Source organism: Panthera uncia, chromosome E1, assembly GCF_023721935.1.
Source record: "Panthera uncia isolate 11264 chromosome E1, Puncia_PCG_1.0, whole genome shotgun sequence".
In the NCBI taxonomy this organism is placed as follows: Eukaryota; Metazoa; Chordata; class Mammalia; order Carnivora; family Felidae; genus Panthera; species Panthera uncia.
The window spans coordinates 36,892,030-37,024,679 of NC_064814.1; the positions used below are offsets into that span (position 1 = coordinate 36,892,030).

General features: G+C 47.1%; 4 protein-coding genes and 2 non-coding genes across 21 annotated transcripts in view; 3 read left to right on the forward strand and 3 right to left on the reverse strand.

The window, feature by feature from the left end:
* FNDC8 (fibronectin type III domain containing 8) overlaps positions 1 to 6,591 on the reverse strand; it is a 7,102-nt gene extending 511 nt beyond the window's left edge. The window contains exons 1-3 of the mRNA XM_049636617.1: positions 6,302 to 6,591; positions 2,458 to 2,827; positions 485 to 721 (exon numbers count right to left, since the gene is read on the reverse strand). Of these exons, the coding sequence (XP_049492574.1) occupies positions 485 to 721; positions 2,458 to 2,827; positions 6,302 to 6,510 (816 nt within the window). The 5' untranslated portion in view covers positions 6,511 to 6,591. The remainder of the gene's footprint in view (positions 1 to 484; positions 722 to 2,457; positions 2,828 to 6,301) is intronic.
* On the reverse strand, positions 5,105 to 5,177 carry TRNAE-CUC (transfer RNA glutamic acid (anticodon CUC)). Its single transcript has one exon. It is a non-coding gene; the product is annotated as a tRNA-Glu (tRNA).
* A 999-nt stretch (positions 6,592 to 7,590) lies between the features above and the next one.
* Positions 7,591 to 24,258, forward strand: RAD51D (RAD51 paralog D). 2 transcript variants are annotated; one of them, XM_049636615.1, is made up of 10 exons: positions 7,591 to 8,226; positions 8,558 to 8,619; positions 8,835 to 8,965; positions 16,568 to 16,649; positions 16,880 to 17,014; positions 17,494 to 17,589; positions 20,972 to 21,062; positions 21,184 to 21,254; positions 23,468 to 23,632; positions 23,778 to 24,258. In XM_049636615.1, exons 1-10 carry the CDS (start codon positions 8,145 to 8,147, stop codon positions 23,859 to 23,861), a joined length of 999 nt encoding a protein of 332 aa, XP_049492572.1. In that variant the 5' UTR covers positions 7,591 to 8,144; the 3' UTR covers positions 23,862 to 24,258. The 2 variants fall into 2 exon arrangements, with proteins under 2 accessions (XP_049492572.1, XP_049492573.1); XM_049636616.1 differs by having other exon boundaries at positions 7,592 to 8,226; positions 8,835 to 8,953.
* A 6,165-nt stretch (positions 24,259 to 30,423) lies between these two features.
* Positions 30,424 to 97,973, forward strand: RFFL (ring finger and FYVE like domain containing E3 ubiquitin protein ligase). 11 transcript variants are annotated; one of them, XM_049636630.1, is made up of 8 exons: positions 30,425 to 30,635; positions 45,875 to 46,001; positions 78,516 to 78,703; positions 85,271 to 85,684; positions 88,791 to 88,874; positions 89,839 to 90,049; positions 91,279 to 91,302; positions 93,704 to 97,973. In XM_049636630.1, exons 3-8 carry the CDS (start codon positions 78,524 to 78,526, stop codon positions 93,883 to 93,885), a joined length of 1,095 nt encoding a protein of 364 aa, XP_049492587.1. In that variant the 5' UTR covers positions 30,425 to 30,635; positions 45,875 to 46,001; positions 78,516 to 78,523; the 3' UTR covers positions 93,886 to 97,973. The 11 variants fall into 11 exon arrangements, 10 of the variants coding, with proteins under 10 accessions (XP_049492585.1, XP_049492587.1, XP_049492591.1 ...); XM_049636631.1 differs by lacking the exons at positions 30,425 to 30,635; positions 45,875 to 46,001 and adding exons at positions 46,012 to 50,434; positions 50,681 to 50,823; XR_007459170.1 differs by lacking the exons at positions 30,425 to 30,635; positions 45,875 to 46,001 and adding an exon at positions 76,286 to 78,412 and having other exon boundaries at positions 93,704 to 96,623; positions 96,664 to 97,973.
* Positions 97,974 to 99,105: 1,132 nt separating this feature from the next.
* On the reverse strand, positions 99,106 to 120,214 carry LIG3 (DNA ligase 3). 5 transcript variants are annotated; one of them, XM_049636619.1, is made up of 20 exons: positions 120,138 to 120,214; positions 117,517 to 118,070; positions 113,935 to 114,078; positions 111,921 to 112,118; positions 110,793 to 110,944; positions 109,933 to 110,099; positions 109,743 to 109,820; positions 109,110 to 109,278; positions 107,492 to 107,647; positions 105,613 to 105,744; positions 105,144 to 105,223; positions 104,718 to 104,805; positions 104,268 to 104,345; positions 103,818 to 103,941; positions 103,068 to 103,210; positions 102,647 to 102,721; positions 102,088 to 102,234; positions 101,250 to 101,442; positions 100,784 to 100,866; positions 99,106 to 99,667 (listed from the first exon to the last, which is right to left on the reverse strand). In XM_049636619.1, exons 2-20 carry the CDS (start codon positions 118,064 to 118,066, stop codon positions 99,434 to 99,436), a joined length of 2,991 nt encoding a protein of 996 aa, XP_049492576.1. In that variant the 5' UTR covers positions 118,067 to 118,070; positions 120,138 to 120,214; the 3' UTR covers positions 99,106 to 99,433. The 5 variants fall into 5 exon arrangements, with proteins under 5 accessions (XP_049492576.1, XP_049492575.1, XP_049492577.1 ...); XM_049636618.1 differs by lacking the exon at positions 120,138 to 120,214 and adding an exon at positions 119,282 to 119,685; XM_049636623.1 differs by lacking the exons at positions 99,106 to 99,667; positions 120,138 to 120,214 and adding exons at positions 100,446 to 100,603; positions 119,282 to 119,685.
* Positions 120,215 to 121,077: 863 nt separating this feature from the next.
* LOC125927781 (U6 spliceosomal RNA) lies at positions 121,078 to 121,183 on the forward strand. The gene has a single exon (XR_007459457.1). It is a non-coding gene; the product is annotated as a U6 spliceosomal RNA (small nuclear RNA).
* Positions 121,184 to 132,650: the final 11,467 nt, after the last annotated feature.

The window sequence follows — 132,650 nt, forward strand, 5'->3', positions numbered from 1 at the left end:
GCTCAGCTCTTCGTCTCTGCAACCCCCTTGTTGTTTGCCAAATGGGATCTTAGATAGCCTTACCGCCTGTTCACGGACTCCAGAAACAGGTACAAACCAGTGCCTTCTCTGTCGTGTGAGGTTTCCAACCACAGTCGTCTGGGCCTCTCCTCCCGTGCCCCTGCCCACCTCACTTCCCTTCTTCGTCCCCCTTTCGCCTCTTCCCTGTGTTTCCCTCGATGCCCTTGACTTCCTGGCCCACTCACGATTATTATGAGTTGAAGAATCCCAAAAGTAGTGGCTTTGGAAGCTGAACATTACAGAGGTGCTGATGAATATATTAGTTTGCATTCCCAGTGGGCCCCAGAGTGGTGTAATCCTTAAACCTCCCAGAAGGAAGCAACCTGGAATTCATGCTCATCCGCCCAGGCAGAAAGGCAGCCAGCAAGAAGATGAGTTGCCTCCAAATCCCCTGACCTCCCGGCCCTCTTCTCCCAGGGCTCACTTTGTAGGGCTTGCACCACTTCCCCACCCCGGCTGTGTTGGCCGCACGGACGGTGAGGCAGTAACTTGTGTTAGGCTTCAGCTCCATCAGCTTGACAGTGGTGCCCAAGATCTTGTTGAAGATCCACGGGCGATTCTTGGTCTTGGGCGGCTCATTGTCATTTGTCTTGACCACCTCCTGCAACAGGACCTGGTAGAAACTGACCTGCTGCTTGCCCAGGGAATAGGTCCAGGAAATCTAGAAGAAGAGACCCCCCCCCCACCACCAGGCTTCCTCAGACCTGCTCCAGGCTGTCCTCCCCTCACCTCCCACCCCCAACCATGGGTCCAAATGCCCCACTCCCATCCCCTGTCCCTCCTGGGGCTGAGGCAGGTCTGATGGAAGGGATAAGGCATGCTACGGGCCTGTAGCATTTGCAACTCTCCCTGGGCAGCCCCACCCACCTCAGGGTGTGCCCCCAGCCCATATTTCTTCTAGACTAGTTGAGAGGGACCTTAGAGATCATCTTGTGCACCTCACTCCTTGCAGATGAGATTACGGGTTCAGAGAAGGCAGGTGGCTGGCCCGTGGTCACACAGAGTGACAGAGCCAAAGTTCAAACCAGTAGTTCCAGAGCCCACATACTTTGTGCTACAACAGTGGTTGCCAAGCCTGGCTAAGGAGCTGGGGGAGTTTTTATAACACTGCAGATTCCTGGCCATGCTGTCTTCTCTCAGGTCTCCCATTACCAATTTCTCCTCCATCTAGGCCAGCGGTTCTCAAAGTTGGGTGTGCATCAGAATCCCCTAGAGGACCTGTTAAAACAGACTGCTGGCTCCCACAGTTTCTGATTCAGTAGGCCCAGGTGGAGGGGGAGGAGAGGAGAATTTAAATTTCAAACATGTTGCCATACGATGCTGACACTGTTGGTGGTCTGGGAACCACACTTGGAGAGACACTGCTCATCTGGGACTTCCAGATTTATCTTCCTAAAATACAGCTCAAATATCACCTTATATCACCAGATAGAAGGCTTTGCAAAAAGCTGTTCTCTACTTACTGCTTACAGAAAAATCTATACAGTAGCCTAACATTGCAGGACCTCCAAAAAACTGACTCCAGGCTAACTTCCCCCACTCTGTTCCCTGTCCTGGACCTGAAACAGTGCTACTCAACATGAGGCCCATCAGCACCACCTGGGAATTTGTTAGTGGTGCAAATTCTCAGGCCCCACCCCAGACCTACTGAATCAGAATCTCTAGGGATGAGGCCCAGGAATCTCATTTTTTTTTTATTTTTTATTTTTTTTTAATTTTTTTTTCAACGTTTTTTATTTATTTTTGAGACAGAGAGAGACAGAGCATGAACGGGGGAGGGGCAGAGAGAGAGGGAAACACAGAATCGGAAACAGGCTCCAGGCTCCGAGCCATCAGCCCAGAGCCTGACGCGGGGCTCGAACTCACGGACCGTGAGATCGTGACCTGGCTGAAGTCGGACGCTTAACCGACTGCGCCACCCAGGCGCCCCTAGGAATCTCATTTTTAAGAAGACGGTTGGCTCTGTAGGCACAGAAAAGTGCGAGAGCCCTACATTGGGACCTGGCTGTTTGCTCCCACCTTTTCCCACCTGTGAGGTGTTGCTAGTGTCAACCCCTCCATGGAATGTCTTTCTCCCATCCCTGGATGTTTAAATCCTACCTCTGTGTCCCAGCTTAAACGCTACCAAAGCCACCAAGCTTATTCCTACACCTGGAAGTAATTTTTCTTTCCCCTGAATTCCTGGTGGCACTTGATCTGAACTCTGGCCATAGAACTGCATCCAATCCAGCTTGCACTGGAGTGCTTTACAGACATGGCCTCTCTCCTGTGCCAGGAGCGTGAGGTCAGGATGCAGGTGGTAGGCATCTTCGCACTCCCTGTGGAGCTCAGCTCAGTGCCTGGCACGTGGGGGCGGCCAGTAAGCCTGTACCTGAAGGCACGAAGAGGGAAACTCACCACAGCCGTGGAGTCGCTGACTGTGTGTTCGCAGACGAAGGGTGCCTCCGGCACATCCATGACCACAGAGGACTCTGAGGGTGTTGAGGAGGTGTCTGTGTCCAGCTCAGGGTTGTCAAGGTCCAGCAGGCCCCCAGGGACTATTTGGGACTTCGATGGACGGGGGCAGAGAGCCAGGTCCCTCTTGTGTGTGTCGTTGCCCATCGAGGAGAGGCTGAGTTTGTTCAGCTCCCCCTCTAACATCCCTGCAAAGAAGCTGCTGTTGGGCTGGGTCACAGCCAGTTTGATGGGATTCAACAAGGTGGATGAGAGTGGGGAGATGCTGGTGTCGTCAGAGCTGCATTCAGAATCCTCCACTGGCATCGGCTTCCTGAGTGGGAGGGAGACAGGTGAGCCACTGAAGGAGGCCACCCCAGCCCATGCAGCTGGGAAGCTCCCCGAAGGCAGGCCTTGAGCCTGACTCGCCAGTAACCCCAGATGCTTCTGAATAGCTCAGAACATCCTTATCACCCTGCAGCAGTCCATTCAACCCACCAGGGCACTTACTGAAAGATGCAGATTCCTGGTCCCTGCCCCCACCCCCCCGCCCTGCTTTGGGGTGGGACTGGGGAAGCTACTAAAGTATCTTTAATAAGATCTTCAGATGATTCTGAGGCATGTGTTCTGAGGCCCAGAATTTGAGAAACACTGCTAAAATCTTAAGTCCTCCTTCCACAGCAGGGTGCAAATACCCTGGGGAATGCCCAAACCAATCTAGTGGGGTATGGAAAAATATCTAAGTGTCTAAATTAAAAATAATTAAGCTTTACTAATACTTGCTACTGTTGAACAGTAATTACTAATTTCTTTACTTAGATTTTGCAACATTTAACAATATTTATTAATATGTAGCATGTAAAGTTAATAGTACACATAAATATGAATATATTGGGGTAAAAGCTCAAAAATCTTTCTTCCATTCTAATTTTGTTAAATTATGAAATATTTTAGACATACACAAGATATCAAGAATAATATATTAATATATAATAATGTATGGTGATTATAGTTAGTACTACTATATTGTATGTTTGAAAGTTGGTAAGAAAGGGGCACCTGGGTGGCTCAGTCGGTTGAGCGTATGACTTCGGCTCAGGTCAGGATCTCGTGAACTGTGAGTTCGAGCCCCGCGTCGGGCTCTGTGCTGACAGCTCAGAGCCTGGAGCCCATTTCAGATTCTGTGTCTCCCTCTCTCTGCCCCTTCCCCAGTCATGCTCTGTCTCTGTCTCTCAAAAATGAATAAACATTAAAAAATTTTTTTTTAAACAAAAAGAAGAAGAATGTTGCTAAGAAAGTAGAACTTGAAAGTTCTTATAAGAAATAAGTCTATAACCATGTGTGGTGACAGATGGTAATGAAACTTACTGGCATAATCACTTCATAATACACACACGTATCAAATCATGTACACCTTCTAAAGCCTCAGCAGTACAGTTAAAGCCCCTGACACTTGTGTCCCCCTCCTCAGTCTGCATCCTCCCGCTCAGAGGTAACCAGTACAGCACATTCCAAATTTGTGTTTATTCTTCATGTGTGTTTCTATAGGTTTGTTACATGTGTACGCTATCCTTACACAAGTTCTGTTATTTTGCATATTTTAAAACTTCATATAAATAAATGGTGTCATATCCATCAGCAGCTTGCTTTTTTCATTCAACATTGGTTTTTTTTAGATTCATTTGTATTGATACATGTAGTTCTGGTTCAGACATTTTAACTGTTGTACACTTTCCATTACATGGAGATTTGTCTTGTTACCAATTCTTTGCTATTACAAAGAAAAACCTTATACATGTTTCCTTAGTTTGTTTTTTTTTTTGTTTCTTTGTTTTTTTTTTTTTTTTTTTTTTTTTTACTGATGTAGTCCAGAATCCAAAAAGGTTGGGTCTCAAATCTTTTTTTTTTTTTTCCTTGACTAAAAGGAAGAAATACATACTACCTGGAAACCTGGTATACTCATACATACGTGTAAAACTGAAACACATTTCACGAACCAGTAATTACTCTATGTGTGATGTGCTCTGGAATTTTCTATTCTTCTGTTTCATTTTTATAAACCTGGTCTCTGTCAACTAGAATGAGTTGCTCACCCATTAATGGACCATAACCCACATTTTGAAGAGCAGTGGTACAGCAGGAGCAGTCACTGGGCCTTTGGGCACCAAGTACCCTAACCAAGGTCACAAGGTGAGTTGAAGGCAGAGGTTGAACCAGAACCCAGATCTCCTGGGTCCCATGCCTCACAGCTCCAAGCTGCCTCTGGTGCATTCTGGCTCCTCTCCTCTGCTTCTTACCCCATTTCCCCAGCTGCTCCGGACAGATCCAGCAATCAATACACATGCCCGGATCCCTCACTCCAGGCCAACCACTGGCTTCATGGCTGATGGATATGCCAACTTTTCCTTGAGTTCCAACCCCAAAGACTACCTCCTGAGAAATCCTGATCTGTCCAAACCTTCTATGCTAGCGAACATTTGCCATAGGTGACTCCCCCATCAAGGTCCTTTGTAGGCTGGAGTCTTGTATTTAGGTCACTTATACTTAAGATTGTCCTAATGAGTCTCTATTTATCTATAAGATTTAAAGCAATTTTTTAAGCTAATCTCTACACCCAACACAGGGATCGAACCCACAACCACAAGATCGAGAGTCACATGCTCTACCGACTGAGCCAGCCAGGCACCCCAAGAATATCTGTTTTAGATTCTCTTATTCAAAAGAGCAGTGCTGAAGTGGGCACAGAAAGTAGTTAAGTATTGAGCTATATGCTGGACAAAAATTTTTTATGCTCTTCATGACAGCCCTGCTGGATGGGTGTTAGCCCCATTTTGCAAATGAGGGACTGAAGGTCCCTGATCTTAATTAATTTGTCTACAGTCATGTATCTTAAGTGATAGAACTTGGATTTGAACTTGGGCTCCTAGCCCAAGATTTTCCTGTCATATCACATGACATTTCCTACAAGTATCTGTCACTTTAGCCACACCTGCTTACTTATAGGTCCCTTAGGGACTGGACGTCATATCCCTTTCATGTAATCAAGACTAGCTACACAGTTCATGGGGCCACTTCTTCAAAATTATTAAGAATTTCTAGACAGTGACAGCCCTGTCTGGTTCCTCAAGGTGTCCTGTCATAGCACAGATTGGGCTTATTATTCTTGATTCTTGCCGAACATCTCCAAACACACACACACACACACACACACACACACACACACACACAAACACACAAACACACACACACACACCAGACTGAGCACTCCTTGAAGGCAGGGGCTGTGTTTTTCAACTCTGCATTCCTAGAACTTGACATTAGGCCAGACACCTTAGAGATGCTCAGAGAATTTTGTGGAACAAACTAAAGAGAACCTACAATCACTGAGGAAGAACAATAAACTTCAGGCTGACAGCAGGCAGGCTACTGGGGGGACATAATCAGGCAGGCAAAGGCACCAAAAGGGGGGACTGAGGAAGAGGAGCCATGGGGAATGGAATGGACTAGGGGTGTCTGTATGGGGGTGTGGGAGTGGGGAGGACCACAGCTAGACAAAGCAGGATGAGAAGTACCGTCAACAAAACTCTAATCCTCGAAGGCCTTTTGGAGCAGGAGGCCTCCAAGCCTCCAAGAACTGATTTGGGGTCAGACATCCAAAGTGCAACCTGTATACATGCTGTGCTCTTCCTGGGGAGTTCAGGGACCAAGCTGTGACAGGTCAAGGAAGCAGGATTGCTTTTCCGAGACCCTCTCCTTGCCCCTCAGTTCCGGCCTTAGAAAGAAGGAAAGGACCAGACTTGTGTCTTACGGTAGATTGATGGTATCTTCCTCCAAGAAGTTAAACAAACTGCCTCTTGTGGAAAGTGGGAGTCCTTTGGTAGTGACGGTCCTGTTCATAGACTTGGGGTTTGGAAAAGGCTTCGACATTTGATCGAGTGCATTCAGAACATTGAGGTTTTCCTTCTTCAGCATGGCCTCCCCCCCATCTCCCACTTTACACAGTGCCTTTGATGCCATCTTGTCTGTTTTGGGACCGCAGCCGTCACCACACAGCTGACAGGAAGCAGAGAGAAACTGGGGGCAGTGGACCCACCCTTAGTTTGCGTGGGCTGGGGGTGCAATGAGCTGACTTCATAATCATGGCAGAGTGTAACAATTAGGGGCCAGCCTCCCCCTTGATCGGAGGCTGCTGCCGCCCAGGGCCAGTGTTAGGAGTGGGGTACAAGGGACAGGCTACATCATCCCTTGGGCCCCTTCCAGTTCTAATGCTCTGTGGTTACAGCAACCCTGTCTTTCTCTGAAGATCTCAAAATGCTTATCACCTGTTCCCTTTGGAGCTGCTCTGGGAAGGAGGAGCAGGTGGTAAGAGAAAGGCTCCTGGGGGCAGGTGGGAGTCGGCAGGGGCCCTGGGAGACAGGCAGCATTGAAATGGGTCTCTGGGAGGGGGGAGTTTGTCTCCAGAATGCTGAGGCTCTATATCCAGAAATCTTGGGCAGCAAACCCCAACTATGTCAGTAGGCACAGGGAAAGTCCAGATGGCTCATGGGGTTCACAGCCCACATACAGCCAGGTTTTGCTGCTAGAACTCTAAATGTGCCACATCCTCACCCCGAGCGTCTCTGTGTGTTGAGTGACAACGGTGGATGCTGCACAGGGATACAAATATGGGCCAGACATGTTTCTGTTCTCAAGGAAACCACCTTACCGTAGGAAAACCAACACATAACTCCGGGAGTGGTTAGAGTGGCTTTGCTCTCACATGTGGATTTGTCCACTCTAAGTCCCGCTCTGCACCTACAGGTTGTGTAAACCTCTGGCAAGTGACTTCACCTCGCTGAGCCTCAGTTTCCTCCTCTGGGAGATGGGGATAAAAACAGCAGCCGCCTTATTGGATTGTGAGGAGTTGTAAAGTTGTTTTATGTTTCCCAGAGGACGAGGCAAAGCAAAGGACATTTAAAAACGCCAAATCATATCTTCTGTGTTCCAAATCATCAGGGTTTTTGTTGTTAATTCATCCCCCAAAAGAGAAAGTGTTGTTTCAAAAATAGAGCCGCAGATGCCCTCTCTGCTGCTTCTGAGCACCTACCATAGAAATCTGTAATTACCTGGTATCTTGGACTCCTCTTCACTGTCCTCCCCACTAACACGTAGGTGCCTGAGGGTAGGGATGGTCCGTCGGGTCGAACTCCGCGGCCCAGCGTTTAGAACAGAAGCCGACGCCCGGGGGCGCGCAGCACGACCTGCGCGCGCGCCCCCGGAGGCGGGTGGAGGCGTGTGCGGACGCGGGGCGTGGCGGGCGGAGAGCGGGTCCAGTCGGCAGCGCGCGGCGGGCGCCGGGGGGCACGGGGGTGGAGCGTCGTGGGGCGCGGGACTGGGGACTGGGGACCGGCTCCCGCCCCAACCGCCCTGTCGCCGCGCGGCCAGCAGATGGCGCTGCAAGGCCACGTCCTGGCGCCTGGAAGGCGGAAGCGCGGCTTGGCGCGAGCAGCTGGGCTGAGGCGCGGAGACCCGGCGGGGCGCGCCCCCTCCGCGCTGCCGCCTTGCGCCCCTTCTCGAGCAGGGTGCCGCCGGGTGAAGGGAGAGGGCCCCGCGGAGGCCCGCGGGACGACCAGCCCCGAGCCTGGCGTTACCCGGACCGACCCCCAGGGAACATGGGCGTTCTCAGGGCCGGGCTGTGCCCGGGCCTCACCCAGGACACGGTCCAGCTTCTGAGGAGCCGCGGGATCAAGACAGGTGACCGCGTGCGCACCACCCAGCTGGGCACAGCGCCGACTAGGCGTACCCGGGAGGGGTCCTCCCCGCACCCCCGTGCTCTGCCCCGCACCGCTCTGCAGAGCCTCGGGAAGGCGGGAGTGGGGCCAACCGAGCCCCTGGGGAGGGCAGAACCCCTACTGGGTGCCAGGCGCCCCGCCAGGCCCCACGGCTCTGTGCTGTCACGTAGGCCGCCTGGGACTGCCTGCCCCGGGGTAGAACCGGCACCTCGCTTTACAGAAGAGGAAAAGCCACGTGTGGGAAGCCCGGCGCCTCCCTTCCTGCCAATCAACCACGTGTGCTTTGTTTTCAGTGGTGGACCTGGTTTCTGCAGACCTGGAGGATGTAGCCCAGAAGTGTGGCTTGTCTTACAAGGTGAGCTATCTCCACGCTACAAACTTGGGTGTCTCTAAATGCTCAACCCTGAGTCAAAGGAACAAAGGGCTCCCAGAGATTGATAACTGGGATGGCAGCAGCGTATGAGACCCTGGGATGCCCCCTCCCTTGGCGGGTCATTGCTGTGTGCTCCGGGCTGCTTTGGGTTGAAGCGATCCAGGCCCCATCTTGAGTTGCCCCCGCCCCTTTCGTAGGCCCTGGTTGCCCTGAGAAGGGTGCTGCTGGCTCAGTTCTCAGCTTTCCCCTTCAATGGCGCTGATCTGTACGAGGAACTGAAGACCTCCACAGCCATCCTGTCCACTGGCATCGGAAGGTTTGTACTTGGGTAAAAAGGTGAGAGGCTGGAGGACCGCGCTGCCTCCAGTACCGCCTTTCACTCTTGAATCTAGAGAGAGCAGGGTTTTTCAAGCTGTGATGAGGGCAGCATGGGCAGATGGCCAGGACTTCTGAGTTGTCTTACCTTATGACAGGGTTTCTTGACTTCGCACTTCTAACATTTTGGGATTTGTAATTATTTGCCCCGGGGCAGGGGGTGGGAGGGTGTCTGTCCTGTGCATTATAGGATTTTGGGCAGCATCTCTGGACTCTATTCAATAGATAACAGTGGTACCTCCCTTCTCCCCATGTTGTGACAATCAAAAATGTCTCCAGATGTTGCCAAATGACCCCTGTGGGGACACAATTGCTTCTGGTTGAGAACCACTATCCTATCACACAAAATGTCAGTATTTCATTATTATTCAGCAGATCAAAGCAGTTCTTCTCTGGCCCTGCTTCCCATTTCACTGAAGGACAGGGCAAGGAGCACATGAGTAGCTCAGTCGGTTGAGCGTCTGACTTCGGCTCAGGTCATCATCTCACTATCTGTGAGTTCAAGCCCCACATCAGGATTTCTGCTGTAAGTGCAGAGCCTGCTTCAGATCCTCTGTCCCCCTCTCTCTCTGCCCCCTCTCTCACTTGTGCTCTGTCTCTCAAAGATGAATAAAACAAAAAGGATAGGTCGAGAGAACATGGCAAGACTGACACTCATTGAGTGCCTCCTGCGTGCCAGCCACTGACATTAGGTTATGTAATCTCTTCAGTAACCTTGTGAGTTAGTGATGATTAAGCAAGCTTGAGTTTAGCCCTAGAGATTGAGGGGCGTGGAGTGGTGGGAAAAGCCCTGAGATCCTTGATCGGAGCCGGGTGTGTGCCCCATACCCTGCAGCAAGAGGGGCCAAGGGAGCTTCCGTGGAGGAGTAGTTATATTCTGCTTCGTGGTCTTGGAAGGGAAAGAGTTGGAAGACCACAGCCAGTTTCTGGCCGAGGGAGTCTGACCTCTTTCCTGGCCTGTTCGTGCAGAATTTGATGAGGAACTCTGCCACCAGAAAGGTCTCTGGATTGGTTTGGCCCTTGCTGTTTCCCTAACACGTTCTCTTGGCAAGATTCATACAGCATGGTGCTTGTTCCTCCTGGTTGGCAGTCCAAGTCTCTTACCCCTCAAGCACCGACTGCATGCCTACTAGGTGCCAGATACATGCGGATTATAGGTGTCCCAGTATGGCACGGCTCCTGCACTTAATGAATGTGTGGTGTAGTGGGTAGATAGGAGAGCAGGTGAACAGAAGAGAGGTGTACGCATGTGTGGAGGCAGCATAAGGAGGGAGTGATTCACCGGAAGCAGACCTGGCCTTTGGGCTTAGAGAGCTTAGAAAAGCAACATGGGCAGAGGAAGCGTTTAGGGAGAAGTCAAGTCATAAATGGTCAGGACTGTGGCTGCAGTGGGGTGTTGTAAAGGAAATCAGAGGGGCACCTGGGTGGCTCAGTCGGTTAAGCGTCTGACTTCGGCTCAGGTCATGATCTTGCCGTCTGTGAGTTCAAGCCCCGCGTCGGGCTCTGTGTTGACAGCTCGGAGCCCGGAGCCTGCTTCGGATTCTGTGTCTCCTTCTCTCTCTGCCTCTTCCCCACTTGTGCTCTGTCTCTCTATATCAAAAATAAATAAATGTAAAAAAAAAAAATTTTTTTTAAAAGAAAAGGAAATCAGAGTGGTTCTGGAAAGTTCTGAGGCGGAGGCAGGCTGTGGGCATTGAGGAACGTATGGGCCTTCTCTGAGTGCCTACCAAGAACCCGGCACCATGCTAGCACTCCACAGTACATTATTTCCTTTGTTCTCCACGACCACCAATGGACACATCACAGGTAAAACAACCATTGGCTAGATGAAGAGACCGGAACTCTGGTTAAGTGACGTGGGCAAGTTCGCACAACTAATAAGTGGCAGACCAGGCCCTTGAGGCCGTACCTGTCACACTTCTGACTCAGACGGCTCTGTCCTGTTGCCTGCCTCCAGGAGGGAGGCCGTGATGTGAAAGTGAGCTGGGGGCACGGAGGCAGAGGTGTGCAGGGTGGACCGGACTAGGGAGGCTCGCAGGAGAGAGGCCAAGACCGAGATAGTAGCGGTGGAGTGCGTGAGTCCCATCGAGAGCAGGTGACAGCAGGAGACGCATTGAAAAGATGCACAACAGGCCTTGCTACCTGGTGGGATGTAGCTGTGAGGAATCAATCAGATGATATGCTGGGTTTCTGCTCTCCTCACAACGTTCTCTGGACAGTTAACGGATGAATGTAACTTTTAAAAGGGAGGTAGGGAGTTCTGTTGTCACGCTGAGGAAATGCTTCATTAACCCAAATTAAATGAGTTTCTTTGTTGTAGGCCATCTCAGAGCCTGATGTGCAATGTCAGTCTTTACAAGGACAATAGAGAGTGAAGTGGACCTTGTAAGAAGCTATATTGACTGGGGGAGACAGGTGATTCCCTGAAGGCTGGTCTCTCTGTATCTCTGTATCTCCAAGGCTGGAGCTAGGTCTCTCTGTGTCTCTGTATCTCCCTCGCTTTAGAGTAAGACCTTCAGGAAATGGTGAGGTACTTAGGTCATGTTGGAATGAACGGCCGGAAAAGAAAAGACTAAAAGCCAATCCCAAGGGAAAGGGGGAGGCTAACTCCCAGAAATCACTCGGATTCAAAGCAAGTCGTAAGAGCAGGGTGTGCTTCTGCTGCACCAGGCAGGCGGGGCGAGGTGTCTCTCTCTGACATCACATGCCCCGAGTTAGAAGTGCTCGGTAGGAGAGTCCTGTGGGCAGTAGGAGGCATGAAATGAAAACACAGGAACACAGCTAAGAAGTCAGCGGAGAGGGGGATTTGAGAATTCCTTATGCAGCGTGGTCCTCCTGGCCAAGAATGAGGTTGATTCTTGTCTGGAGAGTCAGTACCAGTGGTTTAGCCCAGGCTACACGTTAGAATCAAATGGGAGGTTAAGAAAAATTCTGACTTAATTACTCTAGGTCAGTGGGTCCCACACATGTCTGGGCATTAGAATCACTTGGGGAATCTTTAAACATTCCAAAGCCCATGCCTCCTGCAGGCCAATTAAATCACATTCTCTGGGGATGGGACACAGGCATCAGTAGGTTTTGTTTTTTTTCTTTTTAACACTTTTTGTTTTTTAATGTCTATTTATTTTTGAGAGAGAGACACAGAGCACGAGCGGGGGAGGGGGAGAGGGAGAGGGAGGCATAGAATAGGAAGCAGGCTCCAGGCTCCGCGCTGTCAGCACAGAGCCCGACTTGAGGCTCGAACTCCTAAACTGCGAGATCATGACCCGAGCTGAAGTCAGATGCTCAACCAACTGAGCCACCCAGGTGCCCCAGGCATCAATCGTTTTTGAAGTTCCCAGTTGATTCCACTGTGCGGACAAGTCTGGGAACTGCTGACAGAGGCCTCTTTTTCAAAACTCCTCTGGAGACTTTAATATGCAGGCAGGATTGAGAATCACTAGTCTAGCCTAGTGGTTTTCAAACATGCACACGCATCCAGATCACCTAGAGGCCTTGTTGAAATCAGGTACAGTCTCCAGTTTCTGATGCAGCGGATGTGGGGCAGGGCCTGAGAATTTGCATTACACACCAGTTCCCGGTGACCCTGTTGCTGCTGGTTTGGGGACCATACCAGGAGAATCGCTGCCATGATGGAGCTAGGGATTGTCTGGTCCCAGCGGGAGAAGCCACAGGCTACTGGAGTGGTGATAAGAGTGTTTTGACTGGCAGGGACGTGTGCCTATAAACATGGAGTCCTTGGAATCGAAATAGATGGGGTATTTACTGAGGTGATGCTTGGTGTACACAGGAGGGTCAGGGGAGGTCTCCCAGAACCTTTACAGAGTACTGGGGCCTGGGAAGGGGTTTGCAGGGCTGGGAAAGGGATGCATGAGGTCAGGACATGGAGCCATTAGTATAGGCTGTGGTGTAGATAGAGAAGCTTCAGCCCACAGGTCGGGCAGGGAGTGGAAACCCGTTTCATCGTGGTTCAAGGACAGGATGTGGATTAGGAATTGGCTGTGTCTTGAGTTTATCCCAAGGCTTCTGCAGCCAGGGTTTTGGCAATATAGGAACTAATTGGTACTTTTCTATCACTTGTTTCTCTGGGAACATTCATTGTGCATCTCCTGTGTTTCTGGCACTATGCCAATGCCGGAGCCTAGTCCTTGCCCGTGGGTGCTCTGGGCCAAATGGGGAAGACAGACGAAAACAAGCACATAGAAAATAATTACCAGCTCCTAGAACTGAGTGAATTCAGCAAGGCCTCAGGATACAAGATCAGCACATAAAAATCAATTGCATTTCTGTATACTGAAAATGAACATGTGGAATTGGAAAATTAAAACATAATACCATTTACAGTTGCCCCAAAGAAAATGAAATACTTGGGTCTAAATCTAACAAAGCAGGTATGGGAGCTGTATGCTGACAATTCAAACTTGCTGATGAAAGAAATGAAAGATGACCCAAATAAATAGAGAGACCCACTATATTCGTGGATTAGCAGAGTAAAGACGGCAATTCTCCACAAACTGCCCTAAAAACTTCATGCAGTTCTTACCAAAGTCCCCGCGGATTTTTTTTAATGGTAGAGATAAGGCTTATTCTAACAATTAAACAGAAAAGCTAATGATGTAGGATCACTAAAACAATTTTAAAAAAGGATAAAGTTGGAGGAATCAGTCTGCCACATGCTAAGGCTTACTATAAAGCAGTAATCAAGACTGGTGTGGTATTGGCCACGCAAAAGACACAGATCAGTGGAGTGGCGTAGAGAACCTAGCAGTACACTCACAGATACGGCCAACTGATTGTTGACAAAGGTCCAAAAACACTTCAGTGGAGGAAGGATATAATCTTTCAACAATGGTGCTGGAGCTGGTGGGCATCATGGGGTAATAAGTATCCCTAAACCCCTCATCTCACACAAAAATTGAAAATGGATCATGGACTTAAATGTACAACTGTCAAGCTTTTATCTGTATTTTTATTTTTCAAGATGTTATTTAAAGTAATCTCCGCACTCTACGTGGGACTCAAACTCACAACCCCTAGATCAAGAGTTGCACCCTCCGACTGAGCCAGCCAGGTGCCCTAAGACTGTCAAGGTTTTAGAACAAAATATAGAAAATCTCTGGAACTAGGGCTAGGCAAATTGTTCTTGGATGTGACACCAAACGTGTGATCAATTAAAAAAAGATAAAATTTTTAATAAAAAAAATAAAAATAAAAACTAGTCAAAATTTAAAACTTCTGCCCTGCAAAAGAGGACAAAAAGACAAGCTATAGACTGGGCACAGTATTTGCAAGCCACATATTCAACAAAGGACTTGCATCTAGAATATATAAAGAATTCTTAAAACTCAATGGTGAGGGGCACCTGGGTATCTCAATCGGTTGAGCATCTGACTCTTGATTTCAGCTCAGGTCATGATCTCTCACGGTTCATGAGTTCAAGCCCCATGTCGAGCCCCACTTCAGTCTCTGCACAGAGCCTGCTTGGGATTTTCTCTCTGTCTCTCTTTCTGTCTGTCTGTCTGTCTGTCTCTCTTTCTCTCTCTGTCTCTGTCTCTCTGTGCCCCTCTCCCACGTGTGCACACAAGTTTTCTCTCTCCCAAAATAAATAAATAAACTTAAAAAAAACAAAACTCAATGGTGAAACAATCCAGTTAGCAAATGGGCAAAAGACATGAACAGATATTTCACCAAGCAGGACATACAGGTGGCAAATAATCACATGAAAAGATGTCAAACATTATTAGTTATTAAGGAAATGCAAATTAAAACCACAATGAGGGGCACCTGGGTGGCTCAGTCAGTTAAGCGTTTGACTCTTGATTTCGGCTCAGGTCATGATCTCACAATTCGTGAGTCCAAGCCCTGTGCTGGGCTCTGAACTGACAGTACGGAGCCTGCTTGGGGTTCTGTCTCCCTTTCTGTCTGCCCCTCCCCCACTCATGATCTCTCTCTCTCTCTCTCTCTCTCTCTCTCTCTCCCTCTCCCTGTCTCCTCTCTCTCTCAAAAATAAATAAATAAGCATTAAAAAAATAAACAACAAAACAAAACCACAGTGAGATATTACTGCACACCTACCAGAATGGCTACCATAAAAAGTAGTGATAGCAGCACCTGGGTGGCTCAGTCAGTTAAGTGTCCCAACTTCAGCTCAGGTCATGGTCTCACGGTTAATGGGTTTGAGCCCTGCATTGGGCTCTGTGCTGGCAGCTCAGAGCCTGGAGCCTGCTTTGGATTCTGTGTCTCCCTGTCTCTCTGTCCCTCCCCTGTTCATGCTCTGTCTCTCTCAAAAATAAACAAACATTTAAAAAGCAGTGATAAATACCAAATGCTGGTAAGGATATAGAGAGACTGGATTACTCATACATTCTTAGTGGGATAGTAAAATGGCATAGCCACTCTGGAAAATCGTTTAATAGTTTCTTATAAAATTAATATATGCTTACCACACAACCCAGAAGTTGTATTCTTTTTTGTTTTTTTTTTTTTTACATTTTATTTTTAAGTAATCTTTATACCCAACGTGGGGCTCGAACTTACAACCCCAAGATCAAGAGTTGCATGCTCTACTGAGTCAGCCAAGCACCCCCTAGGAGTTCTATTCTTACACATTTATTCCAGAAAAATAAAAACAGGTTTACACAAAAACCTGTACACAAATGTTCATAGCAGTTTGATTCATAATTGCCCCAAAGTGGAAACAGCTAGAACAGACTTCAATGGGTGGGTGGTTAAACACACTTGGTACATCCTTACCATGGGCTCCTTCTCAGCAATGAAAAGAAACAGCTATGGATACAACAACTTGGATGGATCTCAAGGGAATGATGCTGAGCAAAAGAAACCAGCCACAATGGCTGCATACAGTGTGATTCTATGTCCATAACATTCTTGAAACAACATGATAGAGATAAAGAACAGATTGGTGGTTTCCAGGGGTTAGGGGAGTAGGGGTTGAATGGAGGGGTGTGGCTATAAAAGGGTGGCTATAAAGGGAGCCTTATAGTGATGGAAACATTCTGTATCTTGATTGTGGTGGTTGCATAAACCACGTGTGATACGATTCCATAGAACTGTACGCGCACACACATAACACTGGGGATATCTGGATAAGCTCTGCAGATTGCACTAGGGTTGCCTGGCGATGTTGTACTGTGGTACAGTGTATCTTACAGTGCAGGGGGCTGCCGTTAGGGACAGTGAAGCGAAGGGTACATGCCTGTACGATTTTTTTTGTGCAACTTCCTAATGAATCTATAATTATTTCAGAGTTTAAAGGAAACCCACAAGGGACTGAGATTCAGATCAGGAAGGAGGACCTTTTGATGGGGCGGCGGAGACCTCTGTGGGGAGTGATCTTTAGGCTGAGAGTGAACAGATGAGGAGGGCCCCAAGCAGGATCTTGTAGCTGTGCCCTCTTTCCCCAGAGATGTTCAGATCGTCTGGGCAGAACCAGTGCTGGGAAGGAATGTCTTCCTTTTCTTCTTGGTTCCTACTCCCCTCTGTTCCCTCCAGTCCCCTGGGTTGATTCTCTTCCTTCCTCCTCTTCTTTCATCAGCCTGGACAAACTGCTTGATGCTGGTCTCTACACTGGAGAAGTGACTGAAATTGTAGGAGGCCCAGGTAGCGGCAAAACCCAGGTACATGTGCGGCCAGCAGCCAGGAGGACAGGGGGAGGTGGGTGCATAGCTCCATATCCCTGAGGGAGTTTCTGCCAATGTGCTTGTGACTCAGAACTTGGAAGAGAGAGGATGGGTGATGAGGAGTGGGGCTTGAACTTGGCTTGATCGTGTCACTGGGATTTGCACAGGATTTGGTGGGGAGTTCTCATTTTGGGGGCTCAAGTTCTCCCAATGCCTTGTCTTTTCAGGTATGTCTTTGTGTGGCTGCAAATGTGGCCTATGGCTTGCAGCAGAATGTTGTATACGTTGATTCCAATGGAGGACTGACAGCCTCCCGCCTCCTCCAGCTGCTTCAGGCTAGAACCCCAGATGAGGAGGAGCAGGTAAAGGGTAGGAGGGTTGAGTTCCTTTGAGGTTCTGACACAGAAAGACCCAAGTATCCCTTATACTGCAAGAATTATGGCCATTTGGATTAATAGTCATTTCTATTAATACTTCCTGTACTCTTCAAGCTTCCCCTGTTATGACATTATCCTAGCTGGGATGCTACCGCACTGATCTCCCAGGTAATCCAACCCCTTGCGCACCCTAAGTCATGGCTGGCAAACACCCAGCATCTGTGTTTCCTTCCCATTGCTTGCTCTCAGCAGACGTTCCTAACCAGACCTGCCAGTCGTACTTCCCTGACTGCACTCTGACTTGGCTTTGTAGGTCAGCACCCGGCAACCACCAGTGTGAGAACTGGCCCAGTAGACAAAGCCCATCTGCCATCTTGGACTTGAGTCCTTATGTCTAGATGCGTCTGCTCAGGTTTAAAATCCCTCTTATTGAAAGCCCCTCCTTCTCTTTCCCACCTCTTTAGGCAGGAGCTCTCCAGAGGATCCAGGTGGTTCGTGCATTTGACATCTTCCAGATGTTGGACGTATTGCAGGACCTCCGAGGCGCTATGTCCCAGCAGGTGAGCCTGCTGTTCTGTCCCTTCCTGCTTCACCCAACTTGCCGGGGCAATCTGTATGTGGGCAGGTGCCCTACGACAGACTGTTTGGAAATGCAGATGTGCAATCTGGTGACTCCAGCTGTGCATGCCACTTCCAGGATGGGACTCCTGAGTGCTAAATCCATTCCTGAGTACCTCATTGTTTACATGCCCATCTTTCCCGCTGAACAGTAAGACCCTTGAGTGCAAGGATCCTGTCATACTCATTTCTGCATTCATTCCCCCACAGGATCAGCTAGGATTACTTTCAGCTGCAAGTGATAGAGTCTGCCTGACAGACACATGAACCTTGAGGACATTTAATTATCTCACATGAGTCTGGAGGTTGGCTGGTCCACAGTATCAGGGCTCTAGGTTGGTGTGTCTGATTCTCTTGCTCTTTCCCCTCATGATTGCAAAGTGGCTGCTATAGCTCTAAGCCTTATGTCTTCACACATCAACCCCGGTGTTCAGGGAAGTAATAGATGGCCCCTTTTCTGCACTTCTCTCCTTTGATCAGGAAAGAAAAATCTGTCTTCAGAAGCCACTAGTAGACTTTGCTTTACATCTAGTTGGGCAAAACAGAGTTTTATGTGTATCTCAGACTAGGAGTTGGGCCCACTTTCCATGATGTCAGGACATTTCTGCCCAGTACCTGAAAACCTTCAGAATCCTGTTAACAAGGAAGAGGAGTTTAGAATGGCATTTGGGTTGGTACTGCACTATACTTGCCTAGGTACTTAGGATTTGGTGCACTGATTTATGAGCTACTAGATTTAGAAAGACATCTTAGAATAGCTCAATTCATTAAAAAAAGAAAAAAAAGAATAGCTCAATTCATGTTAAACTCTGATCCCAAAGCATAACATGTGCATGTAAAGTAAATCATTTTTACAAACTTTAGAATGTACTGAACAGATACTTGCCATAGGAGCCATCACTGATTATGACCCATGTGTGTTGAGACATGAAGTCAAGTAACCTTGATCTAATCCAACCCTCTATTTCTAGAGATGAGAGTGAGGGCCAGAGAAGTTTAGTAAGTTATTTATAGTCACCACATAATAAGGATAAGAACTAAGCGAATAACCCAAATCTCTCAACTCCCAAGTCAAATGACTGTATTTTTTACTGGAAGACCGTTATGATAGTATATATCCTATTATTGTATAACAAATTACATAAATTTAATGACTTAAAACAACACATGTTTACTACCTCACAATTTCTATGGGTCAGGAGTCTGGCACAGTTAGCTGGGGCCTTTGCTTAGGATCTCAGTAGTCTGTAATCAAGATAGCAGCTGGGCTGTGTTCTTATCTGGAGGCTCAACTGGGGGAGAATCCACTTATAAGTTCACACAGGTTGTTGTCAGAATTCATTTCCTAGTGGGGTCCAGTTTCTTGCTGGCACACTGCCCCCTGTTGTCTGCCATGTGGCCCTTTCCATAGCAGTTCACAGCATGACCACTTGCTTCGTCAAGACAGCACAAGAATGAGAGCAACACACAGTCTCATATAACATAATGTAATCTTGGGAGTGATGTCTCATTACCTTTGCTGTATAACGTAGCCTAGACAAGAGAGTAACATTCCAACACCTTTGACACCGTATTAGTCAGAAGCAAGCCATAAGACTCACCTGTAGTTGGGGGGAGGGGATTATATGAGAGCTTGTACACCTGGAGGTGGGGGTCAAGGGGCTGCTTTAGGTTCTGTCTGCCATGGATGACCTGATAACTCCATAGTTGCCAGCAGTGAAAGGCTGGCTGTCCCCATTTTAGCCAGAGATTTCAACCTGCTCTCCCAGAGTAAGGAAGAGTTAAGCTGATTTCAGCTTTAGCTTCTCTTTTGCCGTCTTCTCTTAGACAAGCTGATGGCCGAGAGTCAGAAACTGGAAGATGAACGAAGACATGCAAAAGACAGGCCAGATAATGCTGAATATCCAAGATCTGGTCGGCATGAAGTGAGAAAGAAAGCTGTAGAAACAGAATCAGCAAATGACTTGTATATAAGGAGTAAGGGAGGTTAGGTCCAAGATGCTAATGCTTGTGTAAAGACAAAAGTTTATGGTTTTAACAGATGGCTGTCTATATAGTCTAGATTTAGAACCACTTCAGATGCGTAAGATGAGGCCCTAGAGGCATGATGATCTGGAAAGAGTGAAGTAAAGAGAAGGCTAACCCTTCAGCACAGGGAGTTAGGAATTTGGGGAGTAGGAAGGAGAGGGAGAAGAGGGACCTGAAAAGATGGTGGAGGGCTGGCCATCAGGAGAAAGATGGCTGCTAAGAAAATTCAGGACTGGAGCACCTGGCTGGCTCAGTCAGTAGAGCATGTAACTCTTGATCTCAAGGTTGTGAGTTCAAGCCACACGTTGGGTATAGAGATTACTTAAAAATAAAATCTTAAGGAGTGCCTGGGTGGCTCAGTCAGTTAAGCATCTGACTCCTGGTTTCGGCTCAGGTCATGATCTCACAGTTCGCGGGACTGAGCCCCACATCAGGGTCTGCACTGACAATGCTGAGCCTGCTTGGGATTCTCTCTCTCCTCTCTCTCTGCCCCTCCCCTGCTCATGCACTCTTTCTCTCTCTCTCAAAATAAGTAAATACACTTAAAAAATATAATAAAATCTTAAGGGGTGCCTGGGTGGGTCAGTCAATTGAGCGTTCAGCTCTTGATTCCGTCTCGGCTTGTGATCCCAGGGTCGTGGGATCGAGCCCTGAGTTGGGCTCCACATGAGCATGGAACTTGCTTAAGATTCTCTCGGGGTACCTGGGTGGCTCAGGCAGTTAAGCACCCTACTCTTGATTTTGGCTTAGGTCATGATCTCACAGCTTGTGAGATCAAACCCTGTGTGGGGTTCCGTGCTGACAGCTGGGAGCCTGCTTGGGATTCTGTCTGTCCCTCTCTCTCTCTGCCTCTCCCCTGTTCGCATGCTTTATCTCAAAAGAAATAAACATTAAAAAAAAGAAAGATTCTCTCTCTTCCCTCCTCTGCTTATCCCCCTCGCACGTGTGTGTATGTGCTCTCTAAAAAATAAGATAAAATAAAATAAAATCCTAAAAAAAGAAAAAGAAAATTCATGGCTAGGGCTATAGAACTTGGAACAGGGATTTCGCAAATATATTTTGGGATATCTGTGATGTCCTTTGATTTAAAACCTCTCTCTCCACCCAAGTCTTCAGTAAAGTCTCTCATACCTACATAGGAGGTGGGGTGGGGGACTGAAAGTCCGTGAAACCTGCACAGCTAATATTTGGGGTTGGGGAACTTACTTCTTACCAGTTCCGGATAGAGGAGCAATCTTGTCCTGTAATGGACACCCCCTAGAGACTAACTGGTTCATGGCACCTGCTTCTCCCCAGGTGAGCAGTGCCTCAGCGACTGTGAAGGTGGTGGTTGTGGACTCGGTCACTGCCGTGGTCTCCCCACTTCTGGGAGGTCAGCAGAGGGAAGGTAAGAGGTGTGGCAGAGCCCACAGTCCGGGACATGAGCTTGCCTCCCAGCTCTGAAATCCAGTCCCCATCCAGCCTAGTCCCGGGTGCCCTGCTGCCCTCGCCCTTTGCTTCTCTTCCAGGTTTGGCCTTGATGATGCAGCTGGCTCGAGAGCTGAAGACCCTGGCCCGGGACGTTGGTGTGGCGGTAATGGTGAGGAACTGGGCTTGGCCAGCTTGCTGCTTTTGTGTCTGATCCCAGGGCTTTGCCAAGGGGGCACATGAATTCAATTTCTAATTCAGTTTCTAGGCTGTTTACTTCCCTTAAATGGCAGCCTCTGAAACCCGAAAGCGGCCCTTTAGGAAAGGGTCCTGGCCCAACTTCCCTCGGTCATAGAGCCCTGGATTTTGACGGGATTGGACGTAAATAGCCAAGGGGTCAAGGACAGTCTTGTTTTTCTTTTTACTTTAAGACAGGTTTATTGGGGTATAATTCACACAGAGTAACTCTCTTCTCATTTAAAGTTTGGCTAACAGATACTAATGTATCCAGTCTTGTTACCCTGGCACAATCAAGATCTGGACTATTTTGGTCACCCCAAAAAGGTCACCCAGCCCCAGACAACCACCAATCTGGTTTTTATCTCAATAGTTTTGCCTTTTAAGTCTGCATGCTTCTCATAGGGCAAAATAGTTAAATATAGGAATCAAATTTGCAATAAATCGCCACATCCACAGAAATCATATTAATATTTTTGTATATCTCCATAGGATCTTTTTTCTCTGCATATATACCTATATGTTTAACCAGCTTTCCAACCAAACTGTAACCTTGTTTAAAAAAAAAACTGAGGGCACCTGGGTGGCTCAGTTGGTTAAGCGTCTGACTCTTGATTTTAGCTTAGGTTATGATCGCACAGTTTGTGGGATCGAGCCCCATTTTGGGCTGTGTGCTGACAGTGTGGAGCCTGCTTGGGCTTCTCTTTCTCCCTCTCCCTCTCTGCCTCTCTCTCTCTCTCATAATAAATACAATTTTTTTTAAAAAACTTGTTCCATTTCCCATGTCTTTTGATGTTTTAAGAATGCCATTTTTAGCAGTTATATATTTTATCTAATACCTAGGTTACAGGGGTCAGCAAAGTTTTCTGTAGAGGGCCAGACAGTAAATAGTTGAGGCTTTATGGCCATATGGTTTGCATCACAACCACTCAACTCTGCCTAGATAGCATGAGAGCAGCCATAGACAATACTTGAGCAAAAGGGCATGGCTATGTTCCAGTCACATTTGATTTTCAGTAACAATTTTGGGCCACATTTGGGTATTAGTTTGCCAGCCCAGATCGTATACCATAATGATCTTGGGGCCTGTAGGTCATTCCTGGTTTTCCTCTTATTTTAAGGAAGACACCAGTGAACAACACGCTGATACCTAAATCTCTTTGCACATTTCATATTATTTCCTTGAACTCCTGAAAGTATATTCCCTGAGTCAGGGTTGCATGCATTTTCTGTTGTTTTTTTTTTTTTTAATGTTTATTTACTTATTTTTGAGAGAAAAGGAGCACACACAAGCAGGGGAGGGGCAGAGAGAGGTAGACACAATCTGAAGCAGGCTCCAAGATCTGTGCTGTCAACACAGAGCACGACGGGGAGCCCGACGGGGCCATGAGACCATGACCTGAGCTGAAGTCAGACACTTAACCAACTGAACCACCCAGGCACCCCAAGGGTGCATGCATTTTTAAATGTGTAGATACGGTATTGCCAACTAATTTCCAGGGAGGTATTCTCATTTCTACACCCACCAGCAGTGTTCTTGAGTCCCAGGGCCTCCCTCTCCTGACTTTAGAATGCACGTGATCACCTGCTTGTGCCTCTGGCTCAGGCAGTGGGGACTCGGTGACGAATAAGCCACAGCCCCTGCCACTGGTTGGAGTCTGGTGGGGAGAATCTTATTAAGAGGATGCCGTGAGGCTCAGGTCGCCTACCTATGACTATCCTGGGCAGAGTAGAATGGACTGACCAGATTACGACCTCCCTTTCAGAGCTCCCCCAACCTCCCCACACACAGAGGCACTCCCCGACACAAAAGGCTGGGTGGATGTGGTCTCAGGATGCCTGTCTGCTGGGTCGGGGAAGCCCGCCGCTGGCTTCCCTTCAGCAAAGTGCAGACAACACTGCTTTTCCCAGACACATGCCCCATCACCTTCTGTCCAAGTCCAGCCTGAGGCATTGTGATTTAATGGAAAGAGTTGAGCACAAGTGAGGACCCATGGTTCTTAATGCAAGACCTGCTGTTACTAACTTATGAAGCCTTGGGGAAGTCATTTCTCTGTGTGAGGCCTCAGTTTTCCCACTTGTAGAATGAAGCAGTAGGAACTGATGTCCTCTACACTTGCATTAAGTCTTTGATGTTTTCTTCCCCAGGTGACCAATCACATGACCCGAGACAGGGACAGTGGGAAGCTCAAACCTGCCCTTGGACGCTCCTGGAGCTTTGTACCCAGCACCCGGATTCTCCTGGACATTGAGGAAGGGGCAGGGACGTCAGGCAGTTGGCGCAGGGCCTGTCTGACCAAATCTCCCCGTCTGGTGAGCCAGCCCCAGGGGAAAGCCAGGAATCTGGGCCCAGATGTCTTATAGAGATGTCTTGGATGCTGAGACCCTGCAACCAAAGTGGCCACCGGCTTGGGCTGCTTCACTCAAAAACTTACCCTTCCCTCCTGTCTTCTCCCAGCCAACAGGTTTCCAGGAGATGGTAGACATTGGAACCTGGGGGACTCCAGAGCAGAGCCCCACGTCACAGGGAGATCAGATGTGACTGTTCTACTGATTGGGAAAGGGAGGGCCATCATGGGCCCCCCAACTCTGTGCACAGTAACACCTGCTGTTCACTGCCACCCAGCGCTTGGGATTCCACTTGAAGCTCTTGGGCTGGACAGAAGAGGCATCTCTGTTTCCTCAGCTTCTCTTTCTGTGGAAACAGAGCTACAGGCGAGAGAGGTGCTGTGGTGGAAGGACCCAGAAATCCATGCCGGTGCCAAGTTTTCTTCCTTGTTTCTATCATGTATGTTTCCAGTGGGAGCTGAGTTCACTCTGGCTTAGGGCATTTCTGAAGAGGCATGCTAGTAACTGAGCAGAACCCTGTGTGTCATCGTTGTGCCTGCACTCCATCCTTACACAGTGACGGAGCCATGAAGCCTCCAGCTTGCCCCCGCTTCTCTCTGTTTTGTTTGTTTTTGTTTGGGGGTTTTTGGCCTCTGTTTTTCCATCCGTAAGATGGAGCTCCCCTAGCTTTGTCTCTGAGGTACTAGGTGGAAGTGCCCTTGTAAATGCAAAACCTTTATCTATGTCATGTTCTGAAAAATACAAAGACGAAATTCCCTGAGCCCCAAAGCCACCTAATTTCCCCCCAGAAGGTTGTTTTTCAGTTTCCCCTAGTGAGGTTCCAAAGAACGGTTATTCCTTTTTTCCCTCTTGCTGATTTGGTTTCACACACCTGCATGCATCACCATGACTAGGTGAGATTGTGAACTCCCTGCAGTCCCAGGGATATAATCTAACAGGAAGGGAGGATGTGACCACAGTGAATCCAGCTACTTGTTTATTATGCACGGTGCCTTGCAGGGCCCCTCTACAGTATAGAGTAGCCAAAGGTGCTGAACCATGGCCTTGCCCATAAACAGACAGAGGAGAATTTGCACAGTAAATAGAGCCAGCTGGGAAAATTGATGCTGGCGTAAATAATACATGGCAAATCTAGTCCTTTATGCAGAAATTCATTGCCAGTGGCTCCGAGATGCAATATAATTACCCTTCTCTTCCTGCCAGCTGTACCACAGCCTGGTGCCCTAGTGTATGAAATAACCCCCCTGTCTGTTATTGGCACTGTGGCCATCCATCTGAGGGCTGTAGCCGTGGCTGGGGGGGTGGCAGGGGGTGGTGAGGAGGACACCAGGGAAAGAATAATAAAAGGCAAAGTAGAGAAATGATCAGAATTGTTTACTGACTACATTTTTTAAAGGAAGGTCGCCTTTCTTGGTTAGAGAGCCTGTCATGTAATTAATTAGTTGTGTCTTGGCTGCAGGAAAAGGGGGGTCAGAGTTACAGGGGGAAGCTAGGACATTAAGATGATGAACGTAGCCGAGGCAGAAGCAGGAAGCGTGGAGGACCGGGAACGAGCAGCATGCTGGCTCCGGCGTATCTGCCTGAACGAAGACAGGGTTGGTGAGCCTAAGATGAGGGGGAGCCCGGCACTGCTGCTTGCAGAGAGGACCCTGAGAAAAATTAATGTTCGGTATCCTCACACCATGAGGGGCTGGCGCATTTCTGCAACCATAGCAGGGAAAAATACGTTAAGCTAGGAGTTGCAAATCCCTGCCGCTCCTGACATTTGGGCACTTTGAGCCCACAGAGGTAATTTCTGCACAGCGGTCTCCCCAATCACTCAAGGGTTCTTTTTTTTATGGAACTCAGGAGTCCAGATAGTCACGACCAACCAGAGAGGGAAACTGAGGCCCAAAGAGGAGGAGTGATGGTCCCATGGCAGAATAGGAGCGGGCACCCAGGACCCCAGAGACCTTTGGGTCTCCTTGTTACCTTTAGTTTCCCATCTGCATACTTCTCTTCCCCTGGACAATTCACTGCAACTCAGGGTGCCACAGCCATCACCCAGGTGGCCTCACTGGCCACGGGAAGCTGCCCCATTCACTGCTGCTCCAGACCACCTTGTGACATTCCTGCAGGATCCTGTCCCCCCAACCCCCAAGCTTGCTTCCTCCCTGGATCTTGCTCTCAGACCAGGGCTTCACCTCACCCTGCGTGCTGCCATTGCACACTCCATTCTGGGCAGGCTGCACGGTGCGTTGGCCTAGCAGGCCTCGGGCCGGGCTGGCTCTTCTGCCCAAGTGCCTTTTGCTCCCTTTGCTTATGTGTCTGCTGTGTCAGGTGCACACTCACCCTGACATCCTCCCTTTTTTATGCAGCAAGTATTGTCTAGATAGACATCATAACCCCTCTCTGCCTCTCTTTCTGTTCACTTGTCTGCCCACGAGCTCAAGATCCATTTTAAGATCCCCCATGTCAATTTTCCTTTTGTTCTCTCTGCGGTCTGGGAGCTCAGTAATGGTTAACTATATGAATGGGTGGGCTCTAATGCATTTTAAAGATGGCAAATGAGGAACGCAGGGATGTTTTTCTCTAGATCTAAATAGTCATTGATTCCCCAGAGTAGCTTTTTATATAACTTTCTACGGAGGATTCTTGTATGTCCTGGGTTTGATATTAGAAAAAAATTAATGTTGAGTCCCTACTCCGGGCTGGCACTTGATGACTTTAAGTCAGGCACCTGAGCCCCCAGAGACTCTCAGGCAAAAAAAGGTCCAGGTCTCCTTGAGGCTGCTCTCCACTGCAAGTAACAAAACCTGGCCTAAAGAGGCTTAAACAATAAGGACATTATCTCCAGTTACAAGGAGTCCGAGTTTGGCTTGTTCAGTGGCTCAGTGTGAAGGGGTATAAGGCCTCTTTCATTTCTCCACTCTGCCTTCCTTTTGTGTTGGTTTTGTCTTCAAGCTCATTTTCCTCATTAAATTCTGGATGTGGCCATTCTGAGCATCAATCCAGACATGACAGTATATACAGGCAGGAACCCGGGCCTTGGGTCCTTTTAAGAACCAGGAAAATTCAACTTCCGGCCAGAGCAGATTTACCTCATACCTTAGCACAGAATTGCTTTCTTATAGCCCACACCTAAATCATGGCAAGGGAAATGGGTCTGTGATTGGCTCAGACCAACAAGAAAATAGCCTTAGGGCTGGGGTCAGGCTTCTTTTAAGCACATGCTGTGGCCTTCTGGGAAATGGGGGCACTACTAGAAAGGAGGGAGTTGCATGGAGGAATTAGACATCCAGTGGGCAGCCCCAAGTCCAGAAGGCAAGTTTTTCAAGGCTCTCATGTGCTTATGCCCTTTGTACACATCTCATTTAGATCTTAGAACAGACACCCTTCTAGCATGGGGAATCATTTCCATTGTACAGACAATAGGAGCCCAGCAAGGCTAAGGACATAAGGCTAATAAGTGATAGCAACAGAATCCAAACTCTGTCTCATTCTAAACTCTTCTGTCCATCCTCATGCTGCCTTCAGCTGTGAATATGTAAACGTTTTGATAAAACTCTTTGTTGGGGTGCCTCACTGGCTCAGTCGGAAGGGCATGTAGCTCTTAATCTAGGGGTTGTGAGTTTGAGCCCCATGTTGGGTGTAGAGATTACTTAAATATAAAATCCTAAAAAAAAAAAAATAAATAAGATTATTTTTCATATTTTGCCCAGAGAGCAGCCAAGGCTACACATCCTGAGCTCTTTTCAGCTTAGTTCACCATAAAAAGCTGGATCAGAGATCTACTTTATTAGGTCTTTCCAATTTCCCCTAGGGAATTTACAAGAGGCTGCATCACTTAGACTCCTTAAGCCTCAGTTTCATCTGTGAAATGGGGAAAATAAGACCTGCTGCTTATAATTGCTTTAGGTTCATATGGTTTACGTAAAGCACTGAAGACTTTTCCAGGCCTATAATGGGACTTAACCTCATATTATTATTATGAGGCTTCTGATGCCTGGGAGATAATTAGTGACAGCTTCCTTCTGTCCGGGCAAGGCCAGCTTCAAGGAAGTATGACCAGTGCAGTTGCTCAGAGCCCTGTGCTTATATTCTACTGTTGCCATCCTGAAATTCTTAATACTTTTGGAACAAGCATCCCATATTTCGCACTGTGCCCTGCAAGCTACGTAACCAGGCCTGTCCCCAGCAATGAGTAGAACTCTTGTACTGGCCCTTCCCTTTGGAAAATACCCTACCACTGATTTCTTAGGGAATAATTCCCTTAGAGAGTTACCTACTATAGAAAAATTGGGGTTAACATCTTGTGTCTTATCTCTGTTCCATTCTGGGGTAATCTACATGGCCTCTTTCAGAAAGGAATACTTTATATTTTACATAATTTACTAGGTTCAGAGAAGTTAAGAGGGGGCTGATGAAGTAGAATGATGATTTGGGGTTTTGGATAAGGAAAAGATCCAGGTTCAAAATGCTGCGGGGCTCTTTCTGGCCAAATTACTCAGGCAAGGTAAGGTGTCTGTCTCACTGGTAAAATCTATGTTGCGGGGGAATTATATTTTCCTTATTGGTAAAATTACATTGTCTCAGGGGAATTTAACAGATAATCTATGCAAAATGCCTTCCATAGAGAGTCTGGCACCTAGTAGGTGCTCAATCACCATTAATTCTTTCGGCTCTTGCCAGATATAACAAAATCAGGGCACTAGAACTTACAAACCATGCTGCTACTAATAAAAGAAATGATATGATTTATTTTTTCACTACTGTTTTGGGAAAGGCATGTGCTTCATAAATATGTATTGGAAAGTACTTAGCAAATGAGTAGAAATAATAAAAATATGTCAAAGTAAACTGCTCCTATAAATATGTCACTTGGTAGACAAATTAGTGTTTTATTACTACTAAATACTATTGCTTGCTGAAAAGGATTTTAGATTACTTGCACAATGGGTACATTATTGAGTGCCTCTGCAGAAGGACACGATAAAGATGAAAAATAGTGATGGTGATAATGCTAAAGGTGGAGAAATGAGGAGTGTGGGTAAATGCAGCTCTGAGACCTCCTTGCTTCAGAGATCTGCACATTATTTAGCAGCATTCCAATGATTTAGCTATAATATGGACCAGAGGGCCCTGGGAAAAAAATGACCTCCATAGGATGTTATGAATCTAGGCTCTAACCCATAGATTGAGCGCACTTCCCTTTGGAACTGAGCATTCGGCCTGTAAACTGAGCTTACAAAAACATCTCTGGGCCTCACCCTGTCCTTGCTCTGAACCTATTAACTTTCTATGACTATAATTAACACTGAGAGAAGGAGAGATCAGGTGGAGAATACCGGGCCTTAATCACAGGTCACAAATCCATTTCAGAATGAAGATGAACAATGTCCTGAGAGGGGAAAATAAGAGACAATAAATGCCTTCACTGGGGGAATTAAAGCCCTGGAGAGAAGCAGAGAGGACAGAATTCCATCAAGGAAAGTTATGAATATAGTCAGGTAGGAAAAAGATGAGCACATTTAATTTAGGGGTAGGAGGCCTCTAGAAGGCTAGTCTTTTCATGAGTTCCTGGGGATGGAAACACCTGGTTTAAAATTTCAACTTAGCCTTTTTCTACCTGTGTGGCTTTGGGTGAATTAATCTTCAGATCCTCGTTAATAACATGGGAATGACAGGACTCAGTTTGCTGGGTTGTGAAGATTGGAAATCATACTTGTGAGAGTCTACGTGTATAAATGATAGCATTTTTACATCACTTCCTTGTGATGCTCCTTATTTTCAAATACAAACTGTTCACAACTGTGGGAGGTTTTGATAGGAACCTAAAAATAGGAGAAAGTATCACTAGACTTGGTCAGAAGAATGATGAGAATGTATATTATTTTCCTAAGGCATTTTCCTAGTCTACACTGGCTAACGATCCCCCATGCAACCCATGTGCTTTATAGTTTGCTAAGCACTTCTCTGTAGTGCTCCGTAATCCTCATACCAACCTACCTCCTAAACCATTCCAATTCTTTCAAGAATGAGGAAGCTGGAGTTCGGAGGTGTTAGTACCTGCTGAAAGGTACACAGCCGATGAATAGCCAGGGTGGGCTCCCAAGCACAGGGTCATTTTCCTTTTACTAAGGCCTTCCTCTGAGCAGTTTCCTCACCCTCTTAGGGTAAAACTAACCCTGGGGGTTTAGACTGGGAAATCCTAGAAGAGGGAGGTGCCAGCGAGTGAGTGGGACAAGCATGGTTTTGATGTCTTACAGATCTGGCTTCTAATAGCTTTCCAGCTACAGAACCTTGACTAAACTAATGAACCCTGATGGGCCCGGGTTGCCTCCATTATGAACCATTACCTGCTTATAGCATTGTTGCGAGGAACAATGAGATAGGAGAGGCGACTCACAACCTCTTACAACGAAACAAGTTCAAAGATGTTAAGGGACTCGTTCAAGGTCACCAGGCTGGACCACCATCTAGCTGAGCCTCAGACCTGGACTCCAGCTCGTCGCACAGTCTGGTGACCAAGGCAACGAGGAGCAGAGGGATGCCCAGATAGGGGCGAATGCAGGTATCCACAGGACTCAGGTTCAGACTCGGCCAGCCCCGCCTCCGGCGGCCTCAGCTCCGCCAGGGGGCGCGCTCGGAGGCTGCGCTCTAGCCCGCCGCGTGCCTCGCCCCTCTCTATGGTGGCTCGGGCGCTGCGGGAGCGGAGGCGCGCTCCCGAGAGGGGGCGGGGCCGCGCCGGGGGCGGGGCCGCGCGAGGGGTGGGAGCGGCCGGGCAGGGCGGCTGGGGATGGGTGGGGGGGTCAACTTCCTGGGGCCGCCCGTGAGGATGTCGCGACCGCCCCCCGGTGCCCCTCAGCCCCGGAGACGCCGCCGCGGCGGAGTCCGAAGCCCCCCTGCCTGAGGCGTCCGCGGCCCGGATCCGGCTCCTCCCCTCCCCTCCCCTCCCAGGTGCGGACCGGGCGGGCGGCCGCGGCAGGTGAGGAGGCGGCGGCGGCGGCGCTGGGATCCGCGGGGCGCCCGGCCTGGGTGGGGTCCTGGGGGAGGCCGGGGTGGGGGCGCTGCTCGGCCTCGGCTCTCGCCGCGCTGTGGTCTGGAAGCGCCTCCTCCGTGCGGGGCGCGGCCTGGGACTCTCCCTGCCTCGCTGGAAGTCTCCGCATCCGGGGCAGCTCGCACCTGTCCCAGTAAAAGTCCCTCCAAAGAAAGCATTTCACCTGTGGGGGCAGTAACAGGAGACGGGTCTTTTCAAATATCCCCAAACGCCTTACATACCGGCAGGTTCAATTGGCTTGTGGGGGGGGAAAGATGCCGCCTTACGGCAGAGGAAACTGAGTCAGGGACGCGGCGGCCTGGTGCCCCCTTAAAGGAGCTGGCTTGTCCCTGCTTCCTAGCGGAGGAGCCTTTCGGGCCTCTCGGAAGGAGGCGGCTGGAGTTTGGAGGCTTAGTGGAGAAGTTTGGGAAAGTGCTCCCCCCACCCCCTCCCGCTTTAGGGATTTGTCCTCTGTTCGTGTGAGGTGGTGTGTGAGGTCGTCAGTGGCCAAGACGGAGAGGGGAGTGGGGCCTCTCTGCAGCCGGCAGCCCCTGAGACATTTGCCCAGGCGTAGGGAAGTATGGCTAGACCAGGGGAGTCAGAGCATGGCAGGCATCTGTCTGCTCAGAGCCTGATTTCGGGCCGGTAGAAGATACAAACAACAGCATATTTTCTCCTTTTTGTTGGCCTGTCATTTATTCTAGTGGGAAAAAACTGCTTGTGTAATCAAGGAAGGGTGTATCAAGCTCCTCCCAGTCTACCGCAGCGAGGAATTACGGTTAGCTTGGAAATAGGGCTTTACCCACTACTGTCACTTTGCACCTTGGCTAAAGGCCACGGTGACCTAATTACAGACATCCACAGGTGCATGTGGCCTTCTAGAAAGCAGCGAGTTCCTTATTCATCCCCTTTTACAGGTGGTTTGGAGGACCGGGAAGATTTCCCGTCACTCCTGTTGATACAGCTGTCTGGGGAGCCTTGTGATTTTCTTAGTGACAATTCAAGTTACTGCAATGTGACCAAAGCTGTCCTATTTATTGAGCCATTTTTTTTTAGGAGTGGGAGTAGGCAGGGGACAGGAGATGCAGGGTTGCTCTCTGTTCAGGGGATTTCAGGTTTGAATAACTTCTTTATCTTTTTTTGTGTTCTTTTTCACATTCAAGGAAGTGGGTGATGGCAAGTATTTCTGAAGCATTATGGCATATTTCCTAATAATTTTGGACTTCAGAGTACAGTTCATAAATTACAGTTGATTTAGAGGTGTTATTTTTCTTAAGTTTGGAAGTTGTGTATAACAACTTGATGTGGCAAGGCTAAATAATAACTTGATTGTGCTTGAAGGAAATTTCCATGTAATCTAGGAGACACCCACACACTTTAATGTCTATATCTAATTATGAAGATAAGCCCACTAAAAACTTTCAAATTGGTCAGGTAGAGGTAGAGAGCTGTTACTCTGACTGTTTACATTGGGATCAAGGGTTTTAAATTCTCTAAATTGACTTAATTTAACCATTTGCTAAAATAATACGCACAAAACAAGAGCTGTTCTCAGATTAGAAATTAATTTGTTTTTTTTTTAATTTTTTAATGTTTTTATTTATTATTGAGAGACAGACAGAGTGTGAGCAGGGGAGGGGTGGGGGGGGGGGGCAACAGAATCTGAAGTAGGCTCCAGGCTCTGAGCTGTTAACACAGAGCCCGACGCGGGGCTCGAACTCACCAACTGTGAGATCATGACCTGAGCCGAAGTCGGTCGCTTAACCGACTGAGCCACCCAGGTGCCCCAGAAATTAATTTGTTTTTAATCTTTCTCATGGCCAAGGGGTTGACATAACTAACTGCTTAGCACTATCTAATAATGCATCTTTAAGGCCTCTTAAGATAGCAGTGGAAAAAGCATTTTCAATTACCAGCATTTAGAAAAGACAAAACAGCAACAGTAACAAAAAAGGGCACAATTTCTTCCCTAAACACATGTTCACTGTCATGTTTATTATAGCCACACCCATCTGTAAGAGTATTGTCCCTAGAACTTTCTGGAAACACCTATAGACACCTAAAGAGTGTTAGGGGGACAAATTCCACCTTGATGTCTTATAATAGAATCTTTAATGCTGCTATTGCTTTAATGGTAGACTAGAGACTTAAAAAAATATTTATTTTGAGAGAGAGTGCTGCACCCACGAGCAGGGGGAGGGGGAGAGAGAGAGAGAGACAGAGAGAGGGAGGGTGGGAGGGAGAGAATCTCACGCAGGCTCCACAATATCCACTCAGAGCTCCACATGTGGTCTGAACCCACGAACCTCAAGATCATGACCTGAGCTGAAATCAAGAGTTGGTCGCTCAACCGACTGCGCCATCCAGGCGCCCCTAGAGACTTTTATATCAAACTTGTACTGACCATAGTGTTTATATTTTGGGATGAAAGTTTTAACCTATGTACCTTTCGAATCTCCTCACCTCTCCAATACAGAGCTAAGTTATAATTTAGAGTTTAATGAGAATACATAGTTTTCAATTGCTATTGGTTAAATCTCAAGGGACGAGCTGCTTTATTATTGTTTGGTAATGGTTGCTGGTTTGGTAATGATTACTGGTTATTATTTTTGTTTGGTTACTGGTTATTGGTAGTGGTTACTTGTGTTTATGTAAGAAAGATTTTGGTAATTATAAGGACAATCTGTATTTTTTTATTACATTTTTTTGGTTTATTTTTTAATTGAACTATAGTTGACACACAAGGACAGTCTTTTTATATGCAAACACATGAACTCCCATTCTTTCAATAGGGAAATGGTTTGGTCATTTTCTTGTATCGTGACTTTATATTATCAACAGCGTTTTAAATAGGACTTTTTTTTTTTTAATTTTTTTTTCAACGTTTTTTATTTATTTTTGGGACAGAGAGAGACAGAGCATGAACGGGGGAGGGGCAGAGAGAGAGGGAGACACAGAATCGGAAACAGGCTCCAGGCTCTGAGCCATCAGCCCAGAGCCCAACGCGGGGCTCGAACTCACGGACCGCGAGATCGTGACCTGGCTGAAGTCGGACGCTTAACCGACTGCGCCACCCAGGCGCCCCTAAATAGGACTTTTAATAGGATATTCTGTTACATCTCAAATGAAAGCCATCCCTGACAGGAAGGAATCCTAGGCCTTGGCTCTCCCAGTTTCCAGGATTTATCAGTTGCCATGGTCAGGACAGTGGTTTTATCTAATCCTATAATGCCATTCTTACTTTAAACCCATTATCTTCCTTTCTCTTGATTAAGATGGTCATGAAGTTTCTTTGCTTTCCCCTGTGCAGGTTGAATATTCCCCATTTTTGATGCATTTGGGCCTGTTAACGTTCTGAATTGGAGCCAAACAGTTGGTTAAGAGAATCCTACTGCACAATCTTAAACATTTTCCTTTTTCAGAGCAAGCATAAAATCTGTGTTTCCTCTGGGGGGGAAATTACCTTTTTGAATCTGATAGGAAAACCAAAGCTGGTTTTTCCAGCTTTGTACCAATACAAAATCTTAACCTTTCCTTTCTGGTTTTGCCAGTACAGTGACTGGTGACAGTAGTGAATGATGAACTAGAGCCATTGGGAGATCCCCAAGTCTTCCCGAATCAGTAAAAAAAAGGTCACATTGTATTCAGTGCAACCTTTAGCCTTTTTAGTGTGTTTTATTGCAAGGAGTTCCCAAAAGCCAGCCATTCCTTGAAAGCTGCAGTTTGCAGCTGAGTCACTAAGGGGTTCTTTAAAAATACAGATTTCCCAGCCCCACCTCCTGGAGATTTGACTGAGTGAATGAGTGATGACCAAGAATCTACATTTTATTTATTTATTTTTTTTAATTTTGTAAAAATGTTTATTTTATTTTTGAGAGACACAGAGCATGAGCTGTGTAGAGGCAGAGAGAGAGGGAGACACAGAATCCAAAGCAGGCTCCATGCTCCGAGCTGTCAGCACAGAGCCCAATGGGGGGCTCCAACCCACGAACTGTGAGATCATGACTTGAGTGAGATCATGACCGAGCCGAGTCAGAAGCTTAACTGACTGAGCCACACAGGCGCCCCAAGAATCTACATTTTAAAAACCATTCTGGCATCTATTTCCAAAAAGGTCCCCAAAGCGATTCTGATATGCAGTCAGGTTTGGGAGCCACTGTTGCACTGCTTTGAAATTCTTTACAAATGGTAGTCCCTTTAAAAGCATCATTATGGTATCCAGGATGTTTGATTTGCTAGAATAGCCCATTTCCTAGTCATGACAGATAACAAAGAGCTTTTATAACTTTTATGTAAATTACTTTACAAAGAGGCACCCCCCCCCCCCCCCGCCCTCCCGCTGTATTATCTATCTGGAGTCATGAGGGAGGGTTGGTGAAAGTAGCTTCCTTTATTTCCTGAGTGGACAAATGAATGATAATGTGGAAACGACTGGAGGTCTGAATCGGTAGTCGAATCTAGTTACGATCAGTGTTGGATAGGAGAGATGCCTGGGAATTCTCCGCGTGTAGGATTTAAAAATAAAGCCAACTTGCCAGATGTTTCACTGCTTCATAGCCAAAGAGCTTTATTGAAAATAATGGAGGCTTAATAGTCAATAAAATTTAGTCACGGGTCCTTTGCGGAGTTCATGGAAGGAAACACAATTGCTGAAGTACAGAACCATCCCAGTTAAAACAGAATTGGGGCACTCAACATGTTAGTTAGGGAATTGAACTTGGGAGAAGTGTAACAGTTGAGGAAATAGACAAACCTGGTTTTGAATCCCAATTCTTCCACCTCCTGGCCTCTGCTACTTCAAGACACGTTCCTTAATCTTTGTCAGCTTCATTTTCTTCATCCCCGAGATGAAAATAATACCTGATGGGATTGTTCCGTGGATTAAAAGAGAGAAGATACATTCTTTATACATTGCAGGCAACTCCATGAATGTTCACTTCTCCTACTTTCTGCTAGGATTTCTATTCCAGAGGCTTAAGATGTCTTTCTAAATCTGGCCTTCTCTGTATCTCTTTCCAGGAATATCTACTCTGTCAGCTCTTTTAGAGAGTCTCTGAAAGAGTGAGGACTAAAGTTAGGAACTGGATGATATGGGTAAAGAAGAATGAGTCATAGGACACTCAAAAGTGTTTTTAGAATGAGAGGAGTATAGGCATATATCCAGAGTTACTGTTTGCAGAAATGAATTAATGCCATCCAAATTCAGCCATACGTATCTGTCTATCTGGGTGGTAGTGTGCGGGCACTCACGTCAGTCTAGGAGGCTGTAAGGGTGGCCCCGTTAAGTAGCAGCTGACATCCATTTCTTCCCTCATCTCCCGTTCTCCCTTTCGGTCTCTTTTGTTTCTCTTTCCCTCTCTCCTCCCTTTCAAAGTGCCCTTCCTTTCGACTTGCCAATCATGCCCCAGTAATCACAGGCCAGGCCCCTGAAACTCCAGGCTAAAAGAGAGGTTGCTGGTTGCTAACACCTGTCTCCCAGCTAAATGAATAGGCCCTTTTGTGGGCAGGATGTTAAAAAAGCTGATTAGTACAATACTGGCTTAAAGGACCTATTAATGATACAGCATATGTAAATCAGAGAGTGATTCAAAGCCATTTTCAAGATTTCTTTCTTATACCATATATTTATTTTTTATATTGAATTATGATGTTGGTTGAAAGTTTGTGTCTAAACCATGAATCTGTTTATTGCCCAAACAGACTAATTTTTGTCATTTGATTGGGAATCATTTATATTCTAAAGAAGTTTCTACCCTTAAGGGCCTTTGTATTGTTCAGCAAATGTCTAACTGGTGTGTAATACAATTAAAGTTTTGTTCACTGCGCTGCTGACATAATTAGTTTAATTTCTGCTCCTTATATATTTCTCTTGGCAGCTGGGAAATTAAAATACTAGATGTTGCATAAAACTGCTTTTTTGAGGGGGTGATTTTACTGTCAGTTGAATGGACTTAGGCCCCAGGGTACATTTTTTAAGATGTCTTATTCAACTTTCCTGTAATAGTCTTCTTTCTCTCCATAGAATTAATGTATTAAGGCACATAATTGGCTATTTAAGCATTCAGAAGAGACAATGTTTGGCCTTTACCCCATGATTATATTTTTTCCTTACATCTCTTTTGAGGAAATGTGTGTAATTTTTGAAACCTCTAAGTATATTACACTTACACGAGCATGTGGACTTTTGCAAAGACTGGAGAATGGAGTGGGTTTCTCTGATAAGGTGTATTATTTAATGCCCTCCCCAAATCACCGCTCTGTTCTTTTTAGACCATAGCGTTTGCAGACCTGATGTGAAAGTGGAGAGGCTGAGCTGCCTGGCAAATCCTCCTCACAATTTTTCTATGATACGTTTCACAGAAATGGCTCTAGTCTTCAGGAACAGAAGTTGCTCTCGAGGAGACTTTACATTTAATTACTCTAATCCGCCCTTCATTTCCTATAGGATTCTTGCAGAGATTCTCACCAGGCTGCTGATTTCATGGAGTCATGACTTTACACAGGTTTTTAGCTCTGTTAAGGCTTCCAGCCTCTTTTTGTGTTTTTTGTTTTTTGTTTTTTTTTTTAATGGAAAGTGACCTTGGTCTGGTAATTTCTCCATTGTCCTCTCCTATAAAAAGATAAGCAAAACCTTCTTGCAATCTCAGCAGCCTTTTTCAGCAGCTACCCCTCGTGCTGATTTTGAACTTTTAAAAAATTTTGTTGAGCAAGTGTTACTTGACTTTTTAAAGCTGCCCCTCTCTGGTGCTGGGGGCTAGGCCCCCATCTCCCAGTTTAACATGCTCAGGCCTTCTGGAATCGCGTATAAAGACCCGATTTCATTGTCTCTGGGTTGTGGAGTGGTCAGGGCTCCCTAGGACAACTGTTTGTTTCCCCGCAGTCCAGTTCTAAAGGGAGGGGAAGCCCATCCCCATTTGAACTACCAGGAGCCAGTCTGATCGCGGAAAACATTTTAACTGCCTTGATCCTCTTGAAAGAAATGCTGCCTAGTCATCCTGAAACTTACAGGAAGTTAGGCCAACTGGAGGCTCTGCTGGCCTCTGAGTGGTTAATGCAGTTCGTTAGTAATCAGCACCATTGTTTATTTGCAACTGCTGGATTATGTTAAAAGACTTGCAAAAAAAGAAAAAAAAAAAAAGCTTTTCTTAAGTAAATGGAGCATCCTTCTCTCCCACCCCATCTTCTTCATGCTCTACTCATTTGCTTTGGAAAATCTTTCCAGTCTCAGTCCAGATAACAGGCATACAGACGAACAGCACAAGATTTGATCCTAAAATGTATAGAAGTGTGTTGTCCCTCCAGCATTTTCTGTGAATCTTACCTTTTTTCTTTATGATAATGTTTAAGACATCTGCCTGGGAAATAGCCTCATCCTATTTCTGCTTCCAACCTTTTCCTAGGTCCTGACCACAACCAATTAATTACACCTCCTCTTGACCATGGTAAACTATTATTTTGTTAGTGTGGAAGAAGATTCACCAGAGCATAAGGCTTTAATCGAAAATGCTGGACAAAAAGAGCATTCTAGTTTGAAGAAAGAGAGCAGAGTGTTTTCTAGGGCTTGCTCTAGCAGCAGTAGGTCAGCTGAAGTTCAGTTAGTTGGAGGAATCTTTAGTCAAGGATGGTTCTAGGAAGAGGGGGAATTGGTTTTTTTGTAAAGTAGCAGCCATTGTTTGGGCATTTGGGATTTTTTGGAGGGGTGAAGAGGGAGAGTTAGGGGCTAACATTTTGTACAGTTGGAAGAAGGTGGCAGGAAGAATTGCGGATGCTAGGACCTTCTCAGCCCATAGCGGCAAATTCTTAGTCTTTCAGCTTCTCTCCTGTTTGCCTTGGTTTCTACCTTTTGGGCATGACTGGACTTCAGGTACCATTCTTGGTCATTTTATTTACTGATGGAAGAATTTGCTTAGTCATTCTGAGTGCAAGCTGAAGTTTGCCAGTGTTTGCTACGGGACGGGTGGATGGGGAGAGGGGGTGCCTGAATATTCCGAGAAAGCTTGACAAAGGCCACTCCACCTTCCTTACTGCCCTCACCGTATAGTTGGACCCAGCACTCCAGATGAATCTGAATCCTCTACTCCCATGCCCACTGGTCTGATCCAGTTAGGTGTTTCCTAACTCTCTGGGTTGTTGTCACAGTTGCGGACCAGCAGCTTGATGAATAGGGACAGTGAGCCAGCCAGTTAATAGGGGACATAAAAATGGTATCCTTCTGCCACTTCACCTCCAGATGATCTTCATCAGATTCTTAAACTTTGTGTGATAAAATTTTTGAGGGGTGCCTGGGTGGCTCAGTTAAGTGTCTGACTCTTGATTTTGGATCAGGTCATGATCTCATGGGCTGGGTTTGTGAAATCGAGCCCTGTGTTGGGCTCTGTGCTGACAGAGTGGAGCCTGCTTGGGATTCTCTACCCTGCTTGCAGGCACATAGGTGCTCTCTCTCTCTTTTTCTCCCCACCCCCTGTCAAAATAAATAAATAAATAAACATTAAACATTTTTTTTTCATACAGCATATCAACATGTCTGTAATATGAAATGAAAATACACTGACAATTATTTTTAAATTGGTTTTTATTTAAGATATAGGCTGTCCATACCTGCACTGTACACACTTTTGGAAATGCTCATAAACTGTAGCCTGAAATCCTCCTTGTCTCATCTTTTTAGAAACAACACAAACATAAAAATAAGCCACTGGTTTTATTTGGGAGAGATTGCAGAAAATTCAAGAGTTCTGGGGTGCCTGGGTGACTCAGTTGGTCAAGCATCCAGCTCTTGATTTCGGTTCAGGTCATGATCCCAGGGTTATGGATTGAGCCCTGCAATGGGCTCCTCACTGAACGTGGAACCTGCTTAAGATTCTCTCTCTCCCCCTCTCTCCCTCCATCCCTCTCTCTCCCCATCCCTGCTTGCACTCTCTCTAAAAACAAACAAAACAATTTTGATGTCATAACATGTACATATTTACATGTATTTTAATTTACATTTGGTCTTCCCAACCAAACATCATTTTTTTTTTTTTTTTAACTTCTGTGCCCAACGTGGGGCCCAAACTCACAACCCTGAAATCAAGAGCCACAGGCTCCACTTACTGAGCCAGCCAGGCACCCTCACCAATGTCATTTTTATAAATGGGGAAAAGTTGGGGCATCTGGCTGTCTCAGTTGGTAGAGCACGTGACTCTTGGTCTCAGGGTCATGAGTTCGAGCCCCACATTGATGTAGAGATTACTAAAAAAAAATTTAAAAATGGGGAAAAGTTGAAATTTGTTACATATTACAAATACTATAAAAGTGTATTAGGGGCGCCTGGGTGGCTCGGTCTGTTAAGTGCTGGACTTCAGCTCAGGACATGATCTCATGTTTCGTGGGTTCAAGCCCTGCGTCGGGCTCTGTGCTGGCAGCTCAGAGCCTGGAGCCTGCTTCAGAGTCTGTCTCCCTGTCTCTCTGCCCTTCCCCCAATCACACTCCATCTCTCTAAAAAATAAACATTGAAAAATTTTTTTTAAACATTAAAATATGCTTTCTGTAAGCTTTAATATACGAAATTAAAAATATTCTTTACCTAAGATAATTTATCAGGGATTACACACAAATTGGAACCTTTTTTATTCCTAAAAACATTGCTATAGTATATAAAAATATATGGGTGATCTCAAATTTTAGTGTGCCCCATAATCCCTGGGCACTTGTAAAAAAAATTCAGTTTCCTGCTTCTTAGCCTAGACCTATACAATCAGTGTTTGGGATTGAGGCTTGGATTTCTGACGACCATAATGATGATGGTGGTGGTGGTGGTGGTGATGATACTGAGAAATTCTGAAATTAGGAGGCTGCCTTTATTTTGCAGAGGAGGAATTTAAGGCCCAGAGGAGCTTAAGGCACTTTGAATAGCATTGTTCTAGGTGGTTCTGAGGACATTGATAATCACTGTCTTCCTCAGCTACCTGTTACCTGTAAATGAAACAGCCCTGAGCTCCCATCCCTGCTTGGGGAGAGAAGTTCCATCACCTGGTGATTTGCTAATTCAGAACCACAGTGTTACTACTTGGAGATTAGGTGAGGGATACTTACCTTTAATATGCTTAAGAATAAGTCAGTACAACTTGCATTTGGTGCCTGGATCAGGAGGGATGTTTACCTCTTTTGACTAAGCACTAAAAAGGAGTTTTCAACCTCTTGGCCTAACTGTGAGTAACTTTACTCACAGTTAATAAAACCTTAAAAGTGTAAGACAAAATAAAATGGGGATGTGCGGTTTTTTTGAGGCACTAAAGTTTGCGGTGCCTTTTTTAGAAGCCTTTTATAAGTAGTCTAGGAACAAATCTTCCTAGTTTGTGTTGCTGTAATGTCAACATGAATGTTGATATGGAGCAGGGGGGGATAATCTCTGCAGGCTTTGCATCCTGGTTTAAATTGCCTAGTTGGATAAAATGTCAAACTTGATAGATTATTGGAGCTGTTATTTTGGTGGTTAAACAAAAATGAAACTGTTTGGATGTTCTCAAGGAACACTGCTCCCTGTGTCTGGACTTTGCACTGGAGAAAGTTTCAATTGTTCAGAAGCAATACTAGTTAGAAAATGCAGCTTCTGTGGCTCCTAGCACAGCTGTCTAAATTACCAGCTCTGTTGGGGCCTTTGGACAAGCATTGTTGAACACTTTTGGAAACAATTTACGTTTCTGATTCCAAAACGTCTTGGCTGTTCCCTGAATAGTTGGGAAACCTAGAAGTGGAGAAAGGTATGGCATTGTGTCTAGATTATTCAAGTCAAAACTGTTTTCTTTAAGTGTCTCTCGAACAAATGTCTCTCGCCATCTTTCTGACTGGGGTGGGGTGGGGTGGGGTGGGGTGGGGGTGGGGGACTGTAAAGAGAATGTTGACTCCCTGGGCCTTTCTTTCCTAGTTACTGACTATTCAGTAGGATGGCATGTTGTCCGGCAGTGTGCCACCTACAGAGGACTTTGGTTATTATAACCTTGATTAGGAAAGAAGGATGGAGAACATGAGTGTGAGGATACAGATGTGTTTGAAAGTCTGTGCCTGCTGTGTGAAGCCTTGAATTTGCACTTTGAACATTTGATTTGGTGAAGGACATTATTAAAACTGTCTCGACAAAACAGCCCCCTTTCCTATTGAAATCATATTTTGCCCGCGAGAGTTTGGGAAGCATTAGGCCTGCTCAGCAGGATTTATTTTACTCATTCCATTGTGTAAAATGATACGTTTTTTCTGAACAGAATTGTATGCGTTGCTTGGTGGGAGTCAGGGGAAGGCTTACTCTTGTCTAAAAGTATGAGAGAATTTGGTGGAAGACTGATGAAAAGACTGACATTTCTTTTGCTGTGTTATACTTGTCTTTGTGCCATATTTTACCTGTATAAAAATTACCAACACTCCCTGTGTACTTGCTGTGTGCAGGGACTTGACTATATGAACTTATTTCATCCTCCCAACAGTTTTACGAAGCATGGGTACTAGTTTCTGTGTTCCACAGATGTGAAAACACTGCACAGAGAAGTTAAGTGATGGGTGCAAGGCCACACAGTGTTTGAACCCTTCTGACTGTGAAGTCCAAGCTTTCAACCACCAGGCTATAGTGGCCGCATGGTCCGCTGACACATCCGTTACCATTACTTTTCAGAGTATGTCTTCAGAAGTAGGTTTTAGTTCATATAGTGGTGGGCTTTGAAATTTCTTATATGTGGGCCTCTTTGTGTGGAATGGTATTTAAAAAGAGTATTAGGTGCCTGGGTGGCTCAGTTTGTTGAGTGTACGACTTGGTTTTGGCTCAGGTCATGATCCCAGGGTCATGGGATCAAGCCCCACTTGGGGCTCTATGCTGAGCATGGAGCCTGCTTAAGATTCTCTCTCCCTCTCTCCCACTCCCTCTCTCCTTCCCTCTGCCCCTCTCCCCTGCTGGCTCTCTAGCTCTCTCTCTTAAAAAAAAAAAAGAAAAGATGTTAGCAACACTTGTTACTTACTAGTTTTAGTTCTGTTAGCACTGAAGTGTTGTTTCATGGTTTATTCCAAATTCTAACATTATAATTGTATTTTTAAAAATTTATTTATTTTTTTGAGAGAGAAAGTGGGGCAGGGGCAGAGAGAAAATCCCAAGCAGGCTCTGCATTGCCAGTACAGAGCCCAGTGTGGGGCTCAAACCCACGAACCATGAGATCATGACCTAAGTCAAAATCAAGACTCGGATGCTCAACCAACTGAGCCACCCAGGTGCCCCTGTAATTGTATTTGGTGTATAAACCAGTCGCCCTTAAAAGCACATTTGGCTAAACAGCTAAAGCTTTGGCTTAGAGAAGGATTTATTGATGGCTTTTCATTTTTCAATTATTTTTTTTCTGGTGGGGGCAGTGTCTTCCTGTTTGTCACTAGGCCTCAATAAATTGCCTTCTACATAAGACATGTAGATGTTCTGACTTCCTGTTGTAAATGATAATGGAATAAATGGTGATAGACCATTTTCAGGAGGAAGTCCTGATCAGTATAGAAAGTAAAACTTTGCTCTCTGGGCTTTGAGACACGTGTCCTGCTTCCCCTACGTATGAAACCCTTGAGGACTGGCTTGAAGAATCACAGAAGAAGCATCATTTAATTTTTTTCTGCTAACCTCTCCCTCACATTTTTGGAGAATGCTCCTGAGACTTTTGTAAGGAAAGCTATTTGTAGTAAGAAGCCTGTCACATGTGAGGTGCCCTACCTGGTAACCACGTCTTTCACAATTTCTTTGTCTTGTTGCTGCAGTGTTCAGATGCTTTTGATTTCCAGCAGGGTACTTTTGGCTGAATGCTGAGCTGAAACTACAGCAGAATTCATTCTGTATGGGTTACTTCTAACTTTTGGCTCATTGCTCATGGCTCTGGGGGAGCTCAGACGGAAATGCAGGGAGGGATGAGGCACAGGTAATGCCTGAAATGTATTTCAGGTGGTTGGGCCAGCAACTGATCCATGCTTAGAGAATCTTCTTTCTTTTTTTTCTGGCATGGTAGGAACTGCAAAATAAGAAGAAATGTGCTTTGCTTTACAAACTTTTCGCCTTTCTGGGTTCCCCGTGGTGATCGGACAGTTGAATGAGTAATTGCACTTTTATAGTCACATCATCCCTAATCCTCGGCAACCAGCGATCTGTTCTCTGTCTGTATAATTTTGTCATTTCTGAAATGTTATGGAAATGGATTCACAACAATATGTGACCTTCTGAGATTGGCATTTTTAACTTAGCACGATGCCTTCCATGCAAGTTGTGTGTTGTAGTAGCCCGTTCCTTTTTGTTGAGAAGTAGTGGATGTGCCACAGGTTTTTTTTAGCGATTCACCTATTGGTTGTTTCCAGTTTTCAGAATGTAAATAAAACTGTCACGGACATTTGTTTAGAGGTGTTTTGTGTATACAAGTTCTAATTTCTGTGCCTAGGAGTACAATTGCTGAGTCGGATGGTTTATATATGTTTATTTTTTTATTTTATTTTATTTTTATTTATAATAAAATTTTTATTTTATTTTATATTTATAATTCAAAAATGTTTAATTTATACTTATGTATAATTTAAAAATGTTTATTTTATTAATTTTTACTTATTATTTTAATGTTTTACTTTATTTTAGTAATTTTTATTTTTTTAATGTTTTATTTATTTTTGCGAGGGTACGAGTTGGGGAAGGGCAGAGAGAGAGGGGGAGTGAGAATTGCAAGCCTGACAAGGCGGGGGGGGGGGGGGGGGGGGGGGGGAGACTTCAAACTCATGGATCATGAGATCATGACCCGAGCTGAAATCCAGTTGGATACTTGGGGGCACCTGGGTGGCTCAGTCGGTTAAGCGTCTGACTTCGGCTCAGGTCATGATCTCACAGTCCGTGAGTTCGAGCCCTGCGTCAGGCTCTGTGCTGACAGCTCAGAGCCTGGAGCCTGCTTTGGATTCTGTGTCTCCCTCTCTCTCTGCCCCTCCCCCATTCACGCTCTGCCTCTGTCTCTCAAAAAGTGAATAAACATTAAAAAAAATTTTTTTTAAAGAGTTGGATGCTTGGGGCGCCTGGGTGGCTCAGTCGGTTGAGCGTCCGACTTCAGCTCAGGTCACGATCTTGCGGTCCGTGAGTTCGAGCCCCGCGTCAGGCTCTGGGCTGATGGCCCAGAGCCTGGAGCCTGCTTCCGATTCTGTGTCTCCCTCTCTCTCTGCCCCTCCCCCATTCATGCTCTGTCTCTCTCTGTCTCAAAAATAAATAAATGTTAAAAAAAAAAGAGTTGGATGCTTAACCAACTGAGCCACCCAGGTGCCCCAAATTTCTGGTTAGTTCTTTAGAAATTTGCCTCAGTGAATATATCCTTAAATATGCTGAAAATTGGTTTTACAATGGCCCTACCATCTTATTCACATAGCTGTTTTTTTGTCAAGTGACCTTAGATACCCCACTTCTGGTAATATTACTTAGCTTATGTCACTCATTTAAAAATACTAAAATAGCACGAGAGTGTAATATAAAGCAGGAGGTAAACCCCATCCTTATCAGAAGTAACTACTATGAAATGGTTTTGAACTTTTGAACTATATGTGTTTTGTATCTTCTTTCACTCTATGTGTATGTATATTCTGTGTGTGTGTGTGTTCGTGTTCCTGTAGTCCCCATCTGCTGTTGTGTTAATGCTTTTTTTGTTTTCAGTGGAGAATGTATTATGGGCATTTTGGCTGTGATTTTTTTTTAAGTGCTTCAGCTTGGGATAGTGTTGTTTTCCTTTTTCTAACCCCTTTTGTTCTCTTATAAAAGGCATGAGAGAAGGCATGAGAGGTACCTTTGAAAGACCTAAACAAAATGTATTTTATTCTTCATTACATGAGTTTGGGTTGAAATAAGGTTGTAGCTTTATTTGCAAGGAAATCAGCAGAATTCTGGATGTTGGAATCTACCTATCCACTTTATTATAAGTAATGCAAGTTTGATTTTATGAACCTTGAGGGAAGGAAGAGCTGTGAGCACAATAATCTTTGGAGAACGTACAGTCCTTTGGGTATTAGCCTACTCATCAGGGGCTTAATCAGATGGAGTGTTTTCTTAAGTGCTACTGAAATGCACAGTTCAGTCTTTATTTTGAAATCTCTCCTGCCTACTGTCTCTCTTCCATTATTTTGATTACCTTGATGGGACATTCAAGCTGTGCAGCCTTGCTCTTTTATTTCCACAGCCTACACAAGCCAGTTTGAAGATTAACTGTAGGTGAACAGGTAGTTTTGTCTACTTGGCCAGAAATCACCCATCCAGATGAGACACATGTCAACAGAGGCCCCATAGACTTGGGCACCTGCGAGAAGGTAACTTAAATCTTGTGGCATTTTAGTGGAAACCAAAGTGAAAAGTCAGAAAGTTTGACTTATGGGAGGCAGGGCATGGGTATGGGAGGTGGCAGGGAGTAGAGAGAGAAAGAGGAGTGTGTGTGGATGTATTTAAAGAGGAGAGTCCAGAGGTACACAGTAAAGAAGAATTGTGAATTCAGGAAATCTTCAGAGTTGAATTACAGAATCTTTGTTCCGAGAGGGTGGTTACTGGGGAATGGGACGTGAGCCTACTAGTCACTTCATTATGAAGCTATGGGAGTTGTTTACGTGATGGAGCTGGAGGACAAGGGCCTGTCCCTGCCCTTCTTCTGTATTAACAACTCAGGAGAGAAAATGAAGAAATAGCTTTGTAAAGGAAATTACACTATCAGACGGTTCCCACATTTCCATCGCCAGGTTTCTAAATTGAGCTGCCCAGGATAGCAGATTGGTCACGTTGCTGACTTCCTTTCCCTCCATCTTGTTATTAGGGCCTCCGACTGTGTCCTGTCAGCTTAGGATTCTTCCTTTTCCCGCAGGCTTGCTACTTTTTCAATTCCCTGACATTTAGGGATCTAGTATTTCACTGTGACTGAGGTAGGCAGTTGCTGTACCCTCGATATTGGATACCCTTCTGAACTATTACACCGCAGTGGATAATCAAATGCCCACAATTACATTATAGACCAGATTCTGGTCACTGTACCATCAGAGACAGACTCACATCACGTGCCCTCACACAGCTGGTTGTGGGGGGGGGGGGCGGGTGTTGTTTTGCAGCAAAGTGCTGTGAAGCAGGTTCCCACACCTGAACGTGAAAGTGGCTCGTTAAAGATTAAAAGGACTGCCTGGTCCTTCTGGCCCCAAGATGGAATGATCCCCGGCATGGCGACAGCCTCTGTCTCCCAGGAGAGGCCATTTTATACAGGAGGTTTGTGCTTCCAAATGTTACAGTAAGCCTGCATTGGCTGATGCTATGGTGATAAGTTGGCATTTGGGTACTCTCAAGACATATGAGCTATATAGCATCCCATGGTTTGAATTTCCGGGCAAAACTGCCTCATCAGGAAGTCAAAAGCCTCTACTTTCAACCTGTGCCTTTTGGGAGGTTTTATCCTTTGTTTTATTTGACTATTCTGTTGAGTCAAGTGAACTTTAATCTTTACAGCCATAAAAATTCCATTAAGCCCCTTGTACTGCATCCCAGGTGTGAAAGTGTCTCAGTATAACGACTGTGGGTGACAGCTAAAATCCTTAAGAGTAGTTAGGGTAATAATTGTCTCTGGAGGCTTGAAGAAAATAATGGTCCAGTTGACAAAATAAATACAGTTCAGTTGTTGTATACTTGGTGATTCTTGTGGGTAAGAGGACTAATGTCTGTGGCATACTCAGGGAGACTGTGGCTCATTTTGGTGGTCTTTGAAACACAACTTTTCATTTTATTGTAAACAGTGCTCGGGGAACATAGCTATATGACTGGTATCTCAAAATATTTGAGTCCCACCTGCATCAGAATCACGTGGGAGCAGGAGATGATTGAAAATTCTGATTCTTGGGCCTCTCCACTTGGGCTAATCCAGAATGTCTGAGGGACTCGGATGAGAAAGAATTATTTTCAGTAAGCACCCCTGTGGATTCTTAAGTACCCCTAGAGTGGATTCTTGAGTATCCTAAAATCTACTGATTTTTCACATTTAATTTCTGTGATTTATTAGATGATAGATGTTTGGTTGATGCTCATCTGTCTTTTTTGAAGGGGAGGTACTCTAGTTTTTTAAAAAAGGTTAGAAGATCCTAGAACTCCAAAGATGAGAATTTGGCAATGTCCCTAATACTCAACAAGCTGAGGCAGCCACTGGTTTCTGGAGACTTGGATTTATCAATTCAACCTCTTCTCCATAAGAGAAAGGATATGGACATTAATAAGATTAATTTTGTTGAAAAGAATAAATGTGCAGTATCCTTTAGGATGTTGGGGAGGGGAAAGTAGGTAAAAGGGAGATGATAAGAGGAAAAAGTGAGAAAGGGAAAAGATTAGTTAATAAATGGTAAAACGTTTAACCCAGTTTTAAATTACCAATACTTGGGGTGCCTGGGTGGCTCAGTCGGTTAAGCATCCGACTTCAGCTCAGGTCATGATCTCAGTCTGTGAGTTCGAGCCCCGCGTCAGGCTCTGTACTGACAGCACAGAGCCTGGAGCCTGCTTCTGATTCTGTGTCTCCTTCTCTCTCTCTACCCCTCCCCCGCTCATGCTCTGTCTCCCTCTCTCTGTCAAAAATAAACATTAAAAAAATTTTTTTTAAAAAATAAATTACCAATACTTGAATATGTGTTCCTTGTTAAAACAAAAAAATTAAAATTCTCGCGAAACTAAAAATACCTCCTGGATCTCCCATTGCAGCTCCCTCCCTGATGTGTGTATCCTCCCATATCTTTTTGTATGTATTTGGTAATTCTCTATGGATTTGGAAGATGACAGAATCCAGAGATGTGAATTTCTTTTCTCTTTTGACACCTGGCTTACTTAACATTTGTAACGTTAAGATCTCTTGCAGAAAAAAAAGGGGGGGGGGCCTATAAATAGCATTACATATTCCTGTTCAAGAAAAGCAGTGTGAGTGTGTGCAGATATCACACACACACACACACACACAATCTCTCCTGTGACCACCCATAAAATGTACCTTTAGGTGAGGAATAACTTGTCTGAGTTTTCATAATGCATTGAGAGAACTTAATAAGCACAAAGCCACAATTATTTTTTTTATTTCTCGTTTTCATATAACCTACTAGTTTTCATATAACCTCATAAAACTTCAAGTGCCTGAAGCCATTTGTTCAGATTTAGCATCTTTTGAAAGCCCTAAATCAGTGTAATCCTCAGCCTTTCCAGTCTAAAAGAAGGAACTGGGATGGGTATGTATGGTTATATTTTGGGGAAACTGATTGGAACTGTACAGAATCCCAAACCGGGAAATGATAATCTGCCATATTTCTCTTCACCTGCTAATGGTGTTTATTTTAGCAGAATTAGGAGATTCTCATGCTTCTGGCCCCCGTGTTGCTGTTTATATAATTTACATTTACTTCCTGGGTATAGTACCATCTGAATTTTCTCTTCCTTTTTTACAGTTACTAATATAGAATGAGCCAGAAGCCTCTAACAATGTTTTTTCCAAAAGAGGTTTCATATTTGTCCATTACTGTACGAACCTTGAAAGTTGCTCCATACCAGAATGTTGTTTATCATCAACTACAGAAATATTTCTTAAAATGTGGTCCATGAGATAATGGTTGTCAGCTGCTGTAAAATGCTTTTATCATTTGAAAAGAACTAATTAACACATACTGTAGGAAAACTTCTTTTAAACAGCCATTTTCTGAAAAAGAAAATGCTGAAAGGGAGGAAATAAAAGAGAGAACATTTTATAAAACCTTATAAAGCCCAGTGTGGCTAGCCTACTGGAATAATGTAATTAAGGGGAACTAAGCAAGTTGGATAAATAACTTTTTTTTTTCTTTAACTAGACCCTTGAAAAGGAATAGAATTAAGTAGCATAGTTATTAAACCCAAAATCTGACGGTCTGCACATACATTTTAATTAACCTAATAACATTTACTGAATGACAGGCTGGGCTGGTAGTTATATCCAGAGTTCATAGCATGTGGGATCTGCCTTGAAGGATGGACAAGGCTTGCAATGGGAGCCTTGAATGCCCATGCTAAGGAAGAGCTGGTAGCCGTGGGAAATTTTGAGCAGGCAACAGAAGGATCTGATACGAAATCTCGTTTCTTTCTTATCAAATGAGAAAACACAGAAAGCAAGGGCTTAATCTTTTGTTTTCTTGGTATAGCACCAAAGCCCGTTCTAGCTGGGCAGGGCAAATTCAATAATAATTAATAGCTTTGATGAACCAGTCATTCTAGAATTGATTATTTAATAAGCTGGCCAATAAATGAGAATCGACCTAGATTTAGGGATTTTTAAATGTAAGTGGTAATACAGTTTTCACACACTCCTGTATTCCTTAAGCATCTGGTAGGTGTGATGGTGGATAATGTAGCTTAAGCTGTGTGTGGCAGCTGATTAAACAAAAAAGCCTTCAGTTATTTCTGTCTTAATTTGAGATTTTGAATTGCCTAAGGAAATAGAAAGGTCAGAGAAGGCCTAGTAGGGAAAAAGAAGAGTGAGCCTGGTCCTGGCTGACAGAAATTCACTCTGATGATTTGACCAGCTAAGGATGACTGGGCAAGTTCCGGAGTCCTCTGACCCAGATGTTCTAATTTGTAAATGCAAAGTGACTTCTTTATCAGCCACTCTGGAGAAATCTTCAGGGCTGTGAACCTGCTACCTTCTGTAATCTTGCTGCCCTGAGCCCCGGGCAGTTCTCAAATGAAACTTTGGAAAGTGACCACTGGAGCCTCCCAGGTAAGGGCTCCAGAGGCAGCCGATCGACCAGCAGGAGGGCCATGAGGAAGCTGCCCCTGGTAATCAGCACTGGATTAAAAAAAAAAAATCAGTGGGGCGCCTCTTCTTTTTCGAGGTTGCACTTGATTGTGGTTGGCTCAGGCTGGGTTGTTTGGGAAAGAGGAGTTTTGCCTAGCATGAGTCAGCACTGCCCTGGGTAAACCGCCTGCTCTGTTGCAATCTCGCTTACCAAAGATACGTCCCCAGGCGGCACCATTCACTCTGCCTGAAAGCTGCTGCTGTTGGCTCCTGAGATGAGCTCATCTGAAATGGCTCCAAGGACCTCAGCGGCAGGAACTGGAGGCAGCCTGCTCTCTGCTGTGGTAATGTTTTGAAACAGGCAAAACCAGGTAACCCCAGACTGTTTTCTCTTAGTTTCATTTTCATCAGCTAGACTGAGCTGCAGGACGAACTGGGCCAGTCCTTTGTCTCAGAAGTTCGTTAATGCCTTAAGTTTGGGTGTCTTAAAGTCAGTCCTTCAGTCCTTTGGAGGGGGTCTGAAGGGGAGAAGTTTCACTTCATTTGGGATCTGGATGTGGTTTTAGACCTAATTAGACCATTTATTACAGAAACCTTAGAGAAGCCAAACACATCAGGCTTACAGCTTTATCCATCTTTTGCTCTTATAGTTTCTGTCCTATGTTTTTTGAGAAGCAGTTTGGTCAAACTGAACCGTTATTAAAGGAAGAGAGAGAAGCAAAGGTATTTTATTATCTACCTAATCATTGGGAATATCGAATTATAGGGAACGCTGTCTTATCAGTGAGTTTCCATATTTCTGAGGTACTATGAAGCACCTCTCCTCATCCCTAATTCTGATCAGACTACTATTCTCTCTCCCTCCTGCTCTTCATTTCTAACCTTGTTTTAAAAAAAAAAAATTTTTTTTTAATGCTTATTTATTTTTGAGACAGAGAGAGACAGAGTGCAAATGGGGGAGGGGCAGAGAGAGGAAGACAGAATCTGAAACAGGCTCCAGGCTCTGAGCTGTCAGCACAGAGCCTGATGCAGGGCTCAAACCCATGAACCGTGAGATCATGACCTGAGCCGAAGTTGGACGCTTAACTGACTGAGCCACCCAGGCGCCCCTCTCTTCTAACCTTTTTAAGTCTTCAGCCTCAATGCTAGGCAGTTGTCCCTCTCAAAGTTTGCTTCTGCTCCTTCCAGTTCCCCCCAAGTGGCACATGTTCTTTTACCTCAGGCCTTTAAGGCCTTTAAGGCCTTTACATAAGCCAGCCGTCTCTAAAACACCCTGCCCCAACTTAACCTAGCTACTGGCTTTAGCCCGGAAGTCACTTCTTCCACAAAATCTCATTCACCGAGACTGGATGAGTACTCAGGAGAACACAATTTACTCTGACCATAGGGTATATCAAGAATCACCATCTGTTTTCTTAGACTTCTATCCATATTACTTGGCACATGGTTCTCAGGGTAGAATGAGGAAGAACCTATAATGTACTTCCTCAGCTCTGATCCTCTTACCAAACCGTTTGTTATTTCGGCTTCTACCCACATTACCTTGCTCGTGTTTTCCTGAAGAACCCAAGTAAACTCCAGATTACCAAACCCAGTGTTGTGGTTTTAGCCTCCACCTTACTTAATCTCTGCTTGGCATGTGGCAGTGTTGAACCATTCCTTCCCTGCCACCCCCAACCCTCTTCATTTGGCTTTGAGGCTACCTTGTCTCTTCTGAGTTTCCAGTGTCCTTCTATTATTTCTTTATATTCTCTTTTGACTATCCCATAAATGTTGAGATACTCCAAGGCTTTGCCTTGGGTGTCTTTCCACTCTTCCCCGTAGCTTTACTCCAAGGATCTCAAATATACCCATAAATTCAGCTATCCTCAGTATGTCTTACCAACCGGCTGTCTGTCCCACGCTTCAGATCCTTATTTCCAATTTGATAGACTTTGTCCAACTTGACAAACCTACCAGAGTGTTCAAAAGGCATCTTAAATTGTTACATACATTATCTCCACTACCCAGTATCAGTTATCTGCTTGTATTGCTGTAGGTTTGAACTCTGTTAATGATGTCTACCAGGTCTTCCTATTCATACTTTTTAATGCCTCACATCATCTAAATATGCTAAATCCATGGTTGCTTAAACCCTTTTGATTGTATTATTGGGAGTACTGTTTGATGTGTGGCTTTCCTTCATTTCCACTGTATTGCATTACTGTACCAGAGGTCAGAAAGTAGACATTTTGTTTAACTAGTCCAATGGCTTAAAATGTGTGTAAATAGTTTTAGGCAGGGCCTGCACTCTTCAATGATTACAGGTAACTGGGATGCCTGGGTGAGTCAGTCATTTAAGCGTCCGACTTCAGCTCAGGTCATGATCTCACAGTTCATGAGTTTGAGCCCCACGTCAGGCTCTGTGCTGACAGCTCAGAACCTGGAGCCTCCTTCAGATTCTCTGTCTCTGTCTCTCCTCCCCCTTCCCTGCTCACGCTCAGCCTCTCTTTCAAGAATAAATAAACATTAAAAAAAAAAAAAAAAGATTACAGGTAACCCTTCTCCCAGATGTTAAATACTAAAGATGTCACATTTTACCTACTTTGCCTCCAGGAATTTGAGTTTAAAACTTGTGGTTGAGACCCTTATCAAATCTTTTTTTTTTTTTAAGACTTTATTTATTTATTTATTTATTTATTTATTTATTTATTTATTGTTTTAAAAAGTAATCTGTACCCCCAATGTGGGGCTCAAACTCACGACCCCAAAATCAAGAGTCTGTACGGCTGAGCCAGCCAGGTGCCACCACCACTCCTGCCCCCTTATCAAATCTTGACTGGGCTTTTGCCACTCTACCATGGGTCTTTCTCTGCTCCTGTCTCCTCCACATTGTTGCCAAAGTTATCATCCTAAAAGCCCAAATCAAATCTTTTCGTTCTCAGGTTTTCAGAGTGCCATTGGTTCCCTGTTTCCAACTTAGCTTGATAGGTGAAGTCCTTCACAATTTGACCCTATCCTACCTATCTCATCTCCTTCCTGTCCCCAGTCATTTCTCTCCAGTCCAACCCCTTCCCAACTTCTCTCATTTTCCGAATCCCTGGTTATTGCACTTTCTTCTAGGACTCTGTGTCTTTTTCTGGTGGCCTCCCCCTCAGACTAGCCAAGTACTCATCCCCCAGGAGACTTACTTCATATGTGAAACCTTCCCTGCCTTCTTCAAGTAGAGTTATTCCTCCTTGTTTGGACTTCCACAGTTTATTATTTGGTTTCTTCCAGTAGACTGTTGAATTCCTTGACCGAGCCTGTTCCCTGGCCTAGATCCTGACGCCATCAGACAGTGTTTGAAGTGGGTTCCCAGGGTCCAACCACTAGTCCGAACATTTTTATTAGTCTTGGCAGTATTAGAAAATTCATAAGCTTTCTTATTAAGTGGCAGCTTTTTAGTTCCTATTTGATGAACTTGAGCCCATGGTGCCTATTCCATATATTTCACCTGAAACCATCAGGTAACCATTCAAAGTTGATTTGAATATTTCTTGGGCTTGCTGAAACTTAGTTCTACAATATCACCTACCATTTTTATATAGTACTTTACAAAATTATTTCCCTTGTATCATTTTATTTGATACCTACAATACTCTGTTTTGGGTGGGCTTTATTTATCCCTATTTTACTGGTGATTATAAAGCTACATTTGACATTGAAGCCTACATTCATGTGATACTTCAGAGAGAAAATGTGTTTTTACATTGCTTTAAGCAACTGGTTTGTCTCTTTATAGTTAAATATACCCTGTTGGGTTCTACAAAAAAAAAAAGGTGCCTTTGCTCAATAGGCAAGTGCTAAAGATCTTGCCTTTTACAAGACCGTTGCCATCAAGGTGGAAGGAGGTACCCTGAGCCCGCCTGACCTACAGAAAGGCCTTGACTGTGGTTAGAGATCTTGACTGAAATTAATGGCGTGCCCACTCCAACCTCAAGCTTTTCTGTTGTATTTCCTATATCTAGAATTTGTTAAAATCTATTTCAATAATGGAGTGTGAAACCAGTTTGATGAGTGAAGGGAGTCGGCACAAGGTGGAGTAAGCTGAACGTCAAGAGCCCAAAAGTTTTCGTAATAATGTCAGCATATGATTGCATTTGTAGGGTAATAACTTCTGTGGTGCTAACATGCCATATTTGGGACTGTGTGGAACTTGAACCAATACGATGAACCATAGAGCAAGGAAATAATCTCTGTTAGATGCTGGCATGTGACCTCCAGTTTTTGTCCCCCTGCCCGCACTGCGCCAATGTTTGAGAGGATAAAAATGATTACAAAGTTTAAAAACAAGTCCTATCATTGTAAGTTTAAGAAAAAAAAGGAATGATTTTAGCCTACTGAAGGAAAAGCTAAGGGATGGCTTGATTACCATCTTAAAGTATAAGAATAGTTTTTGCCAGGGGGGTTTTGATTAATTGTTCTTTGGTACTTCAAAGATCTAAGAGGAAATGGGCTTAAATTGAAGGAGGAGTCATTGTAATGAATATGAGGAAGATTTTCTTGATCATCCAAGTTGGGAAACATTTGAATGATTGCTAAAAGAGAGCGTTGAATTTCTGACGATTTCAGTTTTCTATTACTGTGTAGCAAATCATCTTAAAATTTGAGTGGCTTCAAATGGCAACCATTTTATTGCTTATGAATCTGTGAGTTGTATTCAGGGAAGAAGGGCATATTGCTTTGCTCCATGTGATTTGACTTGACTGGGAGATCCAACATGGGTTCACTCACATACATGGGCCTCTCTGCTAGCTGTTAGCTGAGACATCTCGGTTCTCCTCCATGAGTTCTGACACTCTCTTGGTCTCTCATCATTCATTAATCAAAATCAGGCTCCTTTTACATGGTGGTTGGTTTCCAAGGTGGCCATAATGGAAGCTGCAGGGCCTCTTAAGGCCTGGGCCTGGGCCTGTTAATCAGTATCTCCTGGAGGGTGTTGGCACATATGAGACAGTCTATGTCCTTTCTCTCAGATAACCTTAAAATGAGGGTGGGGGTTGAGGAAGGGAACAAGACTGATCCAGATAGGTATAACATAAGGCAGAATGGTGGGTGCCTTAAGATAGGCCTGCTGGTCTCCTCTTGCTTCCAGGACCTGATTGAACCCTCCGCCTGGTATGCTCTGCCCTCTAGTCTGCCTAGGCTAAATTATGTCTCATTCATTCAGCACATCATTTAAGGAATGTTTTTTGAAACCTCGCATATTTTTTCTCATAGTTTCTAGCACCTTTTTCCTTCATAACATTTTTTGTTTACAGTTTTTACAATTTGTAATATTTGTGTGATTATTTGACTGATATACAGTAGAAAGAAATATGTCTGCTTTGCTCTCCAGTAGCTAACATAGTACCTGCCTCATAAAAGGCACTCAGCAAGTATTTGTTGAATGAATAAGTGGTTGATTGAATGCATGCATGAATGAAGTGATACTTGAATTCAGTTTTAAAGGGTGATTAGAATTGTGGACAGGTGGAGCAAATGACTGGGAAATTCATGGTTCTGAAGTGGAGGTGTAGATTAAATTGCTCATGTAATTCTAGAAGATGAGAGGAACTGGTTTGGGTGGAGATGAAGGGTTTGGTTTTGAGTGTATTTGCTGTGCTAAATTTGAGGTATGGATATCTAGGAAGCATTTAGAAGTCAGGTGCTGACACTGAAGGGTGAGAACTGATTCCAGATATTTAGATTTGGGAGTTATCTGACTAAAGTCTGTGGAATCCATTCATTCAACACAGACTCCCCAAGCCCCGACTGTGTGTCAGAAAACTGTGTTACAGGGCAGGTGAGCTCAAGTCTCGCTGAAGAGGAGCCAGCTTGGTGAAGAGAGCTATGGAGAATGTTCCAGGCCTAAAAGGAACCACAAGTGGGCAGACCTGGGGGGGGGGGGCAATAAATCATCCTTTTCTTTTTGAGGACCTGAAAGGAGGATCACCAGGGGATTAGGGTGAGGTGAATGGGGGAACAGGGCAGCAATGGGGGGCGAGGTAAAGCAGGAGAGAAAGGCAGGCCCCATATCACACAGGCCTTTGTGGGCTCTATGGGGAGTCTAAGCTTTACCAAAATAAGCATGGTGGTGGGAAGGTCACTGAAGGTTTTAAAGCAGGAGAGTAACAAGCAGTATGTTTTTTTGTTTTTTGTTTTTGTTTTTTAAATGAAAGGTGATCCTGAGTACTGTGTGGAGAAAAGAGAGTGGCAAAGAGGGGGCCAGTCAGGAGGTGTTTGCCCTAGTTCTTGAGAAAGATAATGGTACGTAGGACAGGGTATGGCAATGTATAGAGTGAGAATGGGATATTTGCAGGATAGATTTGAAAAGACCCAGTAGAATTCACTAGAGAAGGAAAAGAAGAATGGTAAGTACAGAGTCCTAGGGGATACTTAGGGGGCAAAAAGGAGGAGCCAGGAAGGACTGGGAGAAAGATTGGTCTTTGAAGTCAAAGGGGAGTCTAGCTACTGCACTTTCAGTGGAAACCGAAGGGGAAGAAGGAGCCAGAAGGAAGAACCCGGGTAGGTCATTGGTATATGGCGCTGCAGGGAGGTCAGGAAGGTGGAGGATTTAGGGAAAAGTCATGCGTCCAGCCATCAGATCTTTGGTGACCTTGGAGAAAGGGCTTTGGGTAAGATAGTGGAGCTAACAAATGAGTGTGTGACCTGGAGGTGAAGCAGAGCACCACTCTTTGTTGGAGAAGTAGGGAGTTCGAGAGAAAGGGAGACTAAGCGGAGAGCCCACTTGTGCAAACTTGCACAGAGAAGCATATGTGTGGAAACAGATTTATAAAAACTTTAGTGGACCAGTGTTTACCGAGCATCTACTCTATGCCAGTTGCTGTGCTAGGAACTGTACTGAGCCTGTTCTATTTATCTTTGTTTTTAAACAGTTTGCCTAATAGTGTAGTGACCTCCAAAATGAATTTCTAGATTCTAAGGTATATAAGAACTTCCTTTGGGGTATAGGAAGGAGACATCAGAACTAAGTTTTTTATTGTGTGTTTTAATTTTTTTTAATGTTTGTTTTTGAGAGCGACAGAGGGTGAGTGGGGAAGGAGCAAAGAGAGAGAGAGAGACACACACACACAGAATCCAAAGCAGGCTCCAGGCTCTAAGCTGTCAGCACACAGCTGGACGCCAGGCTCGAACTGAAGAACCGCGAGATCATGACCTGAGCCAAAGTCAGACACTAAACCGACTGAGCCACCCAGGTGCCCCAGAACTAAGTTTTTAAAAATATTTTTATTTTACTCTTTGAAATTTCTTCTTAGTATTATGTTTTAGAAAGAACACAGTAGGGGCACCTATATTACATATAGATATATTGGAGATGTGCTAATTTTTTTAACTGATGGTCAGAAATGGTGCTCTCCTGGTCTACTGAATAAAGGGGAGTTTTTGAGATGGAAAGAAAAGAAGAGGCAGAAAGGGGGGTGGGGAATCAGCATACCAGGTAGTTTGTACGTTGTTTTAAACCTGTCCAAAACCCTGTGATGCTATTTCCGCCATTTACAGACAAACTGAGGACCAGAGACTAACTTGCCCGACGTCACACAGCTAGTTAAGTGGTAGAACTAGAATTTGAAGCCAGGTCTGTTTTGCTTGAAAGTCTTCTTACCTGACATATTTCCCCCCTCCCCTCGTCTGCTTGATGGCTCTTTCATATTTTTCCATTTAATTCTCACATCTTAAAATACACATTTTGGGTGTCCGTGGGTGGCTCAGGCGGTTGACTGTCTGACTTCGGCTCAGGTCATGATCTCATGTTTTGTGGGCTTGAGCTCCCATCGGGCTTTGCGCTGACAGCTCAGAGCCTGCCTTGGATTCTGTGTCTCCCTCTCTTTGCCCCAACCCCCTTGTGCTCTGTCTCAAAAATAAATAAACATTAAAAAAAATTAAAAATGAAATCCACATTTTGCAGTTGAAGAGTCTGAGGCAAAGGTAAACGGTTAGCACGTGGTCCCATATCTAGGGTAGGGCACCAGTGGCGCGGCGCGCCTGATCACCGTGTTCTTCCCAAGGTACCACCACTGCCTCAAAGTAAATAGTCAGAACCCTGTTGAATTGTTTCGGTAAAGTAGGTGAGGCAGTTGCTGGTTATTCGACCAAGGCGTGGAAGAGGGGAGAGGGATTGGTTGGGCTTACACAACTGTGTAAGAAAACAGTACTACTGTGTAGAAAACAGTAATAGTTCCCGCTTTTTGAGCATTTTGTGTTGTTAAGGGCTTGCATTAATTACCTCATTTAGGGATTCCATTTTACAGAAGTGGACGCGAAGATTGGGAAAGTTTAGCACCTTGACTGAGGTCACGTAGGAAGACTGTGAGTTCTGTCTAACTTCAGGCCCCATGTCCCAAACCCTGCTGAACACTGCTCTTTGGAAAGTTCCTGTGGAGACATCAACTAACGATGAATAAAAGATTTCTGAGGCCAGTGGTGGCTTGGTCCCAGTTGTATGAATTTGTGGGGTACCCAGTAAATAAAGTCTTCTGACGTTTCTGTCATACTTGGTAGCTCAGGTGTGGAGAGGTTGGGGAGTTAGAAGGGAAGAAAACCATAGAATAAGAGTTCAGTAAATCAAGAGACTTCAATAAATCCTGCCTCAGGGTGTAGGACTGGTGGATTGCAATGGATTGTGGTGTCGAAGAAAGTTGTGTTTGAAATTCATTTTTATAATAAATGTGGTTCTGTTTGATGCAAGGTATGTTGGGATATGGAGGCAAGAATGCAAAGATGATAAGATGGGATCTTTGACCTCTAGAAGGTCAGAGAGAGAGAAAGTGTTTGACTGTGGTGCATGATTGAAGGGTATGGAGCGGTAGAAGGGGAAGAAGTATGGGGAAGTATTCTACAGACTGGCTTGTTGTAGATCGAGGGTGGCACTAGGTAGGGCCGGCCCAGCGGGTGCCATCTGTTTCCTCAGGAAGACCCCTCAGGGTTTCGGTCACTACGTCTTAGGTCTGGTTCAAGGCACAACATTTGTCTTGTTTCGTGCCTGGAAATGATCAGTCTTTTGGGGACAGCACTGTATTCAGACTTCAGTGTCTGTGATCAGAAAGGAATGACAACTTATTATTTTAGAGTGACTGAGGCCTTTCCTATTGACAGGATTCTGGATTTTGCTAGGGTATTGCTTTTCTATATCAAGAGATCTGAGAAATGAAATTTAATAATACCACGCTTGATGAGCATGGAATAATAGAATAGTTTGTGAGGGAAGTTAGAAAAAAAACAAGCTAGGATTATTGATTGCCTGGGGCGCCTAGGTGGCTCAGTTGGTTAACCGTCTGACTCTTGATTTTAGCTCAGGTCTTAATCTCCAGGTTTGTGGGGCCTGTTTGGGATTCTCTCTCTCCCCTCTCTCCTGTCCACCACCCCCATCAAAGTAGGTAAATAAACTAAAAAAAAAAAAAGAAAAAGAAAAAAGATTGTTGATTGCCTACTATATGCTCAGTTTGGTACTGAGTGCTTTTGCATAGAGTAGGACATTTAATTCTCCCAGTGGGCCAATTATCCTCAGTTTATAAATAAAGAAACCAAAGCTCTAAGCCGGTAAGAGGATAAACTGAGATTGGAACCCAGTCCCTCCAGTTCTAAGATCCCATACCCCTAACTGTTGCTGTACGCAGTTCCCGTTTAAGCTTCATGAACAGACCTTGTCCCACAGGAGAGAAGATGGTGTGCCACCTAGTTGAAGTATTTCTCTGCCTTGGGTTATTCTGGACTCAAAATGGCCCCCTCTGTTTTTTTCTAGGTTTTTCTAAGTTTGTTGACCACATTTTGATGTGCTTGTGTTCTTTTTATTTTTAAGTAATCTCTACCCCCAATGTGGGGCTTGAACTCATAACCCCAAGGTCTAGAGCCATGTGCTGTACCGACTGAGCCAGCCAGGCACCCCAAAGTGGTCACATTCTTTATTTAAATATGTGAATACCATCACCCAAGCCCTTTTGTCTTCCTGTCTTCTTGCTTTTAGTTTGGGAGACATTGTATCTCTTTGGAGGTCCTAATCTGTACACATTGATTTTGCATTAATTTTATTATCTTAATTTTATGGGTCATGAGATTCCTCCAAGCTCCTAACTTGTCACCCTCTCTCCTTCCTCTTCCTTCTCCACTGGATTTAAACTCAAATTCTGAGTCTGACTTTGGAATACTTGTCTGGCTCCAGTCCAGCTATCCAATTTAGCTGTGGCTCTATGGATTGCTAACTGTTATTATTACCATCCCTCCCTTCATGCCCACTTACAGCTCAAATCAAATCCAGTTTCTCACTGTACCTCTGTGTCCTTGATTTCATACTTGGGTGTCCTTGCTTTTCTGTTGTGCTTTTGGCTTAGAATGTCATTCTTCCTGTGAAGCCTCTTTGTCTGATCCCTCCCTGGGAGTAATCACTCCTTCCTCTGGGTCTCATAGTAGAGAATTCTCTTTTATGGCACAGTACACTTTCTGCTATATATTTCAATAGTTTGTGTACATGCCTTTATCTCCTACTAGACCATAACCTCACTGAATAGATTTATCCAGATGACCTTTGTATCTCCTCTAGTGTCTAATTCAGTTCCCTGCACGTAGTAGGCATTCGATATCTGTTGGATGAATAGGTAAATGGAGAAGCAGAACTAAATTTTTTTTTAAATATTTGCTTAGAGAGAGAGAGACAGACAGAGCCATGAGTGGGGCAGGGGCAGAGAGGGAGGGAGACACAGAATCCAAAGCACAGAGCCTGATGCCAGCTTGAACCCACAAACCGGAGATCATGGCCTGAGCTGAAGTTGGACATTTAACCAACTGAGCCACTTAGGCGCCCCTCCTGAAGCAGAAATTAAGATTTAAGTTTCTGCTCATTGATTTGGATTCTGCCCCCCGCCCCGCCTTTTTTTTTTTTCCTTTCTCATTTCTTTTTCTTTTCTGTTAAACTTGCTGTGTTTTCCTTTGTACTGACTCACCGAACTTGTCTTTACCACTCCTTTTTCTTACTCAGATTTTGCCTCATTTTTTCCCCATTAACAATCACTGTGTGGGAGTGCCACAAGCTGCTGGTCAGATTGTCTCCATCCTTTTGTGGCTTTATTCTGTACAGGAATCATATGACCAGCATGAGAACCGAGTGGTGACTACATTAAGATTTTAATAAAAAGACCATGTGTAAAGAGAACAGTCCTTAAGGTTTGTTATTTAGCTTGCAAATGGGAAACTTTCCGATCCACATTTCAAGGGAAGGGAAAAGAATCCTTGGGTACTTGAGAGGTAGGTAGATCAAGGCATGTATTCACACTGTGGATTTGTGGGGTGTTGGAGGTGTCTTTTTTGACCAAAGAAATAATGCCAAAAGCCACAGAAGCTTCCTCTCTTAGTGTTGAATCCTGGAATCTACAGCTGGAAGAAACATTAGGGATTTGTGTCGTTCAGCCTTCCTGTTTTCCAGATGAGAAAACAGACCCTAGGAGGCTAACCGATGGGTCCATAAAAACTGGGATATTTGTTGGCCCAGCATTTATTCCCAACACTGAATGTGGCTTGTGGGGGACACCACTAACTCTTTGAAAGCGGTGAAAATTTCACTTCACATGGAGGCTTCAGGTCTGTAAAACCAGAAGGCTTTTGCTGCCAAGTAGACCCAGATTGGTAGCAGGTTGGGTTGGGGGCAGTGTTCACCAGAAGGGCCCTTTTAAGTGTTGTGATCACTCGGGTGGTTCCCTTCTGGGCATCTGCTCAGTGGGGATTTTGGGCCGACAGAAACCTGTTTCTTCTACATTTGAAAAGAGACCCACATTTAATAATAAAAACATTTCCAATCTTCCTTGCTCTTTTCCCAGCCTTCATATTTCACGTTTTGTTTCAGGCGTGACTTTCTTATCTCAGCGCGTGTTTGTGTTCAGTTTTTATTATTTAGGTCAGGCGTCAGTAGGAAGCGTAGGAGAGACCGAAAGTGGCTCAGGAGCTCATGATTGTTTTTTTGGTGCTCTTCAGGTGAATCTTTTTTAACCCAACTCATAGAACAGATGTTGTCAGTGGACTGCTGTTCAGTGAACCATTTGTTGGCAGATATGAAAGGTTACCTGTTTTGTGGCTAGGCAGCAGCAGAGTAAATAGATCAGACTGCCCAGAACAGGAAGTCAAGTGCAAACAGGATGTGCTTGTCTTTACTGTAACTTTGTGTATCTGTGTTTTGAAACTTGGTGTGGTTAAAAAGTCAAGACTTCTAGTATTTGAGCTTGACCAAAGATGTCTCTGTTTCTGGTTTGAAAAGGTGGTAAGGCAACTAACTAGTCCTTTACTGCCCTTGCCTGTATACAGGTACACATCTTTCTTCTAGGGATTAAGCCATTCTTCCTGGTGCATGATGGTTTTTCCTCCCTTACACCGTATTGCATCCATATGTTTCATAAAATGAAACCACTGAATTGCCTGCTGATGTGTTACTTTTGGTAGATGAGCGATCCAAGCTGTGCTTGGCTATTTATTTCTTAATAACAGTAGAAAATCTTAGCCTATAATTCCCCAGCCTTTTAAATTACAGGTTCCTTTTGTTGGATTCCAGGATTTCTAGCACACCTTTTGAGTGCTTCCTAAGTGTGGTAGTTTACAAATTACCCCCAGGCCTTTTTAGTCTTTGAATTGAAAATTTCCTTGAATGTTGGAGGCTGGATCTAAAGCTAACTGCTGAACTGTTTTACCCCTGTAGGCATGTTTCTGGAGAAGAGATTAAATAAGCAGTTTGCTTGTTGGGGAGGTCACTCAGCTGGTAAACAATCTTAGGAACCTCTATTTGATAAACCCCTTCTCATTCCTCATTGCTTCCCACTGCTGAAATCTGCTTTATTACGTTCGTTAGGGAACTGGATGGTCTATAGAATAATTCCCTTTGGGAAGTAATCTTGGGATCTTTGTGGATTATCATAACCACTTGAGCTATTTCAGAACAGGTCCATTCTGGTGGTCTCAAACCATAAACTAATGAATATGGAGCAGGTACAAGTCTGGGTAATGTTTTTTGTGCAATCCACATCCTTGCCACATTGCAGACTATCCTTCCACTTTTCTTGTTTTTAAGTATTTATTTATTTTGAGAGAGAGAGTGTGCACTTGTGCACCTGAATGTGGCCAGGGGGTTGGGGAGGGGGTAGTGGCAGAGAGGGAGAGAGAATCCCAAGCAGGCTGCATTTAGAGCCCTATGTGGGGCTCAAACTCACGAACCGTGAGATCACGGCCTGAGCTGAAACCAAGAGTTGGGTGCTCAACTGACTGAGCCACCCAGGCACCCCTGTCGTTCCACTTTGTAATTCCAGGAGCAGATGGGTAAAGTGGCACATGTTGGCATCAATGAGAATAGCATTACAGTATCAGTATTATGATAGACCGATACCAGCACAGGTGTCTCTTTTCTTGACTCTCGCAAGGAGTGGTAAATATGAGCCAGTTTGCACTTCATTGTGGGATATACAGGCAAAGAATAAAACCCGAAGACCAGGTTAAGCACAGGTGTTCTTACCAAGAACATGAAGGATTTCTTTGTGGTATGAGGTGAACTAGAAATCTCCATTTCTGCCTCTTGGGAGAGATAGTGGACATATCACATCCTGGCAAGAGCAGAAAACATTTCAGAGAGTCAGCATAATTTCTAGATTGAGATCAAACATCAAACCAAGCCAAAGGTCTGTGGGAGGAAGGGGGTGGTTAGTCTGAATTTATCCTGGGTTTATCACAAACTCCCATCAGACTTCAGCGCAGCACAGGCAGTTATGGGGCACCAGGTGGGGGCCAGAGGTGTGTGTGTGCTCAGTCCTCTGCATCAGGTGGACAGAAGGGTTGAGCTGAGGGAGAGTCTCCAGTAACTGAGCCGTGGGAAAATTGGCAAACTTGTTGGCAAAGTGGTGGACTTGGGACGAAGTGTAGCAGGCTGGGCTGCGTGAAGGGAAAACCACCTCCAGACCCCCTCTGCCCCTTCAGGGATTATAAAGTTAAGAGCTGGTGGGAGGGGCCTGAGTGATTTAGTTCTTGGAGGATCATTAGAAAACTAGACTTTGCCTGATGAAAGAAAGGTATTAGCAGGTCTTGAAAAAAGCAGATAGAGGATAGAGCAGGTAAATTTTGTCCCTTTAAAGAACCTTAAAACAGCTTTTCTTTAAGTTACTTGTAGCCAGCTTTTATCGAGTACCGTTCTGTGCTAGGCTCTGGAGTACATGCTTGACCTGCATTATTTTAATCCTTTCAATTATCCTTTCAACGTAGCAAGCTCTGTTGTTTTTGAGAAAAATAACGTTTAAGGGGATTAAATAACACCAAGGGCTAGAGTCCTCAGTTGAGTTCACGCCACTGTACTTTTAGCCGCAGTTTTGTGCTGTCCACTTTGGAAAGGCAGACAGGGTCATTTTGACCCTAGACAGAATTCACGCCCTGAAGCGCTGCCTTTCCCCAGGGCATTGCATGTGGCAGAAACCCTCTCAGTGAATCCCTGGCTTCCTTATCCTGGTGACTCAGTAGTCCCGTCACCGTGATAGTAGCTCAGGAGAACAACTTCTTGGGTCCAGAATAGCCTTTCTGGTAAATCCTGTTTTCTGCAGGAGAGTTCAGAGGGATCAGAATCTCTTTATTCTTGATGAGCTCTGTCATCAGTTTTGATGGAAGAAGGATCCTGTGGTAATTAAACCACAGGTCCATTTATTCTGTTTTCAGCTTGTTTGAAGACTCCTCTGAACTGCTTTCTTTCCTGATTGACTCGCCCTTTGGGGCAAAATGCCTGGGCTGAAATTAAATGTGTAGGTTTCTCTGCTGCAGTGTTCAATCTGTCATCTCTCCTGAACGCCACACTAAGAAGCAGCCATTTAATTGGTCAGACCCCGAGGGTGAGATTTTGGCACAAGGCCATTGGTTAGAATTACTTTTCCCTGAACTTCGCAGCAGATGCTGAGGTCCCTCTGCAAGTATTTGTCATAGACTAGTTGAAACGAGGGAGTTTTCAAGAACATTTATAACTTAGATTATTGTGTATGTTTTTCACTTGTTTACAACAGTTATCACTTCAGGAAAAGAGCTCATGTATTACTAGCGAAAAGTGAAACCTCCCTCCTTTCCCCTTCTTCATGCTGTCATTTTAACGCTTTGTGTTCCAAGACCCTCTGCCGTGGTTCCTTGTGTCCTTGTGTCCTGCTTCTCCCTCCTCTGGCTCGAGCTGCGCACATCGGTAGCGACTGGCAAAGCTCTGCTTAGACCTGGGTGGATCTGGTAGAGTCTCTTTGATTGTCTAGCATTGCTTTTCTCTGTTGTTTCTCTTCTCCATGTGTTGATTTCACTTTAATTTGTGCTCTCTGCAGTTCTTATCACTGTGCTATTTATTTCCAACCGAAGCCGCTGGGAGGTCACTGAAGGCTTCTGTGCCTTTCGATGCAGGGAGGGGATGGACGTGCCGATCCTGTTCATCCTCGAGGTTTTCTGGCTTTCTAATGCTATCGTAACTGGCAGTTTTAACATGTGTCTGTTACTTCTAGAAACTCAGTCTGTTACCATTCTTAGCAGACACTTTAAAAACTTAATCCTCAGCAAGTGTGAGGTAGGCATGTACCTATTAAGCCTTTCCCTTAACATACTGCTATGGTCATTTGGGTTTAAAACCCTTAATTTGCTCATCACCCTGTAATCAGGATTGTAGAGTTTTCAAGCATGAATTTCTCTCTCTCTCTCTCTCTCTCTCTCTCTAAAGTTCTGTTGCTGTTATCATTAATAAGACTTCAACAAATACCTGGTGATCACGTTTACCTGGCACTAAGGCTGGGAATTAAGCTGTAAAGTAGACTCTTTTCCTGTTTCACTCCCTAACCATGGGAGAAGAATACTTGAAAAAAAAAATTACACAAATTGTTAGCCAATTGATTAAATGCAGTGCTGCTAGAATGCTCATCCCCTCAGAATGTAATCACCATGTGGTGAAGGTACCTTGCCTGGTTTTGTTCCTCTTGGAGTCCCCAGCACCTGGAAGAGAGCTCTGCAGAAAGTAGCGCTAAGCAGACAGTCAGGTGAATGAATTAAAGTTCTTGGGAGGTGTACGAGATGCTGTGGGAGCACAGACAGGGTCAGAGGAGGTTTTCCTGAGGAAGTAAATGCTGCGTGAAGAGGTCAAGGTCGAGGGTATAGCGTGAGGGAGGTTCCTGAAAACCCACATTAGCTTGGTCTTTGAGGGGTCGACGGAATAGCAGGGTAGCTGGAGCTAAGAGCAAGGAGAGCGAGGCCCTGATTGCCAAGGATTTGCTTTCATTATTATTTAATGGGTACCAGTGAAAACACTTATTAAAAGGAGAGTAATAGAGCATTAGGTAGTTGAGACAATGAACTGAAAAACCCCTCCTCAGCTGGAACCAAGGTGGGCAAGGATGGAAACCGAAACATCTTAAATATTGATTAAGGGCTCTCTATCTTTAGAAAGTTGGGGGTCTGTTCATAGCATCAGTACCCCAAAGTTGTAGTGGGTCGGAAATGCAGATGGCCTACTGGATGTATAAATTAAAATTCTGTATTCCTGGAGATGGTTTGTCTGCCATCCCTTTTATAAGGTCCTCAAGTGTTGAAAGGTTGGCTCGGCGGGTAGGTGGTTTCCACTGCCTCTCCTATGGTCAACTCATTTACCTTGCTCTCCAGCACACAGGCTCTGTTAGTAGTGCTGTGGGGAGGGAGTTGTGGGTGGTGAAAGCATCGCCCTCTTTCTGTAGGGCCACAAATTAATCACCCCTAGCTGTATGACCCAACCCGAAGGGCCCAGCCTCTTGATTTACAAAAAGAACATTGTAATTTCGATGTTTGCAGGATTATTGTATTAAATGAGACAACAGATGCCGACAAAACAACTCAGGTGTTTTGTAGTGTTTTTACTTTTCCTGAAAAAAATACTGTTTTCTAGGATCATCTGAGAAGGGATTTCTGAACCCCTGAGTCTAAATACCTCCTATTTTCCCCTTGTCTACCCCTGAAATAATAGCACAGGAAATTCTTTCTCTCACCTAGAGCTTTGATCCTTTATATTAAAGTAGAACTTGGGAACTGGAGGACATAGGAGTCCTAGTATCTTTGAAGTCTGACATCTCAGAATGAATAGGGGCCCTGGGAGCTGGTTTGGAGAGAGGCAAACATTGAATCCTCCTTAGCCCCATGCCTTATTATAAGGCCAGCCATTTACTGAATGTCTAGTACCATCTTCTGCTCTTTTTGTAAGACTAAAAATTAGCTCGTAAAGTACGCTCCCTCTTTATACTGAGCACCTACTCTGTGTCCAGCTTGCGAGGTACAGGCAAGTTTATTCGTGTTCCACCGAAGCTCAGAGAGCCCACTTTCTCAAGCTCATTCCGTTACTCCTTGTTAGAGTTGGATTTAAGGTCACGTCTGACTGAAGCTAAAACCAGAGTAAGATGTAGTTGGGAATTTTTTTTCCCCTTTTTTTGTTTTTGAGAGAGAGTGCGAGCGAACAGGGGAGAGGGAGAGAGAATCTGAAGCAGGCTCTGCGCTTTCAGCTCAAAGCCTGACGTGGGGCTCGAACCCACGGACCCTGAGATCATGACCTGAGCTGAGGTGGAATGAATGCTCAACCGACTTGAGCCACCCAGGTGCCCCGAGAATTTTTTTTTTTAACTCTTGTATTTTCTAAAAATTTAGCCCCCAAATGAAATGCCTAGCTAGGAAATATGCATTATCCACTCCCCACATCCTAAGGACTGCTTGGGAGGATGGACAATGTCTATTAGGATTTAAAGCCTTTGGAAATGTTTTCGTCTGCTGTGTTCCAGCCTTGTGACAGATCCCTTGTTTATGCCCAGCCCAGACACCACTTTACCAGGGCTGCTGATCTGATTCAGGCCTTGGGTGTTAGAGTTCCATAATATACTTGTCTTCTCTGTGACTTAGGTGTTCTGAATTCTTTATCCTAAAGTAAATATCTCAGAAATAATGTCCGTATCACAGAGAACATGCTTCACTCTCCCACGCCCAGCAAGTGAGACCAGTGTGTAATATGGTGCACTTGTGGGTTGCTTACTCACAGATGCAACAGTGGCCCTGTTTCATGCTCATGGTGTTGTCTGTCGCCAGCCCTTTAAACCTTCCCCAGCCAGGGTGGTTACCTTAGGCAGGTTTGCTGGAAAATTCAAGTTGTGACTTTGAGTTTGGGTTTTAAATTAAATAGTTTTGAGGGATTTCAAGTTTCTTTTCAAACTTTAGAAGTGAGCAGCCTTCCAAGTTGAGAGATGATTGTAAATTTCAGGTGAGTTCTCAAGATAAGGATTCTTTATCGTGTGGGTGGTGTGATCAGCTGTGCCGGAGCCCCACCTAACCCAGTCCCTTAGGTGGTAGGAGACTCAAGCTTTGGGGCACCAGAGAGAAAAAGCATGAGACGTATGGGGCTTTCTGGCCCATAGTCACTGTTAAACATCTAGGCTGTTGCCATTTTAGAATTGTAACTTAAAGTTAAATGATAATTTCTTTTAGCACGTTATTTATTGATCAGTGATCACTTACTGTGGGTTAGGCACTTTCTGAATATTATTTTTCATCCCTACAGTTACCTCCCAACGCAGGGATTATCCTTTTTATAGAGGTGAGAAAACAGACTCAAAAAGCTTAAGTCACCTGTCCAAGGTTAGCTACCCTTTGTTTTTGATAAAGGGCTTTTTTTTCATAGTCCCTTTATGTCACTATAAATATTGACAAAATGCTTTGGGCCCTAAGGAGAGATAACTAGTACTTGCCTCATTGGCTGTATTGATAAAATACTTGAACGTTCTTCTGACCTCTGTTTGTTCATTCCACCAATTATTTGGGTGCCTGCTGCAAAGTGGCATGGTGCTAGATGTGGATAAAAAAGTGAGGACAGGTGGGGTTCCTGGCCTTGGAGTTTCCAGTCTGTGGGTAGATCAGCTGTAAACAAAGCTTTATAATTGCAGATTACGGCAGTGCTCAGGAAGGAAACTAAGGGCAGTGAGAGAGAGGCAGTGTGACTGAGGAGGACTCCTCTCAATCGGTGGTGTCCGGGTTACATCCTGAAAGATGAGGAGGAACAACCCAGGCAGGGAGAACAAGCGGAGACCTGGAGGCAGGATGGAGCCGTGTGCTTGACCTCCTAAAGGCCACCATGGCTTGAAGCTTAGCGAGCAGGGAGAAAAGCAGCATGACACGAATCAGAGAAGTGGACTGGTGGCACATGCAGGGTCTTTTAACCGTGCAAGGAGTTGAGTTTTCCTTCTGAAATGCAGTGGGACTCTGTTCAAGAGCCTGTGTGTGTGTGTGTGTGTGTGTGTGTGTGTGTGTGTGTGTGTGTGTTGGGGAGAAAGAATTGGAGAGAGGCAAGAACAGAAGCTGGGAAGCTAGTTAGGATCAGTTCTTCTACCCAAGAAGCCCTTCTAGACTCTGGAATTACAGTAGTGCGTAAAATCCCTGCCTAGAATTTTAAAAATTCTAGTTAGAAAAGCAGTTAACAAGTAAGCCAGTAATACCAGTTCATGCTGTTAGGCATGAGACTAGAAAATGACATTGAAACTGAAGAGTGAATGGCAGGAGGGAGCCAGATATGTGATATCCTGGGGAGAAGAGTCCAGGCAGGACTCTTCCAGAAGCAAACAGCAGATTCAACGTCTAAGGAGGGAAGTGTGCCGTGTGCATAATAGATCAGAGATGGCGGTTGAGATCTCTGCCGTATTGGGGGGGAGAGGGGGGAAGGGGGGTGGTGACAGGGGAGATGGAGATAGGAATTTATGAATCTTCAGCTTAAAAACAGTATCCAAAGTCACCCGACAGGGCTCCTCTCGGGAGACTATGGATGGAGAGGGTGCCAAAGACAGCCTAGGGGCTCCCAACATTGAAGAGCAGAGGGAGGGGAGAGAGCAGCAAATAGGCTTTGAGCTGGGAGGCAAACCAAGGGCACGGAGTTGTGGAGAGTGTTTCAAGGAGGAGGCAAGGGTCACTTGTGTCTGGCTCTGCCAGGAGGTTAAGAGAAAGACAGAGAAGTGTCACTTGGATCTGGCCACTTGGGATTCCTTGGTGACCTTGAGAAGAAGAGATTAGGTGGAGTGGTTCAAGCGAGACTGGAGGGTTTAAAGAGTGAAGTTGATGAAGTGAGCTGAGTATTGGGGAATTTTTTTTTTTTAAGGTTTATTTATTTATTTTTGAGAGCAATCGAGCAAGGGACGGGCAGAGAGAGAGGGAGAGAGAATCCCAAGCAGGCTGCATCGTCGGCACAGAGCCCTGTGTGGGCTCGAACTCATGAACTATGAGGTCATGCCCTGAGCCGAGGTCAAGAATCAGATGCTTAACTGTGCCACCCAGGCGCCCTAGGCTGATTTTATTATTATTTGACTGATTGATGGACTATGGAATCAGGACTCCTTCTTGCAGCCTGCAGAGCACGGGCTTCATGGTATAAGCAATTTAGTTTCACATCTTGGCTTTACTACCCTCTAGCTATGAACTTTAGCAAGTTAACTTCTCTGAACCTTGGTTTTCTCACCTGTAAATGGGACGCACTAATCTAATTTGCCTTGTCAGAATTGTGAGGATCACATGATAAAGCACTAGGTAGTCCCTAGCTCAGTGCCTGACAGATCAGAAGTATTCTTCGAGTGGAGAATGACTACTTTCTTCACTACTTCTGAAAACATGTAATTACTTATCAGTTATTTCAAAGAGGCATAGCTAAGCCATACTGATAGGCTTTCATAGCATTTCCTTTCAAAGTCATTGCAATTGTACTTTAATTGCTTTTTAAGGATAATATACAAGATGAAGCAAAACTTATTCTGTATTAATGATCCATAACGTGGGATAGTTTTCCTAATGCACTTACAGCCTAGCTGCTTTTAACAATTCCAGGAATATGGTAGTGACAATAGGCAAACCTCCCTCATGGAACTGCAGACATTCTTGAAGGCTTGCTTTGTAGCCACTTTCTGATTTGCCCTGTCAGAAAGGTACTTCTTTGAGGATTGTGGGCATTGTAATTAGGTTTTCTAAAAAGGATTTTTGTGAAATCTTACACAGTGGTTCACCATAAGTATGTTAATTCCAGGATGTTGCATCTATGTAAAGCCCGTTGTTGCAGAAGTACCTTGGCACACAGAGCAGTTAATTAAAATCAGAACAGATTGGATGAGAACCTTGGGGACTTGACTTTACTGCCTTAGATTTTGGAGGTTAGCAAGGTGGTTTGGAGTCGCATTGCAAACTAGCACTTATTTTACTAGGGCACTGACATTCTGACCCTTCCCTCCTCCTTGGTAAAGCCCATGACAACCACTGATCTGCTTAAAATTATTTGCCTTGGGCAGGTGAACGAGTGCAGAAGTGACTGTTTTAAAATTACTTAGGATTCTAGGACTTAATGGGGAGAAATCACATTATCTCCCTTCTTGCCTCTAACTACAACTGTACTCAGCCTACCTGGGATAGATCATTTATCTTAACCCTGTTATTAAAACTGTAATTTTCCTGTTCAGCAGAGCTTAGTCTCTCAAGAAATGCCAGCATACTTGTCAAGCTGACACACTCCCACGTGCTGACTAGCCTTCTCGGCCCCGGACCCGCAGGGTTCCTCCACAGGGAGGAGCAAGTTTTCTTGCTCATCTTGGCCTTACACCTCCCGTCTTCCTCCCAGTCCTGCAGAGCGGGAGAGGAGAGAGCCTCACAGGCGTCAAACAAGCTCCCTGGGACCCTGGTCAGAGACTGTATTTGGGGATTAAATCGCCAAGTCCGTCTTTTCCGAAGAAGGTGAGGGGAATCGGGGAAGGAATTTTCAAACCCTCAAAGAAGATTTGATCATTTTCTTTCAAGATCAGGAGATTTGCAGATCAGAAAGGGAACTTTCTCATGATGGCGCCATGGGCAAAATTCGTTATACGCCCACGGTTGGTTCCACTTCCAGCCCTTTGGTAACACGATCAGATGCCAAGTGTGTGTGTGTCTGTTTAGGGCTGAGGGATGAAAAAATATTGCCAAGAGAAAAGGGTTTGGTTTGTATGGCAATGTTAAAACTACAAACGCTTTCCTTTCACTCCCTGAGGTAATCCTGAATACGGTTGTAATTTAGGCTTCGTATTTTCTGGTTTGGCAAGAGAGTACTTTTAACTGGCCACATTAGGAAATGGTATTTTAATTATATGTCAAACAGAGTAAAAGCCTGGTCTCCTGACATTGGTGACCCTGTTCTGTTAGCTACTTCAGCACTGGAGACCTCCCCCCGCCCCAGCCCTTTCTGTAATAGTCCCGTCCCCACGTACTCATATGCCCGGGATAAGACTCCGTTCTCCACCTGCACATGGGGCCGGGGGAAGAACCCAGAGGCAATCTTCAAGTCTTCTCCCAGAGCCAAGACCTCCTGAGCCAGGCCACATACTTGGATAGGCTGATGGCTTTTCTTTCACAGCTCTTCAGAGGAGGCAGCTAAGATTAGAACCAAAGTTGAGAGAATGAAAATACCACCGTGGAAGATAGATTGTCTTGGTTCTCGACTGAGGAAGACCTTTCTTAGCTCTTCTGTCAGGATGGCCGAGTTGAGCTGTATAGTTGTGCCTCATTGGGCCCAGAGTCCCCTGGGGGCAAGGACCTAGTCGACCTCACTTTTGGTATTCCCAGTGCCCAGCACGGCGCTGGTGCTCCCTAAGTGCTTGGGAAAGCACAGGAATTTAAACACTCTACAGCTGGCTGGCCTTCTGGCTGTTTTCCTGTTGATCACGCCTTGCTGTGCGGGCCTACCCATCGTGTGGCAAAGTCCTTGGCTCTCAGAAAAAATTGCAACGTGCAGATTCCTTGTGCGAAGGAAAAGTTTGTTTTCTTCTTGTGGTTAACACCCCCCCCCCTTGTCTTTTTACTTCATCCGTTCACCTTTGTCTGCTGGCAGCTTATCTTTGGTGACATCTGTCTCCCCTTGCTTCCAGTCTCTGGTGAAAGAGGTGACCTTTCTCCTCCCCGCCCACCCCCAGTCTTTCTTTCTCCTCCTGGCCCTGACTCCCACCTTGTGTTGCCAGCTTCCCTTCCCCTGTAACCTCTTCCTCTTTGGGGGTCTCCTGCAGTCTCTGCATTTCTCTGTCTTGTGTTAGTAACCTGCATCCTCTTTAGCTCTGGCCTTCTCTCTTCCCTTCATGGCCAGAAGTTTCTTCAGAGAATAGTTAATCCTTAGGGCCTGGCTCATCCTCACGTCTGACCTGTGGTTAGCCATCAGGTTCTGTCTTCCTTAACTGCTCGGATGAAGAACACATTCACGTTTTCTTGAAACTGGGGCCTGGGTCCATTGGACATTTTGTATTCCATGCGTTCTACTCTCCGGGTCATTTGACAGCATTGATCATTTCTTCCTGAAACACAACCCTCTCCCAGGTTCCCCCCCCCTTTGTTTTTATTTGTTTGTTTTGTTTAGTTTTGGTTTTTTGTTTGTTTTTTTAAATTTATTTTTGAGAGAGAGAGAGAGACAGAGCGTGAGCAGGGGATGGTCAGGGAGAGACAGAAACACAGAATCCGAAGCAGGCTCCAGGCTCTGAGCTGTCAGCACAGAGCCCAACGCGGGGCTCTAACTCGTGAACCGTGAGATCATGACCTGAGCTAAAGTCAGCCATTTAACCGACTGAGCCATCCAGGCGCCCCCAGATCACCCACCTTTGAGCATTCTTCCTTCCACTGTTGTGATGGTTTTCCTCCACTAGCCCTTTAGGTCGGGTCTTCCCCGGGGCACTCCCTGGCCACCCTCTCTGACCCCCCACTGTCTAATTCAGTCTTCTGCCCCGTTCTGGCTTGTCATGCTTCCAGCAGGCTGAGGATTCCCAGACCTTCCTCCTCAACCAGGACTGTGCTCCTGTGTGCTGTGTCCATCAGCAAGTCCCCTGGGTACAAAACCCCACTTGTCGTCTTAACTGCCCCCTGCCTTCACACAGACACATGCCTCCTCCTGAGGGCCTTGTCCCTCATTACAGTTAAGGATTCTACCGTGTCCTGTTGTTTTTTTTCAGAGACCCCCAGGATTCGTCCAAGACTGCTTTCTCTCCCCATTCTCCCACTGCTTCTGTTCACTGACGCATCCCACGAGTTCATCAGAGATCTGTCTGCCTTTCTCTTAGGCCCGTGTCCTCGTGTCTTGACTGTACTATAGCAGCATCCTGCTCCTAGCCTTCCCCTTGCAGGCTTGTTCCCCAGGCTGCTTACCGGCAGAGTGCCCACTCTAAAATGTAAATAAGATCAGAAAACCTGCTTGCCTGAACCCCTCACCGTGTTCCATTACTTGCAGGATAAAGTCCAGATTCCTTCTTTAGTGGCTGCTCGTTTGCCTGCTGCACACCCCACCCTTACTCTTGACCCTACTGAACATTTTGTAGTTTCTTTTTGTATTTTTTTAATTTAAAACAAATGTTTAATGTTTGTTTATTTTTGAGAGACAGAGAGAGAGACGGCACAAGCGGGGAAGGGGCAAAGAGAGAGAGGGAGATACAGAATCTGAAGCAGGTTCCAGTCTCCGAGCCATCAGCACAGCTTGCCCATTTCAAGCGGGGCTTGAACTTACAAATTATGAGATCACGACCTGAGCTGAAGTCGGATGCTTAACAGACTGAGCCACCCAGGCACCCCCATTTTGTGGTTTCTTTAATGCCATGTTGCATGCAGTTTTCTCTTTCTTGCAAATTCTTTTTACTCTGGGCCAGTTACTCTAACAGCAGGATATGTGTGGCGTCTCACTGGAGAAGTCTTCTCTGGTCATCCCTCCACCCCTGGGGAGTTGATTGTATCTTTGTAGCCTCCCGTATGCTGTAGGAACCTCTGTTAAAGCACTGAGCACCCTGAAATTTCTAGCTTTGGCTTTACATTTCTTTCTATCTTTTTAAAAAGATTTTAAGTAATCTCTACACCCACCATGGAGCTCGGATTCACCACCCAGAGATCAAGAGTCATGTGCTCTACTGACTGATCCAGCCAGGTGCCCCTGCTTTTACATTTCTTGTTCCCCTGCCAGACTGTGAGCCCCTCGAGGGTCAGATTTCTCCCTTTACCTGCCTAGCACTGGAAACAGCAAGGCACTGGCTTCCATAAAGGTTGCGTGGGGGAGTGGAGATTCTGACCAAAGCTGCAGACCACCCACAGCCGGGCTGCGCTGATCCTCGCCTTGCCCCCACCCCCTTCAGTTACTTGACCCCTTCTGCTAATTTTGTCACAGATGTCCATATCCCTTTTTAGGATAGCCCAGAAAGCCAATGGTAATTGTGGGGGAAATCTCTAGGTTTACTTTTTAATCTGAACCTTGCCAGAGAAATCGTGGCTGAGCTATTGTTATAATGCTCGTAGCAACGACTGATATTTGTTTAGTGGCTCTCAGCCCAGAGAATGTCCAGGTGAGAAAAAGGAAGAACAGAAAGGTAGGACTTACTAGAGGCAGGTGTAGTAAAGCAAGGCTTGGGCCCAGGTCCTTTGGTTCCAGATCCTGCATTCCTTGCATTACAACACATGGTCCCAGATGCTCTTGTCCAGGTGATTGAGAGAATCGTACAACCCCTCTTTCAGAGGGGCCACTCTGCTGTTAGCGCCATTATCTTGCCAACACAGAACTTATTTATTTAACTGTTTCTCATTTTATTTTTCCATGTGAACTATTCATTGCAGTTAAGACTTTTCTAGGAACTGAGAGGCCTTGGACAAGTACTAGGCCGAGACCAAGGTGTTTGATGTGTAGGAAATGGAGTGAATGCGATTAAAGTTTAAATACCGTGTGTGATTCATCCTGTAGTCTTTGTTGAGCTATCTATCTGCTGGGCACTGGCTGACTGTCATGGTCCCTGTTCTCAGGGGAGGGAGGGGGGTGGGGGGTGGGAGGAGGCGGATGTGAATCAGACATGCCTACAAAAGGGAATGAATTCTCCATCAGGAGTATTGGGAAATGCTAGAAGCTAAGAAGGCCCTAGAGTAGTCAGGAGACCTAAGGTTATAGCTGTGTGAACCAGGAAGTGAATCCTCCTGCTGGGCCTCTGTCTTTTCCTCTGTGAGATGACCAAGCTTGAACCAGTTGGCTTCTTACTGTTAGTACTTCCCAGCTTAGCACATGTTTGAACTATGATTTACAAAGGCACTTTTCATGAGTCAGGAGGCAGAGCAGAAGGTACCATTCTTCTGTGTGACCTGATTATTGAGTAGTAACACTAAATGTTTCATTTATTATTTCTGTAGGCAGAGAGTTCAGGCTCAAAATGTCCATATTGACTGCCTTGGTGTACTAAGAAAAGCACACTCTTACTTCATCACGGCAATGCTTGGCATTTCAGGGGACCCTTTTGCAACTTTAGGTTATTCTGACATTTGAGGGATTGGATCTTCTTTGTTCTGTGATCTTAAGCATCTGGGTGGCTCAGTCGCTTAAGCAACTTGATCTCAGCTCAGGTCTTGATCTCAGTTGTGAGTTCAAGCCCCGCACTGGGCTCCGTGCTGTGTGTGGAGCCTACTTAAAGCATTTGGGGTGCCTGGGTGCCTCAGTCGGCTGAGCGTCCGACTCTTGATTTCAGTTCAGGTCATGATCCCACGGTTGTAGGATTGAGCCCTGCATCATGCTGAGCATGGAGCCTACTTAGGATTCTCTCTCTTTCCCTCTCACTCTTTCTCTCTAAAATTAAAAAAGAAAATCAGGGGCGCCTGGGTGGCTCAATCAGTTAAGTATCCATCCGACTTTGGCTCAGGTCACGATCCAGCCATTTGTGAGTTCGAGCCCCTTATTGGGCTCTGCACTGGTGGTGTGGAGACTGCTTGGGATTCTTTCTCTTTCTCTATCTCCCTCTGTCTCTCTCTCTCTCCCTCTCCCTCTGTCTCTCTCTCTCTCTCTGCCCCTTCCCCACTTACACTCTTTCTTTCTCTCAAAAATAAATAAACTTAAAAAAAAATCTACTCCTTTGGACAAAGGAGCACCCCTATTTGATATGTTAAATGGGAATAATATTCCAGAATTTCTTAATAAACCCATAGAGGCACCTCTTCAGCAAGGTTACAAACATTGGTTGAGCGTCTTCTGTGTGCAGGACACTGCTAGGATACAGTATACACGTGACTAAGAAGTCATCCCTGCCCTCAAGGAATTTATGCTTTAGTGGCAGAAAATAGAGGGTAAGAATGTCTGTGCAACAAACTGTTTAAGCTGCTGGGAGAGAGGTTTAGGAAGGACTGGAAGAACAAACGTCAGAGCAGTTTGCTCTGCTGGCTGGCAGAGGGGAAATCAAGGTGGGTGGCATGGTACAGGAAAAGAACGTTAGGTTTAGAGTCAGAAGACCTGGGTTTTCAGAATCTCAGTTCTCTGTATATTAGCTGGGTGACCTTGACTTCTTTGAGCCTGGGTTGCCTCATCTCTGAAGGAAATAATAATAGTTCCTCTCCATGGTCATTGTGAATATGGGATTATACTTGTGTGTGTGCATGTGCATGTATGATAAAGTCCTTTCTTTTTTTAAGTTAAAAAAAAAAACTTTTGTTTATTTTGAGAGAGAGAGAGAGAGAGAGAGAGAGAGGGAACGCAAGCGGGGGAGGAGCAGAGGGAGAGAGGGAATCCTAAGCAGGCTCCGAGCTGTCCGCACAGAGCCTGATGTGGGGCTTGAACTCACAAACTATGGGATCATGACCTGAGCTGAATCCGAGTCAGACACTTAACTCACTGAGCCACACTGGCGCCCCTGATAAAGTTCTATCTATCTGAGCTCTAGGAGCAAATTCATCTTCCTGAATAAAGTGGGTATTAGGTCACTTACGATTGCTAAGGCAGTTCTTTACTTGAAGTCAGGTCTCAGATTAAACCAAAACATAGCTCAGCAACCTTTCAAAGGTAGGGTGCCATCTCGGCTGTCCGTGTCGTCCTGGTAGATCAGGCGTCTGTCTTGTGTGCAATGGCCACTGGTGAAGCAGGAGGTGGCGAGAAACCTACGGCCCCTGAAAACATGTCTTCACCTCGACGCTCAACTCTGGCAGCAGGTGTGAATTGAGTATCCCGGCTCACTTGTGCCCTCGGGAATGGGGGAATGCAGTAGAGGTGTGTCTTAACTCTGACCCTTTTCCCCTTCCTCCCTCACACCAGATTTTATCATGTGGGCAACCTGCTGCAACTGGTTCTGCCTGGATGGACAGCCTGAGGAGGTCCCCCCGCCCCAGGGAGCCAGGACGCAGGCCTATTCCAACCCTGGGTACAGCTCCTTCCCCTCCCCTACAGGCTCGGAACCAAGCTGCAAGGCTTGCGGGGCCCACTTCGCGAACATGGCCAGGAAGGTGAGTGTTGACTTCACAGCCCGCTGGGCCGCTACAGCCTCAGGTCCTTGGGCAAGCCTGCCGACCCCTCCGTAATGCCTGTCACCTTGCCGTTGCCTGATCCCATAACCCACACCTGATCCCTTCACAAGATTGTTAAAGAAAAACTAGCCCAAAGCAGAGCATCTCAGCGTAGATTTGGAGCCAGACAGGCCTGAATTCAGATGTCAGCTTTGCTGCTTACAAGCCATATGACCTAACTTTTCTGGAGATTCTTTCCCCCCCGTCTCTAAAATGGGGGTGTAATAGTCATACGCATCGGACAGTGTTGTGAGAATAAAATGGTTAGGCCACCAGGGGCGTCCAGCATGATGCTTGGAACGGAGCAGGCACTCAGTGTTACTCCCTTCATTCGCTGTCGTCATAAAAAGCCCGGCCGCAGATTAACTTGTTCTTTTTATCACTTGCAGTGCCGAGGACATCTCAGGTACATCAAGACCCTGACAGGACAAAGACTGGGGCTCCTTTACTGTAGCGACTTCACTGGCCGTGCGCGGTAGTCATCATGTTTTCCAGATTAGCAAGCAGCAGGGGAGACCAGTGGCTGGGGAGTTGTGCCTGGGTGCGGGCGTCCCTGGTTAGGGCTCAGTGGCGGCATATTCTCCTCTGTCAAGCATGGCCGGGGCTGAAGGTGAACCCTGACCTGGGAATTCCTGCATTCTTCTGCAGAGCAGGCGGTTTGCAGCCCTGGATGTGATGTTAGAATGGCGCTGATGGGGACTTTGAGAGGAAGAGCTACTTTTTAAGCCACGTGCTGTATGCCAGGGTCTGCTGTGAGCTGTGTGGATGTTTTGGTTTCATTTCATCCTCGCAGTGTCTCTGTGATAGAGGTTTCAGGGTCCTGAAACTCCCATTTTACAAATGAGAAACTGAGGCTTTAGAGTTTAACCGTTAAGAAGGAGACTGTTTGTCAAGTTCCTGGCAGATGGCGTAAGAGGTATTGAACGACTCCATCTTTTCCCTCCACTTAGGTAGTGCCCCAAGATCATGTGGTTAGTAGAGGGCAGAGCCAGGATTCACACCCAGCTCTTTGAATTCCCAAGCTGCCTCCCAGAAGACATTCAGCACGTCAGAGAATTCCTGTAGCGCTGACCACCCTTTTGTCCCCATAAGGTGGAGGAGGACTGGCATTTTGCCTCGTAGGTTGTGTTTTGCTTACCCTCCACTGCAGCGAAGGTGGGCCCTCAGCAGAGCTTTGCCGTGATTTGCTTGGCCGCCCTGGTCACTGCTAGAATGCCACCAGAGAGGCCACTGCAGGTGGCCAGGGAGCTGTGGTTCAGTGGCTGCGGCGCTGTTCCCCTTACACTTAGACTGGAAGGTCGAGTCCTTGGACGGAGGCCGATGCGGAGACTAGAAGGAGCTGGGAGTCCTCTTAGTGATGGAGATGGTGGGGTGGGTTCGGGAGCCGAAGCGAGATAGGCAGGAGGCCCATGGGCTGCTTGTCACCTGCCGGGCACTGAGCTTGGTGTTTCAAATGCGTTCCCTCTTTGACCCCTTAACACAGCCTATGAAACGTGTGCTATTGTTTGTTCCCATTTTAGAGATGAAGAAATTGCTCTCTGTGTTTAAGGTAGTCAGTAGTTTCCAGGACTCCTCAGGTGCAACTAGAGTCTGTTGGATAGTCCAAGACCTTGCTGTTTTCAACAAGAAATGCTGGGAACAACTGCGGGAAGAAGTGGCAAAGTAACTTCCTGTTACTTTGACAGAAACAAAGACATTTGTTTCAGTGAGGCTGCGTGAATTTGCTCTAGGTTTGTGTGACCTTTTCTTGAAAACATCAGTTATACCCTGTGGAAGGTGAGTGGAGGGGAGCAGAGAGTGCAGTGATGGTGATCAGCTCGGGCACCAGCACACTAAGCGTGTCGAAAAGCATGTTGAGAGAACCAAGGGATCTGGCGAGTTCCTGACATTTCTGAGCCAGAAAAGAGAATGAGTGAGCAAGGAAACTGCCCCCAGAGAAGAGAGAATGGCAGGTAGGTGAACGTGGGAGGAGGCTTCATTTTTGTGTATGGTGCCTGTTTCCACCTGACGTAAATGTTTGTGCATGGCCCATCTTCAGAGGTGGAGCACAGGACGGGGATTCTGTTGATTTTGTTTGCAACTTTGTCCCCAGTGCTAGTAGAACAGTGACTGACATGCAGTCATAGGCAATATGATTTTATAAATGAATGAATGACTAGGCAGTTGAGTTGCGAGCAGTTTGTAAAGGAGGAAGTAGGCTGGAGAGTTTCTGCTTTCATTACTTCGTGGTTGGTAATTCCATGCCGAAGATTTTCATTGAGGGCCCAACTCTGCTGCTGCAGCAGTGTGCTCGCAGCTAGAGGTTACAGGTTTGTGGAGACGGAGCTGAGTCGGCCTTTCCCTCGGGGAGCTCCCTGGCTGACTAAGGAGGCCCTCATAGCAACTGTGCAAGTTATGTACTAGGGAATCAGGCATTGCTGGTAAATTGAGACACCAGATAATTCTAGCTGGATGAAAGGTTTATTGATCTGCAAAGCAGCGGCTGAAGTAAAGACACCAGAGGTGGGGCAAGTGCCAGGTGTGTTTGGGAACTGTGAGTGGCCTGTTTGGCCAGAGTGCAGGATGCTCGAGGAGTTAGGGTGGACCACACTGGGATCAGATGGTGAAAGGCCATGACTTCCGCTGGAAGGAGCTTGTCACCAGATAGCAAGGAAGCACAAGAAAGATTTTGAACAGAGGAACGAAAGAGATCAAAGAGATCAAAGAGATAAGGAGAAAGCTTCTGTAGCAAAAAGAGCTTTTGGGGGTATGAGAGGAAGAAAAGTTCCAATTTGAACGGAAAAAGATGGCTAGTGGTACGATGTCTTGCCACAAAAATAAGAATTAATTTTGTGTAATTCACAATGGATTTTGTGAATATTAAGGATGTTTTCTCCTAAGAGAATTTTTCATTTGTAACTTCCTTCTTAAGTGGATCAGCATTCATATCTTTAGGGCTTGGCAAATAACAACCACAGGCTTTTAAAACGTGTTTTCTAGAAGTTGGTTGAAAGGAAATGATTACGAGGATCCTGCTGTTTTTCTTTTCTTCATTGTGGTCAGTATCTTCTGAATACTCATCCAGTACAATGCACAGATAACATTCAGGACTATCTGGAGAGAACATAGCTTGTACCCCCTGCCTTAGAGTTTTTAGTCCTAGAGAGGGATGACAAGCCAAATGTTTTGCCCCAAGCCAAAAACCTCCTCTGTATTGGCAATACCCATGCATAGTTTGGCAGGGGCCCCGACCCTTTTGGAAAGGGGCGGGGGGGCTGGTGCCCAGCCTCTTTAGTTGGACCAGTTAGGGGAGGCTGCGGAGGAGGAGGTCGTACTTAGAAACTGGAAGAGATCTTGGGATCTCAGAGTACTGGCAGAAGCTCAGAGATAAGGCAAAGGGGGAAGGGAATAAAAGGTGACTGTGTTACCTTTTTTTGTGAGTGCCCACCTTATGCTAAGGTTTCCTATGCATGACCTCATGTAATGCTTTCAGTAACCCTTAGAGGTGGGTTGACCTTCTGACGTTACAGGTGAGGAATCTGATGCCCTGGGAACTTACTTATTTTGTACAAGTTCCCTTAGCGAGGAAGGGACCTGCCAGGAATGAATCCTAACTGTGTCACTCCTCAGGCTGTCCTCTTCCCCCCGCAGTGGGCTGCAGGGAGAAATGCCCATAGGAAGGCTGGTGCGGAGGAGGGGCTGTCTCACCTGTGCCAGGGAGTGTGCACGGGGAGTGGGGAGGAATAACAGAAGGGCAGATTAGCCAAGGAGAGCGACCCGCCCCCCCCCCCCCCCCCCCCATGCCGGGCATCCCTTGAAGGGCGGTGCCTGCCTGGAGGTGCTGTACTCTTGGCAATTTTGCAGGGACGTTGGCTCCGCTAACTCATCTTTCATGCTTCCTTGTTACTCAGTCGGTTTTCAGGGTTTGCTAGAATTTATACACACGTGTTGCCTTTGCTCATTCTGCCCACGTTTGTTGACAGCCATTTTCTCCTTTCCCTTTGTTCTGTCCTGGCTCTGCAGGCTGGTATGCTAGCCTGGAGGCTGTCTCACTCCTTGAGGGGGTGTTTCAGATGCCGGCTGACTTGAGAGTCCCCTGCGAGCAGGGGGATATGGAGAAGCTGGGTGGCTGCCTTTGCATTCTGATCTTGCATCCAATAATCCAATAAGCTGGGCACATTTGAAGAAATACAGAGTTGTTTAGATCTGGCTGATTGAGCAACTCAGGGCTTTTTAATCGCGTCAGGCTAGGTCTTGTCAAACTGCATTGACTTAAGTAATGTTCCACGTCAGGACCTGCAGCTTTATGACACCAAAGCCTCGTCATTTCATGATCAATCATCGTAAACGTATTTCATTTCCCAATAGAAAAGCTTTAGATCTAAATGAACCCCCCAGGACCCCAAAACATCTATTTTCTACCTGAGTGGCTACAGGTTTCAGGACTGTTATGATGCTTATGCAGCCATGTGTCCTTTTAACTTGGGCTCTGACCATTTTATTGTCTGGTTATGACTGTAGAGAGTGAGGGAGCTGGATATGTGTCCTTTCAAAACAGCTTCTAAGTATGAGTGGTCAAAACTGGGTGGTAGACATGCCCGTTTCCCTTTATGACACGAATGCCACTTGGAGCCTTCTTCAGCCTGCACAGGGGTATCTGATCTCGCCTAGGTGAACCTAAGTCTCTCGGGCATTCTTGCAAGTTTGAATTCAGCTTTCTATATTTAGAAGAGAGGGAACAGAAATATTTAGTTAATGCTCAAGTCACCAGAGGATGAAAAGTTTTTAATTTCTTTAGAGGACTAGTGTGTGCTTCCAGGGCCATGCCAGCGTGCCCACGGATTACCTCTACCGTGGGAGTGTGGCCTGCTCTTGGCTGGGACAGAGCTCAGTCAGATGTCGCTGTGCTGGCTCAGCCTGTAGGGCGAGAGGCTGAGGATTTGCTTCCTGTGAGTTGAGCAAGCCCTTGTGTGCTGTGTGGTCTGCCGTTACGGGAAAGGCTGCTGCCATGCAGTACCTCCTACCTGCTAGGTGCTCTCGTCGTGCGGCTGGGATACTCTGCACTTGCGCAGATGAGAGCTCCCTAATCGCGTCTGGGGGGCCCCTGTAGCTGTCTGAGCATTTGCCTTGGATATGCTGCCGTGCTTCTCTGGATTGCCAGCACTCTGGGCCTTCCTGGGTGAGGTTTGGAGATGGAGAGCCAGGCCCTGGACTAGGTCCTGCTGTAGGCTTGACCGGGACTGAGTTAGGCAGCATGGCCTGGTGCAACAGGCGTGGCTGCGGACATTCCACATGGACAGGCCTGCAGTGTGAGTCCCAGCTCTGCTGTTCCCTGCCTGCCCTCGAGTACGGTGCTTAATTTCTCTGGGCCTCGCCTGCTTGGTGAAACAGGGAGGCCTGTTAATAATGATTGATTAATGATTATGTACATTAATACATAATACAGCGATACAGTAGTGCTTTGCGGGGTTGCTTTGAGAATTAAATGACAGGCCCTAGCACATCGTGGCCTCTCAGTAAATTTAATTAATTTGATGGTAATTGGTAGTAATTGGTAGTAACCAATTGATGGTAGTAACCACCATCATACACATGCATTTGCTTTCTTTTCTCAGCAGTAAAGTAGAAAGAATCGTAGTTCAGAGTTTGAATCCTGGCTCTCAAAATTATCTCCCATTTCCTAGAAATAATAATTAAAAGAGTTAACACTTATTGAAGAATCATGTGTCAGGTATGCTAAATGCATTCTCTCTTAACTATACAACGGTCATATGAAGTAGATACTATTACTGCCCCATTTTACAGATGAGGAAACTGAGGGCTAGAGAGGCTAAGTTACACACCCAAGGTGACACCATAAAAAATGGGGGAGAGGGGCACCTGGGTGGTTCAGTCAGTTAAGCGTCCATCTCTTGATTTCCACTCAAGTCATGATCTCACAGCTTTGTGAGATCGAGTCCCGAGTTGGGCTCTGTGCTGATGGTGCAGAGCATGCTTATGATCCTCTGTCTCTCTGTGCCCCTCCCCTGCTTGTGCTGTCTCTCAAAAAATAAATAAATAAACTTTTGAAAACAATGGAGGGGGGAGACTAAATAAAAATGTTGGTTTTTTTCCGACCCTAAAGCTGGTATTCTTAGTAACCTCTGTTTCTCTATCTGTACAATGAAAAAGTAAGCCTCAATTGGAATAATAAATGTAGCATCCTGTACATGGATACACAGATGCATACGGGGCGGGGGGGAGGTCTGCCATCTGGAGGTGGTGTTTAACCTGAAAAAGGGAGCTGGCACCCACATCCTGGGGCGCCTGGCTGGCTCAGTCGGTAGAGCGTCCGACTCTGGATCTCGGGGACGTGCGTTCAAGCCCCATGTTGGGCCGCGGGGCCTACTTTAAAATAGCCTAAAAAATAGGTAGCTTAGTACAAGTAGGAGTGATTGGGGGAGGCCTTGCTGGGCATGTAGCCCTAGGCCCCCATCCCACCCCTCTTGTCCTCAGTCTGACATGGTTTCTGCTGCCTCTTGCTCTAAGCAGCAGACCTGCCTGGACTGCAAGAAGAATTTCTGCCTGAGCTGTTCGAGCCAGGTGGGAAATGGGCCCCGCCTCTGCCTTCTGTGCCAGCGGTTCCGAGCCACGGCCTTTCGGCGGGAGGAGCTCATGAAGATGAAGGTGAAGGACCTCAGGGACTATCTCAGCCTCCATGACACCTCCACCGAAATGTGCCGGGAGAAAGAGGAGCTGGTGTTCTTGGTGCTTGGCCAGCAGCCCGTAATCTCCCAGGAGGGCAGGACTCGCGCGCCCACCTTGTCCGCGGATGTCCCCGAGCAGCAGGCCTTCCTGACCCAGCCTCGCGCCAGCACGGTACCTCCTACCTCGCCTCACCTCGCCTCTTCGTCCGCACAGGCCACCTCTGTTCCCCCAGCCCAGGCTCAGGAAACCCAGCAGGTATGCACCGGGTCACGGCCGCCCCCGGCAGGTCAGGGGGCTCCATGCGCTCTCCTGCTCGCTGTGTGCGAGTGGGTGCGAGGCTAAGTGTCCCTTCTGCCTACTGATGCAGGCATGTTTTCTGGACATCAGACCCCGGTTTTGTTTTTTTCAGAGACGATAATGCACAGCATCAGGTATTTTTGTGGTTTTTGTATTTTCTCAATACAGACATATATCCCTGTTAGTCAGTTTTTAAAAACTCATTGTTCCAGAAATATTGTGAGAAAACTGTTAATTCCAAATTTAGTCCTGTGCAGACTGCCCTCCTGCTTATCTTTGTTATCAGTCTTCCTTAGCCAGGTGGGGAGCTCGGTGCCTTAGTAACCGTCACAAGGCACATAGGAAAAGGCACATGGAGAGGGAAGGGAGAACGGAGGAACACTGCGACCCAGACACGGTCGCTGCTTCTCTCGCCAGTCACCGTTTGGGTCAGGTTGTGGTTGGTATACTATGGAATGGGAAGTGGCCTTGGCATCCTCCCAGGGGGCTTAGAAACAGCAGGCAAAGAGCAGCACATTGGCGGAGCTGTGAACCAGGCCTGGGGAGTACAGAGCTGCCTGTGCCTTCAGGAAGCCCCTGTGAGAGGGAAGGTAGATGTGCAAACCAGCTACTGGGTTAGAGCAAGGCCAGTACACTTACCCAGCATGTCAGGAGTGGTGGCGCCCCAGAGATACACTGAAGTGCCTCGGTGACCCTTTTATTTATCTGGCATTAGGACCTAGAAGATCTGGTTTCCATATCCAATCTGTCACTGACTCTTTGGTCACCTTGGGCAAGCTTTGAGCCTTCATCGATGAAATGGGGTTTGCGATCCCAGACTACTTTTGCTCTCACCAGGATTTTTGGAGAACTGGCTGGTGTGACAGCGGGTCTGAAGACCTGGGAGCCTCTTACAGCTGGCTTAGCACTAGTGTTAGGTCCTGTGCAGGCCGTGGCTGGCCGCTGCCTCTTGCTTGTGACTCCCTCCTTCGCCGGGACTGGGCCCCTGATTCAGCTCTGGCAGGCACTGAGGCATAAAGGCCAGGGTGCTGGCTTACTTCACCTGCAGTAAACTCACTTAGCTCTCTTGGGGGCTGTGGTGTGCCCTCTCCCCAGCTGGAGTTTAACTCTTCCCTACACTGGGGCTCTGTCTCCTGGCAGGTTTTACTCCCTAGTATGACTTCCTCCCTTGGCTGGGTTGAGCACTCCTGTTTATGGGGAGCCCGGAAAGTAACTTGAGGAAATTGCTGTTCCCTAAAGAACTTTCAGGTGGGTTTTTCCATGAAAGGAGTAGGTTCTTAACTTCCTGCCCTTAAGCAGAAGTTCCAGGCTGCACCCGCAGGTCACAGCTCACATCCCCTGTTCTGGTGACATCTGCAGTTTTCAAGCCAGGAGAAGAGACATGGGAAGTCAAGTAACTCGTGCAGGCTACCTGCACCTAGGATGCAAATCTGCCATGGCGTCCGCTCCAGGCTTCTTTCCCTTCCCCTTAGCACCCTGGCCATCATTACTAGGGATAGAAGTGGGTAGAATAAGCAAAATAGTGGGTAGACACTAGTTATAGATTTTGATTTAGCCAGTGGGCAAACTGAAAAGACAAGAGCATGCTTTGCAGTGTGGATTCCAGTTTCTCTTTCTAGGAAAAAAAGGACATACAGAGGCTGTCTACTTAGGAGGTTAGGCTCGGAAAGGCTTTGTAACTCCAGGAGACTGGTGGGTACCACATCCACGTAAAGCTAAGGGAGAACCAGATACTGTTTTGGGGGCATCCCCATACGTGTATGCTACATGTGTGATCTCACCACCACCTGGCATTTTTGGTGGTGGTGGTGATTTTTACTTTTCATTTCCATTGTAGTTATTGGCCTCTTCTTAATTAGCTCTATGTCATGCATCGTAATCTGGGATGAGTGGTTGGGGCCATGGGGGACTGGTTTCCTGGGCTGTCCCTTTATTGTTCTGAGAGTCTGGAGGAAAGGCCTGTGAGCTCAGACACCTGTTTGCTCCTGGCTCACACCAGGGCCTTTGCTTGGAGGGAGCAGTGGGTGAAGAGGCTCTAGTTAAGGGGGTTGTGGCTTAAATGGTGATGTGGGGGTGGGGTGGGGTGCCTGGGTGGTTTAGTTGGTTAAGCATCTGACTCTTGATTTTGGGTCAGGTCCTGATCTCCCACTTTGTGAGATTGAGCCCCGTGTCAGGCTCTGCTTACTGACAGTGCAGGCCTGCTTGGGATTCTCTCTTCCTCTCTCTCTGCCCCTTCCCCACTTATTCTCTCTCTTTGTCTCTCAAAATATACATTAAAAAAAATGGTGATGGAACTAGGAGGCTCACAGTTTTAACTACTCTTTGACAAAGCCTTTTGAGAAGTTAGAATTTTAAACTCCTTAAGCATAGACATCTGTCTTTATAGTTTTAGGCTAATAGATTCTCTGGTGCATTAAGGTAATTTTTGACCAGGTATCAAGATAGCTCTTAGTAATTGTGTGCACTGCTGGTCGGAGCACATTTCTAGAATGTAAGAGCGGTGACTGGATGGAAGAGAGGGAACAGAGTGATAAGGGTCTAAAAAGTCTCATCTGGGTCAAATGAGGAAGCCAGGGAGATAATGGTGTGGAGGCGAGAAGACATGACGTGAACAATTTGTGAGAAGATCGTGGACATTGGTTCCAGGGGTAGAACCAAGGATGGTGGGTAGAAGTTACAGGAAGGGAAGTTTGGGATCAGCGTCAAGGAGAACCTGGATGGCAGTTAGAGAGCAGCCTGCAGTGCAGTGGACCTGTGGTCCTCCCCTCACTTGGACTGTTCAAGCTGAGATCACATTGATGGTGAGTGGCCACTAATGCCACCCTGGTGGTGAGCAGAAGTAATGCATTGCTTGTCTTTTAGAGTTGAAATCTATTTGTATTGTTTCTCCCCCCGACAGAGTCAGTATTAAAGAGCAGTCTTTTGTAATGCTGTGGTTCGAGACACCAGATTTCCGGGGGAGATGGGAATACGTTTGGATATGGTATGAGCTGGGAAGAGGCCCATGCTGTGCAAATCCCTGGGTCGTCTCTGTGGATGTGATGGCACCTTTCTCTTCCCACAGGCCAATGGCCATGTGTCTCAGGACCAAGAGGAACCCGTCTACCCGGAGAGCACAGCCAGAGCACCTGCTGAGGATGAGACCCAGGTGGGGCCTCTGCTTGGGTCTGTGCCTTTGCCTTTGTTCTTTCACTGGTGTTGCCAGGCTGTGATTGGGACCCTCTCAGCGGACTCAGAAGTGAAGAATCAGCCTGTGATGATAGTCCTACAATTCTGTTTTCAGGGGTGGAGCTTAGTGTTAGCGTTCCAGATAAACCTTGGAAGCCGTCAGTTGTTAAGTGAGGAGTTGAGAGGTCACAGTGGAGACCAGGGAGCCTCGCGGCCCCTTTGTTTCTAGTCTCTTGCCTTTCTGTAAGTCGCCAGAGGGCAGGCTCCTGGTGCTGCCGCGCAAATCTTGTTGTTCTTTTCTTCTGCTTCTAGCACACAGTAGCTATTGTCAGGAGAAGGAGGTCAGAAAATCAGGAGGAAAGATGAGACGGAGTTCAGGCTTCAGCCACGGCGGGGCCAGTCCAGAGGGCACAGCCAGCAGGGCCACGAAGCTGTGGTCAAGGTCGCGTACAGAGGAGTGCTGGCCAGGGAAGTCTGCCTCTTCCAGAGGGAAGCAGAACTCACTCCAGGGGAGAGGGGAAAGGCCAGCACCATGCTTGGTGGTTTCTTGTGTTGCTACCTTTAATCTTCACAGGAACCCTGTGCGGCAGGACGGCAATTTCTCCTTTACGGAGGGGAAAGACGGGCTTAGAGAGGCGAGCAACTTGCTCGATGGTGTTTAGCATCAGTCGGTGGAGGAGTCAAAATTAGGGCCGCGTGACTCAAACCGGTGCGCCTTCTTCTGTATGACACTGGTTGGTGGGTTTGGGGCTGGCCATGCCTGAGCCCAGGACTGTGGGTCAGGAAGAGACTGGGGGCTCTTTTGCAAAGCAAAGCACCAGGCCAGGTCCTCTTCCTGCCTCTGTTCCTACTTACTTCTTGAGGTCGGGCCCAGAAGTATGGTCTCTTGGCGAGAGCTTGGGAGGTAAGAGCTGAGCCCACCGATCTCACCGTTGCCATTGCAGTCTGTCGACTCAGAGGATGGCTTCGTCCCAGGCCGGAGGGCCTCTCTGTCTGACCTGACCGACCTGGAGGACATTGAAGGTCTGACCGTGCGGCAGCTGAAGGAGATCCTGGCGCGCAACTTCGTCAACTACAAGGGCTGCTGTGAGAAGTGGGAGCTGATGGAGAGGGTGACGCGGCTGTACAAGGACCAGAAGGGCCTCCAGCACCTGGGTGAGGGGCCGGCTGCGCGGCAGCTGCACACGGACCCGGACTGCTTGCTTGCTCTCACTCTAAAGCCTGACGGCACCGACCTGACTAGATTTCTGTGCTTTTAGCCAAGGAAGGAGTCACCTTATGCATCTGCACCGGCCAGTAATAGCTGCCATTTGAAGTTGAGTGCCAGGACCGGGTTAGGCACCGTGTACATTCATTTAATCCTCAGAGCTGTCTGCGAAATAGGCATGATTGGCATTACCCTTTTATTGTAGAGCCTGTATTTGAACTGAAGGCATCCTGGACGGAGTCCATAGCCTTTCCCACAACGTGTCCCCCTCCCCCCCTCCCACCCCGCCATACCCCGCCCAGCAATACCCTCCTGAGCAGTTGGGAGATGAGGTGCGTCTGCACACGTGGTACAGGGGAATAGATCTATTCTGCCTGATTGTGGGCTTTCCCTGCAGTCATTTCCCAAAGCATTCTACACGGCATCAGTTTTAGGCAGTGCCCAGTAAAATATCTAGACCTGTGGTTGAATGAATTTGGGGAAAGAACTTCGTCTCCCTATTATCGATTCATGAGGGACGCCATAGGAAAGGCAGAGAGTCCTGTGGAAGAGGAGTGTGTATTCAGCTGTTTTTAAACTCCTCTTTTCCTAAAATTTCACCCAGAGCCCTCTCCTCCCCACCTGATTTAGCTTCTGCAATCAGCATTTTGATTCCGTGCATGCTGTTGGTGGTCGAGATCCGATTTCAGGCTCTCCTGTCCCACTAGTTTATCAGAGTTGAGGATGTCTGACTAGTCACCTGCTCACAGACTCACTTTCCTCTCTGGGATTGTCCCCAAAATCCCTGTAGAGTTGTGATGTCCTGGGGAATAGGACATGGCCCCATGGGAGCACCTCATCCAGACTCCTTGGCTGACTGTTCCTTCCTTCTTGATGTTAATGCTGCTTCAAAAGTGATAGAAAAGGATACTGTGCCTCTGCAGGGTCCTGCCTACTTGGCAGTGTTGTTCATCCAAACCAGTGGAATCCCTTTTACCAAGACTGGACCGGATACGCCAGCGGGAGTTGTGTGTGAGCTCTGAGCGTGTGAGCGAGGAGGGCGGGCGTCTGGCTGGGCTCTTGGCCAGCCTGGCTCCCAAGCAGGGAAGCGGTCCGAGCACAAAGTGAGGACAGGCTGGTTGGAGATGTTCGTCATGCCATCACACATTCAGACATCTTCTTTTTCTTTCCTTTGCAGTGTGTGGTGCTGAAGACCAGAACGGTACGTAGTTGCTTCTATTTGGGACCGTGTTTGGACTCTGAGCTCTTCTGTTTTTCCCCTCTGCTAACCCTGCTTCCTCTTAGCAGGCTAAGAATTGTGAGCCTATTGGCATCTAGAGAGCATAGGGGAAATTTCACAGAGAACCAGGGCTTCTCAGCATCTTTAAAAACTGTCCTTCTCGCCTCCCTGGGAAAGCTGGGGAAGGTGAAGAGTGGCAGCCTACCCAGGGGCAGACTGATGTGCATGTCTCGGGGTTGCCAGAGCTTGGGAGTCAGCATCTGTAAAATATTTACCAAAGCGAGCGGTGGCGCGTGTCGCATTCGCTTCATTTTTCATACTCCTGCTGCTAAGGTGCTCCTTCCCCTGCAGTTTTCACTCTGTTCTGGTCTGAGTGGGGAGGGTCTCTGTGTGTACCTGCAGAGAAATCGCCTGACATGTTTCACAGCTCCTGGTGCCAACCAAAAAGAGAGGGAGGTGACCTGAGCCTTGTTCATACAGGGCTGGGCGGTGGCTGGAGCTGCTCTCGGGATGGAGCAGGAAAGGTGTCACATGTGATGCTCTCTGACCACAAGACTCCTATACCACCCTGCTGCCACACCCCCACCTGGGTGTTAAAGACAGCCACTGGGCCTGCAGGTACCCCAGAAAGCACTACAGAAATATGGCGGGGCCTGGGCTTCATTCTAAAAACACCTTCGTTCTGCCTTTTGAAAGCCTCAAGGCTGTGCGATTGAGCTGTGCCCACAAGAGAGAACTTCCAGAAGACTCTCCCAAACTTGTTCTTTAGTAAAATGGCCTTTTGCTCAGATAAATCCTCAAACATTGAGTTCTCGGCCCCCACAAACCCTTGGGGGTTCTAGACTCACCCCCTCTCCTGATGCCAAGATCAGGCTAATCCACATGCTGTCTTTTTTGTTTGTTTCTCTGGGAGAATACTGGCAACTGAGTAGATGGGTTTATCGTTGTTCCTAAGAACAGCAATCAGTATGATATTCTGTAGTTCGCTCTAGATCATTTTATGTATATAGTTCAGTCCTTTCCAAACCCCTGTTGGGGCCAACAACTGCTTAAAGGGGCCAGTAGGTTTCACAGCTTTCCTTTCACAGCTAGCCCACCTCAAATGTTGTCTGACTTTTTGAATAGTCCAGGAAACAGAAGAAAGTGCAGAGCAGCAGTGGCATGGGACAGGTGACTGGCACGCGGCCAGCTCCCTGCTTATGGCTACCTGGTTTGGGCTACCATTTAAAACATGCTGGGGATGGCTGGGATTTTGGACGTGGATTTTCTGTTTGCACTAAACTAGGATCCTGGCCATGCCCACTGCACCTCATCACTGGCCCAAGCCAGCCAGCTGCGACTAGCTCTGTGCATGGAGCAGCTGATACTAATTCCATAGTCCCTGTCCTCGGGCCGCTTGCCCGGAAGGCCTGCCTGCTGGGATTCGAATCCTGGCTCCTCTACTTAGCAGTTGTGTGTCCTTGGGCAAGCCACTTAACTCCTTGGCCCCAGGTGCCAAGAGTGCCTACTTCCTAGTTTCTAATGAGGATTCAGAGAGTGAAAATACGCAAAGCTCTTAGGACCCTGCCTGGCACAGCATTCCGCAAACGTGAGCTGTTAGCACTCCTTTGGGAGATGTTCATTTTTGAGACATTTAGAGAACACCTACCACATGACTGGCATGTTAGGGATTCAAAGAGAAATACCTGACCTCAGAGCACACAACAAATGCTAAGTGTAGAACTGCAGAAATTGATGGAATTTGTTGAATTAAGGAGCTCCTGGTGTGGTGGGGGAGATCAACACTGTGATCCAATGCGAGGAGCAGGCGTCGGGGGGTGGGCACAGAAGAGGGAGCTATGATCTCTGCTGGGCTCTTCTGCCCAGAAGTCCCCTCCGAGGAGGAGGCCCTGGGGAGGTCTGTGGGATAGCACAGGGGGCCCCCCTGATCCTTGGCTATATGAAATCGGGGATATGTTTACCGATAAGCCCTGCCATCCTTAACGAGCTGTTCACTACAGTACCATTTAGATCTAAACTTCTTGGAACCAGTTCTTTATCTTTTCAGCATGTTCTGCCTCAGGGGATAATGAGTCCCCAAGTGCCACTTTCTCACCATATTACATCCTCAACTGTCTGAAAATTCTTTTAAGCTTTGAGGACTTGGCCTTATTTAGTTCTCCTGTGCTGGCTTGTGTTTGATCTCCGAGTACTTTATTCTTCAGATCCGTAGCCTGCCCCACAGAGGCGCAGATTAAGCACGCAGCTGGGATTGAGGACTGGAGGGGGGAGATGTCTGCCTGGAGCTCCAGTTGAGGGAAGTGTGTGGACTGGGGCGTTTGTTCTCTTCCACACTCACAGCCTCCCCTCCCCTCCGCCCGCTTCCTGCCCGGTGTTTGTACAGGGGGAGCGGCGCCGTCCAGCGTGGAGGAGAACCTGTGTAGGATCTGCATGGACTCGCCCATCGACTGTGTCCTGCTGGAGTGCGGCCACATGGTGACCTGCACCAAGTGCGGCAAGCGCATGAACGAGTGTCCCATCTGCCGGCAGTACGTGATCCGAGCCGTGCACGTCTTCCGATCGTGAGGGCTTGCACCGGCTTCTTCAGTGCCTTATGGGGACGTAGCTTGAGGTGTCTGGGTTCCAGACTGGGCAGCTCGCGGAGGGGCAGGCTAACAAGAAAATCTGCAGTGCTCGTAAGACCGGGGCAAGCAAGGATGCTGTCACCTCTGGGCATGCCTGTCCTGCCGCGGAGGCGCACCTCTTGGCTGGCAGCGCCGGAGGCCGGTGGAAACCGGAACAGACTGCACGGGCAAGTCTCTGTCTCAGTGATCTTGGGGTAATGATGGCACCTGATGAAGAGAGGACTTGCCAGAACTTGGACCGCATCTTCCTCCTTTCCTCCGAAAGTCTAACAGTTTCATCCTTGTGTACCCCACCCGTCCTTCTGAGCTGCCTGCCTCTGGCCTTCACCGGTCAGAAGTCCTGGTAGAAATGGTTCTCTTCCTCCCCAGCACATTTGGATTTATTTCTGCTCTGGCTTTCTGTGCTTTAACCTACCTTTGCTAACGTCTCTGGCTACATTGCCTAAAATCCATTTGTTTCTTCAGACCAAAAAGATGTTAGCTTACCAGACCGAGAGTGATCCTCCTTGGGACTGAATTTGGACCAGTAAACTTAGCTCTGGTGAGAAACAAAACTCAACTGCTACTGAAAAATTTCAAAGTCATGAAGAGTTGCTTCCTTAAGTGCTGGGACTGGAAGCGATGAGTCTCCTGACCCCAATCCCGGCTCCCAAACTGCTGGGAAGTTTGAGTCCGTTTGTGTGAGACGGCTCACACAGCCTCTCTGCTTCTCTAGGGCCCACACACCATCCCTGTTAGTTTGAGAGAAGGGAAAGTGTTGGGTGGAAGCAGGGGCTTTCTGCTTAACTTTGACTTCTCCAGCAGACAGGAATAGCAAACCACTTTCCTCTGAGAATGAAGTCCCACTCTTTTCCATGGTCTCACTGAAGGCAGACAGCCTTGCTCTCCTCTAGCCAGACTTCTCCTGAAGCTCCTGGAGACCAAACCTCAACACCCGAGGGGTATCTGAAGGTACCGAATGAGACTGGAGTCAGCTGTTGAGCAGACAGCTGCAAGTCTTAATTCCCCAGGTTGGTGGGGACTCTCTACTCCCATTTCCTTTCTCAGAACACTGACTTGAGGGCAGGTCAGGAAGAAGCACTCTCAAGGTCCTTTAGAAAGACCATACATTGAGCTAGAGGATTCTTGAGCCCTTTTAGGGTTGTTCTACCACTGGAAGAGCCAAAGGGCTTAGGTTTGCTGGAGAAGCTTAGTCAAGAACCCACACACATGCTATCGAAGAGCCGTGTGTGCGGCCATCACCAATGGATAAACTACACAAACCCTAGACACCGAGGGCCTTGGCAGACCACCGCCCCCACCCTACTCCCCTGCCGAACAGTCAAGTTCTCTCAGACTGGAACCTAGCATGACTTTGGAAGACAGTGGGAAACTCCAAGGGGACCTGTTTATCGGTACAGACGTGCTTAGGCTTTCCCCCATCATCAACCACTATTCCCCTTCAGAGGAGTGAAATGATTGCATAAGGTGGTTGCCAGTTGAACCACTGGGCCACTTACCTTGACGTTACACCAAGCCCTGGATGACTGGATTCTGGGACTCAGCCTTTGTAGGAATTGGGGGAATCAAGAGGTCAGTGAGAGGACCTTTGACCTTTCTGCTGGACAGTAAATATTATGGTTTACAATGCGTACCAGTTTGGCAGAGAATTCCACCACTTCTCGATTCCACTGTGAAACAGGTCTGTATTTATGCAACTCAGTTAAGATCTAGCAATAACTTCAGGGCAGATGCTGGCTCTCTCCCTAAAACTTGCTTTCACTGCTGAGGCCTTCCCTCTCCCCACCTCCCACAGTCCCTCTCCTAGACAGAAGTTATGAATAATATCCTGAAGGTTAGTAACCTCAGTAAGAATTATAACTGGTATCGTTTCATTCTGGAGAAAGAACTTGCCTTGGAGTCTTTTGATCTATTTTGACAAAGGTTTTCATTCAGGAAAAATGGTGTCAAACCACCCCGATTTGTTGTCATCCATCATTATCATACCAAATAAAGGCTGGGAATTCAAGATCCCATTTCAGTCACTAATCTAGGTAGAAAACCTGATTTTTATCTTTGAGTAACCCCCACCCCCACCCCTCATGGATCCTTGGGTCTTAATTTTATCATGAAAACCTCTAATTCTTCCAGTTATTCCATGGCTTTTGCTGTGATTGTTCTGAGATTTCATTTGAGACTTGTTTCAAGACTTAGGAGAGCTGACTGGTTCATAATATATTGGAATAGTTGGATCCAAGCTAGTAAGAATAAGCTGTACAGGAATTCATGCACAATATATATTGTATAAATTGGTTGAAATCTTGGGGACGTGAATGTGTTACTTCAAGTGGCTTATATTAAGAGTCTTCAGAATTACTTGGGTTTTAAAGCAAACCCAAATGTGTATTTTTTGTTACAGAGCTCTGCTTTATAATTTTGTAATAAAATTTCACTATAGAAGCCTGTCTCATCTGGTGGGAGAACACCAGAGGTCTGAGAGTTAAGACTGACAAGAGAGTTGATACACCACAGGCTAATCCCAGGCTGTGTGCACACAGGCATGCTCTTGAGAGACTGCATTATTTGTGGAGATGCTTGGGCCACTGTGGCCTTATTGATATTCCTGTTCAACAGATGGGGAAACTGAAGTTTGGTGCTGTTTTGACTTGTTCGAGGTCTTACAGCGAGAGTATGGGAGAAGTATGGGAGTAGAGTATGGGAGTATGGGAGTATGGGAGAGTATGGGAGAAGCCACGGAACAGCCTACGAGAGGACGGGAGCTGCGTAGCAAAAGAACCAGCCTTAAGACTAAATAGCAAGAAACACCAACTGAGTTCAGACACTTGACGCTGATCTCATAGAGATGGGCCTCGAAGATGTGGGCAGAAAGGAATCTGAGGACAGCCAGTGTGCCCAGTCAAGACTTCAGGTGACCCTGGGAGACAGAAGGTAGTTTTTGGATACAGCTGTAGTAGTTATGGCTCAGAGGTCACCGAGCCTCGTGGGCAGATGGCTGTGTGCACACAGGCCTGTGTGGGGAGAGCTAGATTCCATGCACATCTACCCTGGGACTCGAGGAAGCAATCTTGCCTGGCGGATGTAAAGGCCGGAGGCTGAGCTGCAGCTGTCCTCCTTATTCTGGGGGACCAGCTTGCTGAGCACCCCACTGAGCACCCAGGACAACCTTCTGTCCACTGCCAACCAGCAGCATGTCAACAGTCTCCAAGGAAGGCAGGCCTCCAGTACTGTGCTGGGGAGGTGTAAGATGATGTTGCCCAGGGTCTGGGAAATACGAAGCTGTGTAGACAGTATAATCTCAGCGGCAGAAAAAAACACGCAGGAGAGAGACTAGAAGGAAACAGACATAGTACCTTGAACAGCGAACTGAAAGAACACCCAGCAAGACCGGGAAGGACCAAAAAAGGCCAGGCTCATTACTAAGATGATCCCCTGTGGCTGGCAGGGCCCCTCTGCCATGAGGGCACACCTGGAGTCTAAGTGACTGGCAAGGGCAGGTAGGTTGGGTCTAAGTCAGCTGGGCCAAAGGGCAGTGACCGTGTCCTTTGGCAGAATCCCAAGGGGCACACTTTGTTCTGCTGCCCTGTCTGGCTGCTTGGCCCGAGGAGGCTGGAGAAGGGGGTGGAAATTTATGTAGGTCAGCGCTCAAAGGAGCAGCAGCTTTTGTCTCCACAAAGGACAGAATAAAGAGAGTCTTATTCTCAATACTGATGTGAGACTGAATGGTGCCTATTCAGAAACACCAGTGTGCTGGACTAGAGTCAGGGTGGTACCAACCCCTCCTGTCCCTTCCTCCCAACACACTTGAACCAGCAGGTAGACACCCAGACGAGGTTAGAGCTGGCCTCCAGGCCGACTGGCAAGCAGCCTCCCAGCGGAATATCACCTTAGTTGAACACACTGGGGGGGGTCTGGGGGAGGCAGTGGTCCTCAATCTTAGAGACTCAGACACTCCAGCATGTTCCAGAGGTTGAGTCTCATGAACTTAACTCAGAGATGGACAAACAAGCCTGAGGACCTGTTGATAGTAAGGACGACCTGTTGATAGTAAGACAAAAAAAAAAAGAACTCACTCTCTGGAGTCTGCAGAATGGAAAACGTGGAAGCTGGTCTGTAAGGAGAAGGCAGCCTGATGAACCTGCGCCAGCCCAGAGCATGAGCTGCACACACAGACCCGAGGCTATGGGAGTGGTGTGACCAGAGCTGGGAAGTCAGGGGCTGGGGCGCCCTCTCCCAGGTCCCAGGCAGGGAGTGGGCACGCGTGCAGTCCCTGGTCCAGAAAACTGCAGACTGGGCGCTGTGCTGAGTGCTTCACACAGGTTATCCTGGATCTGTTTACTCTTCGCAGCAGCCTAAGGACACAGGCACAAGTCCTCTCCTCATTCCTCCGGGAGGAAGCAAGGCTCAGATGTCACAGCCTCGGAGTCTCGGCTCGGATCTGAACCAGGCCCATCCCTGCACTGTCCAATGTGGTAGTTATTAGCCACATGGGACCATTTAAAGTTGAATTAAAATGAAAACTTCAGTTCCTCAGTTGTGTTAGCCACATTCCAAGAGCTCCATAGCTAAGTGTGCCTAATTTACTTTGGCTAGTGAAGATTTACAGGGTATTTCTATTGCCAGAGAAAGTTCTACTGAACAGCACTCCTCTACACTAAATTGTTTTCCTTTTATTCAAAGAAACCAGCCTCAGTGGCACAGGAGCCTTTCTTGGTAAGGACGCTGCGTAGGTTTTGTCCTCGGGTGGGTTTCTGACTTTCAAAACCAGTCTTGCTTCCAGATTCGGAGGAGGCAGATCCTCCTGGAGCCCTATGTCCCCCAGAGGAGTAGCTCACACAACCTCACTTCTGTAGAAAGGCCCCATTTTCCTACCTGATCCTGGTGCCCTCCCTTCAAACCAGGACCCATACCCTGGAAGAGGAGAACACAGAGAATTAAGTCATAAAATTCATTTTGTTTTCTTTCAAATAAGGATTCATTCCTGGCAAAAAGGGCCAAGATGAATATAAGTTCCGCCAAGTATAAGAAGCGTTTCCGAAGGCAATCTTTTAAATACAACTTTTAAAATGAGCCTGCAAGTAAAAGGGGCAAGTGGCTTTGTGGCCGGCCTTCAATAGCCTTAATCGCTAGGGAAGTTACAGGGGATGGGGGGCAAGGCCAGGGATAACTGCAAGAGATTTTATTTATGGGGGGGGGGGGGGCGCGTGGGGAAGCTGCTTTTGAAAGAAAACAAAGAACCAAACCAGCACCCAGATCTAAAAGATCTATGTAAACCAGCAGGAGAAAGTGATTTCCCTGGAGGGGTGCCCACAGCAAGTCCATCCTGGTCGGGAAGAGACCAAGCATGGCTGGCGTGTTCTGAAAATGCACCGCTTGGAGAAGAAATGCCACCCGCCTCCCCTGGTTCCTGGGGCTGCCTGCCTGCCCAGCAGGAGCACAGGCCTGTGGGGAGGCAGGAAGAGTGTGGCCAAGGGAGACGGAAGGCTGCGGTCCTAGCAGGGAGCTACCAGCCTCCGTTTCCGGATACATGCCCAGATCCACTCCGGGGAGACCTGCTGGGCCTCAGGGTTCTCGTCCCTGCTCCCCAGCACGTGCGTGGCCGAAGCCATGTCAAATTCCTGCACCAGGTCCCCATCGAATGCCACAAAGTAGCGTCTGAGACGGCTGAAGTCTGGCGTGGAGGGTGGCAGGTAGAGCCGCACCCCAGTGAAGATGTCCAGCAGCACCTGCAAACGCACAGGGGTCAGCGCGGTCAGCAGTGGGGCCGATGGGCCTCCACAGAGACGAGCACAGGCCAGATACTAAGGGGACTTGAGACACAACAAGAGCCAGAGATGAAGCCTAGTGGTCAGGACACCAGCACGGAGAGTTCAGTGGAGAAAAGGAACAGGCACTGAAACCCATGTCCTCCAGCCACTCTAGAGGAAGCACCCCCCTCCCTCCCTGCCTAGAGGGAAAGGAGGAAGACAGGGTGGGTCCCCATGCGGGGACCTGGAGAAGGGGGAAGTACGTGTCCGAGAACCATCCGGCAGGCGGGACCAGTGGCTCTCGGACTCCGGGATGCCGGCTGATCGAGCAGTCCACGGTGCCCAACTAGCTAGGCTGTGGGGTCAGGAGCCCTCCTCGGCTGTGGACGGATTCAAGGGCTTCGCGCAGGGAAAAGACGGGAACGGCTCTACACGTCTGCCGGGGACGGGGCTCAGGGCCTGACTTGCCAAACTTAGGTGCTTGCTTTGGCTAGCGGGGAGGACTGTGTGGCTCCGTCACACGGTACAGAGATCGGGTGTTTACTTCCCACGTCCCCCCTGGGCTAGCCTAATCACTGGCCTCAGTAGGTGCTCAATAGCTGTTGTCAAACCAATGACCGAGAAGGGGCTACAAAAGGCGAAGGGCTCTCTGGGGGACAATCACCAAGCCAGCGCCCTCTCCTCGCTCCGCTCCTCGTGGGCTCGGTCTGCTCTGGCCCCGAGCACAGACAGCACAGACTCACACGGCCAGCCGCACTCCACCCAGACTGGGCTTCCTCCCCTTTCTTTAATGTAAACTGTGACTTGGGAGCGGCAGCCCGATGGGTCCCTGCAGCCTCTCAGCGAGGCCCGGCTGTTCTATCTCCTGCCTGCGGGCACAGCTCTCCTTCCTCTCTGCTGGCTGGCCGGCCGCCTCTGCAAGGCAACGAGAGGGCACAGGGTGGAGCAGCGGCGCTGGCAGCTGCGGCGGGGTGGGGTGCGTGTCTGGCCATCAGTCCCCAGACATCGCTCATCTCTCTGTGTTCCGGTGCAGGGTAGGGAACGCACAGCCCCGGGCCAAGCCGGCCGCGGGTACCCCACCATTTTTCCCCTCACCTTTGCTTGGCCCGGGGGCTCGTCGGGAGCCTTCCGCTTCTCTCCCACTCTCACAGGGGGAGGCTTCGCTGTGGGCTTACTACCTGCGGGAGAGCGCGGGGTTAGAACTAGGCAGTGGGGAGGAGAGCGGACGGACCCCGGAGGTCAGGGCAGCATGCAGAAGGGCCAGGCCCTGGCTCTCCTAGGAGCACGGCTGAGACGGGAGGGGAGCTCAGAGGGGGCTTATCCAAAGGTCAGGTGGGCTCTCCTGGGGTCCCGTCACTCAGGTTTACTGAGCAGATGGAGGGGACCCAGGAGAATGGCTTCTGGCCCGCGGCTGGACACACAACAGGAACACGGTCAATGTCTGCCACGGTGGATGCAGAGAATCACACGATCTCAGAGCTGGAATGTCAGACCGGGTGCCTGTCCTTCGATGTCTGCCTTCACACCACACTCATCCCCCCAGCCCCTCCCTCCTCCTCACCGCCTCGGCTGTCGGGGCTGCTCCGCCTCCCTCCTGCCTTCTTGGCACTGGTGGAGGGCTGCTTCGGGGAGGCCCTGGAGGCAGGCCGCGAGGTAACCTCGTTCTCTCCGCTGCTGCCCCTAGTAGTGGAGCTCCCTTCGTCTCCGGCCGCCACAGTGAAGTCTGCCCTCTCCTTGGACAGCTGGTACAGTTCCTGAGGAGAGGCACGGAGAATATCAGGTGTGATCCTTCCCTTCCCTTCCCAGCCACTGGCCTCTGAGGTGTGTCTTAGGTCTCTGTGGCTAAGGAACAAAGAGGGGAGACAGACAAATAAATGGGAGGGAAAAAAGCAGCTGGCTTTCTTGGTGTGTGTGTGTGTGTGTATATGTTTTTAAGTTTATTTATTTAGAGAGTGAGGGAGGGACAAAGAGAATCCCAAGCAGGCTCCCCGCTGTTAGCATAGAGCCCAATGCAGGATCCGATCCCACGAACCGAGAGATCACGACCTGAGCCAAAATGAAGAGTCGACCGCCCAACCGACTGAGCCACCTAGGTGCCCCTCAGTGCTTTTCTAAACTCCGGCCCTGTTTCTTAGGGAGTCGGTACAAATCACTGTTCTCTGTCCCCCGGTTCTTCTCAGCAGCACAGACCACAGCCTGGGGCCAGCCCCCGAGCAGGAAGCCGGAGAGCAGCACGGCATTCTCCCTCGGGGTGCTGCAGCTCCTGGCCCTGTGACAGGTGGTCTCCCTCCACTGCCCTCCTGGTCTCAGGGGAGAGAGAACATGTGAGCGGGCCAGACAGCTGGGGTGCCAGGCCAGGACAGCAGGGCAGAGGACACACATGCAGTGTAAGCAGGCACCTTGAGTTTGGGGAGGTCAGTGGCAGATTTCCAGTCCTTATCATCACGGATCCGGGTGCAACGAGGGAATCGGATGGAGATTCCGTCGGCCGTGTGAGCCTCAGATTTGGAGAACTCAGCCCCTGTGATCTCCCACACGGCAGCTTTCTGTCAGGAGTTAAGTCAGGTCACTTGCTGGTGAAGCAGGGAAGCCTCTCCCAACCAGCTAGAAGCAACACAGACCCGTTAAAACCAAAAAGCACTGGCTAACAGGTGCTGCTGACGCTATGTGACCTTAGGGAAGTTCTGGCTCTCCTCCAGGGTCTCAATTTCTCTGTCAGTGGACAGAAGGAACTGGGCCTGGTCACTTCGAGCAAACCCTCTGTGTCTAGGGGAGGTCAGTGTCATCCTCCCTCTATTGAGGATTCCTCAGGGCTGACTGGCCCATCACTTGGCTGCCCGGTCTAGACCCCCATCCTCAGGTGGGCTCTCCGCGAGGTTGAAACGGCATCTCTGTGGCCCTACGGAGTCGGCAAGCTCGTTCTGTGGGCTGAAGGGCCTCGGGCCACTGGGCTGATACCTTTGGGTCTGGAACTATGAAGTCCGGGTAGTAGATCTTGTTGATTTTCAGCCAGCTGGGTATCTTGCTGGGATCCTGGAAGACACAAGACGCTGTGCTGGGCTGTTCCCACGCCAAAACCAGAAGCAGATGCTACTCCCCTCCCCGGTCACAGGCTTGTGCAAAGAGGTGACTGTTCACAGAAGGCTGACCCTCACCCCAGGGGATCCTCCCTGCCCAGAGAGAGTGTGGCCCAGGGGGCAGGCGGGCCGGTCTGCACAAGGTTGGCACTCAAAGACTCTGAAGGCCTAATACTGCTCCCATGGCCAATCAGCAACTCTCTGTGGAGACAGATCAACGATCCCCACAGTCCCCCAAGCACAGCCAGTCTCAGTGACGACGGCCAGTCCAGAGGCCCGGGCCGACCAGGTCCCTTCCTCACCTTACTGATCTTCACCATGTCCAGTTCCTTCTGCAGGCGGGCAAGCGTTGCATCATCGTGGCCTCCCGAACACTTGGTGACCGTGCACCACTTCTGGCTGCCTGGGTCATAGCAGCCCATGAGGAAGATGGACATCATGCCACCTGAGGGGGGCGGCGAGTTAAGTTGCGGATGGAGGGAGCCGTTGCTGTCAGCCCCACGTGCCCAGTGAGGGGCAGCCTGCTGGAGGGAAAAGCCCTGGGCCCAGGCATCAGAGCGCCGAGTGCCCCTCCTGGATCTACCTCCTCTACCTCTTACTAGCCGCACAAGTTAAACCTTTATGAGCCCCAATTTCCTCTTTAGTCAATTAGGGACAATCACAGAGAATTTGTCAGATTCCGGTGAGTAAAACAACTTGAACAATGTCTGGCACATAGTAGATTCATTCCTCAGACCCCAGCTTCCCCTCCAGTCAGGAGATTTTGAGATTTTTTCTCTGAGTAGAAAGTGGCCAGGCCCCGAGGAAGTAGTTGATGGTGAGCGTCTTAATGCCAGGTAGCATAGGGTACTCTTGCCTGACCTCTCCCTGCCCAAGTCTATAGCTCTCACATAGATGTCCCCACCTGAGGTGACACGGGCCAGTCTGGGGCCCTTGATCCCAGAACCGTGGAAATCATGATGGGCCGTGCTGGCAGATTAAGCCAGCAAAAAGGCCAGCCTACACCCTGAGTGGTGCCTGTCAAAGAAGTCCCATCCAGAGGCCGCCCTGACCTTTGCTCCCTTGCCCATAGAAGGCCCCAAGGACCACCAGGTCAGCTGTGTCAGCCATGGCCCCCTCGTTCAAATAGTCTTTCTTGACTTTCAGCCAGTGCCGCTTTCCAGGCTCATATGTACCCTGAGAGGAAAAAGCAAGAGAGATTCAAACTAGAATGGAACCCGCAAAAGGGTGGGATTTACCTCTTCCTTTGACATTTCGGCTCTACCACAGTGCCCGGCCCACTCTGGCCAAGACCCCCCAGCTCACAGCCCAGGAAACATACACAAACCCATCCTCTAGACACAGAACGGAGCTGTGTGGACCCTGGAAAGGGCCCTGCTGCAGCCAGCCCCGGCCACCTCAGGCTGACGCCGCCCTCTGCTGGCCAGGGCTGGAGAGACCGGGTGGGTGGGGGAGCCCGCAGGAGAGAGAAGGCGGAGGGTGTGAGTGGCTGAGTGGCTCACCTTCACGTCCTTCAGCACCAGCCCTTCCAACCCCTCTCGGATAACCCGGTTTATCATGTCGGCCAAGTCCGAAGCTTTCTGAAGGATAACAGAGAGATGCTGAGGTTGGCATGAGAACAGACACTGCTGTGGCGGGGAGGTGGCCACGGTTCCCTTTCGCACGCTAGTGCGGGGCCCACTGGAAATACCCCGACTTGAGTACGACAAACCAAGGTCTTGCAAAGCAGGGATTCTCCCAACCAGAAAGCTACTGCGGCTGTGAGACATGGGGAGCCCGTCGCAGAAGAGTGTTTCATGCCCTGTCCTCCCGGGGGTGACTAGTGGACGACATACACACATCGGCAGCCCCCATAAGACAACTGAGACTCATTCTCCCAGTCACATCTGACCAAGGGGCTGTGTGTCCTTTCAAACCACTAGGCGGCTGTCTGGGGTGTGGTCTTTGCTCACAGTGACTTGCTTCATTTCTGAGAACATGATCCGGTTGGGAATTTCAACCATGTTATCATGAAGAAACTTCCGCCGCTCACACAGAGGCCTAAGGGGGATGAGAGAGCTGAGGTCAGGGTCCTCCGACCCCCATCAGGAATTCTGAGGAGGGAGGGACTCAGCGACGAACTGCTGCTTCGCGAGAGGGACTGCCATGGCTCAAAGCCTCCCTTGTGACCGAGCTGCGGCACAAAGGCCACTTCACCCTCGCAGGTCCCGTTTCTGCTTCGTGGAGCACTGTGCGTGTAGCAAGTGTGCTACTTCTTAGCTCCCTCCTCCCCAGCTCTGGGTACAAAGAGGCACAGGCTCCAGCCCCTTCCCCTCCCTCCTTCCCAAGGTGAGCGAGACCTTGCCTCCCTACTCAGGAGCCAAAAAGAGCTCCCTCACCTGTCCATCAAGCTGATGTCATTGAAGTAGATACAATCAAAAACAAACAGGCAGACTTTAGCATCCTGGAAGGCAGCTTTCTGTAAAGAAAAATGAGATAGAAGATACATGAGGGACAAAAACAAGAGGGCAGAAAAAATAGGGAGTCCCAATCCACTTCTGGAGACCCTCTAAAGCACTGCACAGAAGTCTTGACATGCTCTGAAGCCCTGGGCCACAAGGGCACTTAGCACATGGTCCTAAATGGAAATCAACCCAATTCTAAGTTCCCCGTACTAGCTCCTTTTATGTAAAAAACAAAAAACACATCTAAACTCAGGGCTACATTCAGAAATAGTTCAGAAACAAAGAATAAGCCTAACCTTGAGTGAGTGACAGATTCCCCATCATTCAGACCAACAGCACGCATACGTCCACGTCCACATGCGCACACATGCTCCTTCCCACATGTGTGGCCCTGAGCCAGTACCTTGTGCACCCCAAGAGTCCCAAAGGGCAACGGTTTGCCTGTCTTAGTGTCAATCAGGAGCACCTCAGAGTCCAAGATCATGCTGTGGCCCCCAGGGAAAGCCTGGGGGATATAGTCCTTAAAGTGAGCCACCTGGAGGCAAAAGGGTGACTTAGGTAAGGGACAGAGGAACGGGCAGCAGTGACCTACATCCGAGCCAGAAAGCAAAACCCAGGCCCCACAAGGAACGCAGAACATCAACACGGGGAGCCAAACTCATGTGCAAAACAGACCTAAGCCTTACCAGCCATTGAGACCAGAGGAATGGGTATTTCGGACCCAGGAAGAGGTGGGCCTGGGTTGAGTCCCCTGAGCCATGGAGGAGAGTTTGGAGGAAAAAGGAAGAAAAAGGGTGTGGAGTATGCGCAGGAGCAGGTGGGGGTGGACAAACATGAGAGGAGGGAGTGCGGCCAGGCAGACACTTGTGGGGAGAACAGGTCAGCTACAAAGAGGTGGATGGAAAGGAAGAAATGAACCCTCTTAGGAGCAGCAAGGAAACAGGAGGGTCTTCTCTGAGAGCTTGAAATCCACAACCATCTTCAAAATGAGTAAGAAAGGATGTTTGGAATTAGAGTTTTTCCTGATAGAGGTAGAAACCTAGTCTCTGATAGTTCCAGAGAGGGAGGAGTCCCACCGTCACCCTTGCTAGCCCCTGCCAAGTGATGCCAGCAGTGAGGTCCAGAGAGCGTGACTGCGGCCCGATTCCTCCCCTGGGCCGGGCACGCAGGCCCTTGCTACCTATGGGGCTGGAAGCTGGGACAGGAGAGGCCTGTATACCTGTCCTGCTCTGCTTCAATCCCCAACCCACTCTTCACAAACCCGAAGTACAGGAGAGACAAGGAATGAATGAAGCTTTGGAAAGGGCTCTACACTCCGAAAAGCCAGGCTCGAACTTCTTCCTGGGTAACAGAGGTGCCCACTGAGCAGCTGCTCCCTGGGAACAGTTCCTCGACGGCTTTACTGGGTCCGACCACGCCAGTGAGCCTGCGCTCCTCTCCCCAGGGAGGGCAGTGCTGAGCTCTCCTCTGGACATCTGAAATGAACAGCCCGAGGCTCAGGGCTCTAGCAGGAAGGCAAGGGGAGGGGAGCACGGGAGCCACCCAACAGGTCCCCTTCACCCCCGGAGCTCTGAAAAATGGAGTCTGAGCAAGAAGAGAACGGGTAGCAAGGACAGGAAGTCCATCTACTCACAAGCTCCTGGGGCCAGATGTTCCAGGTGCTTTCCCCTGAAGACAGCCCCAAGGCTCACAGAGGCCCTGGTGCTGAGAAGGACTGAGGGGTGAGGTTCTTAACGCCCCTGAATGAAGGACAGGAGTCTGGGCTCTCAGATGTCCCCACTGGACTGTTTCCATCAGCATGTAAGCCTCCAGGGGGCAAGAACCTTTGCCCATTTTTTTACTGCTGTACACCCACTACCTAGAACAGTGCTCAGCACAGACAAAACACTCGATAAATATTTACCAAACTCATGAACGACAGTTCCACAGCCTTTTGTACCCGACCTGTAATTTAGCTCTGAGAAGCACACGGGCATGGAAACGTAAGAGACAAGCACTGCAAGTCACTTGCAAGGTGAGCTCACTGTCCCAGTGTCACAGTGGGCAAGGGGAGCATCACTGTCCCCTGGGGCTCTGTTGACTTACCCAAGTCTGGGCTCTTTGGCTGTCCCTACTGGGCAGCCCCTCGTTATGAGACTCCAAAAACAAACACACGTTCATTCAACAGATACGAGAAAACCCCTGTTGGGTACCAGAGCTGAAATGACTACGGAACCCTGCCCCTGAGAGTCTTAGAGGCGGGAAGGTTAAGAAAGTCCTGGCAGAAAAGAAGGAACCTATACCTTGTGAGGCAGGACGGGCTTGAGGCTGCGGCTGAAGTAGCTGAAGTGGTCTCCGTTCTTATGCACCTGGACTCGCTCCCCGTCATACTTGATCTCAGAGAACATGCCGTTAGGACACTTCTTCATCGCTTGTTCGATGGACTTGCAGGCCTCGGCCTTGGGGTGAGGAAAGACAAGCCTGGAGACTTACAGGTGCTCTCCCACTGGGGGCTGCTCAGCAGGGACAGCCCCAGAGTCCAGGTCCCGGGGAGTGAGGACCGGAGGATGCCCTCAGGGCTGGCACGGAGCTTGCCTTTTCTTGAAGACTACGAATGTGATTCATTTTAAAAGAGTAATAAACTTCCACTGAAACAGCATTTCGTTTTCTTCTCAATAATTTAAGATCTTGCAGGGTCTTGGCTTATTGTTAAACACACCGGTCAGCAAAGGAGGTACGCAGAGGTTAAGATAAGGGATGCAGAACGTTGACAGGGGCTGGCAGGGCGGCAGCGGTCAGGGACAGGGGTCAGGACAGGTCACAGGAGTGCTTCTTCACATACCAGGGCCACCCTGCCTCACACAACACTGACTGACTACCATTCTGGGGCTATTCACGGGTATAGATCAGACATAGCCCTGCCACACCCTCCATGTGCTATCTTACATGAGGGACGCTGTCTTAGCTTCATGGTTGAGAAAACAAGACGTTCAAAGAGGTTGAGTCCTTACTTAAAGTTATATAGCTGGTCAATGGCAGGGCTGGTGTTTGCAGCTAGCCCCAACTCCAAAGCCTGGGGGTTAAGCACTAAGCTACAGAACCCATGCCACTCTTCAAATAAGTGACAAGTTGTACAACAGACTCTGGAGAGAACTCTTATAAAAGTCAGAAAGGCCACTACTGCCGGTGACAAGAGTCCTGTCCCCGGGATGGTGAACTCAAATTTGGAGCTGGCCATCCCACATTCCCGGGAGGGAGAGAACACTTCTGCGCAGGCGTTAGTAGCACACACAAGGCAGGTTCACAAAAGGCACTGCACCGGCTGGAGCAACCCAGGGACCGCATAGTAGGCCCGGCAGCATATGTGGAGGGGCCCGATGCACAGAAAAACCAATGCCAGAAAGGAAATCCCACATCTCGTGAAATGAACAGAGGCTCAAGATGATCTCAGTCACACCTGGTCTTCATTCCTTGAGCTGTGCTTTCCAGAAGAATGAGGCCAAGCCACCCTGTCATAAGCAGCTCGGCTCTGGCACTAAGTCTCAGAGCTACTTTGGGGTAGGTCACAGACTCTCAGGAGTTACTTAATACATCCACCTGTTTTCAGGAAAGATGACCGACAAACCATTCTAAGTAGATGCTTCAGAAGATTTCATACATCACTCGTGTGAGGGAAGGAAAAAACTAAGAAGGGCCAAGTAACTCATTCAAGATTCTACAGCTTGCTGGCAGAGTCGGGCCTAGAATTCAGGTATTTCTGCTAGATCACGCCGCCTTCTCTGTTACCTCTAATTCCCCGCGGAAACATACCCCTCCACAATTCCACTGTTCCCTCCCCAAACCCCTCCAGCATCATACCCTAGCAGATCTCACAAGGACGGGGAGTATCTGGAGCATGTGGGGCCGGAGCAGCATCCTTACCAGCATGGGCTGCACTGGCGTCATCAGTGAAGCCTGGACACTCAGAGCTCGTCTCCGGCCTGGCTCCTTCTCCACCTCCTGCTCATTGCGGAGGACTCGCTCCACCACGTCCTGCAGGTTGCGTGAGGCTTTGAAGGCTTCATAGGCATTGGGGTCAAGGGCATCTAACCTGCCAAGGCAGATGGGAGCAAGGAAACAAAACCCACTGTCTCTGACCTTACTGCTTTAGATAGCAGTCAGTTCTCAGAGAGAGAGCATCTCAATACAGAGGGGAAGCTGACGCTCTATTGTCTAAAGCCTTTCACAGGAAAACGAGCTCTTGAAAAACTCAGCATTTTGAGATACTGGGCCTCCATGGGTGCTGCCACGGCAAAGAGGGGGCCGGGGCGGACAAGGAACTCATATTCTATTTTTTGAACATGCTCCATACTTTCCGTTTTAACAACTGCGTGAGAAGGGGATCCTTACATTTTACGTGAGAAAACGGAGGCTGAGCTAGGTCTAGTGATGGGTCCCACACGAAGGAATAAGGCATAATGAGGATTTAAATCTAGATCAGGACTCCAAGGCCCTGACCCCAGCTGGCAACAAAGGAAGCTGGCAGCTCAGGCCATCAGAGGGGCTGGGACTTACACGTGTTTTGCACCTGAGTTCATCTTCAGGTCATGTTTGATCAATCTGATGATGCACTTAAGGTCATTGGCTGTACACCTAGGGGTGAGGCACATTCAGCTTGGTCTCTGCAGAGCTGTGGACCCCCAAAGCCTCCTCTCCTGGCGATCGCATCTCCCCACGCCCAGCCCCACGAGGCAGCTCCCCCGACCTGGACGCGATGTCCTGCAGGGCCTGCTGTTGCTCATCCTCCTTGGTGAGCTTGGAGAGGCGAAGGAGGAATGCATCTACCTCTTGGATGGTGAGGAGGCTCTTGGCAGCTGGAGGGAAAGACTTGCTCTGCTCAAAGAAGACTCTGATCGTCTCTGACACGTCACCCTGTCTCCAAAAACCAAAATGGCTCTGCTGCAACCCCAGAGTGGCCGAGCGTATCTCCCAACCCCCAGCACTAAAGGTGAGTCAGGGATTTCAATCATCACTCCTATTCCCAGCTCGCACATATTGGTGTCACTTCTTGGAGACTGTATCCCACCCACAGTTCCTGGAAAGGGCACCTCTACCCGCCTTAGGACCTGGCCATCTGCCTTGGCTGAGAAGTGATGCAAGGAGGGACTAATCCAGGACGCAGCCAATTGGGTTCCTGGTAGAATTTGGACCAAGAAACAAATATGGTCATCATGTAAGGGCAGCGCTCGGTTAGAAACTTTCTATGCTGCCAAAGCTGGAGTTGTGAACAAACAAAAGCTGAATGTTATACCAAGTTACGGTGAAAAAAAAAACAAGAAAAAGGAGGGCCCAGAATGAGAACCCAAGGAGAGCCAGTGGGAAGTCTCAAACCCCGTCGCTGAGATCTAGGCCTCTCCTGGGGTCAGCAGTCCAATTTCCGTCCTCAACCTTGTGACACTAACGGCTGTGGCCTCTAGTAAAGGAAGCTCTCTCTAAAAGGAAGCTTGCTCAAATGGGTTTCAGTTTCCTAAAACAGTATATGCCCCAACCAGAAAAAAGAGGTTGCAGGTGCCTGGCTCGGCAGAGCCCCACCTGGAACGCCGCCCACCCTCCCCTTCCTCTGACCTGCTCTAGGTCTCGTGCCATATCATCTGGGTTGCAGTTAAAAATGCGGCTGAAAAGCTTCACAATCTGCTTATCGTTCAAGTTGTAAACACTCTTAATAACACCTGGCAGCAGCAGCTTCACTGTTAGGTACACGTCACCGTGGAAACCATCTGGAGGCAGAAGAATAGAACCCTTCTTGAGAAATGGGAGCTTAAACAAACACATACATAAACTCAAGGAACTGAAAGAGATGTCTACATCGCTGTCTGTGCTGCCACAATACCCTGTGTACTTCATCACAGAGGTAGAGGCTACCGCATCTGGTGGCTCGTGGCTTACGCATCTACCTCCCTGGATGAACTCCCACAGGGAGGAGCCACTGTTTTGCTTTAGTGTCCCCAGTGATGAGCACATTCAGATGCTCAATGATCATTTGTTAGATGAATCGTTCACAAAAACCTTATCCAACATGCAGGATAGTGAACTTTCCTCTTGGTCAAATGCAATAGGTCCTTCCGGCCTCCTGGGGATAAAATAAGGGCAGCAGAAGAGTGACGCCACTGTGCTCCAACAACAACTGGCTGTGCTCCCTGTGGAGCCTGATAAGAAGTAAAAATGGGGGCGCCTGGGGGGGCTCAGCTGGTTGAGCATCCGACTTCAGCTCAGGTCATGATCTCATAGCTTGTGAGTTCGAGCCCTGCACTGGGCTCTGTGCTGACAGGTCGGAGCCTGGAGCCTGCTTCACATTCTGTGTCTCCCTCTCTCTCTGCCCCTCCCTGCTCACGATCTCTCTCTCTCTCTCTCTCTGTCAAAAATAAACATTAAAAAAAAGAAGAAGTAAAAATGCAGGGCTCATTCTTCAAAATTATTAAGAATTTCAAGTGGCATCTGGCTGGCTCAGTGGGTAGAGCATGCAACTCTTGATCTCAGGGTTATGAGTTTGAGCCCATGTTGGGTGTAGAGGTTACTTAAAAATGAAAAATCTAAAGAAAAAAAAGAATTTCAAGATGGTATTAACAGAAGATTACACCAAAGCAAGCTCCCCCTCTCCCCCCCGTGAAACCGTATAGTTCACATGCCCACGAAACCAGTCACGACTCTGAGCTCTTCAAAGGAAAAGCCCATCCAGGATGTTCTAGGCCCCACCTCCTGCTGAACCTTTCCGAAGGAAGTCCTGTATGATCTGGGTCTTCGTGTTGTAGCTAGGATTTTCAGCCACCATGGCACACAACTTCCGAAACTCACGTAGCAGACAATCCTTGTGCTTAGGGTCACATCTGCTTGAGGACAGGCTTGCCTTAGGGGTAGGGCTTGAGCGGGCTTCCCCAGAGTTGTTGGGCTTGGCTGTTGGAGAGAGAAACATGAGGGAGGATTCACTGGCCTTGCTGAGAAAGAAGAAAGGGAAAGTGACAAGCCATCTGCTGGAGCTTCACTTAATCCCCCAAAATAGCCCTGTGGGGGGGATATCATTATTCCCACCTTACAGGTAAAGAACAGGCATCACATCTATTAATGGGAAAGAAACACTGGCCTCACACCCATGCAGGTGCCCAGCTGACGCGCATGTGTTTATATGGGTGCTGCACAGAACAGGTCACCTTTGTGCCGAGAGCAGACCTCAGCAATGGTAAAGCTGACCCCAGAGAAGCAGGGAGGAGAGCAGAAGAAACCAAGCGACATATTAGTCAGTGGGAAATCATCACTACCGCAGACTGTTGGGGCTGGAAGACGCCTTAAAGATTACCTAGTTCAATCTCATACTGATGAGGAACCCAAGACCAGGGAGAAGGCGTTTCCAGCCTTTCGCCACTCCCACCCGCCCATCACCACTTCTTTCTTCTTGCCAAAATAACAGGTATCTGGCTAAATGAGCAAGACTTTCCTCCAGACATCCCCAAATGGTCCTCTCTTACTTACTTGTGGCTATTTACAAAGCAAATTCTGTTCTGCAAGCTTGCAGCAGATCCATTAGCAAGCAGACTGCTGACATAAGCTTCCTCTTGTCTGGGGTTTGTAAATTATGAACCCATCCCCATCTCTGACCCGGAGTCTAAAGAGGATTTTAGGGGACAAAATCTCCAAAGTGTCGACGTTCAGCAGGATGCGAGAATTTAGAACACCCCATTTCTCTCAGTTCCTCCCAAATTTCCCTCCCTAGGACCAGGGCCCTTCCAGAAACATGCTGTCCTTATTGCTACCTGAACTCTTCTGTACTTCTGTCTCTGGCCTACCACCACACAAAAACCAAACCTCAGAGTTTTAAAACAATAAAACCCCCACAGAATCAGGCACTGTTTTTGCAATCTTTTCTCCATTAGTGCTCATGAGAATACCGGGTGGTAAACGAGGCAGGTGTTACAGTTCCCACTTCACAGATGAGGCCACAGAAGCTCAGAGGTAGAGCGACGTGCTCCCCTGAGCGAGCTGTCACATGCTGGGACTTCTGACTTCAAGCCTACGCTTCTTTCACTCACAAAAAGCCACCTCCGCGCACAACTTGTAAGGCCATGTGTTTGGCTTTACTTTCTTTACCTGAGTCACAGAAATGTCTCCAAATGATAGAGGCAGCAGGGTGCAGGGAAAAGAGCACAGGCGTTGGGAGTTAAACAGACTTTAGCGTAAATACTAATTCCATAATGAACGCTGGACGTCAGCTTTCTCTTTCATAAGACAGGCCTCGTAAAAGTACTTCGTAAGGTTAACTGAAGAACAAACCAAATTACATGGGCAAGAGTCCCTACCTAGCCCAGTACTACCTGTTACACAGGACACACATGCCACCTCCCTTCTTCCATACTTTCAGCTCTGGTTTGGGCAAGGTTAGGGATGCAAGTTCTCAAACTTCGTTCAGTACCAAAAAACAAGGAAGCTTTAGGGCAGGGTATAATCATCTCCATCTGACCCAGGTGACTACTTCAAGAGCAAAAAGTCCTGCCAACACAAAACCTCTTTAGGCTGTCACAGAGATTCACATATACAAAGAAATGCTTGCTATACAACTGGAATGCTGAAAATTAGCCATTACCTGCCTCTGCTCAGAGGAAAGGGAATTATGAAGGAGGCTAGATAGATAGCACAGAACTTCCACTCTTAGCCAGAATCCCAAATAGGATTCCAAACTAAAAGAACCATAATGGCTAAAGCAGCCCTAATCTCTCACCTGCAAAACCAGAAAATTTCCGAGGATTGGTATTGGTGACAAATGAGGCACCTTTCACTGGAGACGTCACCTGGCCAGTGGCTGTCAGCTTAGCCTGGACAACGGCTTTCTTCTTTGGTGTGCTTGTTGCCTTGGAAGACAAATCTGTAGGACCCCAAAAGAAGGGAAAATATGTTTCAGTGAAAACTCCCTGAGAAAAGCTTCCAAAGAACCTCACAACTGCTCTTACAGCCTTGCTTGGTAAGTTACTACCATGGCATTACAAAGGTTGGCTGTGGACTGATCTGGTTTTGTTTCAAGTTTATTTATTTATTTTGAGAGAAACAGAGGGAGGGAGGAGCAGAGAGAGAGGGAGAGGGAGAGAATCCCAAGCAGGCTCCGTGCCAACGTGGAACTCGAACTCACAAACCATGAGATCATGACCTCAGCTGAACTCAAGAGTCAGACACTGAACGGACTGAGCCACCCAGATGTCCCTGGACTGATCTTTTTGAGTGAAGCTAGTGGGTAACAGAGTACTGGGGGCAGGGGAAGAAGGAGCAGGTTCTGGCAACAAAAGACCCCATTACTCTGCCTCTGTTAGTAATTTGTATTTTCATCAACACTCTCTACTTCTTATCCCATATATAATAATCTCCAGATTTGGGGAAAATCAGAAAGCACATCTTCACAGATAAAACTTGGGGACTCAGCTCCATGGAATTAGCCCCCTGATTTATAGATGAACAGGAAAGTAAAATGAAGATGGAAAACAGAGCAGGTCAGGTTGGCACAGGCAGGAAAAGCCCCAGCTGCTGAGTTTTTTGAGCTGTGTGACAGTCTGACTCTACCTTGTATTTCTCTTCCTCTGAAGGAGATTAGTTAAGAAGTGACAAAGGCTAAGGCCAATGGCCAAGTCAGGACAGGATGGGGAACCTGAGAAAGGAGTATATGTGAAGTAGCTTTCTCTCTTGGAAGTCTTCTCTCCTCTCCAAGAACAATGATAGATAGATGCCCATTTTTTTTTTTTTTTTAATCTTTTTGCCCATTTTTAGAGCCACTGCTATAGTTCTCCTTCAGTGACCAGAACTATACTTAATTGAAGATAGGATTACTTTAAAAATGAACACATGAAGAGTGCCTGGGTGGCTCAGTCAGTTAAGTGTCTGACTCTTGATTTTGGTCATGATCTCATGATTCGTGGGTTTGAGCTCCACATGGGGCTCTGCACGGACAGCGCCGAACCTGCTTGGGATTCTCTCTCTCCCTCTCTCTCTGCCCCTCCCCTTCTTGCACGCTATGTCTCTCTCTCTCAAAATAAATAAAGTTAAAAAAAAAAAAAAGGTCAATATGAGCACAGGAAGGTCATAAAGGACTAAATGGATTTGGAAATACCAGTGTAAGATTTCTAAAATATGCACACATGTGAATATGTACGTGTGCATATAGATGTATCTGTGTATGTATATGCAGCCGTTTTTGCATATGAACATACATTTTCTAGTTCTGTCTGCTAAAAGAGCTTAAAAGCAAAGATACTTCATGATAACAAGGATACAGAGCATCTAGATTTTGTTCTTTAAAGCCATTCCCCACTAATAGAACCAGGACTCTTCAGAAATGGCAGATTCCAGGGTTATGGTAGGATACACATGAGGTAAACCTAAGAAGGGCACCTGGGGGGGTTAGTCTAGTGGAGCACGTGATTTTTTTTTTTTTTTTTTTTTTTTTTTTGAGAGAAAGAGAGGCAGAGAGCAGAGAGAGAATCCCCAGCAAGCTCCACACTGTCAGCACAGAGCCAGATGTCAGGCTCGATCTCATGAACTGTGCAATCATGACCTGAGTCAAAATCAAGAGTCGGACACTCAACAAACTGAACCACCCAGGCACCCCAGAGCATGGGACTCTTGATCTTGGGGTTGTAAGTTCAAGCCCCACATTGCGTGTAGAGATTACTTTAAAATCTCAAAAATAAGAGGCGCCTGGTGGCTCAGTCGGTTGAGCGTCCGACTTCAGCTCAGGTCATGATCTCACAGCTCCTTAGTTCGAGCCCCACATCAGGCTCTGTGCTGACAGCTCGGAATCTGCAGCCTGCTTCAGATTCTGTTCTTCCCTCTCTCTCTGCCTCAACTCACTCGCATTCTGTCTCTGTCTCTCTCAAAAATAAACATCCAAAAAAAAAAAAATTAAATAAAACCTTAAAAATAATAAGGAAATAAAATAAAAAAATAAAGTAAGCCTAACAGCATTATGCCAGAAAATTAAGGAAGTACTTTAAAATATTTTATTTTGTTAATATAATTTATTGTCAAATTGGCTAACATACAGTATGTAGTGTGCTCTTGTAAAATATTTTTAAAAAAGGGCACCTGGGTGGCTCAGTCGGTTGAGCATCCAACTCTTTTTTTTTTTTTTAACTTTTTTTTACATTTATTTATTTTTTGAGAGACCGAGAGAGACAAAGCACAAGATGGGGAGGGGCAGAGAGAGAAGGAGACACAGAATCTGAAGCAGGATCCAGGCTCCGAGCTGTCACCACAGAGCCCGACACAGGGCTCGGACTCACAAACTGTGAGATCATGACCTGAGCCAAAGTCGTACGCTCAACTGACTGAGCCACCCAGGCGCCCCGCATCCAGCTCTTGATTTGGGCTCAGGTCATGATCCCAGCATCATGGCATCGAGCCCTACATTGGGCTCTGTGCTGAGTGTGGAACCTGCCTGAGATTCTCTCTCTCCTTCTGCCCCTCCCCCGCCACACGTGTGCATTCTCTCTCTCAAAATAAAAATAAGTTTTTTAAAAAACATTTTAAAAAATGATGAGGCATCTAGGACACAGAAACCAGCTCAAAGGGGTTTCCCAAGTGGCCAACTATGGGATAAGTACCAAATTAATAAAATACAATAAAATTACAAGCCACCAGGAAAAAGTAACCTGTGAGTCCATAGGATAAGAAGTTGAAAGATAAGAGGGTGTGATGGTAGGTACTCTAGTCTTTAAGAATATCAACGGCATTTAAAAAAAAAAAAAAAAAAAAGACTACTGAAATGTTCCACATTAAGGAGGACAAAGAGACAACAAAATGCAATACTGGATCCTAGAGTGGGATTCTGTACCAGAGACAAAAGCTATAAAAGATACTGTTTGACCAACTGACACAACTGAACACAGATGGTGGATGTAAGTATTATATAAGGCATCGATTTACTGGAGCTGATAACTGTTATGGTCACATAAAAGAATATTCCTATTCTTAAGATATACACACTGAAGTACTTCAAGGCCAAGGCCATAACGTATGCAACCTACTCTAAAATGGGTCAGGAAGAAAACTGTGCACGTGGACAGAGAGAGTAACAGCATAGGAACACAAATGATAACGCAAAGACAACGAAATGGTAACAACAGGTATGTCTGGGGAAAGGGAATAAGAGCTTTCTTTTTTTCTTTTTTTATCCTCACAACTCTTCTGTGAGTTTGGAAATGTTTTCAAAAAGTTAAAAAAAAAAAAAAACACAACAAAAAAGAAGGCAGGCAGGGAGGAAAAAAAAATGGGGTCCTACTCTCCCCCTCCTTTCTCTCAGCACCGGTTCCCCACCCACCTGCAATGTGCTGGCTTATCTGTTCCTTCTCATTATCTTCCAGCTCTTCCCAGCCTTCCAGCTCGGTGAGGTCCTCAATTTTTTTTGTGGTGGCCCGGGCCCGCTCCAGTTTCTCGAACATGCATTTAATGTGATACCACTCTTTCATATCGCCCCCGGACTCTGAGAAGGGGTTGGGCACCACTTTGCCGATCCGGCATACGCCCTTCACGATCTTTTCCTTGCACTTTTTGCAGCCGGCCGTGCCACGCTTGGCGTAGTCCACACAGAACCGTTGCTCGGCCATCTCACAGGGGCCACTGCAGAGTCCCACATGCGACCCTGGCAAGAAAACAAGGCGGGTGGCACGTGGTCTTAGACCGCCTTTCTGGGATGACAGAACGGCCTTTCTTCTCTGGAGGAGGCCGTGCCCATGAAACAGCTCTGTTTCTGACCAATGGCCGAACTGTCTTCTGTCAGGCCAGCGATGTTGTTCTCCGAAGAGGCAGAGTTCTTTTCGCCCGAGTGCGCGGAGGGTTGGGAGGAAGAGGATCTTGAAAGTCAAAGTCATACAGCTGCATGAAAAAGAGGCAGGAAAAGTGACATATAAACCAGAAGCTAGGCTTCCACTGTCCCCAGAGGCCAGAGTCCTAACACAGTCCATGCTAACTAAACATTTCCCAAAGTATTAAAGATTTCTTGCCTACAGGATGAAGACAAGTTCAAAACAGGAAAATTCAGTTTGCAAAAGGGTGTTCAAGTATCTAATGCACACATGTACATCTAGTAAATCATAATCAAGGGGATCAAATCCAAATAACATAAAAGCTTTTCTCAGGCCATCAGCAACATCCGATACTCGTAATGGATGATGACTGGTAAGTATTACAAGCTATCCTGAAGTTTCTTTTTAATCACCAAGAAGAACTGCATTAGGTTTGTGAAGTTTTTAATGTGAAGCATAACATATATGCCATCCTCTGAAAATAATTCACTATATAGACTTGTGATGTAATCAGATGACCTACTTTGAGAGGCCATTAAGTGGAGAGCCTAGAACCAGACTGCTTGGGTTCATATCCCAGCTCATTAGCTGTGTGACCTTGGTAGGTCACTTCACGTCTCCCTTCCTCAATGTCCTCAACTGTAAATATGGAAAACGATAGTACCTAACTTGTCATTCTAAGAGGAAGGCCCAAAGAACAGAGCTGGGCACACAGCACAGGTTCAATACCCATTGGAAGCATTTATTCTTTAAGGAGAGGCTCCCTCTGTGCAATCAGCCTGTTCATAATTTATAGCACCTCGAATCAGGGAATGTTGAAGCAACGGATGGCAAGAATCAAAGGAACTGATAGATCAACCCGCACGGAAACAAGGGATTATGTCTACCTGGTATCCCCCCACCTTTTTATATTCATATTTTCCAAAGTGTCTTCATTGTTCTCATTTTAAATATCCTGGAAATTCTTTCCAGCCCGCACATGCTTTGCAAAAGGGAAATAACGTTAGCTGTTTACAATGACAGGCAGGCTTTACTTCCTGTAGTGCAACATGAAGCAGAGAAAGAAGGCAGGTGGATCGGGATCAGGGATGGGAGTGCGACTGGGGCTGTTCAGTTGAGTGACTATATTATTTTTGAGAAAACCCTTAACTCCTTGGTGTCTCAGTTTCTGTTCTTTCCAAAGTAGGGAAAACAATACCTACTCCACAGGATGAGTGGGAAAATTTAAAGGAGTCCATGGATGGGCTGGGGTAAGGGGCTCTGAACTCCCTGAAAACGTACACAAAGTGCGCAGATTCATCAAGGGGCATTCTCTTGGAGAGGAGGTCTGCAGAGGTGAGTTATGTGGGCAGGGCAGGCCCATCGGGGGAGCCCAGGCCGAATTAGGTTTCCACGCGGTCCTCAGAAGGATGTTTGGGAGGCGCGCCCCCTCGCTCCGCACGGAGCCGACCGGAGAGCGCGGCGCAGCACCCCACCCTCCGCGGGGCCCGAGGCCCAGGGCGAGCTGGGCCACGAGGAGGCACCACGCTGCTCGGAGCAAGCCCGTGTGCTCGCAGCCCCCAACGGCCGCCGCGCAGCGTTTCCTCCAGCGTGGTGGCGAATGAAACGGCTGGGGCCCGAACGCAGCCCGGGCCGGGAAGCGAGCGCGCCGAAGCCGCTCTTCCCGGGGGGCCTTCCCCGACGCCTTCGCGGGGGTGGGCTGAGCGACTGGCCGGTGCGAACGCCCGGGGACGGCCGCGGAGGAAGCGGGGAAGGAGTTCCTCGGTTCGGACCGGCCAAGGGCGCGAGGACACGGCCCGGGGCTGGGGAAGGGGACGCGGCCGGCAGAGAAAGCCTCCCGACACGCACGGACGGGCACGGACGCGCACCGGCCTCGGCGCGGCCAGCTTGGTTCCGCGGGGGCCCCGGGGGACCCTCCCGCGCGCGGAGCCGTGGGGGTCCCCGGGAACGACGGGCCAACCCCCGTGGGCTCCCCGGGGGCCGCCACGTCACGGAGGGTGTGCCCCGGGGCTCGGCGGGCGGGCGGGGGAGGAGCCGAGGGGGCTGGCTCCCGGGCCGCGCCGAGCCCCGGGCCCCCGGCCCCCCGGGCCGCCTCCCTCCCCGCTGCCCGGCCCCGCCGCGCCCGCCGCGCACCTACCTTCCCCGCTCCAGCGCACACCGCAGGCCTCGCACCGGGCGCCCACAGGCCGCGCGCCGCCACGACGGTTGTAGCGCCTGTCTCTTTAAATCCGGGTCCTTGAGCCCGCGCAGTGCGCAGGCGCAGAGGTCCGGGCCCAAGGTGCTCTACGCGTCCCCGCCCCGCCTGCCACGTGGGCGGTGGTCAGGTTCCGCCGAGTGCGGCTTTGGGAACGGTGTTGGGGTTTGGGGGTGGTTCCCCGCCTGCGGTGGAGGTCAGGAAAAGTGGAGGTGCCGGGGGCGGGGGGGGCATGGTGGTAGCTGGGGGGGGGGGCGGGGCGGGCGGGGGGGGGGGGGCCCCCCCCGCCCCCCCCCCCCCCCGGGCCCCCCCCCCCCCCCCCCCGCCCTGATGCGTTCATAATGTTAGAGATGCTACAGTCCTTAAATCGAATGGTTGAGAAACTGTTTTGTAATGAGCTTGGGGAAGGCAAAGGAATGCGTCATTCAACCTTTTTTTTTTTCAATTTATTTTTCTATATTCCCTGTGTCTTGTGTCCTGCACAATCCCTAGCACGTTGTATTCAATAAATAGTATTGAGTTGAAAAGCACTAGATACGTGGACACACATTAAAAGTGTAAAGGAGTGTTGGGGAGAGTAATCCCTTGTGTTGCTTAAACCTCAGGTCAACTTTTTGAGGGATTAGGATGGCTAGTTTTACAAAAGAGCAGCAGGCTCAGAGAACCTAAGCGAACTTGTTCAGGGTCTAGGAACAGCAAACAATCGGGCAGTATTAGGCAAACTAAAATCAGATTCTGGAGGGAATTCTGTGCTCTGTGCAAAAGAGCTTGACTTTTACTGTGTAGGGGATGGGCAACCATAAAGGGCCTTAGGGAATAGTAAACTACTTTTGAGGCTGGGTCAGGGAGAGACTGAGGCAAGGGAAGAAATGAAAGGTTCTTGGTGCTTGCTGAGGCAGCACGTAGACTAAAATGGGAACATACAGAGAAGATTAGCATGGCCCCTGCACAAGGATGACACACAAATTCATAAAGAGTTCCATATTATTAAAGAAAGACAATTTTTTCTCTTTTTTTTCCCTTTTTTCTTTTTATTTTATGTATATGATGGTGGATGCTACCCAAACTTACTGGGTAAGTTTTGTAAGTTTCGCATTCATTTCATAATATATAGGTCAAACCATTATGCTGTGTACACCTTAAACTTCTGTAGTAATGTATGTGAATTACATCTCAATAAAACTGGGAAAAAAAACCAAAACATTTCTGGTAGTGACCCATGTGAGAAAGTGGCCTGAACGTGCTAAGTTAGTTGGGATGGAGAGGAACAGGCATTTTTTAAAAAAATAAATATTCGGATTTTACTTTTTATTAAAAAAATTTTTTTTGAAGATTTTACTTTTACATAATCTCTACACCCGATGTGGGGCTGGAGCTCACAACCCTGAGATCCAGAGCTGCATGCTCTACTGGCTGAGCCAGCCAGACGCCCCTAAAATAAATACTTGGATTGGATAAATAAATACTTGGATACAATGCTCATTTACCTAAAGATGAAATGAGAATGACTTGAGTGAGCAGGAGATAATGGTGCCATCAACTAAGATACAAAATGAACAGGGAGAAGTAGGTATTTGGGGTAAAAGGATGAGTTTTGTTTGGACATATTTGATTGGTTGAGGACAACCACAATCCCACTGTTTGGAGTGGGGCAGTCTTTAGTGTGCTGCAGAATGAGCATGGTTTTGGGGGTTGGAAGGTCACTGGAGGCTCAAATTTTAACGGGCAGTTGAGGAATCCTGATTTCTATCACTGCATTTACTACATTGTTTTGAGAATCCCCTTGACTATACCTTTTTCCCATGCCCTGTGCTGTTGGCTGCTGTCATTGCTAGCCACATGTGGCTATCAGGCTCTTGAAGCATGGCCAGTCCAAATCGAGACGTGCTGTAAGCGTAAAATACACACTGATTTCAAAGATGTGTTGCCAAACAAGAAAGGACTGTAAGATATCTCATCAATTATCTATTTGATTCCATGTTAAAGTAATCTTTTGGATAAGTTGGGTTAGTTAAATAAAAATATATTAAAATTAATCTCAACTGTTTCACTCTTTTGAAAATGTGACTAGAAAATGTAAAACTGTATACTCCACTCACTTGATACTTCTGTTGGACAGCACTGCCCTGGACTTCAGTGTTTGTGGAGGGTGACATCTGTGCCTTATGTGTCTTTTTATCGTCAATGTGGAGAATAGTACTGGGCACATAGTAGGCACTCAGCAAATATTTATAAATACATTAATGAAACCCATGAGTGAATGCAAGGACTTGAAACTCTGAAATTGATCAGCTCCCTCAGAAGAATGTTTATTACATTGTATCTTTGGCAATGTTTGATGTAAATGTGCAAAAAGACTCAGGCTCTTAATGTTTGTTTTGCTTGAATACAGCTCCAAGGAACCCCTAATCTCTTTGATTCACCCTCCATTCCCCTGTCCCCCAGTATAAAACAGAACTAGGTGTGAAAGCTGGCAGTTGCATTTCATTAGAGAAGTGGGAACTGTTACCAAGGAGGGTGAAGTAACGTGTAGTGGAAATAGCAGGGCTTTGGAATAACAAATTTAGGTTTGAACTATGCTGTGTAACTATTTTCTTAACTTCTCTGGCCTTCAGTTTTCATGGTGAAATGGGGCTAAAAATACCTTCTAGGATTGTGTGTGACAGTTAAGTGATAGGATTTATATTAACTTGCAAACTGCACTTAGAAGTATTTCACTAAATGTACATTCCCCTCCACTCCCCAGCCTGGATGCATCCATCCCACTGCGAAGCGGAATCAATTAGGCAGGTATCGAATGCCTATTCTGTGTTCGGGACTATTCCAGGAAGTGGAATACAGCAGTGAAACAAAAAGGGGGAGGTAGAAAATAAATAATAAATAAAATGCATAGTATGTAAGGTGACGTTGAGTGCTCTGGAGAAAAAGAAAGCAGAGGAGGAGGATAGGAGGTGCCAGGCAAGGCGGGGATGGGGGTGCAGTTTTAAACACAGTGGTCAAGCAGCACCTGAGTGGCTCAGTCAGTTAAGCTTCTGACTCTTGATGACTCAGGTCATGATCTCACAATCTGTGAGTTTGAGCCCTGCATCGGGCTCTGCACTGACAGTGCAGAGACTGCTTGGGGATTCTCTCCCTCTCTCTGCCGCCCCCCACCCCCCAGCTCGTCCTTTCTCTCAAAATAAATAAATAAACTAAAAAAAAAAAACCCACAGTGGTCAGGAAGGCCTCACCCCCAAAGCGACAACTGAGTAAAGACAGGAAGGGATGAATGAGAGCCACGTGGTAGTCTAGGGTACAGGGAATAGCAGTTAAGGCCCAGAGGCCAGGATGTGTCAGTCAGGTTATGAGATCAGCAAGGAGATGGGCATGCAAACAGCAGCAGGAGTTAAGGTTGAGGAGCTGGAGACAAGGTCAGCAGGGTATCCGGAGACAGATCCTATAGATCTGGTGCCTTTTACTGCAGGTAAAATGGGAAGCCAGTGGATTGTATTAAGCAGAGAAGTAACATGATCTGACTTAGGTTTACCAGGATTGCTATCATTCTGGCTGCTGTGTGGAGAAACTGAGAGATGAGTTAGTTGGCTACCGTAAAAATACAGGGGAAGATGAAGGCAGCTTGGGTGGTAACAGTGAAAGAGTAACCAAGTATTCATGTAAATTTTTGTAAGTGCATTTTTCTTTTTATGTATTATTGAGAGAAAGATAGCAAGCTGGGAGACAGAATCCCAAGCACTCTCTGAGCTGTGAGCATGTAGCCTAATGAGGGGCTCGAACTCACAAACTATGAGATCATGACCTAGAGCAGAAATCAAGAGTCAGAGTCTGAGCCATCCAGGCGCCCCTGTAAGTGCATTTTTCAAGGGAGCGCTTTTATTGAAGTCCTAAAGCAATTCCATGATCCAAACCAAAAATGACCTTGGTGACAAATAACCAGGGTACCTCCTACCTGTTCCTAGTTATTCAAAGTCCACATGATTAAATCCTCCCCTTGGATGTTGCTGCCAAACCCTCCAGGGCACCGATTCTGTTGCTGAGTCTCCCAGAGCTTCTGCCGCCCCCTTTTAAGACTGTAACATGGGGCGCCTTGGTGGATCAGTTGGTTAAACATCTGACTTCAGCTCGGGTCATGATCTCACAGTTTGTGGGTTCGAGCCCTGCATTGGCTCTATGCTGACAGCTCGGAACCAGGAGCCTACTTCAGGTTCTGTGTCTCCCTTTCTCTCTGCACCTCCCCTGCTTGTGCTCTGTCTCTCAAAAAAAAAAAAAAAAAAAAAAAAAAAATTAAAACAAAACAACTGTAACATCCCTGACTTCCAGTTTAAGCTCATTAGGATTGTTAAGGAGAAAAAAAAAATCATTGATTCTGTTCATGTTTTACGCTACTCACTATGGAAGCTTGGCAGTCACAGGCAGGATTCGGGAAAAGGCCTCGCACCTTCCGAGAGACAGTGTGGGGCACTCGTGAAGCTAGTTTACACTCAGTAGATTCCCTTTTTTAATAAGCTCTGGTCTATGAATCACATAAATCTCAGCACTGAGAGCCAATTTTACGGTTTGGTTTGCTTAATAGTCACACAATTAAAATAAGTTGTAAAAAACGGTGATGGTGTTTGCCAGGATAAATATTTAAAAGGGAACAGCTGTGGGAAGATGTAATAATTCACATCAGCCCGTGGCTTTTTATTTTCAATAAAGGCTGTGGCGGTTGGTTCTTAACCAGCGGGGTTTCTTGGCCTCTCCTTGGGATAGCTTTGTGCAGTAGCTGCCAGGTTGAGGTAGGACAGAGACCAGTGGAGTCAAGTGTCTCGTGTGCCTCCAGGGAATAGCTGACCATGACAGAGACGGGGCAGGGTTTAGGACGTTCGATCCCGACAGTTGAGGTCACAGATACAGAGTGAGGGGCCTCAAAGTTGCTACGCCTTCCCTAAACTTCAGGGGTGGGTTTTCTAGTCACGATTTTTAGGAGGCAAGTTAATAATTTTCAAAAGAGAAATTTATAAAGAGATATGCCTATCTGGGAAACAAACCTAAGTCTCCTCCAGTGGATTCTAGGCTGGCTGAGAGGTGGCCTTGGTGCCCCTTGATTTTCCAGTTTGGGTATGATGGTACAGCTTGAAGATCAGGTCGAACGCTTCCTTCCTCTCTCGTGTCTCATGCCATTCCCTTTACATCAGGAGAGGGCCTACCCCTCTTCTCTCTTCTGGGAGCTTCCACCCATGCCCTCTTACTGAACCTTCTGACCGTGCAGCCCGCTGTGCTCTCCCTCTCCCGCCTTCAGCTTCGGTCTTGGTGTTGGTGATAGTAAAGAAAAAAACCCCAATTCCTTCCACTTGCATTACAGACGATACTCTGAAGACTACTTCACTTGTAACACCAGACATGGGTTTTCTACATCCAGCAATGAAAGGGTTTCGGTTAAGGGCTCAGTCCCACGAGACTGCTCCCTGCCCCCACTTCAGATGCCAGTCCCAAGGCCAAGTTGTCACCCGGGCTTCCGACTGACCACCTGCAAGTCAGAGCTTCCCAGACCCCCCTCTGTGGGTTTGATAAATGTGGTGGAGCAACTCAGGAAAAGTTTACTTCCTGGATTATCCGTTTATTATAAAAGGATGTAATCCGGGGCGCCTGGGTGACTCAGTCGCTTAAGCGTCTGACCTCAGCTCAGGTCGTGATCTCATGGTTTGTGGGTTCGAGCCCCATATGGGGTTTCTTGCTGGCAGTGTGCAGTCCGCTTGTGATTCTCTCTCTCCCTCTCCCTCTGCCCCTCCCCCACTTTCACTTTATCTCTCGCTCCTAAAAATAAATAAATAAACGTTAAAATAAAGAGAGAAATAAAAGGATGTAACTCAGGGCCAGCCAGGTGAAAGAGATGTGTAGGGCAAGGTGTGCGAGGAGGAGTACAGAGCCCTCTCTGGCCAAGCCACCCTCCTGGTATGTCCACATATTCACCGACCTGGAAACTCTCAAACTCCATCCTTTCGGGGTTTGACAGAGGTTTCCTCACAGAGACACAATTGATTAAATCATTGGCAGTCGGTGATCCAACTGAATCTCTAGCCCCCTCTCCCTTCCCAGAGATGGGGGAGGGGTGCTGAAAGTTTAACTTTCTAATTGCAAGCTTGTTTCCCCTGGCAAGCAGCACATAACCTTAGGGGCTGCCCAGAAGTCACCTGATTATCATGAACTCTGAGGTGCTTGAAAGGGGCTTGTTTTGAGTAACAAATGACCCCTTTGTCACTCTTACCACCCTAATCACTTAGGAAATTCCAAGGGTTTTAGGAGATCTATGCCAGAAATGGGGACAAAGGCCAAAATATATGTCTCTTTTTAAATTTTTTTTAGCATTTATTCAATTTTGAAAGACAAAGAGAGACAGAGCACGAGCAGAGGTGGGGCAGAGAGAGAGGGAGACGCAGGATCCGAAGCAGGCTCCAGACTCTGAGCTGTCAGCACAGAGCCTGACGTGGGGCTCAAACTCACAGACCGAGAGATCATGACCTGAGCTGAAGTCGGATGCTTAACCAACTGAGCCATCCAGGTGCCCCAAAATATGTATCTCTTATTTTGAATCACAATATCACAGTGATAGACAGATGTGGGAGGGGTCTTAGGGAGTACCCAGATAGCATAATACCCAGAGATGGTAAAACTAAGGCTTGGAGAGCAAACTGACTAGATAAATAACACATAACTAGTCAGTGGGAAGAGTCAGACTGAACACTTTTGATTAGCTCTCTTTCTACTGCCTATACCAGTAGTTTAATAAATAATTGGATACTGCTCAATTTTTTTCTTAAAAAAATTTTTTTTTGTTTATTTATTTTGAGAGAGAGAGAGAGAGCGCGGAGGAGAGGCAGAGAGGGAGAGAGAGAATCCCAGGCAGGCTCCGCGCTGTCAGCGCAGAGTCTGCTGCGGGGCTCGAACTCACGAAATGTGAGATCATGACCTGAGCCGAAACCAAGAGTTGGGCGTTTGACCAGCTGAGCCACCGAGAAGCCTTGGTCCTGCTCAATTTCTTATACTATTTACAATACAACCAGCTTGTAGTTTTCTTGAATCTAAGGGTCATGTCTTCACTCATTTATTCAAAAGCATTATGTAAAATGCTTTTACATTTTAAAATAAAAAAAAATAAAAAATAAAAAAAGCTATATGTAAAAGCATGTATATGCCTTGAAATTCACTTAATCCTCTCAGTAATTCTAGGAGGTAGGAACTGTTACTCTCCCTGTAGTCGTGGAAACGAAGGGTGAGATCACTTACCCAAGGTCGCATAGTTAAAAAGTGGTGGACCACAGGGCATGCTCTGTTATTTCCTAGTTGAAATGTCTGGGAACTGAAGTCATTATTCTTGCTCCCATCAGAGACCACTAAAGAGTAACATTTACTGGGGCGCCTGGGTGGTTCAGTTGGTTGAGCATTCAACTTCCGGCTGAGGTCATGATTTCAAGGTTCGTGAGTTCGAGCCCTGCATTGGGCTCACAGCTGTAAGCAGGGAGCCTGCTTTTAAATTCTCTGTTCTCCCTTTTCTGTCTCTTTCCTGCTTGTGCTCTCTTTCTCTCAAAAGTAAATAAAAGATTTTAAAAAAGGGTAAAATTTATTGCTGGTGAAATGGAGGAGGGTGGGGCAGTGTGGACAGTCTGTTAACAACTTCAAAAAATATAGCTTCCAACCCAGCCAAGGTCTCTGAACGGCGCTGAGATCTCTTAATGTTGATAGCAAACTTCCCTAGTCTTAATTCTTGCTATTTTGGGGGATCTTCTCCCCTTTTCTGCATTTCTCTATTAAATAGTAGAGGGAATCAAGTTACATCTAATGTTACTTTAGCAATTGCTGAGTGACCTTGGACAAGTCATTAGATGTCTAAAATGGAGGCGATAGCAGTTGTTTTACCTCCGGGGGGCATTGAGACTTGAAGAAAACTGATGTGAAGGCAGTGAATAAAAGATATGCTCACTATGTAAATGTAAGGTGATGTTAAATAATGATGCAGGGTAATAGTGAGGACTTTGGGATTGTTGCCCTGAGCAAGTTCCTTCACTTCTGAGCATCAATCTCATTTGTAAAATGAAGATATTACATACTTACAGGGATGTTGAGAGGATTAGAGATAGTGTATGTCAAACCCTAGCATAGAGCCAGACACATGGTAGGAATCCAGTAAACGGTAGCTATTATTAATAATAACCTGACAACCTGGCTTGGTCGACACTCTGTTATAACCACATTCGGCAGACACGCACACAACGAAAACAGCAATAACCCCCACCATCAACCACCCCACCAGTGTGGTCCTCTGTGCTCCCCTAAAGGTGACGGCTGGCTCCCAAGTGCATGTGAAGCTGGCGAAATGCCGTTAGCAAAAGGGAGGTCTAGCCAGATGGAACTCCTTTTCTCCTCTGAGAGACTGGGGGTGATTTTAATGAAGGATGGCTGAGTGCAGACTCACCCTGAAATAGCTTTGACTGCCAAGTGACAGGAGGAGGGAGCCAAATGAAATGGCGGTGGCAGACAAGAGCACCGAGGGCTGAGAGCAGCTGGGAAGCAATGTGTCCTTGCTGACTTTTTGATCGCACTCTGCTACAGAATCACTTTACTCCTCCTTTCCTCCACTTAAGAGGCCTCTAGGCAAAGAGGGCTGCCCACTAGCTCCCGCTGACATATGGACATCTCTGGACATCCCTCTTTGCTTATTTGGTGCCATGAGGAATTCTCATTAGCTGCTAAATGCGGGGGTGGCCCATTGCACTCCAGAGGCTCTTGTGGATACGTCTTGTATGGCTGCTCTCAGAGTGGGTAATGACTTCTTGTGCCAGACAAGGGACACACAAGGTAGGAAAAGATTTCTCAGCCCTTTAGGCCTCTGAATTGACTTTTGTTCTGGTTCTGGCTTCCATGAGTTAGCTTGGACTTCTCACCACGTTTCCAAGCAACTTCCTGCTATGTGGGTGTTATTCATTCAGTGGATATTTATTGAACTCTATGATTGCTTGGCATTAAGTTGTGGGCAAAACAGATGAGTCCCCTGCCCTTGTGGAGTTTACATTCTGATTGGGGAGAGACCTAATTCATGTGCAAATAAATAAGCTAATTCAAGATAATGATAAATTTAATGAACCCATAGAATGATATAACAAGAGGTGGAGAGATGGCTATTTATATCATCTGAGAAAGAAACATCAGGGCTGAGAACAGAATAAGATTGCCATGCTATTTGAAGTCAGGTTCTAAGCAGAGGGTCCTGTGAGGAGGAGGTCCTAAAATGGCATGTCTGAGGAATAGAAAGTTAGCCAGCGAGAATGGGGGCGTGGAGAATAAAGGCGGGAGAGTGTAGCAAATGAAGTTAAAAGACAGGTCGCAGAGTGAGATACTATGGATTACCTTTAGCCTACAAGATGTTCTTGAGATTTCACTAAAAACAAAAACAACCTTGACTTGTAATTTCTCCAGATAATTAAAAAGACATGGCCATGCCAGCCCACTATTGAATGAGTTGATTTCGACATAGAGCAGTTATGCTCTCCTGCCCTTTCCACCGCCCTTTAGTGGGGCTTGTGGCCCGTCATTAGTTCATAGGCAGTAGACATTCGAATCAGCAAAGCTGAGCACCATTTGAGCTTAATAAGGGCCCGGGCTGTTTTCCCCCAAGTGTAATGGAAGCATGTAATGAAGGGTTTTAAGTGACAGTGACTCGACCTAAATTCAATTTTTTTTAATGTTTATTTATTTTTGAGAGACAGAGAAAGACAGAGTGGGAGCGGGGGAGGGGCAGAGAGAGAAGGAGACACAGAATCCAAAGCAGGCTCCAGGCTCTGAGCTGTCAGCACAGAGCCCCATGCCAGGCTCGAACCCATGGACCGTGAGATCATGACCTGAGCCGAAGTCGGACGTTTAACTGCTGAGCCACCCAGGCGCCCCATGCCAATTTCCTGTTAATGAAACATGCTATTTCCATTGAGATCATCTATTCCATGTTCATTAGAAAGTGGTTTTTCTTCTTATAAAAATTTTAGGTGAGTATATATACCTCCAGAAAAGGACAGCATTGAGGGTGAAGGGTGGGTGGGGGGCACTATTCATATTATGCCAAGACAAACAGGACTATGCTGGGCAAATCTTGTAAGTAAAAGCAACAGTAGTTTAGCCATCTGTCTCCAGATGATCAATTGAATGACTTTAAAAATGTTTAAAAGGTGCGGGCGCCTGGGTGGCGCAGTCGGTTAAGCGTCCGACTTCAGCCAGGTCACGATCTCGCGGTCCTTGAGTTCGAGCCCCGCGTCAGGCTCTGGGCTGATGGCTCGGAGCCTGGAGCCTGTTTCCGATTCTGTGTCTCCCTCTCTCTCTGCCCCTCCCCCGTTCATGCTCTGTCTCTCTCTGTCCCAAAAATAAATAAATAAAAAACGTTGAAAAAAAAAATGTTTAAAAGGTGAGATGACACTTGTCTCATGGCAAAATTAAACATCTGGAGTTAAAAGAAATCTCAAGTAAATCATTACTCTAATTACCTCAGTTTCAGAGAGGAAATTAAGGGGCACTAAATTATTAGCCTAAAATGAAGTTAGCATGGGACAGGGTAAGACCAGTCCATCTTCCTTAACTTAGGATGGGTTTATTAGGACGTAACTCCATGGTAAGTCCCAATAAAGACATCATAAGTTGAAAATAACTGTAAGTGGAGGGGCGCCTGGGTGGCTTAGTCGGTTAAGTGTCCGACTTTGGCTCAGGTCATGATCTCATGGTTTGTGAGTCTGAGCCCCACTTTGGGCTCTGTGCTGACAGCTTGGAGCCTACTTCTGATTCTGTCTCCCTCCCTCTTTGCCTCTCCCCCTCTCATGCTCGGCCTCTCTCTCTCTCTCAAAAATAAACATTAAAAAAAAAAGAAAAAGAAAATACTGTAAGTTGAAAATGGATTTAACACAGCCAACCTACCGAACGTCATAGTTTAGCCTAGCCTACCTTAAATGTGATCTGAACACTTACATGGGCTTACAGTTGAGCAAAATCTAACACAAAGCCTATTTTATACTAAAGTGTTGAACATCCCATATAATTTATTGAATACTTCAAAGTGAAGGACAGAATAGTTGTAGGAGTACAGAATGGCTGTCAGAGTATTGGTTGTTTACACCCGTGATCATGTGGCTCACTGGTAGCTGTGGCTCACTGCTCATGCCCAGTATCACGACAATATCATACTCCCTATCACTGGCCCAGGAGAAGATTCAAATCACAATTCAAAACAAATTTTTTTTCTTTTCTTTTCTTAGAGAGAGTGTGTGAGCAGGGCACAGGAAGAGAGAGGGAGAATCTTAAACAGGCTCCACATTCAGCACAGAGCCTGATGCAGGGCTCAATCCCATGACCCTGGGATTGTGATCTGAGCTGAAATCAAGAGTCGGGTGCTCAGCTGAGCCACCCAGGTGGCCCACAGTTCACAATTTGAAGCAGTTTCTACAGAATGTGTATTGCTTTCCCACTCTTATGAAGTCAAAACTTCATGAAATACAACCATTGTAGGTGGGGGACCAGACACTTATTGCACTTCAATTTATAAATCCCTGTCATATGCATGCGTCATTTGACCTGTAAATGATGCATCGTCATTTGACCTGTAAATGATATATCATCATTTGATGTAGGGTGTACTAAGGTTTAGAGATGTGACTTGCCCAAGATTACTAACCATTAAAATGTAGAGTGGGAACTCGAACCTCGGTCTTCTGTTCTCTTGCCAATTCCTCTGTTCTTCCTATTGTTCCATAGGAATCTAGTGAGTTACTACTAAAGGTTTTAGGCCTAAATTATTTTTTTTCTGGAATTCTCATTCCACAGCCTCTTGTTTCCTTGTGTGTAGTCATTACTTTCATCATTATGTGAAATACAAATGTGAAAGCATTTGGAAAGTTGTAAGGCACTGGGCAAATTTACACTTGAAAGCTAATTAAATCAGCTTTTTTCCCCCTCAACCCAGGGGAACTACAGTAAATTGGTAAGTGAATTGGTGAAGAGGATTACCTCTGTAGCATTTACAGTAACTCTGATATACTGTTGGCTAAATTAGGAGGTTCTCTAAAAAAGAGAACAGTGACTGGAAGAAATCCGTGGGACTAAGTCTTACAATTTGGGAACTTCAGTGGATTTACAGTCTAATGCCAGAACCTCTTTGACCCAGTTCAGAGAGGCATAAAGGAGCTCTCCAACGTGTGGAGGATCTGAAAGGATCCACTAACCCCTATAGCTCTTTACATTGATCTCAGACCCAACAAGGATTCCCTTGATTTTGTTCAGGGCCCCACCACTCATTCTCTGGGATGCAGAGCATTGGGAGATTTTGAGAGCTTCTGTCCCTCTTGAACACCCAATGCTATTTACATGTGTAGTAACATATACCTAGCACTTTTTTTTTTAATTAAAAAAATATTTCATTAGGTTTGAGAGAGAGAGAGAGAGAGAGAG

Excerpts from the sequence above, each read along its gene's own strand:
- RAD51D (XM_049636615.1), top strand. The coding sequence starts at position 8,145 with ATGGGCGTTCTCAGGGCCGGGCTGTGCCCGGGCCTCACCCAGGACACG. Across the intron at positions 16,650-16,879 it reads CAGGTAGCGGCAAAACCCAG|GTATGTCTTTGTGTGGCTGC; the intron begins GTACATGTGCGG and ends TTGTCTTTTCAG. Across the intron at positions 17,015-17,493 it reads CCCCAGATGAGGAGGAGCAG|GCAGGAGCTCTCCAGAGGAT; the intron begins GTAAAGGGTAGG and ends CCACCTCTTTAG.
- RFFL (XM_049636624.1), top strand. The coding sequence starts at position 78,328 with ATGGCCACTGGTGAAGCAGGAGGTGGCGAGAAACCTACGGCCCCTGAA. Across the intron at positions 88,875-89,838 it reads CTGCTGAGGATGAGACCCAG|TCTGTCGACTCAGAGGATGG; the intron begins GTGGGGCCTCTG and ends TTGCCATTGCAG. Across the intron at positions 90,050-91,278 it reads GAAGGGCCTCCAGCACCTGG|TGTGTGGTGCTGAAGACCAG; the intron begins GTGAGGGGCCGG and ends TTTCCTTTGCAG.
- LIG3 (XM_049636618.1), bottom strand. The coding sequence starts at position 119,310 with ATGCCCCTTGATGAATCTGCGCACTTTGT. Across the intron at positions 109,279-109,742 it reads AACTCAGGTGCAAAACACGT|GTTAGATGCCCTTGACCCCA; the intron begins GTAAGTCCCAGC and ends CTGCCTTGGCAG. Across the intron at positions 105,224-105,612 it reads GGACTCTTGGGGTGCACAAG|AAAGCTGCCTTCCAGGATGC; the intron begins GTACTGGCTCAG and ends TTTTCTTTACAG.